The sequence below is a fragment of the Sapajus apella genome, unplaced genomic scaffold (assembly GCF_009761245.1).
Source record: "Sapajus apella isolate SASKATOON/1434 unplaced genomic scaffold, GSC_monkey_1.0 scaffold5, whole genome shotgun sequence".
Classification (NCBI taxonomy): Eukaryota; Metazoa; Chordata; class Mammalia; order Primates; family Cebidae; genus Sapajus; species Sapajus apella.
Window position 1 is genome coordinate 28,233,281 of NW_022436945.1, and position 144,179 is coordinate 28,377,459.

The 144,179-nt window shown below is 41.0% G+C and overlaps 3 protein-coding genes across 9 annotated transcripts in view; 2 read left to right on the forward strand and 1 right to left on the reverse strand.

The window, feature by feature from the left end:
* FAM114A1 (family with sequence similarity 114 member A1) overlaps positions 1-32,171 on the forward strand; it is a 78,930-nt gene extending 46,759 nt beyond the window's left edge. For 2 of the 3 annotated variants that reach the window (XM_032273927.1, XM_032273937.1), the window contains 8 exons: positions 4,619-4,771; positions 12,442-12,565; positions 17,412-17,503; positions 19,885-20,046; positions 21,104-21,243; positions 24,758-24,830; positions 29,490-29,543; positions 31,649-32,171. In XM_032273927.1, coding sequence (XP_032129818.1) covers positions 4,619-4,771; positions 12,442-12,565; positions 17,412-17,503; positions 19,885-20,046; positions 21,104-21,243; positions 24,758-24,830; positions 29,490-29,543; positions 31,649-31,750 — 900 coding nt within the window. In that variant the 3' untranslated portion in view covers positions 31,751-32,171. Of the gene's footprint in view, positions 1-4,618; positions 4,772-12,441; positions 12,566-17,411; positions 17,504-19,884; positions 20,047-21,103; positions 21,244-23,138; positions 23,247-24,757; positions 24,831-29,489; positions 29,544-31,648 lie in introns of those variants that run through there. The other variant, XM_032273930.1, reaches the window with a different exon arrangement.
* Positions 32,172-64,644: 32,473 nt separating this feature from the next.
* On the reverse strand, positions 64,645-115,841 carry TMEM156 (transmembrane protein 156). Of its 4 annotated transcripts, XM_032273948.1 has the most exons (8): positions 115,645-115,782; positions 113,947-114,042; positions 88,968-89,237; positions 86,503-86,763; positions 84,867-84,986; positions 82,037-82,120; positions 68,731-68,836; positions 64,645-65,230 (listed from the first exon to the last, which is right to left on the reverse strand). In XM_032273948.1, exons 2-8 carry the CDS (start codon positions 113,963-113,965, stop codon positions 65,206-65,208), a joined length of 885 nt encoding a protein of 294 aa, XP_032129839.1. In that variant the 5' UTR covers positions 113,966-114,042; positions 115,645-115,782; the 3' UTR covers positions 64,645-65,205. The 4 variants fall into 4 exon arrangements, with proteins under 4 accessions (XP_032129839.1, XP_032129834.1, XP_032129833.1 ...); XM_032273943.1 differs by lacking the exon at positions 113,947-114,042 and having other exon boundaries at positions 68,731-68,833; positions 115,645-115,841; XM_032273942.1 differs by lacking the exon at positions 113,947-114,042 and having other exon boundaries at positions 115,645-115,841.
* Positions 115,842-138,045: 22,204 nt separating this feature from the next.
* Positions 138,046-144,179, forward strand: part of KLHL5 (kelch like family member 5) — an 86,914-nt gene continuing 80,780 nt past the window's right edge. Inside the window, exon 1 of one of the 2 annotated variants that reach the window (XM_032272033.1) lies at positions 138,046-138,346. The gene's annotated coding sequence lies outside the window, so the exon portion shown is untranslated. The remainder of the gene's footprint in view (positions 138,347-144,179) is intronic. The other variant, XM_032272038.1, reaches the window with a different exon arrangement.

A 144,179-nucleotide genomic window follows, 5' to 3' on the forward strand; every position in this document is an offset into this window, starting at 1 on the left:
AGTAGGATAGTCAGGGGCCTTGGGCAGATAATGACATGTGAGCAAATACTTGAAGCTGATGAGAGGGTTGGCCGTGCAGGAATCTGAGTAAAGCTCGTTCCAGGCAGAGGGGGAGCTCATGCAAAGGCCCTGAGGCAGGAGTGTCTGGTATGAACCCAGAACAGCAGGATGCTAGTGATGGGGAGGCGTGAGCTCCGGGTGTGAGTTGTTGAAGAGGACACCAGAGTGGTGATGGGGAGTGGCGATGGCAGATTACGGCGGACATTTGTAAGGACCTCGGGTTTTACTGTTCTTGAAATGCGGAAACCATTGCAGCATTTTGAGAAAAGAAGTGACAGAATCTGCTTTGTGCTTTAACAAGATCGCTCTAGTTCCTGTGTAGAAATCTGACTGGGGGGACCAAGGCAGGGAGACTGGTTAGAATGTGTATCCGTCTAGGGACTCCCAGAAACAGACACCAAGATGGGCTTAAACATGCAAGGATTCCATTAGGAGAAGTGCTTGTGTGAAAGAAAATGGGGAGGGATCCCGGGAAGGCTGAGAGAACCATTAGACCAAGATGCTGGTCCCACCCCAGCAAAGGGAAGAGGGAGAAAAGAATGGGTGGAAGTGTCCTAGAGGAAAGGCTGGGCGAAGCCATGGGAAAGCCCATCAGCCAAACGCTGCTGACAGAGGAGACCTCATCTTTCAGTAAAGGTCTGCCTTAGTGCCCTGCTGCACCTGTGATTGGCAGGGAGGAGCTGTGGGGGCTGAAGGCTGGATTTTGAAGTCCAGCATTTATGCTCTCGAGAGTAGGCGAGGCGGGAGGTATTCGGGCCGCACTCTCACACCCTCCACTGGAGGCAATTGCACTGTCAATTGCTGTTATCTAAACAAGCTACGACGTGGCCCCCGGCACCATGGAGGCCTTGTAGACAGTGAGGAATGGCTGATTCCGGGTATAATTTGAAGATAGTTCCAGATCTCCTGTTGGAGTGAATGTGAGCTACGAGATAAAAGGAGTTGTCAGGGATGGCTCCAAGGTCTTTTGGACAGCTGGAAGGACATAGCTCACAGAGCTGAAACAGGGAAGTCTGTTGTATTTTTCCTTTACATACTAAAGAAATTCAGAACTCTAGAAACCAAGAGTGTGCATGTAGGCACTACCTAAATTACTCACGCGTTTTTATCCCAGTAGCGCAGAGAGAACACTCTTCCTTTATTTTTCTTTTCTTTTTCTTTCTTTCTCTTTTTTTTTTTTTTTTTTTTTTTTGAGGCGGAGTCTCATTCTGTCACCCAGGCTGGAGTGTGGTAGCACAATCTCAGCTCACTGCAACCTCCGCCTCCTGGATTCAAGTGATTCTCCTGCCTCAGCCTCCTGAGTAGCTGGAATTACAGGTGTGCAGCACCATGCCGGGCTAATTTTTGTATTTTTAGTAGAGATGGGGTTTCACCATGTTGGCCAGGCTGGTCCTGAACTCCTGACCTCAGGTGAACTGCCCACCTTGGCCTCCCAAAGTGCTGGGATTGCAGGCGTGAGCCACCACACCCAGCCAAGCAGAGGGATTACTGTTTAAATAACATGGTGACAGGGAGTACCATAGCTTCCCTGAGTCAGGAATTCTTCCTGGCCAGGATCACTCCCTGCTATTGAAACCCACTTCCTTTTCTTTTCCAGAGGGAAAATAGAACCAGCATCCCTTGTCGAGCTGCTTATCCCTTAGGCATCTTTAATTTCACTCTCCAGTTTTGTTGTTTTTGTTTTTGAGACAGAGTCTTGCTCTGTTGCCCAGGCTGAAGTGCAGTGGCATGATCTCTGCTCACTGCAACCTCCACTTCCCAGGTTCAAGCAATTCTCCTGCCTCAGCCTCCTGAGTAGCTGGGATTACGGCCACCTGCCACCATGCCTGGCTAATTTTTTGTATTTTTAGTAGAGACAGGGTTTCACCATATTGGTCAGGCTGGTCTCAAACTCTGCCCACCTTTGCCTCCCAAAGTGCAGGATTACGGGTGTGAGCCACCTCACCTGGCCTACTCCCCAGTTTTGAGTGAATCCGCATCTTTCCAGAGTGACCCTTTCCCTTTCTCTTCAATTTTATCCCTTCTTTCCTCTCTCCCAAAGCCCAGATTCAGAGGTGGAAGCTGGTGTAGAGAAAGGAAGTGATGGCCAGGCACAGTGGCTCACACCTATAATCCCAGCACTTTGGGAGGCTGAGGTGGGTGGATCACTACGTCAAGAGTTCAAGACCAGCCTGGCCAAGATGTTGAAACCCTGTCTCTACTAAAAGAAAAAAAAAAAGAAAGAAATCCTGGTGCAGTGACAGGCACCTGTAATCCCAGCTACTCGGGAGGCTGAGGCAAGAGAATTGCTGGAACCCGGGGGGTGCAGGTTGCAGTGAGCCGCGATGGCACCACTGCACTCCAGCCTGGTGACAGGGGCAGGGTCTCAATCAAAAAAAAAGAAAAGAAAAAGAAAAAGGAAGTTATTTCAGTGTTACTTTGTTATTTTATTTTACCACCACCAAGCCCTGTGATCAGTGGGGGTAGTTAGTTTTTATTGCCAGTGTTAAAATTTTCCAGCGATGGTTTCATTGGGTTGTTTGAAAAACTTTAAAATTCAGAGTCTGTACCAATTTCATCTTAAAGACAGACAGGAGAGAGAATTCTCTCTGCGGCCCAGTGGGTTCTTGGCAGACAGCCTTGAGAACCCAAAAGGAGATGAGACTGATTGTTTTACTGGCACACAATAAAAACCACAATCTTTTCTTCAGGTCTCTTCCCCTGTGACCTTGTGGTGGTGGCCAGTGTCTTTACAGTGCTCTCCACAGAAATTAAAAAACCCCATAAACGTAATGCCTCAGTAAACTTAATGAGGAATCACATAAAAGATGCTTAGAATCAAAGAACGAAAGTGCAGAAAATTGGGAGTAACTGATGGAAGTTGTGTTTATGTGTCGTCATTTTATTTAACCAAAAAAAATAATGGGGAGAGGAAATTTGGTTCACAGTCATATTTCTGGAAACCAGCCTAAGAATCTATAAGCTAATATACTTTTTTGTTTTATTGTTTTGAGATAGAGTCTTGGTCTGTCACCCAGGCTGGAGTGCAGTGGCACCATCTCAGCTCACTGCAACCTCCATCTCCCAGGTTCAAGGGATTCTCCTGCCCCAGCCTCCTAAGTAGCTGAGATTACAGACGTGTACCAACATACCCAACTAATTTTTGTATTTTTAGTAGAGATGAGGTTTCACCATTAGCCAGGCTGGTCTTAAACTCCTGAACTCAAGTGATCTGCCCACCTTGGCCCCCCAAAGTACTGGAATTACAGGTGTGAGCCACCACGCCTAGCCCTAAGCTAATATTCTTAATCACAGTAAGCATCTCATGACAAATACATTATGAGTTTATATTTATTAATTTTTAAATTGAGGAAATATAATCACACACACACAAAATTTTAAAAATATAATAATTTGGCTGGGCACAGTGGCTCATGCCTGTAATCCTAGCACTTTGGGAGGCCAAGGCAGGCAGATCACCTGAGGTCAGGAGTTCCAGACCAGACTGGCCAACATGGTGAAACCTGTCTCTACTAAAAACACAAAAAATTAGCTGGGTGTGGTGGCGGGCACTGTAATCTCAGCTACTTAAGATGCTGAGGCAGAAGAATCACTTGAACCCAGGAGGCAGAGGTTGCGGTGAGCCAAGATCACACCATTAAACTCCAGCCTGGGCAACAAGAGCGAAATCCTGTCTCAAAAAATATTTTTTTGTAAAAAAAATATAATTTTTTAATATAATATATGTTATATACATAATATATATGTTATATATATATAATAACTTAGAGCAAATCAAACCAACTTATTTCTGCTTTGAAGCTGTATAGGTACAGGAGTTAACACTGTCATGAGAGATTCAACTTTCCAAGCATACATAAACTTGCTCATAATAGAAAATTTGGGGACTTTAGAAAATAAGAAAATTGGCCAGGTGCACTGGCTCACACCTGTAATCCTAGCACATTGAGAGGCCGAGGCAGGCAGATCACTTGAGGTCAGGAGTTTAAGACCAGTCAGGCCAACTGGTGAAACCCTGTCTCTACCAAAAAATACAAAAATTCGCTGGGCATAGTGGCAAGGGTCTGTAGTCCCAGCTCCTCGGGAGGCTGAGGCACAAGAATCGCTTGAATCTGGAGGCAGAGGTTGCAGGGAGGCGAGGTCATACCACTGTACTCCAGCCTGAGCAACAGAGCGAGACTCCATCCCAAAAAAATAAAATAAAATAAAATTTAAAAAATAAATAAAATAAAATAAGAAAGTGAATGACACATGTGGGAAACACTTTAGTGGAAGCCACTGTTAAAGCTTTTGATGTGTTCCTTTCCAGTTTATTCCTAGCCGTAGAATTTTTGCTTTGGTTTGCTTTTCACATAATGAACGTGTAAAATGCAAAGTAGGATATGATGTAAAAGTTATCAGTAACATCAATCAAAAATATCATTTTGTAGAAATTCCAAAGTGACCAGAATCTCCCCTTCTCCAATACAGTCAGTCCTCCCCACCTCCCCGATGTCTTACACAGGAAATGGTGCTTTTAAATATATATCCAGAGTACAAACATTGTGTATTTCTGCAGATGTTAAGGGAAGCTAAGGAGAAAGAGAAGCAGAGACTGGCACAGCAGCTCACAGTGGAGAGAACTGCGCACTATGGGATGCTGTTTGATGAATACCAAGGCTTATCACACTTGGAAGCCCTGGAAATTCTGTCCAATGAAAGCGAAAGCAAGGTACCTCTGCACTACTCATTTGAAATAGGATGTTTAGTAGTGTGTTTGCTTAAGCATGAAAGAAACTGGAAAATCATCCATTAAAAGATCTCATTTTGGCCGGGCACAGTGGCTCATGCCTGTAATCCCTGCACTTTGGGAGGCTGAGGCAGGCGGATCACAAGGTCAGGAGTTCAAGACCAGCCTGGCCAATATTGTGAAGTCCCGTCTTTACTAAAACTACAAAAATTAGTCAGGTGTGGTGGCAGGCACCTGTAGTCCCAGCTACTCAGGAGGCTGAAGCAGGAGAATCACTTGAACCTGGGAGGCAAGGGTTGCAGTGAGCCGAGAGTTGCAGTGAGCCAAAATCACGACACTGCATTCCAGCCTGGGCGGCAGAAGGAGGCTCCGTATCAAAAAAGAAAAAAAATATCATTTTTAGAGCCTCATTGTTATGCTAAGGTCACAAATATTGTACAATGTGATGATACTCAAGCTCCATTTAATCTCTTCTCTGTCCTACGCCAAGCTATTACCCCACCCCAGCCCCAAGAGGGCTGGCACAGTAAGAGCCACCACTATCCCCCCACCTCATGATGCAAAAGGCTGCTCAGAAATGTGGCTGTCAGGCTTCTGGCCCTCTGCCTCCCTTTGGTGACAAAGTACCCAGGTCTGAGATGCCCTGCCAGCCCACATCTTCATTCCTACCCAATGAAAACAAAGCACTTGATGTTTCTTTTAGACTGCAGGGTTTTAATATATTTTGTTGTATGGATTATATAGTTATTTATTCAACCATCTTGTTAGGACACCTGGGCCACAAAGGGCAGGCTTATCCTACTGAAGGGTAAGTCCTATTAGAGACCGCTCCCCTACAGACACCTGGGAAACCCAGCCTACCCAATGGCCCTGCACATTCACATTTCCCCACTTGATCTCAGGAAAACAAAAGATGACTAGCAAAAGTCAGCAGGGGCTGGTGATTTTTTTCCCTTAAAGTATCTACAATGGAATGTGTGTGTGTGTGTGTGTGTGTGTGCGCGCGCGCATTTATTTAGTAAGCACTTACATGACACTTATATAGCCACTATTCTAAATACCATAAAACAGTTAACTTATTTAACTATTTATGTAGCTGTTTTTTTTTTTGTGGATGTCAGGCTGACTGTGCTCTGGGGCGGTTTTCTTCTTTTCTTTTTTTGGGATGGAGTCCTGCTCTGTCACCCAGGCTGGAGTGCAGTGGTGCAATCTCTGCAACCTTCGACTCCCGAGTTTAAGCAATTCTCTTGCCTCAGCCTCTGGAGCAGCTGGGATTACAGGCGACCGCCACAATGCCCAGCTAATTTTTTTTTTTTTTTTGTATTTTTAGTAGAGACCGGGTTTCTCCATGTTGGCCAGGCCGGTCTCGAATTCCTGACCTCAGGCGATCCGCCTGCCTTGGCCTCCCAAAGTGCTGGGATTACAGGCGTGAACCACCACAACCAGTGACTCTAGTCTAGTGGTTTTCTAGTGGAGGCCAAGTACCCTCTGGACCTCCAGAGAGGGAGGGGCCATAGTGACATTCGCTGAGGAGGGGCAGATCCCCAGACAGGAAGCTCACTTTGGCAGTGAGCCTTAGAATGGAGAATTAGTTTTTTTACTCTCTCTAGGCCTTATCCTCTTATGTTTAGGCTTGGAGCCATTCTTGATGCCGGTCTAATCAGAAAAAGGCAACATCTGCCACATAACAGGCAACTAAGAACCAAATAGGATGAAGACATTGTCCCCTGCGTCTTGTGGTTAAAACTGTTCAAGAATAATTTTCAAAAAAAAAAGGCAAAATTGGGACTCTCATACAAATCCAAAATGACCCATGTTAAATAATTTATTTCACTCATTAATTAATTCAGGGAACCAGGCAGATATTATAAGTGATTCAAAGGAAAAGCCATAGAAGCACAAATGTGTATGGAGTAAAGGATGTAGAAATATGAATGTGGCTATACACCATAGAATACTATGCAGCCATAAAAAAGAATGAGCTCATTTCCTTTGCAGGGACATGAATGAAGCTGGAAACTATCATTCTCAGCAAAGAAACACAGGAACAGAAAACCAAACACCGCATGTTTACCGCATCTTCACTCATAAGTGAAGTCAAACAATGAGAATATATGGGCACAGGGAGGGAACATCACACTCTGGGCCCTGTCGTTGAGCGGGTAGCTAGGGGACGGATAGCAGGGACAGGGGGATTGGGGAGGGATAGCATTAGGAGAAATACCTAATGTGGATGACAGGTTGCTGGGTGCAGCAAACCACCATGGCACATGTATAACTATGTAACAAACCAGCACGTCCTGCACATGTACCCCAGAACTTAAGTAAAATTAAAAAAAAAAAGAAATATGAATGTGTCAGCAGACACAAACGTGCTTTTCCACATCAGGGAGGTTATCCTCTCATTGCACAGAGTTCATTCACGTGACTATTGACAAGAATGACTTTGCATTGTTACCAGCCCTTTAAAATTTACAGACATAAAATTGCTCCCATAAATTCAGAATCCTATTGTCCAGTAAGATGTGCCCTAAAAAATGCAGTTCTCAGTCGGGCATGGTGGCTCACGCCTTAATCCCAGCACTTAGGGAGGCCGAGGTGGGCAGATTACCAAGGTCAGGAGTTCAAGACCAGCCTGGCCAACGTGATGAAAACCTGACTCTACTAAAAATACAAAAAAAAAAAAAGCTGGGCATGGTGGCAGAAGCCTGTAATCCCAGCTACTAGGGAGGCTGAGGCAGGAGAATCATTTGAACCCAGGAGGCAGAGGTTGCAGTGAGCCAAGGTCATCCCACTGCACTCCAGCCTGGGCAACAGAGAAAAACTCCACCTCAAAAAAAAAATAAGAAAAGAAAAGAAAATGCAGTTCTCCATGAAAGAACACATTTTTCCTTACAAAAGCAAAGTCTGGAGTTAGACATTATTTAATTAAACACCACACAAAAGCTGTATGATTTTGGAGACCTCTTACCTCAATCTCCCTATCTATGAAATGGGAATAATAAAACCTACTTCACAGAATTATTAACAGAATTAAGTGAGATGGTCCACAGAAAGCCAGCAGTAGCAGCATGACTAACACGCAGGTAAGTAAGCACTCGATGGACACATGTTATGACATTTGATTTTTATATGCCTTCTTATGTCATATATATTTGCTGTTATTGTTAAAAATATCACAGGGGAGCATGGCCCTGCTGTAAAAAAAAAAAAAAAAAAGTTACAAGATATCATGGCGGAGAATGATTCCATTGTGGTGGCTTCCATCACAGCTCTCAGCCATGAAACAGCCCCAGGCCCCTGGAAAAGAGCCCCAAAGGACTTAGTTTCTGGGAAGAAGGTTTGGCCCTTGGAGGGCACAGTTTGCCCATTGCCTCCATAAGCTCTGGGTTCTTTCCCTAGCCAGAGGTTTTTGTGATATTCATAGTAAGGAACATAAATATTTGCCTTGACTTAGTGATGATAGTTATGGGGTACTGTAATAAATAGTCCTACAAATGTATGGGTCAAAAACAGTAAGAGTTACTCTTCACTCCTGTAATAGTCCAAGATAGGAGTGCCTGGTCAGCGGGCAGCATTCCTGCAATTAGGGATTCAGGAACCAGGCTGTGTCCATCTTGTGACTCCGCCAGACCCGTTCCAATGTGCACAGGTCTCCAGCAAGAAAACAAATGGAAGCTTAGACTGGGGTTGTCAGATGTAGTGAATAAAAATACAAGATGACTGTTAAATTTTAACTTTAGTTGAACAGTGAATATTTTTTCAGTGTAAATATGTCTCGTGCAATATTTGGGACACACAATTATATGAAGAAAATATTCACTGTTTTTCTGAAATTCAAGCTTAGCTAGGCATCCTGTATTTTATCTGGCAACCCTACACATCCCAAATATTTAAAAGTTAAAGAACTTTTGGGCCAGGCATAGTGGCTTACACCTGTAATCCCAACACTTTGGGAGGCTGAGGTGGGCGGATCACTTGAGACCAGGGGTTCAAGACCAGCCTGATCAACATGGCGAAACCCTGTCTCAACTGACAATATAAAAACTAGCCAGGCATGGTGGTACACGTCTGGGCCTAAGGTAGATACAAAACTGGGTGAGCTGGCTGGGCTCAGTGGCTCACGCCTGTAATCCCAGCACTTTGGGAGGCCAAGGCAGGTGGATCACCTGAGACCAGAAGTTTGAGACCAGCCTGGCCATCATGGCAAAACCCCATCTCTACTGAAAATACAAAAATTAGCCAGGTGTGATGGCACACGCCTGTAATCCCAGCTATTTGGGAGGCTGAGGCACAAGAATCACTTGAACCCGGGAGGCAGAGATTGTAATGAGCTGAGATCGCACCACTGCACTCCAATGGGGGCAACAGAGTGAGACTGTCTCAAAAATAATAAAAATTAAAAAGCTAAAGAACTTTAGAAACAGACCGTTAAAGCAAATGTATTCCGTCTTCTTACGTTGACAAATACACTTGTCTAATGACCTGGAAGGCCAGGTTCCCATTCAAATTCCCAGACTCCTCAAATTTCTACGCTCCCCTTCAGCCTGCCCACCTCCTCTCTACAGCTCTATCTCTGACCTCAGGGAACCTTATGTGCCTGTGGGAGGATGCCTTAGTTCAAGCTCCACCCGCACCCCCTGTAAGCAGTCACCTCTCAGCCATCCATCCCTTGGGCCGAGGGATACACAGCCAATGGCACCATCTCACCTTGAAGGGCACAGCCTAGGGAAGACTTCTTTGCAGGCTGGGAGAGGGAACCTTTGGTGACCTGGAGAGTGTTCTAGAAGGGAGATATGGGCTCTGGTGGGGCCATTTCTTGGGCCTGGGGACTCCCCTGTGTCGAAGCCTAAAGGCAGTGTTGGATTCCCCCATCCTCTGAGGCCCTACTGTCTTCTGAATCGCATCAGCATAAGGAGAGAGAGTGCAGAGAGGGCACTACCATGTTTTAAAAACCTTGGCCCAGAAATGATGCACATCATCTCTGCTGACAGTCCTTGGCTGAAACTCAGACCCCATCATGGAAATATAAGGAATTATTATCATTACTATTTTACTAGATTGACTCTAGGGTGACCACAGGCATGGTGATGTGGTATTTGATAAAGGTTAAAGATAAACTAATCATTTTTGGCCAGGCGCGATGGCTCGCACCTGTATTCCCAACACTTTGGGAGGCCAAGGTGGGCAGATCACTTGAGATCAGGAATTTGAGACCAGCCTGCAACACAGAGAAATCCTGTCTCTATTAAAAAAAAAAATACAAAAATTAGCCGAGTGTGATGGCATGTACCTGTAGTCCCAGCTACTCAGAAGGCTGAGGCAGGAGAATCGCTTGAACCCGGGAGGTGGAGGTTTCAGTAAGCCAAGATTGCATCACTGCACTCCAGCCTGGGGGACAGAGTGAGACCCTGTCTCAAAAAAAACAAAAAAGAAAAGAAAAGAAAAACTAATCATTTTCATTGCCATTATGCTGCATGTTTAGAAATAGTAAACAAAAATCTTTACAATGGCAGCACACACCTCCTTTCAAGGAAAAGATTTATAAGTAGACAGATGTCTACTCTGTGTCCTGGACAACACTTAGCATGGTGCCAAGCATATAGTCAGCATTCCACAAGTATTTATGGAGGAGCTCATGATTATGTCTTATTTATTATTGGATTGAACTAAAGATCCAATGCACATGGCCTTGGCATAATGCAGTGAACTAGGAGAAAGCAGAAGAAATGCTGTAGTACAAAGACGCTGGCAAAAGAGTGCTTTGCTAAAGAGAACCCTTCCCGGGGTGCCCCAAACGGAAAACCCCAGTGCTTTCCCTTCTGGATGATTGCCATCTACCAGAAGACATGGGCAAACCAAGATGTCCCACGGGTCTGCATGCCTCTTCGCTAAGCATGGAATTCAAACACATTTACTCAATAGTGAATGTTAGAAAACTGCTGTTTAGACAATAGATCTGAAACTTAAGAATACACTGATGCACATCTGGGACGCTGACACCCAAACGTGAGTGTGCGAGCTGAAATGAACAGTCTGAGAAGGTCAGAAAGCAGTGGCATGCAGCCATCAGGCTGGGCATGTTGACTTCCACCTGCTGAACTCCACGCTAATGGGTTTTGTGATGTTGACTTCCTGCAGAGCTTCCTCCCAGGGCCTCAGCACTGGCTGCATTAGGCCCTGGCAATGTACTGTAGCAACCTTTAGGAAAACGGCGTCCTGGTATTTCAGATGCCCTCTCTGCCTCCCTCACTTATCCTGATGTGCTCATCTATTACCGTAATGAATATTAAAACTTATTCCAAAGAGGACTGCGGCTCCACTGCTGGCTTTCTCTCCAGAGCAAGAGTTTGACCTGCAGAATGAAAAAATAAAACTTTACTACTTTATACTTATAATTAATATTTTATATGGTGCCTTCCCCATGCTTACCATTTTGGAAGTGCAAATAAATCTTCAGAGAATGAATGGCCATCTGTACAAATGTATGTACATGTTGGAGGCAGGATCTGGCTAAAATGCAGTGGCACAATCATGCACTGAAGCCTCAAACTCCTGGGCTCAAGCAATCCTCTCACCTCAGCCACTTGAACAACTGGGACCACAGGCGTGCACCACCATGCCTGGCTAATTTTCTTAAGATTTTTTATAGAGATGGGGGTCTCACTATGTTGCCTAAGCTGGCCTCAAACTCCTGGGCTCAAGTGATCCTCCAGCCTCAGCCTCCCAAAGTGCTGGGGATTAAAAGGGTGAGCCACCACACCTGGCCTGTTCAAATAATTTTTAACCATGCACAGAGGATAGTTTCAAAAGAGAGGCTCTGAAAACAGTGAACAGGGATGACATCAGTCCCAGCGTCACCTCCTCTGTGAAGTCCTCCCAGTGTGTGCCCTCTCAGTTCCCCAAGGGGGAAGGACAGTGCTCTTCCTCCCTCCACTGCACCCTCCTCTCATGACTGTCAGGGTCGTTCTTGGTTGACACAGCCTCATCCTTTAGACTGCAAGATGGTGGAGAAGAAAAATGTGTCTTATGCATTTTTGTAACCCCAGTATAATAACTGACATCTAGCAACTATACATGTGCATCTATAGAATGCTTATTTGTTTATGTTTACCTGGGTATGCATGTATATTTGTAAGTATTGAGCATCACTATAAGTATTTTAAGTAGATTACTTCATTTCACCCTCGAAACAATCTTGTAAGTTAGATGCAATTAGTTTCTGTTTTACAGATAAGGAAGCTGGCCTTCCATAGCAACTTACATAAGTTACTGAAGGTCATAGTAAGTGAGGAACTGATATTTGACTTCAGGGTTGATGTCGAACTGCATTTTCAACCACTGTGATAGAAGAGCCACCACTACCATTTATGTAGCACCTACTGTGTGCAGTTGCGCAATGTACTTCACATTTTCTATCTCGTTTACTCCACAAAGAATCTCACCTTACACATGAGAAAACTGAGACCCAGAGAGCTTATCTAACGCGCCCCAAGTTGCACAGTTAATATGCATCAAGCCAACATTCAACCCAGCGATGCTTCCTACACCATGAATCACTTCAGTCCTGGGAAAACTGGGGACCACTGAATGTAAACATTATTAATGAGAAGGAAAGATGACAGTTGTGCTGACCTATTTCTTTTTTTCAGATTCAGTCCTTTTTAGCATCACTTGACGGAGAGAAGCTGGAACTCTTAAAAAATGACCTAATTTCCATTAAAGACATCTTTGCAGCCAAAGAATTAGAGAATGAAGAAAATCAAGAAGAACAAGGTAAAGGAAAACAAGTTAAATAGCAAGACAGACTGCTGGCATAATCCTTATGAAACTGCTGTTAATGAACACAGCCCTTTGAGTTACTTAACTCAAGTGCTCCTCCTCCATGCTTCCAAAATACACTGCGCATCTGCTCTTGTTACAGGAGCTGGCCACATTGATTTAGATGACTCTCTGTCACTGGGGGAGGGAACTCTTGTTGTGCCTCTGGTGTTCAGTACAATCCCTGGCACACTACTGGCATACAATAAATGCATATGCATATGGTCAGATGAACAAAGACTGCAACGTGCTAAATGGCCCTGATGACCGGAGTTTATGCTGCTGCTTATCATTTTTATCTGCATGGAAAGTTATTTACTGTGATTAATGTTAATGGTGGGTAAATCTTTCCCTGAATTTTTTTCCCATATTTTTCTTATTCTTTTTAATTTATAGGTGTAAGAGTTAGGGTATATTGGCAAAGGTCCTATGCTTTACCTAAAAAGTTCAGTTCTGACAAAGGCTGTACCATTTTCTGACCGGGCACCAGGGCATGATACATCAGGTTGGCAGTCACACTTCCCAGTAATCTTCCAGCCAGATAACAACTTGACCCAAGGAGACTAGAACTTATTTTATGAGGAGCAAGGCTTCCTTAGGAGGGGAAAACTTATTCTCAAGGTTGGGCATGATTAATGATTCCTTTAGGTTTGTCCATTTGGGAGCAGAAGAGAGTAAAACACTTGCTATGTACATGAAGAGTGATTTCTTATTGATGTCATAACCAACCACCGCCCCACAGCTGTTTCGTGTTAGTTATGCTAAAAGGCCAGACAACCTCAGAGACAGGGCTGGCTTCTCCTAGGACCATTGGAAGGGTCCCATTTGAAACATTTTTACCACTTTCTTGCTATATGGCCTTAAACAAATTATATAACCTTTCTGAAACGCAATGCTGTATCTTCACTTGTAAAATGGAGACAATGATATATGTGTGTGTGTGTGTGTGTGTGTGTGTGTGTGTGTGTGTGTGTGTATTTCCAAGAAATCCCAATATATCCCAAGAAATATATATATATATTTGCTGTTGTAAGGGTCATATTAGGTAACATATGTAAAAACATATATTACAGTGCCTGGCACACAGAACTGCTCAAAAATGTTAGCTGTGCTTATTACTTAAGCTGCTAACACAGTGCCAGGAAAAAGGAAAGGTGCAATAAATTATGGCTTTCATGTGTTATTATGCTTGTTGTTATTACCTGGCATGCAAAGTAATGATAATGTGCATTAATAATCTCTGGCAGTGTTTTGTGCCCAGACATGTTACATTCCTTTAATCAAAGCTCAAACACAAAAGCTCAAATGCTTGAGCCTTGATGTTCAGGGCAAAATTATTCTAAGCATTCAGAAACTATCATTTAGACACCACTTCCCTCTTTAACCCCACACACTGACCTTACATGCCTTCAGCTTAATGAGATTTATGCTCATTGCATGAAAATAAAAGAATCAATTATACTGAAGCATAGAAAGGGGCCAGTATCAGAGACAGTTGGGAATCATGTTTTTGAGCATTAGTGTCTTCCTCCCAGAGTCACAAAGGATGACAGCCTTGTCATTGTCTTTCTAATGAAGAAACTAAAACACTAGCTGTCAAAGGTCATGTGGCTCACCTTGGGGACCCAGGATGAACTAGATGGCTGTTTCCCAGACTAGCAATCACCAAAAAGTATCAAGTTATTTATCTTCAAAAATCATGATGTCTGAGGTAGACGTTGGTTCTATTAAGGGTGTCATTTAGAAAGGGACAAAAAGAGAATCCCACATTTCCCTAACATCAAGGAGATATTCTTGCCAATGCAGTTAAAGAAGTATTACATCCCCAACTGGTGCTATTCCTTGGAGGGGAAACTTAATTCAATACTGTTAAATAGAAAATGTCACTGAAGTGATGTATTCTAGTCTTAATGTAGACCTTCAGTAAATTCAACTTCTTTAAATACCACACATGCACATATACACATGCAAAAACCTGAAGGGCTGAACAGCATGCTTCAGCAATGGTGGGATTGCCTCTCCTTAATTGACAAAATCCTGTTATCTCCCATAATGTATCAATTTTCCCAAGAGGGCATCTCCAGATTGTCAAAACACTATTAATTTTAATTAACTTAATTTAATAAATAAGTGGCATTCAGAAACTTAATGAGAAACTAGGAGAAAAGAATAGAGACGTTGTCATGAAATCAATCCAATTATCAAGTGTCACACCTCCAGAAAGGTTCAGGGATTACGCAAAAGCCATAGAGAGGAATCTTTGCAGTGGGGGTGAGTAGGAAATCCAGGAGCAAAATTCTGGAAGAAAACAGCATTTTCATCCGTTTTTTGTTTTTTGTTTTTTTTTCCTTTATAAGCATTGCATTCCTAAAAGCCTCCTAACTAAATAATGCATTTGGTCCTCTCAGAAAATGTAATAAGCTATCATCTTTTAGATGAATGTAATATTGGTCTCCTCTGCATTTAATAATGTTAGCTAATGATTTGCATGTTTGTTTTTCCAGCAGAGTGTAATTTTATCACACTGCCATAGATCTCTTAATTTGATTTGCCATGGCTGAGAAGATACTTTAAAAGGCCATTTTCTATTTGTATTGCTCCAGTGAAGATCCTCTTGGCCACGTGTACAGACCAAGAGTTGCAGTAATAGGTATTGTTTGTTGTAACATGTATTATCATCTGCTTTTATCAACCTCCATTTTTCTCTATGATTTTTTTTCTAAAATATTTCCCAAAAGTTGTTGGTGTATGTTTTACAGAATTAATACACCTTTAAAAGCTGGAGCTCTACAAAGTGCTTGTATCTTAATTTAGTGTTGATTCCTCCCAAATACTTTACTCTCCCTGTGTTTGTATCAGTGTGACACATAATTTGTTTACGTAAAACTTTTGTGTTGACAAAACACTTTCACGTTTGTTGTAGTATTTGCTCCTTCTAACAACTATAAAGAGGAGATGGGTGGGTTTTATTGTCCTCAATTTTCAGAGGAGACAGTGGAAGCTGAAAAAGTTCTGTGCCTGGCCCCAGGCCACAGAACTACCAGGGGCAGGAGCCGGATAGAACCCATGCCTTCCAATTACCGGCCCAGGACTCTCTCTGCTCTGCAGCACGGCCTCATGCAGAATGAGGAGCAGGCAGTTTGGGAAGGAGGCCTTGTCGATGCTGCCCAGGTGTGCCCAGCCCCTCTCACTTTCCCTCCCTGAGGAAGATTAGACCAAGACCTCTGCCCAGGAGAGAGAATCTCAGCTTCTGATGGAATCAATCTCTCTCTATCTCTGTCTCTCTCTCTCCCTCTTTTTTTTTTTTTTTCAGCCAGTCTCACTCTGTCGCCCAGGCTGGAGTAGAGTGGCACAATCTCAGCTCACTGCAACCTCCGCCTCCCGGGTTCAAGCAATTATCCTGCCCAAGCCTCCTGAGTGGCTGGGATAACAGGCACAGGCCGCCATGCCTGGCTAATTTTTGTTCTTTTATTGAAATGGGTTTTCACCATGTAGGCCAGGCTGGTCTCTATCTCCTGACCTCAAGTGACCCAACCACGTCAGCCTCCCAAAGTGCTGGAATTACAGGTGCGAGCCACAGTGCCCAGCCCTTTCTCTATCTCCATCTCTATTTCTATTTCTATCTCTACCTCTATCTGTCTCTGTCTCTGTCTCTGTCTCTGTCTCCGTCTCCGTCTCCGTCTCCGTCTCCATCTCCATCTCCATCTCCATCTCCATCTCTATCTCTGTCCCTACCTCTGTCTCTCTCTCTATCTCTGAGACTGTCTAGCCCTAATGCATTCTCATTCTTGAAGGCTCTGTTCAGGCATTACCTCCTCCAGGAAGCCTACTTCACACCCCTCTGAGAGCTGGATGCTCAGAGAATGCTTTTATTATTCCCCAAACTGGTAATAAGCCCATGTGGAATCAATTCTTCAGCACCTTCCAGAAATGTTAAAAATGGCATGGCCTTGCAGATACCTTAAAAGAGAAAAATAAGATTGTAAACTTTAACAATCTCTTCATTGCGCACAAGGATCCTAATTTTTTTATTTTATGATATAAATGATATTTTAATATGTAAACTATGTTATATATATTAATATGTCATATTATTATATGTTAGACAATGTATTAATAAATCATGCTGTAAATATTCATGTTAGCACCTATTATATGTGAGGTATTGTGTTAGATATTCTGGATTCAAGAATGAGCAGAATAAATACTGTGTCTGTCCCTCAGTAGCTTCCAGGGTGAAAGGAAGACAGATCATTTAGAAATATTGTATCCTAGGGAACCTTGGGAAATTTCTCCAGAGAGATGGTTGAGACTAATTAGGCTAGTTCAGCACTTTGGCTCTGTGGACATAGGACGGCACCTGGGTATCATTAGGGTTGCAACGCTAAGCATCACAATATCGAAGTCATAAATATGATGTTGTCCCAGGTCTCTTAGGCCTGAGAAAGGTCATACATTTGTTCATCCAGTCCTTGTTTCAGCAAATATCTGCTGACCACCTATAGCTGTGAGTAAGACCTGCGAGTTCCCTCCTTGCCCTCTGTTGCCTTTGGATTGGCCTGGGGGTGTCCCCGCGGAAGCTGCCAGTAACAGGGCTTCAGTGGCCCGCACCCAGATGCATCTGCTGCCTCACTGCCATGCTCATGAATGGAAGACATTCATCTTTGCCCAGCGGCTGGCTGGCAGGCTGCTACAACCTCCGCTTAGTCTACCCCAACTGCAGGCTGGAACGCTGGGGGAGCTGCCACATCCTGAAGGAGGAAAAATAAATCACGCTTCTTCTGTCATGTTCTATTTCTAGGCTTAGAAGAAAAGGGAGAAGAATTTGCTCGCATGCTTACCGAGCTGCTCTTTGAATTACATGTGGCGGCCACGCCTGACAAACTCAATAAGGTCAGCACCTTCCGATTTATAGTTTTTGTTTTAAAAAAAAAAAAAGAGTGCATGGAAGACTTTCTGTTGTAAAGTTCCAGACATGCACCTGAAACAGAAAACCCCCAAATCTTATATGGCCTAGTGCCGGGGGAGAAGTTCGAGGTCAGTAATTAAGATTTGAGGCGGGGGTGGGCAGGGGCTGGGTGTGGTGGCTCACACCTGTAATCCCAGCACTTGAGGAGGCCGAGGTGGGCAGATCACTTGAGGTCAGGAGTTTGAGACCAGCCTGGCCCCGTCTCTACTAAAATACAAAAATTAGCTGGATGTGGTGGCACATGCCTGTAATCCCAGCTACTCGGGGACTGAAGCAGGAGAATTGCTTGAATCCAGGAGGCGGAGGTTTCAGTGAGCTGAGATTGTGCCACAGCACACCAATCTAGGTGACAGAGCGAGACTCCGTCTCAAATTTTAAAAAGGAAAATAAGATTTGAGGAGACAACATAATGGAATGTGATGGTGGAGAACTTGCTAGACTGTGTCATGAAATCTGCATTTTAGCTGTAATTTTACTGGTAATGACCTTGCGACATTGAACGAGTCACTTACCTGTTCGTGGTAAAATAGAATGTCGTGTCAGAGCAGTAGTTATCATCAGGTTAGAGGAGGGAAAAAGGGTGCAGAACCACCAAGAGACTTTTTCAAATTTTATCCCCCAACCCCATTCTAAGGGAACATGCCAGAATTAGGCAGAGAGAAGCATGTCAGCCAGGCACACCCCACCGTCCCTCCTATCTGGAGCACAGGGGCTTCATCATGTCTAAGGCCATTCCAGCTTTAACAGTCTGGGCTCCTCTAGTAATACCACAGTATGTTTTGCAAATTAGTACAAGGTCTTGCTGTGAAGTTTCTTTAGGGGACATGATCACTAATTACTTAAAACCGCGTGTTTTTCCATTCTCTCTCTCTTTCTTTCTTCTTTATAGCAAGCAGTGGTTTACACAGGCACCCCCTCATCCAGGTAGGTGAGGAAAAGGGCAGAACGAGGTAGTGAGATGAGTAATTTCTTTAACTCTGATGGGGTCACTGGTTCTGGCAGGTCGGTGACTTGAACACAGTGGGAAATTGCCTCATTCATCTCCCTGTGGCACCTGCCACTGCTCAAAGCAGGCATGTGGTGGCTCCGAGATTCCACCGGCTTATTTGCATAGGGTTAAATCTTTGTCTCTAAAAAAGGACACACGGAGGACAGTTTTGTTGGGTTTTCTCTCCCCAGATCTTCTTGCTGTTAACTTACCATTCAACACTCGTATTTTTAACTTTGATGTGTACGATTTAAGGTGGGAAGTTTAGCCTATGCCCCAAAACAACTTTTACTTAAGCAAACAGCTTAAATGATCATGACACAATTGGAGTGAGTCTGTCCTTTCTTTCTAAATTCAGGGAATAACAGATAGGGGAGGAGGTTTCTGACTGTTTAACTTAGCCATGATTTTTTAGGGCACAGAGTGCATAAACCGCACTCGTGAAATTAGACACAGAGCAGCACCAGGCCTTTCCCACAGCCCTTCTCTTCTCCCACTTGAGGTTGGCAGACCTGTCATGAATCAAGAAACGCAGAGCCCTTCTTCACCTTCCCAGCACATTAGGTTCACAAAACAGTAAGAGCTTCCTGAGATATGTCAGATGAGGACATTTGCTGTAGCCACGGCCCTGGCTCAATTTCTAACATATATTCTTTGAAGTACTGTTATTCTTTTATAGATGATCATGAAAAGTGAAAAATATACTATAGATTTTTCAATGTGACCATCATTTTTATTCTTATCGGAATATCATTTTTAAATGCTTTTTAAAGAGTCCCCAGGCCTGCAATGTTCTTTCCATACTTTCTATCCTGTCCCTTTTTTCTACTTTGTATTTACCAGAAAGCAACAACAAGGCTATCTTTTTAGGGGATTGAGAAATTGCCCCATCACTCTCTAAACATACAGAGATCCATTTGAGACGGAGTCTCACACTGTCGCCTAGGCTGGAGTGCAGTGGCACAATCTTGGCTCACAGCAGTCTCTGCCTCCTGGGTTCAAGCGATTCTCCTGCCTCAGCCTCCCAAGTAGCTGGGACTACAGGCGTGCACCACCATGCCCAGCTATTTTTTTTTTTTTTTTGTATTTTTAGTACAGACAGGGTTTCACCATGTTGGCCAAGATGGTCTCGATCTCCTGACCTCGTGATCTACCCAGCTCGGCCTCCCAAAGTTCTGGGATTATAGGCATGAGCCAATGCACCAGGCCCGGCCATTCTTGAAGATTTAGAGCCACTTGATTCTAGTCTTGGGGTTGGAATGACTTAGTTTCCATATTTGCAGCATAAAAGAATTGTTTGGTTGGGGACCTTTGCAGGCCATGAGGAAGGCTCATGACTGGGTGGAAGAGGATCAGACCATGGTGTCGGTAGATGTGGCAAAAGGGTCAGAGGAGGAAACAAAGAAGGAAGAAAAGGAAGAGAAACCTCACGACCCTCAAGAAGACAAAAAGGAAGAAAAGAGAACTAAGACCATAGAGGTAAATTTATTCTAGAGTGTCCACCTACAAGGTAATAATAGTACGTTCATTTTATTAGCAACTTAGTTTTAAGTGAGGAGAGGGCATTTCTTTTTCATTTGTTCCATATTATAGAAATATAAGTAGGAATGCAATAAACACTGAAATTTCTGTCTGCCAAGATAATTCATGGTTTAGCACAAATTTTGTCACTTTTCTCCATAGCTTTACAATTATAATTTAAAGGGAAAAAAGATCTTTAGGAACATAGTTGATTTATCTTTAGGGTAGAATTTCATCTTATATGCAAATGTGTTACTATAAAATGTCTTTATGTCCCATAACTAACGAGGTAATTGAAGCCTTTAAAAAAATTCATTGCCACAGCTTTTATTCTGTAATTTAATAAATTTATGTGTGCATAGTTTATATCCTGCCTATGTTCAATAAAGGGGTTTGTAGTAACTTCATCTGAGTTTTAATTTTAAAGAAAGTAACTTTTTGGCCAGGCACAATGACTCACACCTGTAATCCCAGCACTTTAGGAGGCCAAGGCAGGTGGATCACCTGAGCTCAGGAGTTCAAGACCAGCCTGGCCAACATGGTGAAACCCCATGTTAACTAGAAATACAAAAAAAAAAAAAAATTAGCTGGCCATGGTGGCACAAGCCTGTATTCCAAGCTACTTGGGAGGCTGAGGTACAAGAATCGCTTAAATCCGAGAGGCGGAGGTTGCAGTGATTAGATCACTGTAAGGAAAAGTATCCATGGAGCTCTGTGCATTCAGCCGGCCTTCCACACGCCTTCTTTAGTGCCTGTTTTGTGCCCAGCATTGCTGTAAGCACTGGGGATGCAGCTGTGAACAGGCTCTCCACATCCCTCGGTGCCTGACAACACTTCATTTTTCTGGCAGCCTTGCACTTAAAAAAAGTCTTCAATATGTTCGTAATCTTCAGGTTAACTATTTCATGTTATATTTAGTGTATTTTTAAAAGAATTATATCACTTATATTGTCACAGCGTTTTTTAATAAAAGCATCTACTCAATAAATTTCTTCCTCGTATTTATTCATTTCAGGAAGTATACATGTTGTCCATTGAAAGCCTGGCAGAGGTAACAGCACGCTGTATCGAGCAGCTTCATAAAGTAGCAGAATTAATTCTTCATGGACAAGAAGAGGAAAAACCAGCTCTGGACCAAGCAAAAGTTCTAATAAAGTAAGTAAATGTTACTTTAAATTCTTACTTTCCAATTTTATATATAGGTACCATTCAGATACACACATATACACCAATACTCTCAAAGCCACTAAAATATTCAGATTTCTTTTTGTTTGTTTGTTTTAGTTTTTTGGTTTGTTGAAACGGGATCTTGCTCTGTCACCCAGACTGGAGTGCCGTGGCGTGGTCATGACTCACCGCAGCCTCAAACTCCCTCAGGCTCAAGCGACCCTCCCGCCTCAGCCTCCCCAGTAATTGGGACCACAGGTGCACACCACCACATCCGGCTTATTTTTTATTAATTGCAGAGACAAGGCCTGGCTACGTTGCCCAGGCTGGTCTCAAACTCCTGGGCTCAAGCAATCCTCCTGCCTCAGCTTCCTAAAGTACTATGATTACAGGCATGAGCCATCATACCTGGCCAGAGATTCTGATTTCAAGTCAACCAATTCTATTGTTCTATGGTCACCCTAAGAAATAAAGATTTCTCTTTTAGTTTGTTTTTGTTGTTGTTGTTGTTGTTTTTGAGGCAGAGTCTTGCTCTGTACCCAGGCCGGAGTGCAGTGGCACGATCTCGTCTCACTGCAACCTCCATCTCCTGGGTTCAAACGATTCTCCTGCCTTAGCCCCCCAAGTAGCTGGGACTATAGGCCCACACCACCATGCCCAGCTAATTTTTGTATTTTTAGTAGAGATGAGGTTTCACCATGTTGGTCAGGATGGTCTTAATCTCTTGATCTCATGATCTGCCTTCCTTGACCCCCTTAAAAATAAGCCATTAAAGTGCTGGGATTACAGGTGTGAGCTACTGCACCTGGCCAGAAATAAGGATTTCTTTAACAAATGCATTATGTTAGCAAGAAGAAGACGACTTCACTAGCCATTCTAGAAATTATTCATGAAGAGATTTAAGGGAAGACACATTAAATCATCCGGAGGCATGAAAGTGTTTATTTAATAGATCATAGTCTTAGGAGTAAAAACTTTTGAGGGTAATTACATTTTCAACATGCACATGAATAGAGAAAGGACACTTTAATAACTTCTAGCTAGATTCACAAACATAGGCAAATACACTCCACTGTTCCTGGGGACTTATACCAGCTCTGCATATTCTGAACTCTGGTGATGATGGTAGCTGATATTAAACAATTCACCCTGGGTTGTATGTGTGTACATATGTGGTGTCCTATATTATGTTCTTCAATAAATAATTGCTATTATCATTACTTTATTAAGTAAAGTGAAAATATTTATATATGTAACAGGAATATGCAATCTAGTGAATATACATGAAAACAGTTGATATAGAGTGTTCATGAAAATAGTTGGTATGAAGCTGAAAAATAAGCCATTACTGTGATATAGAAAATTAACATAAGCCTAAGTACCTCGTGTTATTATACAAACACAGGGTTCAAAATAGAGCCCCTGAAAATATTCAGGAACGGACACACACAGGTCTCAGCACAGCCGCTTTGCTAGCTAACTAGTCTTTGCTTATTACTGCTTTGGTGTTGTAGGTTGGGGAGTAAGCTTTTAGTGGAAAGATCTTCCAAAAAGTCAGCATTAGTGTCTTTGTACTGGTGGCATTTTTCCTCACTTGTAGAGATCTTTCATCTGGCCTAGATTTCTGTATCTAAGAATGTAAAAATCAAAGTTATTTTGAGAACCACATAATCCCCACCTTAATATTCCTAGAAAGAATACACATTTGCCTCAACATTTAGAAAGAAGAGGAAAGGACAAAGTAAGAGAGGTTGAAAATGCTGAGGGCAATCTGTTGGTACTGGTTTATCTTTGCAGTACTAATTGGAAAGGGGAGGATTAAAGTTCAGAAGCCCTAGGAGTGAATAACAGGACCTTACTCTTTGCTCCTTTCTGATTCCTAGCCCTGCTTGTCCCAGCCTTACTAAGCTGCACTTAGTCCCTGACTTGTTTGTACAATAAGTGCCTCCCCACCCACCTGCCCAAGAACACAGACTAAATGGCTTTGGGATGGCTCCTGGCTTTACTCTTGATGCTTTCTGCAGACAAGTTTTGGATGGATGGATGGGTGGATGGATGGATGGATGGATGGATGGATGGATATGTGGGTGGGTGGGTAGATGGATGGATGGATGGATGTGTGGGTGGGTGAGTGGGTGGATGGATGGATGGATGGATGGATAGATGGATGGATGGATGGATGGGTGGGTGTATGGATGGATGGATGGGTGGATGGATGGGTGGATGGATATAGCTCATAAAACCTAAATATATGTTAGATAAGGCCTCTTTTATCAAAGCAAAACTTACCTCTACTGACTTTACTGGATCTTTTAACATTTAAGATTCTCGACTGGGGGTTATTGTTTTTCCCATAGCATTTCAATCACTATTCATGAGAGCTATTTGATAGAAAAATAGCAGACCATACCTACATTATTAGGTATTTAAATTGTTTTCCGTTTTTGTCATCATCTATACTGTTAGGATAAATGTTACTTTCATTAAATATTTATGTGTATCTTGTGTTATTTTCTTGGAATAAAGTCCCAGAAGTGGAATGCCTAGAATAAACTTGGAATTTTAATATAAGTATTAAAAACATATTATATAGGATCTTTATTTCTGAAGCATATAATAAAAAAAAATCAGAATATCCAGAGACACCCGAATTTGAATCCACCTCTCCTGCATGTTCTAAGCACCTAAACAGTTTACCTAACTTTATTTCTTTCTTTTTTTTTGAGACAGAGTTTTGCTCTTGTCACCCAGGCTGGAGTGCAATGGCTCAGTCTCAGCTCACTGCAACCTCTTCCCCTGGGCTTAAGTGATTCTCCTGCCTCAGCCTCCTGAGAAGCTGAGACTATAGGCACCTGCCACCATACCTGGCTAATTTTTTGTATTTTTAGTAGAGACAGGGTTTCACCATGTGGGTCAGGCTGGTCTTGAACTCCTGACCTCAGGTGATCCACCTGCCTTGGCCTCCCAAAGTGCTGGAATTATAGGCATAAGCCACCATGCTTGGCCACCTAACTTTCTTAAATGTCTGATTTTCCATCGATATAAAATGGAAATAATAATATAACCCATAAGGTTACTCTGAGAATTGTATATGATTAGGCATACGAAAGTGCTTAACAGAGTGCCTCAGTGAATGTTCATAATTATTTTGAAATGACCAAAAAGCTGCAAACCAGCCATGTGGCAAGAGTTTATACCTTGACGCATGTGAAGCTGAAGCCTAGTATTTTACTACACAAGGTTTTGATTTTAAAAGAGATTAAGTGAGTTGGATGATTATTCTTTAAGCATGGAAAGAAAACCAGGATTAGATTAAGCCATGATTGCAAATCATGGAAGATTATTGAGGGAACCATCGGATGGCACATTTCTGTAGAGCATCTTCAAGCGTGTGGGCTATTCTTTTAAATGTCATACTGAATTAGTATCAGAAATTGTCATGACACTTCAATTATTTTACCTTATTGAAAACATCCAAAGCTCTCTTTTTTTCTTATTTCAGATTAACTACTGCAATGTGCAATGAAGTGGCCTCCTTATCAAAGAAGTTTATGAGTTCTTTAACCACTGTTGGGGTAAGATTACAGTCTGGATTTTTTACTCACCTTTTTTAAGGGAAGTAGTTCTGTGAGGGGCTGTGAGGAAATATGGAGATGCAGCACTTTCTTTAATCGCTCCATAAAACTGAAGCTATGCCCTGATGTAAGCTAAAGTCAGGCCAAGAGCAACTTCTCTAAGGACAGGCAGCTTAGGATTCTTCTGACTGGGTTCTAGCCTTGAATCTGCCACCTCAGACATACAAGATGTTGGGTGAGTGAGTTGTCAAACCTCTGCTTTTTTTTTTTTTTTTTTTTAAGTATCAGATGAAGATTCCACTAATTACTTAATATCTGTGATATATGTAATTCAGAATCTCTGTTAAAATGATTAATTTTGAATATTCTCATTGACTGTTGCCCTCAGAGCCTACTTTACAAGCCATGCAAGATAAAGTTTTGTTTTATTGTCACACTTGACTTTAACCAAAAGAAAAGTGTTACTGATTGGCTCAAGTGTTTCTATTCTCAAGGTATCAAGTTTGAAAGGCTCAGCATTCACTTGGAGGTGTGGCCTCTCATTATTTTCTCTGGAAATATGTCATATTATATAGCTTCACCTTAGTGGGCCCACAGAAAATTGGAAAAAACTCCTTTTTCGTGTCGAGCTGGAGTCTCGCCAGGCTGGAATACAGTGGCGCGATTTCGGCTCACTGCAACCTCCGCCTCCCAGGTTCAAGCAATTCTCTGCCTCAGCCTCCAGAGTAGCTGGGATCACAGGTGCCCACCCCCACACCTGACTAATTTTTGTATTTTTAGTAGAGACAGGTTTCACCATCTTGGCCAGGCTGGTCTTGAACTCCTGGAAAATATTCCCTTTAACCTTCCTGTTTTTTCTTTTAAAATCCTGGATGCAAAGTCTGATGATGTTCTCCATGAGAAACAGCAGGTTACTTCCTATTCTAATTAGATCGGTTTGGGGTTTTGAATGCATTAATTTCCTAGGGCTGCTCTAACAAAGTACCATAAACCGGGTTATTTCTCGTGGTTCTGGAGGCTAGACGTCTGAAAACAAGGTGGTATCGGGGCCTTGCTCTCTCCAGCGCCTCTAGGATCCTTCCTTGCTTCTTCCAGCTTCTGGTAGTCCCAGGTATTCCTTGGCTTGTGGCTGCAGGACTCCAGTCTCTTTCTGTGGGTCTTGACATGGCTGCTTTCTCCCTGTGTGTCTTCACATCATCTTCCTTCCATGCATGTCTGTGCCCAGATTTCCCTCCTTATAAGGACAGCAGGCCTGTTGGGTTACAGCATGACCAGTATGACTTCATCCTAACTTATCACACCAGCAACAACCCTATCTCCAAATAAGGTCACAGTCTGAGGTGCTGGAGGTTAGGACTTCAGTATGTCTTTTTGCAGGGGACACAATTCAACCCATACCAGGAAGCAACAGAAACACGTTCGAAAAACATCAGACAAAAAGGAGGATTTACAAGAGGCCCTGGGGGAAGTGAACGGCTGTGGGGATCCAGCACCAGAGCTCATGCACACTCTCTCTCTTTTGTTTTTGAAACTGAGTCTCCCTCTTTTGTCCAGACTGGAGTGCAGTGGTGTGATCTTGGCTCACTGCAGCTTCCGCCTCCTGGGTTCAAGCGATGCTCATGCCTCAACCTCCTGAGTAGCTGGGATTACAGGTGTGGGCCACCACTCCCAGCTAATTTTTGCATTTTTGGTAGAGACAGGATTTCATGATGTTGGTCAGGCTGGTCTCAAACTCCTGACCTCAGGTGATCCAGCTGCCTTGGACTTACAGGCATGAGCCACTGTGCCTGGCCCACATGTACTCGCTCTAAAGTGCTGCTGTTAATGTGACTCAGTGACAGCAGTTCCTAGCCCTGTGTCTTTCCATTCAAATTCCTGGTTCCTGGGTAAGAAGATTTGAATAGCTCATCAGCATGGGTCACATGTCCACCTTGGCTTCACTCAGCAGCAACTGGGGACAGCGTCTCATTGTGCAGACCTACCTGGCTCCTGGGGCACTCCCCCTCCTCCTCCTCAGGCCAAAAGCATTTCTCAAAAGAAGTGAGAAATGACCATAGACCTGGTTGTCACCCAAAAAGATGCCTGTCCCCCACCCTTCTGTAAATGACTCTGAATAACGGGTGAGCTACACACCACCTATTCATTCTGCTGTCAAGAAAGCTGATCTGCTTCTCCTATTTTGTAGAACAGCACCTTTCAGGTTTGTCTAATTTCAGACCCTCAGCAACAGAGCTTCACTGTATACAAGCAGCATGACAAGAGAGGTAGAAGTTCATTGATTAATAGACTGGATAAAATGCATTTGTGCCCTCAGTGTGGTCCAAGTTACCTGATGTCCATGGACTTTGATATAAACACTAGGCTTGCAGAGAGGTGCGAGGTCTTAAGATGGAATAGCCTTGGTGACTCCAGTTCCTAAGGCTCTATTGTACCCTCTTGTCACCCTTCTCACAGTTTACTAGGTGAGGAAACTGAGACCCAGAGGGGTAAATTGATTCCCCCAAGCCTCTTAGTAGAGCTCTTAATTCCCAGTTGGTTATCCACCAGATACATCAGACAGAGACCAATGCTTTGGTTCTCTGTGTTTGTTTAGGCTTGAGAATGTGACTGTGTGCATGTTTGTGTGTATTATATTTTGTATAATATTGTTAAATATTAATGTATCTACATGAGTGGGTAGTATTTATGGTATTGTTTTCCATTCCTTTTTGCATGGTTTATCCCAGCACAGCATCTCAAACCTCGAGGTGCACATGGATCACCTGGCGATGTTGTTAAAATGAAGATCCTTATTCAGTAGGTCTGGGATGAGGCTGAGATTCTGTATTTCTAGTAAGCAGTCAGGTGATGACAGTGGTCTTGATCCATGGTCCATATTTTATGTAGTAAGGCACTAGCAGATGGCCATGTACTTGACCTTATATATATTTATATATACACACACATGTACAAGTGTTTGCAAGAACAGAATTAGGACCACACAGGTTATTTGGGGGAAGAAAAATCTGAATCTAAAATAGAATTTAGAAATGCCGTCTCACCACAACAATACCTCTGCTCTTGTGCTGTGATGAATCATTTACATCAATTCAGTGTTTCTGTTCTCTGAAACAGCCATTATTCATAACTTGAAGTTAATGAGTGTATATTGCTCTCTAGACTCTATTTAAATTGCTTGCATACCTCATTGATTCTGAAAACCAATGTCATCTTATTGCCCTCATTTGATTATATTTTAGAGGTTTATTGATAATCAAATAAACATGAAAGCAAATACCATAATGGGTTTTCTGGTTACTTACTAAAATGACTGGGTTTTTAAAGAGGTTTCTCCCAAGACTCCATTATGGTTTCCCCAGTAAGGCATTACTTCACCCTCAGTAGAGTAACGTCAATGAAAGTGGGATGCTCTGAGAAGATATATTTAATTTATGTATTTTTCTTTACAATGAACTCTTCCAGGTACTGTAAGAGAAGCTAACTTATTAAAATCTCCCTTTTTCTTGCCAATCCTTTTAATGGTTTATGGTCTAAGAGTAGATTGAACTCTTAGACAGAGAAGACTATTGATTGATAGACCGATAGCATAAGCAAAGATAATGACTCCAACTCTGTCTTTCACTTTCTCTTTTTTTTAGACAGAGTCTCACTCTGTCACTCAGGCTGGAGTACAGTGGCGTGATCTTGGCTCACTGCAACTTCTGCCTCCCAGGTTCAAGCAATTCTCCTGCCTCAGCTTCCCAAGTAGCTGTGATTACAGGTGCCCACCACCACACCCAGCTAATTTTTTTTGTATTTTTAGTAGAGACAGGATTTCGCCATGTTGGGCAGGCTGGTCTCAAACTCCTGACCTCAGGTGATCCACCCACTTCGGCCTCTCAAAGTGCTGGGATTGTAGGCTTGAGCCGCTGCACCTGGCCTGCCTTTTACTTTTTGAGTCCCTACTTTATACCAGGCACTGTACTCTATGCTTTACATATATTTGTGTTTTTTAAATATGGACCTGTGGACCTGTGTTCAAGCTTAACTTTGCTGCTCTTCTGGAAGATGCCCTATAACCAAGATCCTATGTTTGCATTTAAAAGAAGAAAGAAAAGAAGACTAGACCAAGGCTTAGACTAGGTTAGGTGAGTGAGGGACTTAACTCACCTGCAAAGTGAAAGGGGCCCAAAAAAGAAGCAGAAAACAACCTCAGGAATCTGGATAGCGATTTTAATGAAACATATTTTAAAATAAAATGCCAAAATATTATGGTCATCAAACTATCAAAACTTTAAGTAAAGACAGCATCCAATCCTCTGCCTACACAACTCAGCCTCCCTCACTTCACTCTTATCCCAGACCTGCTACAAAATTTACATAGTGAAAAAGGTTTCAGTTTAAATTTCTAGCCATGTGGTCTTAAACAAGTTACTCAACCTCTCTGATCCCTGTTTTCTCCTCTTTGAATTGGGGTTATCATGATACCTGCCTGCCTCCTAGGATTTCTGTTGCAATTAAATGAGACTAAAAAGGTGCAGCAGCAGGTCTGAAGCCTGGTCTGTAGGAAGCATTCTGCTTCTCCTCCTCTTCCTCTATAAGAGATCCCTCAACAAATCCAGTGCATTACATTTTACATGGCAAGCCTAAACTGTCAATTTCATACTTCTGATTCCACAGAGCAACAAGAAGGCCGAGGTCCTTAACCCCATGATCAGTAGTGTATTGTTAGAGGTAAGTGGCCTCTGGAGAGAAAGTGCTTCCTAACCAAAGCAAATGTCAGAACTTTTTTTTTTTTGTCCTTCTCCCCCACAGCAAATGTTATTGCAATTCTAAATCTCATCATCAAGTCTTTTTTGAGGATATTTGTGTAACTCAACCAGCTGTAAACCCTCTGATGAAGCAACAATACCTAATTTTCAAGAATTCCTGATTATAAAAAGAAACGCTAAGCTTGCACATTATTTCTGTCGCTGTTTCCTCCAGCAGAAGCAGATTTCTGCTGCCAAATTTGACACTAGATTTAACACTATGATTATTGGCTGCAATGAGGGGTTATTGCTCAACGGTGATTTTCATAAAAATGGGCACTTCCTTGGATTTAGAATAACCTTTTGTTTAACTGTGTCTAAGCTCCAAGCCAGCAACTGTGGCAAGGAGAATCTATGCCCAGTCAACGACAAGGGGCACCATCCTCTGTGACTTCACACTCTGTGGCCTGCCCGCTCACTACGACTTCACAGCATCAGTCGTGTTGCCCCAACCAACATTGCTGTGTCTTTGCAAGTAACAGTAACCTAAGAGAGAAGAAAAGAGGTCCAGGAAGGATTCTCAATTTTGGATCATAGGCACTGCGTTCTACCTGTAGAGGAAAGGTAGAAGATTGGTAGAGGAACAGCTTCTGTTAGTGGATAAACTATAAGTAACAGCCCCAGGGCACCCAGCTGAAGACACAAGATGTTAACAAGCTCAGTCTGAATATGGCAATGCATGTATCATAGGATTTTGCTTTCTGAAGTGGCTGTCCATTGCAAAATTTGGAAATTACAAAAGTTCAGGAGGGCTGCTCTATTAGTCCATTTTCACCGTGCTGATAAAGACCTACCCGAGACTTGGCAATTTACAAAAGAAAGAGGTTTCATGATCTCACAGTTTCACATGACTGGAGATGCCTCACAGTCATGGTGGAAGGTGAAAGGCATGTCTCACATGGCAGCAGACAAGAGAAGAGAGGTCGTGCAGAGAAGCTCACCTTTCTAAAACCATCAGATCTTGTGAGACTTACGAGAATAGCATGGGAAAGACCTGCCCCCTAGATTCAATCACCTCCCACCGGGTTCTCCAACAACATGTGGGAATTGTGGGAGTTACAATTCAAGATGAGATTTGGGTGGTGACACAACCGAACCACGTTAGCCACCTATATATTTATAGCATTGTTTTGGGGATTTGTGCCTTACTGTTAAGGAAAATGACTAAGGTACAGAAATAACAGAGTCATGTCACTGAATATGATTGTTTCAGATGCAGCCCCACAGTGGGATGCCATAAGCCAGAAGGAATGGGAGCTGTAGGGAAAGGTCTTGGAGGGACAGACACAGCTAAGAGGAAACCCTGGCAATCAGAGGCAGAAATCGGTACAAGAAAAATCTCTCCCCTGGCCACCCAGAAGGCAGAAAATTAACTTACCATATCAAGTATGAGCAATATGAGGTCATATGTTTTTTCCATTTCCCCAATAGATGTTTTCCCATGTTTTGGTTACCCTAACCTTTAAATGGCCTCTCCATCCAATACTATGTATTAGTGCATCACAAAATATGAATAATAATGTCAGCTATCTCATCCAAGCAGAAAGTACCATGCAGAGGAGGATAACAGGGTTCAAGTTTGCCTTGAGTGACTCCCCCATAATATCTCCAGTTAACTTTATGCTGACCATTCCTGGTTATCTATCTGTAGGGTAGGACAAAATGACCTCCTTCATACCGTGTTTTTTGTGTTATTTCAGAGCAGTAGGGTTGATCTGGGAAAGGGACAAATAAGATAGGGCATACCGTGGGTCAAGAATGTACACGCACTGATGGATCTTCAAAGTCCACGGAAATGATTTGCCTCATTTTGAATACGTTCTCTCTGTTAATACAGATAATTAAGAGCTGGTCATGCCCCATCCAAAAGCATGTGTTTACACTTGATTTTAAGCACCAGCCTTGCAAGATGAGTATAATCCAGTACTGATGGGGGGGCGTTGAAGACTGGGGACATTAGCCAATAGGAAGAATTGTTAAGCTGAACTATGAAAATAGCCCTTCAACCTCATTCTTCTCCTCTCTCAGGGCTGCAACAGCACGACGTACATACAGGATGCCTTCCAGCTGCTGCTGCCTGTTCTGCAGGCCTCACATATCCAGACCAGTTGTTTGAAAGCACAGCTGTGACCTGGCCAGACTCCATCTAGTTTAAAGAGTCAGCTGGCCACGTTGCCTCAATATGTGCCATTTAAGGGGATATTCTCGGTACATCTGGCCACAGACACCCATTCGAGGACACTACAAGCAATTTTGCACAAACAATATTGAGAATGCAAGTTTAAAGAGAGTTACCATTTCTCTCAATGTGTATGATTGTTTTTATAAACAATTGTGTTTTCTTTATGTTAATTTAAACTTACACAGCTTATGTTGAAAATTTCCTTTTATCTAAAATTTATTTACAAATATTCATGTTCTTTTTTCCGGTTAAGCATGCTATATTTAGAAATTCATGGCAGACCTTAGACTTCTTTTATAATCCTTTAAATTTCAACCTCTAAATGTTCCATTCTTATAGTATTACTTTATATCAATTCTAAAACTGAACTTTGTTTTGTTACATTAATGTCACAGACAAAAATAACACTACTTATAGATTTTACCTATTTTGGTAAAAAAAAAAAAAAAAAAGGGACAATAGGTTTTTATTTATTTTTTTTTTTTTTTTTTCTTTTTGAAACGGAGTCTTGCTCTGTTGCCAGGCTGGAGTGCAGTGGCACAATCTGGACTCATTGCAACCTCCGCCTCCCAGTTCAAGCAATTCTCCTGTCTCAGTCTCCCAAGTAGCTGGGACTGCAGGCACACACAACCATGCCCAGCTATTTGTGTATGTGTGTGTATTTTTAGCAGAGGCAGAGTTTCACCGTATTGGCCAGGATGGTCTTGATCTCCTGACCTCGTGATCTGCCCACCTCAACCTCCCAAAGCGCTGGGATTACAGGCATGAGCCACTGCACCTGGCCGGTCATTCATTCTTGCAACAAGCATTTATTGAGCACCTACTATGTGCTCAAAGTAAAGAAACATGATGTCATCCCAGTACAGGTAGATCTTCTGAAAGAGAGTAATTCTTAAACTGCTTAAAACAGGATCCCCCATCCCCAGGCCACAGACCAGTACCAGTCCATGGCCTGTTAGGAACCAGGCCGCACAGCAGAGGTGAGCAGTGTGGGTGAGCGAGCACAGCTTCATCTGTATTTACAGTCACCCCCATAACTTGCATTACCGCTTGAGCTCCACCTTCTGTCAGGTCAGCAGCAGCCACGTAAGAGTCTCTCATAGGAGTGCAAATCATATTGTGAACTGCACATGCAAGGGATCTAGGTTGTGCACTCCTTGTGAGAATCTAATGCCTGATGATCTGAGATAAAACAGTTTCATCCTGAAGCCATCCCCTACTCTTCATCCCCCTACCCCCAGTCTGTGAAAAAATTGTCTGCCACCAATCTGGTCCCTGGTACCAAAAGGTTGGGGACTACTGGCTTAAAATGCCAGTAAATTTGGCCAGGTGAGGTGGCTCGCACCTGTAATCCCAGCATTTTAGGAACCTGAGGTGGGCGGATCATGAGGTCAGGAGTTTGAGACCAGCCTGACCAACAAGGTGAAACTTTATCTCTACTGAAAATACAAAAAAAAATTAGCCGGGTGTGGTGGCACGCACCCGTAATCCCAGCTACTCAGGAGGCTGAGGCAGGAGAATCAGTTGAAGCTGGGAGGCAGAGGTTGCAGTAAGCTGAGATTGTGCCACCACAATCCAGCCTGGGTGACAAGAGCGTAATTCTGAGACTCCATCTCAAAACAAACAAACAAACAACAACAACAACAGTAAATTTTTAAAGCTTAAAAACTTTGAAGAACAAAGTAAATTGGTGGTTTTTAAAATGTCTTACCCTTTAATCTGTTATATTTTCCTATCCTCCTTATACTGTTTTATATATGAAGTGAAAATATATATGAAAATGGATATTGAAAAGGAGTTTAAAATTAATTTCTTATGATTATGAGTGCATGATGACCTACTTACAAAGCTGGAAGTATTCAAATAGAAAATCAAAGGTGTTTCAGTATAATAGAATCCCAGGACTGCATTTTAAAATCTGCTTCACAGATCACACTGGATGGTGGCAAATACCATCATCGTTGCTAAAGGACAGAAAATACTGATGTGCATTTTAACTAACTAGTATATTGATCTGCGAGAGGCTGCACAGAAGACCCTGCAGCCAGGAGGGGCATTATCAGTGGGCTTCTCCTGAGCTCCACACCTTCATTGCAGGTGCGCGTTCTGTAGAATACTCCTGCTTCACAGCCCCATGGACGTCCCTTCAGGCACTGTCACGAGAAGCCTTGCCTAGTAGCTCTCTCCAGGGCAAATGAAGCTCATTGTTTTGCAAGGTGAAAACCTCTTATTCACATTTGCTTTGATTCCCCCAATGCAGTAGACTGCCTTTGTTCCACACAGGCAAAGTAGGGCTATTTTAATATCTTCCTACTTGGTGTCAGCATTTAATTTGTCTATGTACTATATTTCATTTGTTTGTCTCCTGAAACATCCAAATAGAAAACATTAGACCACTTTATTTACAATCTGGAAAAAAATTATCTGAGAAATCCATTAAAGATTTTTTCCCCCACTTTGATTGCCAGAAATGTTTCTGTTATTAAGTCTAGAGATTGATTAATTGATGAAAATGTTGCATTTACCTATTCATCTAATTTTAGACTTTTTATGTGTAGAGCAGAGGAAATGATTTGGATTTACAATTTCTTCACATCAGTTTTTCTTTCTTATTTTCTTTTTCATCAGATGGGTTTAGACATTAACTGGAAATAAAGAGAAACAAGTGTCAGGGCGCGGTGGCTCATGCCTGTAATCTCAACATTTGGGTGGCTGAGGTGGGTGGATCACCTGAGGTCAGGAGTCAGAGACCAGCCTGGCCAACATGGTGAAACCCCATCTCTACTAAAAATACAAGAAAATTAGCCAGACGTGGTGGTGCGCACCCGCAGTTCCAGCTACCCAAGAGGCTGAGGCACGAGAATTGCTTAAACCCAGCAGCAGAGGTTGCAGTGAGCCAAGATCACACCACTGCACTCCAGCCTGGGAGACAGAGGGAGATTCCGTCTCAATTTAAAAAGAGAGAGAGAGAGAGAGACAGAGAGAGAGAGAGAGAAACAAGTATTTTCCAAGGAGCTAGAATCCCAGACTTAGACTTTAAGCCTAACCGCGCCTGTGTAATGCATGCATAGCAAAAACTTAAATGATAAAATAAAATATAAATGTTTAAAAGAATAAGACATAATTATTCCAAAAGAAGTGGTTGACATCATTGGCATTGCACTTATCTTCTAATGCTGGAATGTCTAAGGTTGCCAGGTGAAGACAGGCTGAGAAATGATTCCCTGGGCCTAGTTCCATAGTCTGCGAATTACATTATTTAAGAGAAAATAATCACTTAAAATAGACCCACCCTCCAGGATTTCTTTCAATATTGTTTTTCACCATCACTTTTAAATAATTGCTTCTTTGCTTTGCTTTAAAACCTGGCAAAGCGCAGGATCCAGATCTGTGCAAATGTCAGTCCGTTACTAAATGAATGATTTAACAGGCTTACCTTGGAAGTTTTTTATTCCTTCAATAATCCTTTACATAAATTGGGTTCATTTCATTCTGTGCAATTACCCTGAACAAGCGTGCCAGTTTTTTCTTAACATCAAGTGCAAAATAAGTTCTAGTCTAAATAATGAATGTAGTCTTGTGCCTGTGACTTATTAAATAAGAAGCATCAAAAGCAGATCTCAAATTCAAAGTAAAATGCGTTCAAGAAAAACTGCTTTCAAGTACTGATACAGACAGATTGGAAGGGCAAAATTGAGTCCCAAATCTTAAAGCGTAGGCCTTAGCTGAAATATTGTACCCTACCGAGAAGAGAAGGCTCTGTTTTCTCTGGGTGTCACCCTGGGGTGCACAACAAGCTCATAGCTAAATGAGCATTGTGATGAGCTGAGGCCCTGGCAGGGGTGAGCGAGAATGTGCTACAGCCTCAGCAACCCCAGCTAAGGAACTTTGGACCTCATCTGAGGGCTCGAATGGGACCAAGGAAGTTCCATCCTTGGGCAGGCTAAAGGACAGTGCTGAATACAAGGTAGGGGCCTGAATACGGAAGTGAGTTTCTTTGTGGTTTGTAGAAATCAGCTTTCCCAAGGTGCTCAGATACCTGGAAAGTCACCTTCCGCACAGGAAGGCCATGCTGTGTTCATGTTAGAAATAAAGGCAGATGGGGAGCATCACACACTGAGGTCTGTGAGGGGGATCTAGGGGAGGGACAGCGAGGGGTGGGGAGTTGGAGAGGGATAACATGGGGAGAAATGCCAGATATAGGTGATGGGGAGGAAGGCAGCAAACCACGTTGCCATGTATGTACCTATGCAACCATCCTGCATATTCTTCGCATGTACCCCAAAACCTAAAACGCAATAAAATACAAAAAAAAGAAAAAAGAGAAAGAAAGGCAGACAGATTCCAATCATAGCCATCCCAGAGGTCTTGGATGTAACATCTCAGGGAAGCAACTTAGCAAAAATTTGACATGAACATTTAATTTCTAGTCTTTCCTAAAAATGCGTGTGTGTGTGTGTGTGTGTGTGTGTGTTGAACAGATGGGATTGATCATAATACATGACTACGTGACTTTAAATGATATTTAATTTTATTTAGGAGCAATGATTTTTCAGGGTCAAGCTAGTTTTTTCCATAATGTAAAAACTGCCCTTTGATATTCCTCCTAAGTAAGTGTGCCCTACATTTTGATATGCAGATCCAGGCTTCAACTTAGTATCTTAAATTACCGTGTTTGTAAAGGCCCATCAGAAGAGATCATACAGAAAATCCATCTTAGAACTTCAATTTCGCTCTGGTTTTGTAGGTGATTAGAATTCATAACACCATAGGAGTGTATTCAGACCAGCCATTCTTCCCATAAAAGAAAAAAATGATATAGTTACCCATGTGTTTTATTTTTCTAGATTATCTCATTACTTATGCAAGTTTGTGTTCATTTTCTGTATGTCCATCCATACTGGATGCTACACTAGAATATCTACTATTAGGCAATTCTAAAGAAAGACAACATTCTATTTATTTATTTATTTATTTATTTTTTGAGACAGAGTGTCACTCTGTCCCCAGGCTGGAGTGCAGTGGTGTGATCTCTGTTCACTGCAACCTCTGTTTCCTGGGTTCTAGGAATTCTCCTGCCTCAGCCTCCCAAGTAGCTGGGATTACAGGTGCACCCCACCACACCTGGCTAATTTTTGTATATTTTTTAGTAGAGATGGGGTTTTGCCATGTTGGCCAGGCTAGTCTCGAACTCTTGACCTCATGTGATCTGCCCGCTTCAGCCTCCCAAAGTGCTGGGATTACAAGCGCGAACCACCGCACCCAGCCTATTTTTTTTCTTCTTAGACCCTGAAAATAATCTGAATTATTCTACCCTTTGAACATTTCACCTTTAGCAATGATTAAATTATTACATTCCAAACAGTAAGAAATGTATTAATGGTGTTTCTGCTATTTCTGGTGCCTAGGGTCATCACAGACTTGGAATAGAAGCTAATTATGGAGGGTCAGAATTTTGTGTTGGGATTTAAACTACATTTACCTTTGGATCAGAGTGAATTTTTCTCCGCCTGAGCTGTCAGCCAAAAAGCAATAGGATTATGTCAGCCTGTGGTCACTGCTGACTCAATTGACAGGCTTGCCTCTTGTATTAGTCTCAAAGGAATTCTATATTGCAAAAGAAGAATATGTATATTTCTTAAATGCCTTCACTGAATGCAGAAGTTTAGAGTGATCCAGAGATGTTCTATCTCCCTGCCCTGGGTTTCACCACCAGGCTTGGAAGCTGCCATTTGGAAGGAAAAGCAAGCATAGAAGCCAAGGCCAGATGGATGAAAGCTTGGCAAAAAACAAGGCTGAGCTTCTGCCTCTGAGTCCCTGCCATCTTTCTCCTTTTTTTCTCTCCAGCGTTTTTCTTTTTTACAGTCACCAAGTACCTGTCTTCCAGGATCAGCTTTAACATCCTGCCCCTCTTTTCCACAACTCTTATTTCCCTTCTCTTCCTCTACATTTTTTTGTCCTCTGTCCTTGTTAACCAGAAAACAATTTGTACAAAAGATTTGGTCATAATCACTAACATGCATTTACTGCACGCCGGGCGCTGTGCTGAGTACTTTATTTGCATTATCCCACTTCATCTCCATAATCACCCTGTTAGGTAGATATTATTGCCATCTCCCTACACAAATGAGAACATTTAGACCCAGAGACATTATCTACCTTGTCCAGAATTACACACTAGCAGAAAAAAAAAAAAAAAAAGGATTCAAACCCAGGTCAGTTCAGCCTGAGACTAGCATTTTTAACTGTTAGACAGAGCCTCCCAACAAAACAGAAATGTGACATGGTTATTTTTAGAGACACCTGAATGCTTAGATTGGCTCTCTTTGAGCTGTGAGGTAGATTTGTAGCTGAAAGAGTTGGTTGTCAGCTTTGGTTGTTTCCATGCGTGTGAGAACAAACTGGGACTAAAGAGACACAGAATGAAGCCACATGAGGTTATTTGGCCTCTGGGTGGTTCTCGCCACAGGCCTCCTCATCATTTCACAGACATTTACATCAAGCAGTTTCCTGGTCATAGTCAACACAGCATCCTGTCTCACAGGCGCCTTTGATATCACAAAAACGTCTCCATTTCCTTCTCCCTTCCCCTTCTCTGGTGCCAAGGAAGCCCACTTGTACATTACCACCTTGTGAAAATCCTTAACCCTCTACTACCTTCCCAAAGAATGAATTGTTTTTTTTTGTTTTTTTTTTTTTAACTTATCTAGACAGGCTTGAAGCTGAAATCTTCAGTACAAAGCTCTGTGAGATACTGATTGATGTTTAAAGAAATACTGAATAGCCGAGTGCAGTGGCTCGCGCCTGTAATCCCAGCACTTTGGGAGGCTGAGGCAGGTGGATCACGAGGTCAGGAGTTCGAGACCAGCCTGGCCAATACGGTGAAACCCCATCTTTACTAAAAAAAAATTTTTTTTTAAAAAAAAAGGAGTATTGAATAATGACTTTCTCCCAGGAGCTTCCCTATTAAGCCCAGGAACTGATGCTCATGGTGGTGGTGATAGTGATGTGATGAAAATGGCATACCTACTGATTGAATATTTGCTATGTTTCAGACACAAAGTACAAGGTCTTTACCTCTACGGTCTCATTGAGTCCTCCATATCGACCTTCGGAGATAGCTACTAGTATTATCATTTCCATTTTGCAGATGGAAAATGAAGCTCAGAGAGATTGAGTGATCTGCCTATAATTATCCGACTACGAATTAAAAGAGCTGGGATTTATATCCAAGCAGTATATAGAATTCTAGACATAGTCATGGAGAAGCAGCTACCTGGTCATAAAGAAGAAAATTTGCTCATTTTTCCTGGGGCTAAGTTCCCCTCTTTCAGCTAATATCTAGGCTCCCCCCTTCTCTCTATCCTGTGGCCTGAAGCAGAGACAAATTGCTTCACAAATCTCTCTGTCAGAGAGCCAATCACGTTTCTCCTGCCAGCACCCCTAATCCCAGAAGGAAATTGTGCACCCTATATGCCCTGGTCTCCCTCATGTTATAAACCTTGTATGTTGAGTGATTCATTTCTCACTGAAAAATATGATTGCCTTTTGACATTTCTGCAGGAAAGTTCTAGTCAACTCTCCTGGGGAAAATAATTCCACTGGTAAGAAGTGATAAAGGACAAGAACCCAAATGATGAACTACAGGACAGAAAGACTCTGGTCCTTTCTCTGTCAGAAAAGAATCATTTGTTCCCAGAGGGTATCTTACTCAGGGAGGCTTTTCCCCCGGACATCTGCACGGCTTCCTCCCTTGCTTCTTAACAGTGTTTATTCAAAAACCACCTTTTGAATAAAGCACTTTTCCCAACTTCATTTTTTCCTCTTTAGGACGTACCACTGCCTAACATCCTTCATATCTTGCTGATTTGTCTATTCTCCGCCTTGCACGAGGATGTAGATTCCAGGAGAGGAAGGATTTCTCTGTGTTTTGTTTGTTACCACATTCCTAGAACTGACAACAGTGCTTGGCACATAGCCGGCGCTCAATAATTATTTGTTGCATTGACAAATAGGTCAAAGTGTTCTGTGTATAATTGTAAATGCTGAATGAGAGAATGGAAACAGCTGTACTGTAGGGTAATTCATGGGAAAATACCTGGTTGAGTTACATTAGGAAATGTTAACTACAAAGTCATTGTGCTCATTTTAGTGGTATTTGGTGGAATAGCATAAGTATGATTGGGGAGCTTAGAAATGTGAAAGCTCTTTCCTGATAAAATTAATAAAATACCCTCTTTTTTACTTTGAAGAGTTCACTGTTTGAGGGGTCTTTCAAGATTCTTCAAGATAAGGTAGGCTGCAATGAAAATTCAGAAGCCCTAAAGAAGTTAACTGTGGTGCACCAATACTCTGGAATATTATGCAATAGTAAATACCAATAAAAAGAATGGAATAGATCCCTGTAGTGACAGCTCCAAGATGTGTAATTGAGTGAAAAAAAGAAGCTGTAATATGATGTCTATCTACAATAACATGTTTGTACATGCACACACAAATACTACACACACACACACACACACACACACACACACACACCTCTAGAAGATCTGGAAGGTTACACATGAAGCTGTTATCATTGCTGCTAACAGTTAATAACCAGAGTGAAAGGGGGTGCCATTGGTGGGGGAAAACATCAGAATTTCACAATCATCAAAAAGGACTGCAATGTTATTTGCAATAACTATGTTCACATAATGAAATGTATTGATGGATGACTTATGTAACTAAATGTATAGAAATCAAAACAGGAAGCAAAAGAAGCTGCTTCTGATCGGGGAGGTAAGAGGATAGGGCCTTGCCAGAGAGGGAAAGTGTAAAAATACACAGATTGTTTTTCACTAGAAGAGCCAGAAGTGTCTGTGAGAGTGTCTAAATGATTTGAATTTGTCATCAATGTGACTGTAAGTTTCTAAGACAAAGTTGATGACTATACAAATCTCTCCTTGCTTTCCTCAGAAAAGCCCAAACCAAGTATTCCAAATGCATAATTTGTAAAGATTGTGATGATGTACACAGAAAAATTTGTCATTTCCATCTCATTGGAAAAGCACTCCAACTTCCTTAGTCAGATAGTCTCTCTAATCCTCAGACTAAACCTGAACAGCTCTGGGATACATAATGACTACAGAAGCAATTTCAGAAACTTCTGGAGGGAAGCATCACACCAGTGATGATTCTGTGGTTCAGAATTATTAGCTTGATGCCCAGATGCATATCATATTTGCAAGAGGCAATTTACAATCTGCTCATCTTGACAAATGCAGCACAAGGGGATTTAAATCCCTGCATTTGCAATTTCTATCTCTCCCTTTCCAAATTTATGGTGAAATTGTAGACACCAGTAATGTGTCAGGGTTGAGTGAACTGAGGCCTCTGCTCTGCTCTCACAGCTCCATTTCACTCAAAGGAGAGTAATAAATGGAAAGCAACAAAAAAGTCTCAGCAGATAATGAATCTGCGTCCTAATGACCTTCCCAAACTACAAATTGGATTTGTAATTTACTTGGCATTTCCCAAACCATTTGATGCCTGTAGTGAGGTGTTAAAGCATTTTGGACAGTTTAGACCACAAATGTGCATTTTAAGCCTTTCCTCAATGATTCAAGAAGACTCAGAACTACCTTTCCCTGTCAAGGTAAAATTTTCCATCAATGACTGTGGAAGACATGTTTCCACCCTTCCCTGTTTACTGCCTTCATAATGATGTGACTGATGACTAAGGAATCTTGTTCTGTTCTGCAGACCCTGGGACTACAGTGTGGCCATTTATATAAGATATGGGTGTTACAAGCCAATGTGTAGTATCACACATCTCTCTTTATTGTAAAACCACTTGGTCTTTGGCAAGGATTGCAGAGTGGAGACTCACATTTATTCAAGGGAAGTCATGTGCAAAATAACATGTTTGCTGAACAGGTCCCAGTCTGTCACTTGCTGGTCATCTCCATCTGGGTTTGCTGCAAAGGAAGTAGTTGATCAGTCACTACAAGGTCATCAATACCAAATAGGAATAATACATATGAAATGGTCTGAAATAGTAGGCTTTAAAGATGAAAGGCAGCTAGGCACAGTGGCTCATGCCTGTAATCCCGACACTGTGGGAGGCTGAGGCGAGAGGATTGCTTGAACCCAGCAGTTCGAGGCTGCAGTAACTATGATTGTGCCACTGAACTCCAGCCAGGGGAACAGAGGGAAACCCTGCTTCTAACATTTTAAAAAAAAAAAGTCTATTGATGTTTAAATATCTCTATGTATTGCATCCAAATGTTGCCTTTTTTATTCATGCCAGAGCTAAAATGGAAATAAATCATGAAACAAAGTAAAAGAGAACATCTATTGATTTTCATGAACTTGTACTCTTTATTTAATCACCTCTCTATCCATATGTTCATCCAGTCAGTCCCCAAACATTTATTGAAACTGTTGTACAATTTCCCGAGTAAAATGTTTCAATTTGAAATTCACTTTGCACTTATTGCATCCAAAATTATATATTAGCTTGAGCAAAGCAATCCACTGGATATATCTGTGGTTTCTGCAACCACTCACTATGTGCTGATGACATTCAAATTTCTACATGGAGCCCAGACATCGCTCCTGAATTCCAGCTTTATCATCAACTTCCTACCAGACCCCTGTACATCAGTATTTAAGTATTTAATTGAATCCATCCTCTTTCCCCCTCCTCTTATTCTCTGTCTGAGCTGAATGTATAGTGTGGCCTCTGCCAGAAGCCCAGCTATGGCCCTAGATTGTCACTTTTCCTCACTCTCGACACACAATCTGTTTCCAAGTGCTATTAATTACTCCTTTGTATGTCTTCCTCCAACCCATTGCCTCGGTTTTGCTTCACTTCCTTCTCATCCTTACTGCAAACTAGTGTGATAGATACCAGCCTGGTCTCAGCACAGGTCTCAGTTCCCTTCTGAACCATCCATGACAGTAGCGTCAGCATAGTCACTCAGAAAGTGCAAAACTGGTTATTTGTCTGTTTAAAACCTTCACTGGCTCACCACAACATTCAGGAAAATGCCCAAACAAGGCCCTTTACAGCCCGGCCCCTGCCTATATTTTCAGGCACCTTCATCAATTTCTCCCACAAGACTCAAGTGGAAAATCCTCAGAAATCCTTATGAGTTATCCCTTGCACTATGAGCCCTCTCACCTCTATACAGTGGCAACTTAACTCATGCAGCTACTACTATGCATTGATTACAGACCACGAGGGACTCATAGGCCTCAAAAGATTCAATAGTATTGACATCATAGAACAATGCATTTCTAAAATCAGCATAGCAGCATTAGCACAAATGAAACTGTGCTTTAATGAAATTTATTTTTGACTGCGTTATTTTTTTAAAATCTGGTTGTGGTATCACCCCAAAAGAGTAAATGCAATTCCACATGTCCTGTGTCTCAGTATTCTTACTGTGGTGATTCAAGAACTGGTTTTTAGGGAAAACTGGAAAGAAAAAACAAAGGATTTTTCTAGAAAATGTGTTTGCTTAACCCTTAATAAACTTGTTTTTCCTTAACCTTCAGGACTTAGTTTGTTATCATGCACTGGATCTCTCCAAGAGGGGGGTTTAAGGTGCAGCTTTTCTCCGGGTTGAACAGGGAAGCCTGGTTCCAGAGCACTGATGAATAGCTACCCATAGTGATTTTCTTTGAATGCGGTCTGCCTTCTCTGTATTCCAGTATAATAAATCATTCTTTCAGCTATGCAGCAACACTTAAGGACTACCTGCTTAATCTTTAATTGGTTAAGCAGTTACAAGCTCAAATTATATAGTATAAAAATATTGCAATAGAACACAGTATTGTCAATTTTCTCCTACAGGACGCTGGCATTCTTAAACGTAACAAAGCCTGCCTCTCTCTCATTAATTACTGGAATGTCCTTGGAATAGAGAATGGCATAGTTATTATTTGCAAGGAAAGAATACTTCTGTCTCCTGAATGTCAGGAGCCCACATCACGTGCACATACATGTGTGTGTGTGCACGCGCTCATGCTTGTGTGTGTATGTGCTCATGTGTGTGTGTGTGTGTGTGTGTGTTGGAGGACATGTAGACCTTGAATTAGAGCTTCATTTTCTGTACATCACTGATGAAGTAGCTTTACATATGTTCCCTTCCGCCCGGCCAACTTATCTTTTAACTAATCCTTTAAGGATCATTTAACTTATCCTTATCAGATGTGTCTTATCCTCCAGGAAGTCTTTCCTCACTTCTAGCTTCTACCTAGATTCAGGTGCCCCTTGTCTGGGCTGCCACAGTGCTCCATTCATTGAGTCAACACTTATTGCGTAATTTTCATGTCAATTACTTGGCTTGGTATTAGTAATTCAGAGACGGATAAAACTAATCCCTCAAGGAATGAAGACCCAGCCTACCCCTGTTCAAACTACATTAGAATTGTTTGGGTTACCTGTCTTGAGTGTACCTGGTATATGCTAGGTGTCATATTACAAATGGGTGAATAAAGACCTTTGCTTCAGCATCATGTTAATATCAAAAGGGAGACCATCCAGGGGTTTTATATGTAATAAATTTCCATTAAATTTCGCTGGAAAAACTGCTAATAAACGAGGTCTGAGTGTTGAGATGATGGAGCAGTCTCCACGCAGCTCAACTATTGTGTTGGGGCTAAACAGGAAAGAAACTGGCTTGTTTGGCATACAGGTGAGCCAACATGGGTCCCCAGGGAAGGGAGGCCTGAATATTCAGGGCTCATACAGCTGGGTCCCAAAAGAAGTCGTATAATCTGCTCTTCTCTTCTTCTCTCACCTCCTGATATGGTTTGGACCTGTGTCTGCACCTAAATCTTATGTTGAATTTTAACCCCAGTGTTGGAGGTGAGGCCTGATGGGAGGTGATTGGATCATGGGGCAGAGTTCTCATGAATGGTTTAGCACCATCCCCTTCATGTTGTTCTCAAGACAGCAAGTGAGTTCTCCCAAGATCTGGTTGTTTAACAGTGTGTGGCACCTCCTGCTCTTTCTTACTCCTGCTTTAGCCATGTAAGACGCCCACTTCCCCTTCACCTTCTGCCGTGATTGTAAGTTTCCTGAGCCTCCCCAGAAGCAGAAGCCACTGTACTTCCCGTACAGTCTGCAGAACCATGAGCTAATTAAACCTCTTTTCTTTATAAATTACACAGTCTGAGATATATTGTTATATACAGTCTGGATATATATATATATATATATATAGTTATATATATATAGTTATATGAGAACGGACTAATACACCTCCTTACTGCTCCTGTACCCATCCATCTCATCCCAACCAGCAGAGAGTCTCTAGAATATACCCCGTGTGATTTCTGCCTGTGATGAAATTGCTGACACTAGAACATGCCATGTAAAGAGGGCTTTTTTGCTTATATTGATCGAATTCTTCTGTAAAGAAGCAACAATTACTAAATCCTGAAGAACTTTTCTTCTAGTATGAGTCTGTTAGAATAAAGTTGATAGAAATAAAGTAAACAATAAAGTTTTGTTTGGTTTTGTTTGGGGTTTTTTGTTTGTCTGTTTTTTGAGATGGGGGTCTCACTCTGTCACCCAGGCTGGAGTGCAGTGGCACAATCTCGGCTCACTGCAACCTCCGCCTCCTGGATTCAAAAAATTCTTCTGTCTCAGCCTCCTGAATAGCTGAGATTACAGGAACCTGCCACTACGCCTGGCTGATTTTTACATTTTTAGTAGAGATAGGGTTTCACCACATTGGCCAGGCTGGTCTCGAACTCCTGACCTCAGGTGATCACCCGCCTCGGCCTCCCAAAGTGCTGGGATTACAGGCATGAGCCACCGCACCTGGCCAACAATTTTTTAAATATCCTTTTTTTTTTCTACAGAATTTTCCACCCTGAATAAAGACTAACAGAAGAAAAATATCTCACTGTGATGTAATCACTAAGCACTGTTGTTTTGTTTGACATAGTGGAACTTTGTAATGCCAAATTGCTTAAAAAGAAACCCTACATTGTTTGCCAAAATAAAAATGGAATAGAGATGATTTCCTGTTTCTCTGTAGACAGGAAATTACAAGTAGAAAATGTGTTTTGAACCCAGTAGGGAGAAAGGGGACTTTTCAGATACTCTGGCCATGACTTTTCCTTATCATTGCTTGGATGTTTCTGTATTGTAATGTTTTGTTTTTTTTTTTACCACAAAAGATCTCTACATGACCTAAAAGAATTTCTCTTAAAAATCAATTAGCACATTGCTTATTGATCCTGTTTTATGAGCATCCAGAACGGAGAGCTTCATTCTGTGCAATTCTTCTCACAATTATTAATTAATTGAGTCCTTTGAGGTACTTCGTTACATGAGCAGAGATGAGAGAATGCTTGTTGTGTCGGGAACTTGTGTTAGACTATGGTTTATAAGTAGACTTTCCAAGAATTGTTGGGATCAAGAGATTCACAAGACAGAACTCCCTACTAGAAATGTTTATGGAAAGGCATTTGTCTGTATTGAACAATCTCTTTTTTCCTAAGCTCATAGCGAGGCATGGCGGCTCACACCTATCATCTCAGCAATTTGAGAGGCTGAGGCAGGAGGATTGCTTGAGGTCAGGAGTCCAACAAAAAGGATTCACTTTTACCTTCATGACTCAGTGATTAAGATGCAACAGAGCAGTGGGTTAAGAGCACAGACTTTAAAACCAGACTGCCTGGGTTCAAATTTCAACCCTGCCACTTAAAATGTGTGTGACCTTGAACAAGTTCCTTAACCTCTCTTTGACTTAATTTCTTCACTTATAAAAAGGGGTAATAATAATAGTACTTACCTCCTAGCCTTGTGAGGAGAATATGAATTCATTAATTAGTACAAGCTAGGTGCTTCATATGGTACCTGGCACATAGTCAATACTGTTCTAAATTCCCTTCCCAATCCCTACCCCAGCCTTGGGCTATTTTTTACTGCAGTCGCATGAGCTATGGCTGCCCTACAGCAACTGAAAAAATAGAGCAGCTATATATCCTTTGGTGTGAGTGAAGGAAGATCTTTTCCCAGTACACACAGCTAGAAGGGACAGACTTAGAAATGGTAAATAATCACTTTCAGAACTCTAGCCCATATGTTTCCCTAGAACAAGCCACTTCCTTTTCAAACATGCATTTTATGTAAGAGAATAAACATTTACAGATAGCTGGAAAGAAGCAAGGCTCCATATAGGGACATAAACTAATGCCTGTCTTTGCCGGATGCCAAATCCCTGAGAGCTCTATCTCTGAAACAAACCTTTAAACTACATGAAGCAAACTGTCAGTTTGGGGGAAAAAATGAGGATTTTAAAGTCACTATCTTACATTAAATATTGCAGATACACAGAGAGAGAGAAGAGAAGAGAGGTTGTGCTTTACACTAAAAAGGGACTTAGGAAAAAAAAGCAGCCTGCATTATGTTGGGGAAAGCAGACCTTGTCTTCTTTCCAAGTTCCATCATTGATGAGCTCTGTAATATGATCTTGGGTGAAACCCTCAACCTCTAGCTTCCTCAGCTGTAAAACGAGGGAGTTAAACTAGATCTATAAGATTTCTTACAGCTCTGACATCCTATGACTTTAGAAAAAAAAAAATAGATGCTAAATATATCCAGCAGGCAACAGAAACTAACTCTGGGAATGTAAGCAGGAAAAGGATCTTTTTGCAAGGATATCACTGGTAGTTCACAGACTCAAAGGGAAGGCTGGAGAGCCAGGTTCAGAACTCATGTGCTTTGACTGTGTCCCCACCTAACTGATCTTGAATTCTAGCTCCGATAATTCCCATGTGTCATGAGAGGGATCCAGTGGGTGGTAAATGAATCATGGGGGTGGGTCATTCCTGTGCTGTTCTTGTGATAGTGAATAAGTCTCATGAACTCTGATGGTTTTATTAAGGGGAATTTCCCTGCACACTTTCTTGTCTGCCACCATGTAAGAAGTGACTTTGCTCCTCCTTCACCTTCCACCATGACTGTGAGGCCTCTCCAGCCATGTGGAACTGTAAGTTCATTAAACCTCTTTCTTTTATAAATTACCCAGTGTCAGGTATGTCTTCATTAGCAGCATGAGAACAGACTAGTACTAGAACCAAGGCAATTTTGGGATTTAGAGGCAGGAGTAACTGATCTATGCTGCCGAAATGAATGAGCTTCATTTTTTCCACCCTTATCTCACTGAATCCAAAATTCAAAGTCCTAAGGCAGAGGATCAAATTAGTCTAGCTCAAGTCACATGCCACTCATTGGCTGGTGGGTGAGCAACCTTGATTAATAGTCCCGACAAGACATTGTTCAATGTGTGAGAGCTAATTCCCTAAGAGGACATTGGGGCATGATTATGAGAAGCGCAATGACTACTGGGCAGCTCTTTACTACGAATGTTGTGTCCGTCTTTGTGATACCACACAAAAATAGAACTTTTCTAAGTCAAAAACAATGGACTATTTTCACAGCCCATCTGAAAATAGATGTAACTTTGGATAGAGATAATGGCCCCATGACAACACTGTATCCCTGCACAGATGTGACCACCCATCACGAAATGTTAGACGGTGACACATGCTTGCAGAACAGCCTTCGCATGCTGCAAGAAATTGTTCTAGGGGGAAAAATACACAAGTCCGTGTTTTGTTTTAATGTTTCTCTCTTTACACCTCTCCTTAGTTATGAGAAGGAACATTCACAGAGGCACCAAAGAGTCATTTTCCTCTTCTTCCATGTTTACAGAGCCCTTGTTTTATTCTGATGGTCAGTTCTCCTCCACAAACTTGAGAATCAAGTTAATCCCGATTGGTTGGAATTAATCATGATGGTTCCATGCCCCTTGCCATTGGGTGGTTTAAGGGAGGCTCTGTGACCTTGTTCTAGATGCTCTGACATGAGAAGAAATCTGCTGGGGGTGAAGGAGAAACCTTCTTGTAAAGGTTTCTTCACTCATACAAAGACTTTGTGGCTAAGTGTGGTGGCTCCTGCCTGTAATCCCAGTTACTCAAGAGGGTGAGGCTGGAGTGTGGTTTGAGTCCAGGAGTTCAAGACCAGCCTAGGCAACTAAAAAAAAAAAATCATAATGTCAAGATGTGATGATTGTTGGTGCTATGGCCCCACCATTTAATATAAACTTTCTTTGAAACCATGAGAGGGGGAGCCTGAACACAAACACCAACAATCTGAAGATGGCAGAGAGGAAAGAGAAGAAAGAAATTTGAGTGCTTGATGATATGAGTCTTGAATTAACCAACCCTGGAAGCACCCTATTTAGAATTTCCTGTTAGAAAACCTAATGAATCTTCTCATCAGTTAAATCACTTTCACTTGGACCGTCTACTGTTTGCAGATAAGTATATATTTTTAGTTGCCATGTAATAAATGCACATATCTGTGGGATATAGAGTAATATTTTGATACATGTGTAATTATCAAATCAGGGTAGGTAGCATGTCCATCACCTCAAGCATTTATCATTTATTTGTGTTGGGAACCCTCAAAATCCTCTTTTCTTTTTTTTTTTTTTTTTTGAGATGGAGTCTCACTCTGTCACCAGGCTGGAGTGCAACGGCACAATCTCAGCTCACTGCAAGCTCCACCTCTCAGGCTCAAGTGATTCTCCTGCCTCAGTCTCCCAAGTTGCTGGGATTACAGGCACATACCACTTCACCCAGTTAATTTTTGTATTTTTAGTAGAGACAGGGTTTCACTATGTTGCCCAGGCTGGTCTTGAACTCTTGACCTTAGATGATCTGCTCGCCTCAGCCTCCCAAAGTGCAGGGCTTACAAGCATGAGCCACTGCACCCTGCCAAAATCCTCTTTTCTACCTATTTTGAAATATACAGCACCATTTTGTTAACCATAGCCATATACAGTGACTATACAGTAACTTCCTATTGTAATTTTTAAAACATTAACAAATCTCTCCCTATTCTTTCCTCCCTCTACCCCTCCCAGACTCTAATAACCACAACTCTACTCTCTACTTCTATGAGCTCAACTATTTTTTAGCTTTTCCATGAGTGAGAACATTTGATATTTATCTTTCCACATCTGGCTCATTTCACTTAACATGATATCCTCCAGGCTCATTCAAGTTGCTGTGAATGACAGAATTTTATTCTTTTTGTGGCTGATTGGCATTCCATTGTGTATATTGATATGGTTTGGCTATATCCCCACCCAAATCTCATCTTGAATTGTAGCTCCCATAATTCCCACATGTTGTCGGAGGGACCCAGTGGAAGATAACTGAATCATGAGGGTGATTTCCTGATACTGTTGTCATGGTAGTGGGTAAGTCTCATGAGATCTGATGGTTTTATAAGGAGAACCCCCTTTCACTTGGCTCTCATTCTCTCTTGCCTGCTACCATATAATACATGTCTTTTGCCTTCTGCATGATTGTGAGGCCTCCCCAGCCACGTGGAACTATGAATCCATTAAACCTCTTTTTCTTTATAAATTACCCAGTCTCGGGTATGTATTTAATAGCAGTGTGAAAACGGACTAATAAATATATGTACACGTTCTCTTTATACACTCCTCCATTGATGGATCTGTAGCTCGATTTCACATTTGGCTACTTTGTGTAGTGCTGTAATAAACACTGGGATACAGATAGTTCTTTGACATATAAATTTCCTTTCCTTTGGATAAATACCCAGTAGTAGTATTGCTGGATCATGTGGTAGTTCTATTTTTTAGTCTTTTAAGAAACCTTCATATTATTTTAAATAATGGCTATACTAATTTACATTCTCACCAACAGTGTACAGGAGCGTCCTCTTCTCTGCATCCTCTCCAGCATTTACGTTATTTTTGTCTTTTTGAGGGTGGCTATTTGACTTAGAGTAAGATGATACCCCAGTATGGTTTTGATTTGTATTTCCCTGATTAGTAATATTGAACTTTTTTTTATACACTTGTCTCTTTTTATGTCTTCTTTTGAAAAAAAATGTCTATTCAGAACCTTGTCAAAGTACATAATTACCAGTTCACAGAGGATGTTTTAGTGTATTTTAGTTTTCATGGCTCTAGGTTGATCTGGTAACACATCTTATTTAAATTTTCAAAATTTAAGAACTCCCTGTCACCCATTATCCTAAGATTGCCATCCATCAGAATAGTACAATGAGTTAGAGATGGTGAAGAAATATGTAGATGGAAAAATAAGTAAAATAGACAAGGAGACAGAGAAGGAAGTAAACAGAGTTAAATTATGAAAATAAACTGTGTCAGAAAATTGAGTCCAAGTCTTTATTCCACAATGTCTGACAGAAAGGGAAAGGAAGATAGTTGGGAGAGAGACAGACAGAAGTTATCTACTGACAGAGGGAGAGGTAAGGATGGATGCAATTCAGTAAAATATTTGTCTATTTTTGAATTTTATTTTATTAAATATTAAGTAGGTACTAAAGCTTATTTTAAAAGCTGTGTAAGCTATATAGAATCATGACCCAGCGAACTCCCATATACATGCCACCAAGTTTATAAAAGAACATTATCATTTTGCTAGAAGGCCCTGATGCATAGGCCTCCAATTCCATTCCTTGAAGATAACCTGAATCTACAGCTAACATCTGGCTAACTCCATTAACCCAGATGAGTATTGCAAGGGAGAAACAGGTTGGAGAGAAGTGAGTACCTATCATCAGAGACTCAGAAGCTGGAGATGATATGGTTCCCACTCAATAGTCTGGCAGGGAAAGAGAAAAGATTACAACTAGCTGTGGTACAAGACAGGATGTGAGGTCTAAATCCTAGAAATACACAGAAAAAATAGACATTATTCCAACTGGGGTGAGCAGGGGATAGTTCATGGACAAGGTGGCCTATCTGACCTTGGTGAAAAGGATTTATAAAGATGAAAGAAAAGGGCTAATGTAATAATCATTAAAAAGACAGGGAAGAGAAGGTGGTCTGACTGACTGTTCCACCCAGGGATGACTAAGTATAGGAGAGGGAAGAGTCCAACTTCAGGCTAGGATGAAACCACAGGGTTTGGTAGAAATCCTCTGGAAAACAAAAATTCTTCTAGAAACTAAAAACTAGCAGCTGTAAGTTTGGACAATATTTATTTCCTGAACACAGGAGCCTGGAAGGTTGTCATGTGTGTCTCTTCTCTGCTCCTTTCTCTGCCCACTCTGACTATCACCCCTACATCGAATCACTTACCAAGCACCACCAATTCTCCATCCATATCCTCTCTTCTATCTCTTCTTCTTTCTGTCACTCTAATTCCACTATGTGCTTAATGACCGAATGACTGCAGCAACCTCCTGCCATGGTGCCATGTTTCCTCTCTCCTCTCTTCAACCTACACCTGAATTCCTTGAATGGAAGGCTAGGGACCTGGCTTCTCTGCAGGATGCAGAGGTCAAGGAGGTGAGGATGGCTCACGGCTGGGGAGGAAAGCCTGCAGTGAGAGCCTCGAACACAGCACTAAGCCATAAGTCATAGGGAGGGGGCATACGGTGGGTCAAGGTCAAGTTTGGAACTAATTGGAAAGCAGAGTACATGAAAAGCTAGGGTTAGTGCTGTCAATTGGAAGCCATCAATCATGCCAGGTACCAAGAACCACAGCTTGGTTTTTGTTGGGGCCAGTTGTATGTGGAGGGGGACAGAACTGCCAGGCAAGGGGAGACACACAGGGCCAGTGACCGCACAGCAACTCCAGTGAGATGTCTTCTTCCAGGGCCCAGTTCACTCAGCCTCCTTGTGCTCCCTGAAGCAATCTTTAACAGTGCTCTCAGCTGCACCCGCTTCTCTCAGGCACCCTCTATCCATTTTGCTCCCTTTGCCCTGTGTCTAACCCACAGGTCAGACTGTAGAAGCTGCACAGGGTTTGCAGCCAGACCAATCTAAGACTAAAGCGTATCAATCAATAGGATTGGTCAACTTCCCTTGGCCTCAGCTTCCTCAGAGAGAATGAGAATATACAGGGCATATGCCAGATGTAGAATGAAGTCTCAATAAATAGGTCTTTTTTATTTTTCAGAGACAGGGTCTCACTCTGTTGCCCAGAATGGAATGCAGTGGTACCGCCATAGCTCACTGCAGCCTCAACCTCCTGGCCTCAAGCAATCCTCCTGCCTTTGCCTCTCAAAGTGCTAGGATTATAGGTGTGAGCCACTTGTGCTGGGCCTAGTTCTTTACCCAACAAATATTTACAAAGAACCTAGTGTGAGCCGAACACCCTACCAGCTGCTGGGGATACTATGGTGAGCAGAACCAGACATGTTCCCTGCCCTCATGCAGCTTCCAGTCTAGAGAGGAAGATTGACATTAATTTGTAACCACTGGAGTAATGGCCAATTAACAGGTACAAAAAGGGCTATGGGGGCTGAGAATGTATATACTTGAGAGATTTGGTGATTCTGAGAAATCAGGAATGCCATCTTCAAAACCCTGCTCAAAAGCCTGACCTAATTCCTCCCAACTGGAAGTGAGCCTATTGGCTTGTAAATTCTCAGCAGGATGCATGCATCCTGCAATTGACACTTAGCTTACCATATTGTGTCTAGTATTTTCACCAGTGGTGTACACATCCTGTCTCCTTTGCCAGATTGTAAACTCTCTGGGATTGCAGATCCAAGATGGCTGACTAGCAGCAGCTCAGGATTGCAGCTCCCAGTGAAGGTGAAGGGAGTGAGTGGATGCCAGACTTTCAGATGAATTTTTGTTGCCTAGGGACCAGTAGATTCCCAGCGAAGGAGCCCCACAGGTCGCCAGTGGGACTCTTTTGGCCAACACGGCTGTTTTGACAGCGTCTTGGCACGGTGGTTCTCAGTGCAGAGTATGCAGGACTGGGTGCCCTTTTAGTTGGCGTTTGGAGCTCTGGGAAGGCAAGGTCACCCATTCAGCTGATTGAAAGGCGGACTGAGGCCAGGAGCCAGACCGGGAGATTCCCGGGCAGAAAAGCACACGAATCTCAGCGCCGCTGTTTCAGCCGGCGCAGTCACCACAGGGGAAACTACATAGATCCAAGAGCCTTTTCGGTGGGCAACTGGGGCACCTGGGAGAGAATCAACCGTTCAATTAGGAAAAGGAAAAAAGGGGGCTCCGAGGCAGGGAGCCAGGTGATCGGGCTCAGCTGGTCCCACCCCCACAAAAAAACAGCAATTGGAAACATCGATGGTTGAGAGTTTCACAGCAAGCACAGCTGAACCCAGGAAGGTCCAGCTCTGTGGGGGAGGGGCGTCCTCCGAAGGAAAACAAAGAAACAAAAATAACATCACGACCAACAAGCTGGACGTCCACTCAGAGACCCAATCTGAAAGTCAGCAATTACAAAGACGACAGGTGGATAAATCCACAAAGACGCCAGAATGCCTCTCCTCCTTCAGGGAATCGCAGCTCCTCATCAGCAAGGGAACAAGGTCTGATGGAGAATGAGTGTGATGAATTGTCAGAATCAGGCTTCAGAAGGTAAATAATAAGAAACTTCTGAGAGCTAAAAGAACATGTTCTAACCCAATGCAAAGAAACTAAGAACCTTGAAAAAAGATTTGATGAAATGCTAATGAGAATAGACAATTTAGAGAGGAATATAATTGAATTAATGGAGCTGAAAAACACAATATAAGAACTTCGTGAAGTTTGCACAAGTTTTAGCAGTCAAATTGATCAAGCAGAAGAAAGGATGTCAGAGGTCGAAGACCAACTCAATGAAATAAAACGAGAAGAAAAGATTAGAGAAAAAAGGATAAAAAGGAATGAGCAAAGTCTCCAAGAAATATGGGACTATGTGAAAAGACCTAATCTACGTTTGATAGGTGTACCTGAATGTGACGAAGAGAATCAATCCAAGCTGGAAAATGTTCTTCAGGATATTATTCAGGAAAACTTTCCCAACCTGGCAAGGCAGGACAATATTCAACTCCAGGTAATACAGAGAACACCACAAAGGTATTCCTCAAGAAGAGCAACCCCAAGGCACATAATTGTCAGATTCACCAGGGTTGAAATGAAGGAGAAAATGCTAAAGGCAGCCAGAGAGAAAGGTCAGGTTACCCACAAAGGGAAGCCTATCAGACTCACAGCAGATATCTCAGCAAAAACCCTACAAGATAGAAGAGAGTGGAGGCCAATATTCAACATCCTTAAAGAAAAGAACTTTCAACCCAGAATTTCATATACAGCCAAACAAAGCTTCAGAAGTAAAGGAAAAATAAAATCTTTTGTGAACAAGCAAGTACTCAGAGATTTCATCACCACCAGGCCTGCTTTACAAGAGCTTCTAAAAGAAGAACTACACATAGAAAGGAACAACCAGGGGACGATCCAAGATGGCCGTTTAGGAACAGCTCAGGATTGCAGCTCCCAGTGAAAGCACAGAGGGTGAGTGGATGCCGCGTTTTTATTGCCCACAGACTAGGAAATTCCCAGGCGGAGGTGCTCCACGGTCGCCAGCGCGGCTGTTTCGGCCAGCGCGGCTGTGCCAGCCAGCGCCGCTGCTTTGCCCTGCGCGGCTGCTTTGTCGGCGCCCCAGAGCCGCGGTTCTCCGTACAAAATACACTGGTCCGGGGGCCCTTTTGGCTGGCGATTGGAGCCACGGGAAGTCGCCCATACGCCGGTTCAAAAAGGAGACTAAGCAGAGAACCAGGACAGTAGATTCCAGGGCAAAAAAAAAAAAAAAGCGCCACAAACCTCAGTGCCGCTGTTTAAGCCTGCGCAGTGAGTGGCCGCAGGGGAAAACAAACAGACCCCAGCGCCTCTTCAACAGGCGACTGGAACACCAACTTAAAAAAGGCTCTGAGGCAGGGAGCCAGGCGATCAGGCTCAGCTGGTCTCACCCCCACAAAAGAACAGCAATCAGAAACTCAGGATTGAGAGTTTCACAGCAAGCGCAGCTGAACCCAGGACGGTCCAGCTCTGTGGGGGAGGGGCGTCCGCCATTACCGAGGCAGCCCGCCATTGCCAAGGCAACCCGCCATTGCTGAGGCAGCCCGCCGTTGCCAAGGTAACCCGCCACAGCAGAGACGTCGCCCCAACAGAGGCGGGACACCATCACCAAAGCAGTTCTAACTACACCCATATAAACAGGACCGCAGGGAAGTTCACTCGGCAGCGGGGCGGAGCCCACAGCAGCTCAGCAAAGCTGCTATAGGCCAACAGTGACTAGGCTGCCTCCTTGCTGGGCTGGGCAGGTCTGAAGGAAAAAAAAAAAAAAGAAGGCGGCAGGATAACGGAAACTCATAAATAAAGCCCTAAATCCCTGGGACAGAGCACCTGGGAACAAAAAGCAGTTTATGAGTTCTGCTGCAGCAGACCTAAAAGTACCTGCCCAGCAGCTCTGAATGAACAACAACAGAGCTCGCAGATCACCATTTGAGCTCCTATAAAGAAGAGACCGTCTCCTCAAGCAGCTCCCTGACCCCTATATATCCAAAAAGACACCTCATAAAAGAGAGATCAGATTGACACTAGGCGGGTATCCTTCTGGGACAAAGATAGCAGAAGAAGAAAACTGGTAACAACCCTTGCTGTTCAGCAGCTGCTGCAGGTGAACCCCAGGCAAGCAGGGCCTGGAGTGAACCTCAGCAGACCTACAGCAGAGGGGCCAGACTGTCAGAAGGAAAACGAAGAAACAGAAATAACCCCATCATCAACAAACAGAACGTCAATCTGAAAGATTTGAGACCCAGTCTGAAAGCCCGCAACTACAAAGTCGACAGGTGGATAAATCCTTAAAGATGGGAAGAAACCAGCGCAAAAAGGATGAAAACACCCAAAACCAGAACACCTCTCCTCCTAAAAGGGATCACAACTCCTCACCAGCAAGGGAACAAGGTTGGATGGAGAACGAGTGTGATGAAATGACAGAATCAGACTTCAGAAGGTGGGTAGTAAGAAACTTCTGTGAACTTAAAGAACATGTTCTAACCAAATGCAAAGAAACTAAGAACCTTGAAAAAAGATTGGACGAAATGCTAACAAGAATGGACAAAATAGAAAGGAATATAAGTGAATTGATGGAGCTGAAAAACGCAACACGAGAACTTCGTGAAGCATGCACAAGTATCAACAGCCGAATGGACCAAGCAGAAGAAAGGATATCAGAGGTCAAAGATCAACTCAATGAAATAAAACGGGAAGGCAAGACTGAAGAAAAAAGGGTAAAAAGGAATGAACAAAGTCTCCAAGAAATGTGGGACTATGTGAAAAGACCTAATCTACGTTCGATAGGCGTACCCGAATGCGACGAAGAGAATGAATCCAAGCTGGAAAATACTCTTCAGGATATTATCCAGGAAAACTTCCCCAACCTAGCAAGGCAGGCAAACATTCAAGTCCAGGAAATACAGAGAACACCACAAAGATATTCGTCAAGAAAAGCAACCCCAAGGCACATAATCGTCAGATTCACCAGGGTCGAAATGAAGGAGAAAATACTAAGGGCAGCCAGAGAGAAAGGTCGGGTTACCCTTAAAGGGAAGCCCATCAGACTCACAGCAGATCTCTCAGCAGAAACCCTACAAGGCAGAGGAGAATGGGGGCCAATATTCAACATCCTTAAAGAAAAGAATTTTCAACCCAGAATCTCCTATCCAGCCAAACTGAGCTTCATAAGTGAAGGAAAAATAAAATCCTTTGGGAACATGCAAGTACTCAGAGATTTCGTCACCACCAGGCCAGCTCTACAAGAGCTCCTGAAAGAGGCTCTACACATACAAAGGAACAACAAGTACCAGCTCAACTAAAGGGCAAAACAGCCAGCTAGCACCAAAATGGCAGTATCAAATTCACACATAACAATATTAACCCTAAATGTAAATGGACTAAATGCCCCAATCAAAAGACACAGACTGGCAAATTGGATAAAAAGACAAAACCCATCAATGTGCTGTATCCAGGAAACCCATCTCACGTGCAAGGATACACAAAGGCTCAAAATAAAGGGATGGAGGAAGATTTACCAAGCAAATGGAGAGCAAAAAAAAGCAGGAGTTGCAATTCTCATCTCCGATAAATTAGACTTTAAAGCAACAAAGATAATAAGAGACAAAGAGGGACATTACATAATGGTAAAAGGATCAATGCAACAAGAAGAGCTAGCGATCCTAAATATATACGCACCCAATACAGGAGCACCCAGATACATAAGGCAAGTTCTTAATGACTTACAAAGAGACTTAGACTCCCACACAATAATAGTGGGAGACTTTAACACCCCATTGTCAACATTAGACAGTTCAACCAGACAGAAAATTAACAAGGATATCCAGGACTTGAACTCAGACCTGGACCAAGCAAACCTAATAGACATTTACAGAACTCTCCACCCCAAAGCCACAGAATATACATTCTTCTCAGCACCACATCACACCTACTCCAAAATTGACCACATAATTGGGAGTAAATCACTCCTCAGCAAATGCACAAGAACGGAAACCGTAACAAACAGTCTCTCAGACCACAGTGCAATCAAGTTAGAACTCAGAATTCAAAAACTAACTCAGAACTGCACAGCTTCATGGAAACTGAACAACTTGCTCCTGAATGTTGACTGGATAAACAATGAAATGAAGGCAGAAATAAAGATGTTCTTCGAAACCAACGAGAATGAAGACACAACATACCAGAATCTCTGGGACACATTTAAAGCAGTCTCTAGAGGAAAATATATAGTAATAAGTGCCCACATGAGAAGCAAGGAGAGATCAAAAATTGACACCCTATCGTCAAAACTGAAAGAGCTAGAGGAGCAAGATCAAAAAAACTCAAAGTCTAGCAGAAGACAAGAAATAGCTAAGATCAGAGCAGAACTGAAGGACATAGAGACACAAAACACCCTTCAAAAAATCAATAAATCCAGGAGCTGGTTTTTTGAAAAGATCAACAAAATAGACAGACCACTAGCCAGATTAATAAAAAAGAAAAGAGAGAATAACCAAATTGATGCAATAAAAAACAATAAAGGGGAAATCACCACAGATGCCACAGAAATTCAAACCATCATCAGAGATTATTACAAACAACTCTATGCACACAAACTAATAAACCTGGAAGAAATGGATAAATTCCTGGACACTTGCCTCCTGCCAAGCCTAAACCAGGAAGAAGCCGAAACCCTGAACAGACCCATAACAAGGTCTGAAATTGAGGCAGCAATTAAGAGCTTACCACCTAAAAAAAGCCCAGGTCCAGATGGGTTCACAGCTGAATTCTACCAGACATACAAAGAGGAGCTGGTACCATTTCTTCTGAAACTATTCCAAACAATACAAAAAGAGGGAATTCTTCCCAAATCATTTTACGACACCAACATCATACTGATTCCAAAACCCGGCAGAGACTCAACAAGAAAAGAAAACTTCAGGCCAATATCCATGATGAACATAGATGCAAAAATCTTCAATAAAATACTGACAAGCCGATTGCAACAGCACATCAAAAAGCTTATCCACCATGATCAAGTAGGCTTCATCCCTGGGATGCAAGGCTGGTTCAACATACGCAAGTCTATAAACGTAATTCACCACATAAACAGAACCAAAGACAAAAACCACATGATTATCTCAATTGATGCAGAGAAGGCCTTTGACAAAATTCAGCAGCCCTTTATGCTAAAAACACTCAATAAGCTAGGTATCGATGGAACGTATCTCAAAATAATAAAAGCTATTTATGACAAACCAACAGCCAATATCATACTGAATGGGCAAAAACTGGAAGCATTCCCCTTGAAATGTGGCACCAGACAAGGATGCCCGCTCTCACCACTGCTATTCAATATAGTATTAGAAGTTCTAGGCAGAGCAATCAGGCAAGGAAAAGAAATAAAGGGCATTCAAATAGGAAAGGAGGAAGTCGAATTGTCTCTATTTGCAGACGACATGATTGTATATCTAGAAGACCCCATCATCTCAGCCCCAAATCTCCTGAAACTGATAAGCAACTTCAGCAAAGTCTCAGGATACAAAATCAATGTGCAAAAATCACATGCATTCCTATACAGCAATAACAGACTTAAAGAGAGCCAAATCAAGAACAAACTTCCATTCACAATTGCCACAAAGAGAATAAAATACCTAGGAATACAACTAACAAGGAATGTAAAGGACCTCTTCAAGGAGAACTACAAGCCACTGCTCAATGAAATAAGAGAGGACACAAACAGATGGAGAAACATTCCATGTTCATGGTTAGGAAGAATCAATATCGTGAAAATGGCCATACTGCCCAAAGTAATTTACAGATTCAGTGCTATCCCCATCAAGCTACCAATGACCTTCTTCGCAGAACTGGAAAAAACCACCTTAAACTTCATATGGAACCAAAAGAGAGCCCGCATAGCCAAGTCAATTCTAAGCAAAAAGAACAAAGCGGGGGGCAGCACACTACCAGACTTCAAACTATACTACAAAGCTACAGTAATCAAAACAGCATGGTACTGGTACCAAAACAGAGATATAGTCCAATGGAACAGAACAGAGGTCTCGGAGGCAACACAACATATCTACAACCATCTGATCTTTGACAAACCAGACAAAAACAAGCAATGGGGAAAGGATTCCCTGTTCAATAAATGGTGTTGGGAAAGCTAGCTAGCCATGTGCAGAAAGCAGAAACTGGACCCCTTCCTGACACTTTACACTAAAATTAACTCCAGATGGATTAAAGACTTAAACATAAGACCTAACACCATAAAAACCCTAGAAGAAAATCTAGGCAAAACCATTCAGGACGTAGGTGTAGGCAAGGACTTCATGACCAAAACACCAAAAGCATTGACAACAAAAGCCAAAATAGACAAATGGGACCTAATCAAACTCCACAGCTTCTGCACAGCAAAAGAAACAATCATTAGAGTGAATCGGCAACCAACAGATTGGGAAAAAATTTTTGCAGTTTACCCATCTGACAAAGGGCTGATATCCAGAATTTACAAAGAACTAAAACAGATTTACAAGAAAAAAACTAACAAGCCCATTCAAAAGTGGGCAAAGGATATGAACAGACACTTTACAAAAGAAGACATACGTGAGGCCAACAAACATATGAAAAAATGCTCATCATCACTGGTCATCAGAGAAATACAAATCAAAACTACATTGAGATACCATCTCACGCCAGTTAGAATGGCGATCATTAAAAAATCTGGAGACAACAGATGCTGGAGAGGATGTGGAGAAATAGGAACACTTTTACACTGTTGGTGGGAGTGTAAATTAGTTCAACCATTGTGGAAGACAGTGTGGCGATTCCTCAAGGACCTAGAAATAGAAATTCCATTTGACCCAGCAATCCCATTACTGGGTATATATCCAAAGGATTACAAATCGTTCTACTATAAGGACACGTGCACACGAATGTTCATTGCAGCACTGTTTACAATAACAAAGACCTGGAACCAACCCAAATGCCCATCGATGATAGACTGGATAGGGAAAATGTGGCACATATACACCATGGAATATTATGCAGCCATCAAAAACGATGAGTTTGGGTCCTTTGTAGGGACATGGATGAACCTGGAAACCATCATTCTCAGCAAACTGACAGAAGAGCAGAAGATCAAACACCGCATGTTCTCACTCATAGGCGGGTGTTGAATATTGAGAACACATGGACACAGGGAGGGGAGCACTACACACTGGGGTCAGTTGGGGGGAAATAGGGAAGGGACGGTGGGGGGTGGGAAGCTGGGGAGAGATAGCAAGGGGAGAAATGCCAGATGTAGGTGATGGGGAGGAAGGCAGCAAATCACACTGCCACGTGTGTTCCTATGCAACAATTTTGCATGTTCTTCACATGTACCCCAAAACCTAAAATGCAATAAAATAAATAAATGGGAAAAAAAAAAAAAGAAAGGAACAACCAGTATCAGCCATTCCAAAAATATACCAAAAGGTAAAGAGTATCAGTATAATGAAGAATCTACATCAACTAATGGGCAAAACAGCCAGCTAGCATCAAATGGCAGTATTAAACTCACATATATTATTACTAATCCTAAATTTAAATCAACTAAATGCCCCAATCAAAAGACATAGACCGACAAATTGGATAAAAGGCCAAAACCCATTGGTATGCTGCGTCCACACCCATCTCACATGCAAGGATACACAAAGACTCAAAACAAAGGGACAGAGGAAGATTTACTAACCAAACAGAGAGCAAAAAAAATAAATAAAATAAAAAGCAGGAATTGTAATTCTTGCCTCTGATAAAATAGATTTTAAAGCAACAAAGATCTAAAGAGGCAAAGAAGGACATTACATAACGGTAAAAGGATCAATGCAACAAGAAGAGCTAACGATCCTAAATATATACACACCCAATACAGGAGCACCCAGATACATAAGGCAAGTTCTTAATGACTTATAAAGAGACTTAGATTCCCACACAATAATAGTCGAAGACTTTAACATCACATTGTCAATATTAGACAGATCAACAAGGCAGAAAATTAACAAGGATATCCAGGACTTGAACTCAGACCCGGAACAAGTAAACTTAATAAACATTTATAGAACTCTCTACCCCAAATCCACAAAACATATATTCTTATCAGTACCGCATTACACCTACTTTAAAAGTGACTACATAATTGGAAGTAAATCACTCCTCAGTAATCGCATAGCATTTCACAGGTTTAAATGAAATATTGGTTGGCTGCTTGTTTGTTATTTTCCTCCTTGATTCCTTCCTGTCTCCATTGTTAAGCACAACTATTGGCATAAAAGAGGTTTTCAATACCCATTTTTAGACTGCATGCTAGCCAGGGCAATAAAGCAAGACTCCTGTTTTCTCTCCCTCTTTCTCTTCCTCTTTCTTTCTTTCTTTCATTCTTTGTTTCCTTTCTCTCTTTCTTTCTTTTTTTCTCTTTCTTTTTGTCTCTCTTTAAAAAAAAAAAAAAAGAAAGAAAAGAAATCTCTGCTGAGCAATAACAGCAACCAGAAAGGAGAAGAAGAGGACAAGATGCTAAAAATAAAAACAGATACATCAGGAAAAACAGTCAATTAAGAAATTTTTAAACACTAGAAATGTCAAAGGGTATTTAATAATCTGTATTAAAGATTTGCAAATCACTAAATAGTGTACAGTTATTAGTACTACAGTTATAGTAGCTACAAATCTTCAAGTTATAATTAAATGGAACGAAAAAACAGTTCTCTGTAGGCAGAGTAGGCCATCTACATCTTTGGGTGCTTCACAGTATCTGTTAAAAGTCGATTATTTTAATGAATGGGTGAAATTAGCTTCCTGAAAGCTGCCACAATTTAACAGGACTCGAAGCTTAATTTATGCTTTTTGCAAGCCAAGTTCTCATTGATTTCCAAGTCATTTGTCAGAACATAAGAGGTGGTATGTAGGGAAACAATAATTTGGCTCCTGAGAAATTGTATAATACCCATACCTCATAGGGTATAATGCCCCTCCACTCCTGCTGAAAAATGCCAGACCTGAGTTTGACCCACCTATTATTTAGGGATACACAGACAAGAAAAAATGAGACTAGTAGAATTCTGTCTGCCAAATCTTCAATCTCTAAATTTTACAATTAGAATCTCAATTTGTGATCTAGAGAAAAAAATAATCCAGTACCAGAAAAAAAAAAAAAACCTCTGTGTGCTGGAATATTCATGCCTCTTAGGCTGCTGATGTAGGAAGGGAAAAATATCTTTTCCTTTAACCATTTGAAATTCAGAGCTGAAGCCTCTATAAAAAAAGATTAACCAGAGAAAAACATACTGATTTATTTAAATAAGTTCTACGTCACACAAGGGCCATCATTAGGAAGCGAAGATCAGAAGAAACAGTTAAACTTGAGTGTTTTTAGTAGTAGATTTGAGGAAGAATGGAGAGAGACTTGGAGAAATATGATCAGGCAAAAAGAGTGTTAGATCTTGTTGAAAAATATGCGCTTTGAACAAAGAGACCTTTTAAACAGGCTTTGTGTGAGCAACGTGGCTGTTTATTCACCTGGGTGCAGGTGGGCTAAGGCCGAAAAGGGCATTAGCAAAGGGCAGTGGGATAGGAGTTGGTTTTATAGGTTTGCGTAGTTTTTTTGCGGGGCGGGGGTGTTGCTGAGTAAATTCAGTTATAGTGGTTGGGGGTTAGGGGCAAGGAATATACATGACCACAAGTTCAGTTACAGTGGCAGGGTTGGGTGAGAGGTATTTACATTGTCATAAGAACAGTTAAAATGGCAGGGTTGGGTGAGGGGCTTGTCAGGGAAGCTCTGTTGGGCGAATGCAGGCAGGGATAGGAGACATTAGACTTTAGACTAAGGCAAGCAGGACTTTAGACTTTCAGGCTCCAGGCTTGCATATGGAGACCTGACAGATCTAAGAGGAATAAACCGAGGAAAACTTAGCAAGGCCCATTTGTTCAGATTCTCCTCTGCGTCCCTGTGTCTTGGGAGACAGGGAGCCGCCTTTCCTCTGTGGATATAGGAAGAGCACCTCTCACATGAAGGTCCTATGATGTGTTTTAGAGGAAGGTAAGCAAAGATTTTATTACCTGCTTCTGGGGAGAGAGGAGGCAGAGGAAGGTCAGAGTAATCTTTCCACTTAAAATTTGCCATTTTCTCAAATTCCTTCAGCTTAAAAAATTCTGTTTGGCAAGATGCCATATTTTGGGGTAGCAGGTCCTGAACCCCATCACTGATTATCAAATCTGACCCTGCAGTTAACCCTGTAAATCAACTCAGATAAGCAATTTCAACCATAGAAAATTGACCAGGAGAGTAAGCTCCACTTTAACTCTGGGAAAGCATTTTTATATTTTAATGTTAAAAGCTGCCCTCTTGTCTATATGTGCTTTTAATTGGCATTAATAACTATAATTATTGTTGACATTAATAATGGCTATAACAAATATAAAAGCCAAAAGAAGCAAAGGAAGTGTTTTGCTATTAAAGTACTTAAGTATTTTATTTAAATTCATTTTATTTTGGTATCTTTGAATTTTTTAAAAACATCCTGGTGCCAAAAGGTGGCAAGATTCATAAATGCAAACAAACGTATAAACAAACAACTCAGGCACTCTTAAATAATCTGTAAAATAGAAATAATCCACCTGTATAGGAAAAAATTATCAAATCAGCATTTACAATGTGGGCCAATAAAAGAAAGGGTTTTCATACTTGATCCTGTTTTTGGTTCCTCAAAATTAAAATGTTGGCTCCGTTCTGTGCTGTATAATGACAGATTTTTTAAAAACAGAGAGAGTAGGAATTCTCTTGCTGTTTCCATGTGTTTCATCAGCTTGTTTTCCATGACTCATAATGGCTTCTTGCAAAAACTCTTGTTCCCTTGATCTCATGGGTCAAATGAATGCTCTTGAGCTAGTTTTCACCAACCAGTCAGCATTCCTCCTCCTTTCCAACTGCGCATCCTCAGCTGGACCCAAACATTTTCCAGTCTACTTATTCACAGAATAAAATTATGAGTATTCTTCCAAAGGGCTCAGTCCAAATTGCCCAGGGATATTCTAAAGATTTAATAAAAACAAGAAAATATTATTCACACAAAAATTTTGTTAAGTGTTACTCGAATTAGAATTGGTAGAAAACAGTTTGAAAACCATTTATTAAAACTATGCCTCATAAGACAACCAACAAACATCCTCAAGTCTCTGAGTCAGGGTTCTTTCTGATTCTGTGTTATGCCATGGCGCCCCCCGTTACATCCCTAAGAAAACAATGTGCTCAGTGATAAACTTCTCAGCCCAGGACCAAGAAAACCTAGGGTCTCCTCTAACCTCTGCTGCTACAGTATGTTTGGTGTATTTTCTATATCTATCAAATGAAAGTGTAAGTGTTCATGCAAGTTTCTTTCATTTATAACATTCCATGATTCTAGCACAGAGACATAGAAATTGGGATTTATTCATTCACTCAACAAACCCTGACTGAACATCTAAATGCTAGGCATCCTGTCCTCTGGAGGTGGAGTGTCTCTATTGTGCTCCCCTAGTCCTTCCCATGTGAATTCCTCTATCATGTTACTTGACAGTCTTTACTGAAATGAGGGACTCTCTAATTTGATTCCTCCACTGACTACATTGTTGTTTTTGCCAATGAGTAGAATTCTCGACATACAGTAGGTGCTCAAAAATCATCTGGTGAATGAACAAAGAGGAACTCTTCAGATGCAAAGATAAGCATCCCAGAATGAAGGACCAGAATGAGAGGTCTCACGTATAATAACATTCAGTAGTATTTCTCAAGTATAGTAATGTTCAGTAATATTTCACTGGCACAATCATATGACTACACTATTTGCTACATAGGAATTTCTGAGCCACAGCAGACCCCGGTTGCACTAAGACCCAAGCACCAAGACGTGCCTGTCTTTAGTCCTGAACACATACAGATCCGTGGCACTTCGTTTCAGTTTGGCATATTGAGCCATCTACCCTGGGTTCCTTTGGGTCCCTCTCCCAATCTGCCCTCCACTTGTTTCCACCCTGCTTGGTGCTGTGGAAAACCAACTTACATAACTGCCTCCACTGGGCTCCAGTGCCCCCTGGCTCTGGTTGGGTTTGGTCAATGGAGATTACTAATGGACTCTCTAGCACATTAGAGGAAGGGAGAAGAGCAAACTTGGGGCTTGTCTGCATAAATGTATGGTATACCTGGGAAATTTTGTTGCATATATATAATGCATAGTGATCAGTGATCCAGGCAGGATATTTAGGGTCTCTGTCACCCAAGCACAATATCCAAGTACAAAAAATGTGAAGATACCAAAATAAAATGAATTATAATAAAGTGAATTACAGTCACCCTACTCTCCTTGCAGACATTTCATTTATTCCTTCTACCTAACTGTACGTTTGTAGCCTTTAATCCATTTCCCTTCATCCTCTCCTCACAACTTACCTTTCCCAGCCTCTGTTCTCTACCTTTCCATTCTACCTCCCTGTGATCATTTGTTTTAGCTCTCACCTACAAGTGGAGAATATGTGATATTTGTCTTTTTGTCCATGGCTTACTTCACCTGAAATAATGGCCTCCAGTCCCAATCATGTTGCTGCATACGGCATGATTTCATTTTTTACAGCAAATATTTCATTGTGTATATGTACCATGTTGTTCATCCATTCACCTGTTGATGGGCACTTAGGTCGATTCTGTATCTTTGCTATTGTGAATAGTGCTACAATAAACATGTGAGTAGAGGCATCGCTTTGCTATATTGATTCATTTTCTTTTTCTTTTCTTTTTTAAGACAGGGTCTCACTTTGCCTCCCAAGCTACTGTGAAGTGACATGAATACAGCTCACTGCAGCCTCAACTTCCCAGGCTCAAGCAATCCTCCTGCCTCAGCCTCTTGAGTAGCTGGGATTTCAGGCACCTGTCACCACTCCTGGCTAATTTTTGTATTTTTTGTAGAGACAGGGCTTCACTATGTTGCCCAGGCTGGTCTTGAACCCCTCAGCTCAAGCAATCTGCCTGCCTCAGCCTCCCAAAGTGCTGGGATTACAGTTGTGAGCCCCCGCACCCAGCCGTAGTTTCTTTTCCTATGGGTAGATACCCAGTAGTGGGATTGCTAAATGGAACAGTAGTTCTATTTTTCGTTTTTTGAGAAATCTCCAGACTGTTTTCTGCAGTGGGTATGCTAGTTTACATTCCTACCAACACTGTATGAGTTCCCAAAGTTGGGATCGTTACTTTCTCTTTTCAGGGTGACCCCAGGCTATAGTGTCCCTTGACCAAATATCGCAGCTCCTATCAGACAGCCCTCCTCACACATTGCGTGTGTGTGTGTGTGTGTGTGTGCGTGTGTGTGTCTGTGTGTGTGTCTGTGTGCAGGCAAACATCTGTGCATGTCTGCCTCTCTCTCTGTTTTTGTCTCTCTGGGTTTCTTTCTCCTTTAGTCTTAAAGACAGTAACAGGGCCCCCCCATCCCTAGTCTCGGGGTTCTGCATTCTTTCTTTTTGATTTTCCCACACCCTGACTTAATATGCCTTTCATGGCTGGGCACGGTGGCTCACACCTGTAATCCCAGTACTTTGGGAGGCCGAGGCAGGCGGATCACCTGAGGTCAGGAGTTGAAGACCAGCCTGACCAGTATGGAAAAACCCCATCTCTACTAAAAATATAAAAATTAGCCAGGCATGGTGGCACATGCCTGCAATCTCAGCTGCTCGGGAGGCTGAGGCAGGAGAATCATTTGAACCCAGGAGGTGGAGGTTGCAGTGGGCCAAGATCGTGCCACCGCACTCCAGCCTGGACAAGAGTGAAACTCCATCTCAAAACAAAATTTTGAAAAATGCCCTTCATTAAACTCTTCTCAAATTATTCAATTTGAGTACAATATCAATTTCCTGATAGGACCTTGACTGATAACCACCCATGTATTCTGAAGAGTAAATGATATGACCAATTATCACAAAGCACAACAAGGGGGGTGCTAGTTTCCCTCCCCTTCCCTGTTATAATTTTTACACCCCCTACAATGGCTATTCCTAGTGCCTTTAACATCATTGCTACTTAAAAAAAGATTTGATGAATGAATTAAAAACATTTCAACACTTTTGACCATGCTTTTAGACTTAAATACATCGAAATCAATGTACCTTAATTTAGATTATCAGATGTTACATTTAGAGAAGTTTTTATTTCAATAATTGGGGAGCAGGTAGTTTGCTTTACACATCTCATTCTCTATTTTCTCATAGTCTGACTAAATTATGACTCAACTCCAGGAAAAACAGGGCCAAGGGATAAGCTAACATCTCAGGAGCAGTTTAAAAGACTAAGAGATTAGTTTAACAGACTAAGACATCCATCTACTGATCCTTCCTAGATGCTGGAGAAAATAGTGATTTTATTTCATGTCATCTAATTCATATGAACTGACTTTGCAAATTTATCACTTTCTACCTCCTGCCAGAGAGAAATGGAGTTGGGGATAGATTGTGCCTCCTTGAATCTATCTGTTTTTATAATGAATAAAGTTGAACAAAGCCAAATCATCACTCACCGTGTATATTGATCTTTGTGATGCACTGTGAAAGTAACTTCTAGTTCTGGTATTGGGGGAAGCACTTCCTGGATCTGATTCAAGGGTAGCCTCTGCATGGTCTCTGCTATTTAGGAAGGAGAACTGTTTTAGTCTATATTTAGTAAATAGCAAAAAGAGACAAGCTTCTTCAAATGCAGTAAATGTGGTAAGAGAACCAGGCTCTACATCTAGAAGGGATTTTGGCACTTTCCATGCTCATTAAATTTCCTGCCTACCTCTCTAACGCCTTCACCCATTTCTCTCAACTTCTCACCCCATGTCCTAGGCACAAAGACCTGAAGCATACTTAAGGAAGACAATGCAGAGACCAAATTTAAAGTCCAGTGTCTCATAATCATCTTCTTTGAGAAAAAACAAAGAAAAAAAAGTCCTGTGTCAAGTGGCAAGCAAAGAATCTTCGTTTGGAAACTGACTGCAAACATTTTATTCTATCACATTTTGTTGAAATATGTCCCTAAGGAGAATATTAATGATGTCTTTGATCTCAGGGACGATTTTACCAAGAAGCAAAGTTACAAATTAGATGAATTCTAATCTGTCTTCCTGCTCATGACTGTGTGACTTTATAAAATTCTTCTAATATCCTCAGCTGACTTCAAGGTGGAAGATGAAACTTTATTTCCTACATCGTGGCATCTCTTTCATTCTCCTGAGATCCATGGTCTTGTTTTTCTAGCTTTTATATTGAGAATTAAATTTTTGTTTCATAGACATCTCTACTTTTGATATGAAGCCCTGAACGCAGGTGACAATGAGGTGTCCTACAATTGAAAGAGAAGTTTGGATGGTTGCTTCTTAAGAAGAGAAACCAGAAAGGGGGATTTAGGTGTATTTGAGAAAATGATGCTTCTTATCCATGAAGATGATCAAACACTGGTACAGAAATACTGTAGAACCTTCTCTGGGAATTTATTTATTTATTTATGTTTTAAGACAGAGTCTCGCTCTGTCGCCCAGGTTGGAGTATAATGGCACAATCTTGGCTCACTACAATCTCCGCCTCCGGGGTTTAAGTGGTTCTCCTGCCTCAGCCTCCTGAGTAGCTGGGACTACAGGCAATGCGCCACTGCGCTCAGCTAATTTTTTTTGTATTTTTAGTAGAGACGGGTTTTACCATGTTGGCCAGGCTGGTCTCAAACTCCTGACCTCAAACTCCTGATCCGCCTGCCTTGGCCTCCCAAAGTGTTGGATTTACAGGCATGAGCCACTGTGTCTGGCCATGAAGGACATATTAAGCAGAAAAGCACAGCAGAAAAGAAATAAGACACATCACACCCAAGTCAAGAAAGCACCATCAACGTCAGAATCATAAGCCATTGCTCCAGGATCAAGCCCTACCAAATTAAAGCTAAGAAAATTCAGTCTATCTACCTTTTCTTTTTCTTTTCTTCCCCTAACTACTTCCCATCTTATTATTAATGTAATTAGACCTAACTCACCTCAGGTTACTACTTTTGATGCCTGTTTAGTTATGCCTTGTAGAGATTTACATAACCAAAGACAGCTTACTACTTCAGAAAAATATCTCTGTCCCTCTTAGACTTCCTCAGACTAAGAAGACATATTAAGTTCCTATAAAGATACTAGTAATACAAAGAATAGTAGCTGTATTAATTAATAAGAATCAGACTCTTGTCCCTCTAAAACAGTATCTCTGTGTTCTGCTTAGTCTAATGTCCTATAGAACACTAAAAGTTTAAGATAGACTGCTTCCAAGAGTCTTTGTCAGTCTTTATAACCATATACCCATTTCACCAAAAGAATTACTCCTTCTAGCTGTCAATATAATATAATCCTATATAGCTTACTATTGTTATTGCAACATCTAAAAACTCTTCCCCTTCATTAAGTTGTATTTACCTAAGGCAAACCATAGCAATTAAGACAAAGTATCAAGACGTAAATGCATGACTAGAATAAATATTCCATCCGCACTGTAAATAAAAGCGATTGTTATACTTGTGCACACAGTAAGCCAGAAACCCAAATTGTCCCCTTTCCACTCAGATATTCCTCTAATCAACAAAACAAAGACTGCATAGTAGCTCTTTTCAAAATCCTACAGCCTAAGATAATCAACTGTGCCAAACTCTCTCTCTACTATATGCTGTAAGTCAACCCCTGAAGCCCATTCAGCCTCCATCTTCTAAGACCAATTTTACCTCATGTCTCCAAAAACAAGAAGAAAATTTAGCGTTCCTTAAAGACTTAACAAGATGCAGTGAAGTCAAGCACTTCCAAGAGCTGACCCAACAGTCCACCCTTATTCATCCACAAGCAGATGTACAGTAGTATTGTAGAGAACCTTTACTAGACACTCTGCCAAATAATCAGAGCAGTACTTGTGCTCTAGTTCAATTAGCTATCCTTTTTAGCCTAGCATTTCACCAACTAGAAAAAAAAAAAAAACAACAGCTGTTACTAAAGCCTCCCTTAACTTTCCTCCACCTTATCCAGAGAAACTTTTTCTTTTCTTTTCTTTTCTTTTGAGAGGGAGTCTCGCTCTGTCACCCAGGCTAGAGTGCAGTGGCGCGATCTCAGCTTACTGCAACCTCCACCTCCCAGGTTCAAGCAGTTCTCTACCTCAGCCTCCCCAGTAGCTGGGATTACAAGTGCCTGCCACCATGCCCGGCTGATTTTTGTATTTTTAGTAGAGATGGGGTTTCACCATCTTGGCCAGACTGGTCTTGAACTCCTGACCTCATGATCCACCCACCTCAGCCTTCCAAAGTACTGGGATTACAGGTGGGAGCCACTGCACCCGGCCCAGAGAAGCTTTTTCTTTTAAAGATTCAGGCAGAACAACTGAGCCAAGATATGTTTTAAAAGTTTGAAGAAGAAAACTATGAAGTCAAAGAGGAAATTGTAGAAAGTAAAAAGTTGCTCTTCAAAGTTTCCCTTCCTGTTAAAGAATAATAATAAATGTTAGAAACAATGGTATCTCTTAAAGGCTTTCTTCAAGCTTTCTTGCCTTTGCTAGTAACTCTTTGTTAAGCCCTATCCTATGTAACTGCTAGAAATAAAAGAATAAGTGCATTCTATGTCCTTGTACTTTAATCAAGATATTTGTGCTAGCTGTGCTCACAGGTACGTAGTACATTCTATGTCCTTGTACATTAACCAAAATATTTATGTTATTATTTTTCTAAGTCCTTTCACAGGCAACTTCCTTCCCCTTCCTTACATAGACTTCCTCTTTTCCTTTTACTCTCCATTGCCTTTACCTATTCAGAAAAGTTTTAAGTTGTTAGCTAGTCAAGTTTAGTTAGATTGTAAAGTCCAGCTCTCACCAATGGAGATCAGACACAGCAGTAAAGACCCAACACATTAATAATAAATATGCCTGCGTTTCCTTTGTTCATTGTACTCTTGTAGCAAATGGCTGACAAGCAGTACCCTTTCTGCAGCAAGTAAAATTGCCTTGCAAGAAACCTTTTTGTCTGAATGCTAATTTTTCCTTGCAGTACCTACGAACAAGCATTCTGTCTCTAATAGTGATTGACAGACCCTTGGCCTGAAAATCAACAGAGGTAGTTATTTAAAATGCATGTTGCAGATCTATTGGATTAAGAATCTCTCTTCATAGAGGCCTAGAAGCCTGAATTTTTATAGACATCCAAGTTGATTCCAATGCACATTAAAACTTCAGAATGAACTTACCATGCAAATAATTGCTCAGACAATCTTAGATAAAGCATCTTATAATCCACAGTTTGAGATTTGAAATTGTTCTTTTGTCATTGTTGTTTGCTTTGTTTTGTTTTTGAGACAGAGTCTCGCTGTGTTGCCCAGGCTGGAGTGCAGTGGCACCATCTCAGCTCACTACAGCCTCCACCTCCCAGGTTCAAGCAATTCTCCCACCTCAGCCTCCTGAGCAGCTGGAACAACAGGCGTGCACTACCACACCCGGCTAATTTTTGTATTTTTAGTAGAGACGGGGTTTCACCATGTTGGCCAGACTGGTCTCAAACTCCTGGCCTCAAGTGATCTGCCCACCTCAGCCTCCCAAAATGCTAGGATTACAGACTTGGGGGACTGCACCCAGCTGAGATCATTCTTTATAAAGGTTAAGATATTGCTCACACCTGTAATCCCAGCACTTTGGGAGGCCAAGATGGGTGGATCATCTGAGGTCAGGTGTTCAAGACCAATCTGGCCAACATGGTGAAACCCCGTCTCTACTAAAAATACAAAAATTAGGTGTGATGGTGGGCACCTGTAATCTCAGCTATTTGGAGGCTGAGGCAGGAGAACTGCCCGAACCAGGAGGCACAGCCTGGGCAGTAACAGTGAGACTCCGTCTCCAAAAAAAAAAAAAAAAATACATACACATATATATATCATAAGAGCCTATTCATGAAACTTAATAATTATCCAAGAAAATTAACACAGTTCTTTTGGTTGAAAAGCCAAACTACTGATCATTTGCTTATTCATTTGGTTTGCTGATGTTTATAGCACAAAATATAACCGTAATTTACAACAGAATGAGATTGCCTGTCAAAATGATGGCTAGTCTAAAGTAATTCTCTAGTGGGGCATTATTTTCAGTTTCTTTCAGTATCCAAAGTCACATAACTTATATGGCAATAGCAAAACTTTTAAAAATTGATTAAAAGGCAAAAAGATAGGATGTGTGTCATTTTAATGACTTCTTCAGAATAGCTAAAACGGGTGGAAATTTTTTCTAGTTCTACATAGGAAATACAATTTCTTTCAAATATTATTAATTCACCAACACAAGTTAAGGCAGTAGGAATAGTCAGAAATATTTTAGAGCTTCACAGCAGTCTTTTCATGAAATTTGTCAAATCTCTGAAACAAACATTTCTATGACTTCTTTTCAGAAACTTCAAAGAGCCTTTAAAAAATTTTTTTTTAAATCCCACTCTGAATTTTGACCTGGCTGACTCTAGTGAACAAAATGGATTTTCAGCAGTAGAAACTTTGATTAAAAATAAAACTCCATGCCTTATGCTCTCGAATAAAGCCCCAGTCACACTATCCATGACCATGCCCAGGCGGCCCTTGGATGCTTCTTCTTTTCCTTCTTTTAAAAAAACATTTCTATTGCTTTTCAAAGGTGCTTTATAACCATGATGTCTGGTATCTAACCTCAGCTCATCTTTCCCAAGTAGCTTTTGATTCCCACTGAGTAACAGAAACTTGCAAGGTGTTTTTCTTACTCCGGTCCTGAATGATTTTCATGTCATAGACAAGGTCCATCTCCCACCATGAAGGCACATCTAAAACTTCCTCATTCTAGCCAGCCTCTCTTGGCTGCTGAGGGAATTTGCCCCATCAATTTTTTATACTCTTATCTCCAAAACTACTTGCTCAGCTACATTTTACATGGTTATTAAATTGGAAAGTAAAAAGTAACTTTTAAAAAATACCAAGAAGGAGTAAATAGGGTTAGGGGGTGACACAGTATATGTCCCTCTGTGCCCTCCGCTTCCCAAATAGAGAACTTAACCAGCTCTGTTGTAATTACTCATTTGTCTCCCTCCTTGAGCACAAAGATTGTATTTTGAGCACTGATTTATTCCCCAGGACCTACTTTAGAGAATGACACATAATGGGTCCTCAACAAATATGTGCTGAATGATCAAAAGAATATCATTTAACACCTCTTGCCTCATTGTTCTAAGTAACAGGGCATGGGCTCAGTCAGCTCAAGGAGCAATTCTAGAGGGCCACCAAGGAATTTGCGGGTAAGAAAAATAAAATGGTCCTCTGATTTTAATCTATAAAATCAGCACACGATCAGCACACAAACACACAAATTCATCTTCAAAAAATTATTCCCAATCCAAAGCTTGTTAAATGTAAAAACCATTATGTAAAATGAGCTTGTCAGGCTACCCCTAAAATGGGAAGAAAGGTCTCAAGCTATCTGCCAAAGGAATGCATTTTAAGACCTAACCAACAACTCTTTCCTGTGATTTGACTTCCCACATGGATCTGCCTTGGAAGAGAAAATGCATGTTTGCTGTCAGAAGCGTTTGGTCTGTATTCCTCTCAATTGTATCATTGTTTGTAGGTTAATGCACTGGCCGTGAGGTTTTATAAACATGTTGGTGTGAACTGCATTATACAATGGATCCTTCTTGGTGTGCTGCCATTGCAGGAGGCTAAGTCCCCAGGCCTAAAGGGAAGCACTGGACCAGAGAGATTCACTGACATGAGGCACTTGTGCAGCCTTGTGGGCAGCAGCGGCCAAGCAGCTGATCCTGCCAGGGCCCTGGCCTTGCCTCACACATTCCATTCAAAGTTTTGGCAGTAGGGACTGACACCTGCACAACCAAGATCACTTCCCTGTGGTTTTGACAAAGCTAGTGTGGCTGCCTTGTGGCTAAAAAAGGAGGAAAAAAAGGTAGGGATAAAATGAGATGAGAACGGTGAGTTTTGATAGTACTACCAAACACAAAAAATATTTTCACCAGCATCTTTTTTAAGTCCTCCCAGGGGGCATGGACAGAATTTAGTAGGAGCCATATATATATGTTCAGCAGGGGAGGCCTATGGGTCGCTGACCTTGGAAATGATGCCCCTAGCTCCTTTTCTCCGTCACACTTTGAGAGATGCATCCATCGTGACTCTTCATGGAAACTATGGCAATAAACGTCTAAACTGTTATCCACGAAGTACTTGGGTTTCCTCACAAGAGCTTCTCCAAAAATGAAGGAATTCAGGTTAATCTTCATAGATTACTTAGATCAAGACAGCTGTGAAATTTTTCTGATGGTTTAGTGATTCTTATTCAGTTCTGTGATCTGGCTTCAAAAAACCCTACAGTCTTAATTATGTCTCCTTATTACCATAGAAATGCAGAACTTCAATATTGCTATACATCATTCCGACCTTCTCATCACATAAAAACATTGGCAGTTTTCTGTAAGCCCAAGATAGCTAGTAGCCTTTTAGGGCTAACAGAACCAATTATGGCCGCTTAAAATAGATTTCCATTATTCAAGGCGCCAACTTCCTCCCATGTTCAAAGCTCCATCTGTTATTAACAATGATCCTAAAACTAGTCATCTGCTCCAAGTCTAGTCAATGTGAAAATCAAATGAAGATGGAAAATAAATGACTGCAAAATTTTCCAGAATTAACTAAAAAGAAAAAAAAAAAATCTTGAACTGACAGCTGCCAGTATTCTGAGCCACTGATTCAGTTTCTGGTTAATTCACCCTGCAGATATCTTTAATACTCCAAAAGATAAAACTGATGAAGCGTTTAACCATTTTCTTTTTATTATTTTGGATAGGCATACAAAAGTTATAAGTTAAGAGGGGAAAGTATTTGAAAGGCTTTTGTAAGACAGCAGCAGCCATTCTTTCAACACAGTCAATGTAGAGTTGTATTTATTTGGCAAATATTTACTGGGTACCTTCCTACGATGTGCCCATATATATGTATCGTGTTATGAGCTGGGGATGCAGTGATGCGTACCATCAGATAGTGTCCTTGACCTCAAGGAGCCAACTGGCTCGTGGGAGAAACACTTATCAAATAATAGCGCAAAACACAATAGCACTAAAATGTAAAATAGCAACAGTGATTGTTGCTGCAAAGAAAGATGTATGCTGTTCTGAGGGTGCGTAATAAGCAGAATCGACCTAGTCTAAGAGGTCTGAAACAACTTTGTTAGTAAGCCAAGATCAGAAGGGAAGGATTGGAGCAAACAAGACAATGCAGGGTGGGAGGGAAGGAGGTTTGTAGCATGTGGCAGGAGAGGCGGATGGTTCAGGCAGGGACAATCTATATGAAGATGGAGGAGATGTTTATGTGCACATGTTTTACCATCAATTCTTTCAGACCTGACATAAATGGCTGTCACATAAAGGCATTCAATGAATGACTAGAATAAATCATCCTACTCTGCCTATAGGTTCTTCACATTTGTCACATTTGTGAATTTCTTCCTGCAAAGAGAATCATCCTCTTCACTTGGATTCATTCTGTAACCAGGCAGATGGCTGTAACCTTTCCTGTTTTATGAACCCAAATCTGTATTTTAAGAGTCATAAACAACACAGTTAAGCAAGTAAAAATTAAATTTTCATGTTATCTTGCTTGGCTGCAGGACATCTGGCACCAGTAATTTATCTTCTCATCTGCAGGAAGTTGAAACCTACTTAGTCTTTATTATACTGGCCATAAACATGTTGCAAATTATAATTTTACACTGCCATTAGTTTTATTTTGCTGTAATATAAATTACTGGGTCATCCACTTCTTTTTCACATTTAGCAATTCTCTTTCACAGTAAAACTCCATTTTCTTGTGCTTCATGTTCCCTTAGAACACACCCACACTAATTGCAAGAAAATTTCAGCCAATGCTGCGATGAGGATGACTCACATTGTCATACACAAGCTTTTACGACCTTATACAGAGAAAATGTTTCATCTCGATTTCCAGTGTTAAATGTAAAAGAGCAGGAAGACTTTTGACCTGTGGCTTGAACCCCAAGTCCCCCAGTTCACTATTGTGGAGTTCTTTTGAAATCAAATGAAATGATGTGCATGAAAGTACAGAACATATGGAAGGTGCTTAATAAGAAATTAGTTTCCATTCTCTTATGTCAACCACAGGTAGAATCTCCTTAACTATGTTGGAAGCTCTATAAAGGCATGGACTATGCCTATGGTATGTGCCATTATATCAGCAATGCTTAGTATAATGGCTGGCCCATAGTTAGTGTTCAATAAATATTGGTTGAATACTTAATGCTTATAATGGTTAATATTGAGTGTCAACTTGATGGGATTGAACGATGCAAAGTATTGTTCCTGGGTGTGTCTGTGAAGATGTAGCCGAAGGAGATTAACATTTGAGTCAGTGGATTGGGAAAGACAGACTCACCCTCAATCTGGGTGGGCACAATCTAATCAGCTGCCAATAAGGCCAGAAGAAAAGTGGCAGAAGAACGTGGAAAGACTAGACTGGCTAAGTCTTCTGGCCTCCATCTTTTTCTGTGTTGGATGCTTCCTGCCCTTGAATGTCGGACTCCAACATTCTTCAGCTTTGGGACTCAGACTGGCTCTGATCCTAGAAGCCTGACGTGTTGATATTTATTTGACAGTCCAGCATGTGGACATGTCAGGGGTGATGGCTGAGTATGCAGAAAGCCAGAAGGGCAGATATCCCCTCTCCCTGCTTCCTGGCATCCAGAGTACCGCCGTACGGCCTCCCCTCCTACTCCTCCTTGGAGCTTGCAATCCTCAGGAGAAATGCAAAGCAGCAAGGTAGCCATGGGGTAGCCCCAGCAGTTCAGAGGGTGGTGACACCAGTGGGGTCATTCTCACCAGACCATTCCTGACATGGAACTTGTGCTGTATTTTTGGTTTCCTGCCCACCCCTGGCTCCCTTAATCCTGTTTATTTTCCAAGCTCAGATTCCTGAGCTTGCCTGTTGTTTCTATGGGACACCTACTGGTTTTCCAATAAATGTCCTCTCTGCCGTCAGTCAAGTGGACTTCTAACATTTGCAACCAACGATTCAGATTCGAGTCCACTTCGCCTACACCTGGCTTTGGTTTCCCAGCACAGTAAACTCATTAAGCACTGTTTCTAGGGGTACATTTTAAAGTTACTTTTTGATTTTTTTTGGAGACAGGGTCTTGCTCTGTTACCCAGTCTAGAGTGCAGTGGAGCGACCTCAGTTCACTGCAGCCTCAACTTCCCAAGCCATCCTCCCACCTCAACCTCCTGAATAGCAGGGACTATAAGCACATGCCACCATGCTTTGCTAATTTTGTTTATTTTTTGTAGAGATGGAGTTAATATGTTTCCTAGGCTAGTCTTGAACTCCTGGACTCAAGTGATCCTCCTGCCTTGGCCTCCTAAAGTGCTGGGATTACAGGTGTGGGCCACCACACTCAGCCTAGAGTTACTTTTGCATAGTTTTCAAAATCTCTTCTTCAAGACAGTCAATGCTTTTTTTTGTTTTTTTGTTTTTTTGTTTTTTTTTTGAGACAGAGTCTTCACTCTGTCACCCAGGCTGGAGTACAGTGGCAGGATCTTGGCTCACTGACTACAACCTCCATCTCCCAGGTTCAAGCAATTCTCTCCTGCCTCAGCCTCCCAAGTAGCTGGGATTACAGGTGCCCACTGCCACGCCCAGCTATTCTTTGTATTTTTTAGTAGAGATGGGGTTTTACCACTTTGGCCATGCTGGTCTCAAACTCCTGACCTCATGATCTGCCTGCCTCGGCCTCCCAAAGTGCTGGGATTACAGGCATGAGCCACCACACCCAGCCAACAGTCAATGTTTTTTATGACTCTTTGATATCCTTAGCGCTTCTACAAAGTGTGCTATGCCTTCCTTAATAAAGTGATTTTTTTTTTTTTTGAGACAGAGTTTCACCTTTGTCCCCCAGACTGGAATGCAGTGGCGTGATCTTGGCTCACTGCAACCTCCGCCTCCCGGGTTCAAGTGATTCTCCTGTCTCAGCCTCCCAAGCAGCTGGGATTATAGGCGCAGGCCGCCACAGCCGGCTAATTTTTTATATTGTTAGTAGAGACGGGCTTTCACCATGTTGGTCAGGCTGGTCTCAAACTCCTGACCTCAGGTGATCTGCCCACCTCAGCCTCCCAAAGTGCTGAGATTACAGGCGTGAGCCACCAGGTCCAGCCAGTAAAGTGGAATTCTATGCCCTCCAGTTACTCTGTCACTTTATTTGTTGTCATATTTCTTAATCCCTAAGATTCATTTCTTGCTCATCTGCTCTTTTTACTCTATACTCATTTCCCTTTAGGGTTTGTGAGACTTAATAAGCTTTTATATTGCCAGATACTATGCTAGCAACAACCATCCACAGATAAATAAGACAGAGATCATCGGCGTGAAGATAAGAGTTAAATGAATAAGATGGAAAGTAGATTAATGCCCAGCCAGGAAACATAAGCTCTCACACTTCTCAAAGCAAGGAGGAAAACATTACAGACATATAAAAGATGGGGATTTGATTCGGTATGACATCTCCTTCTACAGCAGCAGGATGCATTTATTCCATCAGTGTTCACTGTGCCCTAGAATGTGCCAGACACACGTGGCGCCTGCGTCCTGGTAATCTCTCCTTATTTCTCTCTTGTAGAATGAATAAACTTCTTTTGGAGGTACGAGTCCTTCTGTCTCTGTGCGTGTGTATAACAATAACTCACTTTTTAATGCATGAACAAGTGGAGAGACATCCTGGAATGTGTGGCTAGAGTCAACAACAAGCTGCCTCTTCTGAAGGTGACACAGTCAACGCTGCTTTGAACCACGTTTTCTTTTTCTACCCGTGTGACTGCATCTCCGGAGAACCATGCTGACACATTTCTGCCGTACATTCTCACTGCTGCCTATAATCCATCACTACAAAGAGAGGCCTTAAAAACGGCACTCAAGGGAGACATGATTTCCTTTCCATTTCCCTCTCAGAAAAGCAGCTTATAATAGGGAAGGAAAAGGTTGCATTTAGGTTAAAGGAATATAAATAAGAAAGACTCTGCCTCTTTCCTTCTTCAAGATGCTAAGCCTCAAAAGGGTTCTTGGTTTTAAAAATGGCCATCACCCCTTGGCCTGCACTAAACATTAATATTATATTCCTGGTCATAAAGCCAGAGGATTTTTAGTGGGAGCTATTAAGGGAAAGGTTGGCTAAGTCAGATTTCTTTGGTCACAGGCTCATAAATACAACTTTGTGAGGTTAGTCTTGTGGTTAGCTAGTACTTAAAATTTGTGATTCCCTCGAACATACAGCTTCACAGGGGAACTATGGACTTTTTCTCAGACAAGAATGCAGTGCTGTAAATTACGACTTGAAAACAGAAACGACCAGAATTCCTAAGGTGACCAAAAGCCCCACAGAACTGTGTTAAAACATTCCTCATCGTTGGGCACATGTACTAAGGGGAGAAAGCAGGGAAAAGCGCCATTTTCTTCTTTTAAAAATTAATTTTGCCATTGAAAACAACACTGTGGCTTTTAACTTATTAATAAAACAAAACTTTCATTCACTAGACAAAATTTTCATCAACTTACCCCACATTTAACTGGGGTCAAATGATTATTTCGCTAATGCTTATTATCAGTCATAGCTTAATAATGTTACTGCTATTGCTGGGTAGAAAGTTTAAATTTTTTAAATATTTAAGCTCCTTAGGTGCACTCAAGCTAGGGTTCTGCTTATCTGCTCATTTAAATAGCTAACAAAAGCTCCCAGTGAACACAGGGTTGCAAGGTCCCCAATGAAATGCAGTGTGAATCTCTATGCAGCTGTAGCCTGGGGGACTGAAGGTTTGGCCAGTGTCCTCCCACTTTTTTTTTAGGTTTCTCTCTTTTATTTTAATTTTACTTTAGGTTCTCGGGTACACGTGCAGGTCATGCAGAGTTGTTGCATAGGTGCATACATAACCAGGTGGTTTGCTGCCTCTATTCCCCCTTTGACTATATCCGGCATTTCTCCCCATGTTATCCCTCCCCGCCCCCCACTGTCCCTCTCCTAGCCCCCCCACCAACTGCGCTTTCTTTTTTTTCTAACTTCTCACAACGTACCAAGGCGCCTGCTCGCTGGCAGTGTACAAGGAGCTTTGGTAACAGCAGTCATAATTCTGTGGTTTTCATGTTCAAGGATATTATTTCTCTCTGCTGAAGAGGAGGTCTTTGTCCATGTCACATTCTCCCTCTTTCTCTTTCTAACGTGATTTGACAGCTTGAATCCAAAAGGAGGCTTCACAATTAGAAGAAAAAGACTGAACCACAACATCTGTGCTAACAGCCCCCTTCACTGCTCTAATCAGAATTCCCTTATTCCATTTCTGTTTCTCAGGAGAGGGCAGGGGGCTTTTTAATTGAGGCTATTAGAAGTTCTCTTTACACAACAACACCCTGTGCTAACTGAAGGCTCCAGTGAAAGCCATGCCCATTCTGCAATTACTTCTTGCAATTCTGGGGAATAATGATGTCTTGTCTCATTTAAAAATAAATCTAAGGCTTATCCCTATGGCTTTCTCTCCTCTGCCTACTCACATGAATTTCTTCTTGCCAATTACGCAAACTTTCCATTATTTAAGGAGGTAGTTTAGATTGCTACTGTTCCCTGATAAGGAGACATATTAAACTGGATTTCATTTGCCCACAGCTCCGTTATTGCAGATACAAGGCTGATTTACATAAGCTCAGGTCTCAGATTTTGAGTTTATTCTGTAGTGAAACCATGCAGCTTTGGAATTTCCTGAGTGCTGTTCTGTTTACAGGCCACAAAACTTACCTGAAATGACCTGCACATTCAATGCTCTCAGTTTCTCAGAATCACTTCCTCTTAAGAGAACAGATGTAGGTTTGTCTTGATGACCTATTTCCAGAAAAGATATTAAGTATTTAGTAATAAGCAAGCACACTGTTAACATATATTCCCCATGTTGGCTCAAAGGATTACCAAAAAGAATGGAGCCATTCACAACAGGGCCTAGAATAATGAAACTGACCTAACAGTCCCATAAAGAGTTTTTTGGATAAACATAGAAATTGACCCTTCTGGTCTTAAAGCTTGAACCTTACATTTGTTTTATCCGAGTTCCTCTCAAAAAACAGTATCAAAGAATTGAAACTGTCCAGATCTCCATATCCAGACAAAGAGATGCCAGACCCTTCATTCTCCATGACTGTTTTCTTACCCCTCCCTAGTTCCTGTTTTCTTACACATTGTTACACTTCTTCTCTGCTATTATATAAACCCCTAGTTTTAGTTGGTCAGGGAGATGGATATGAGACTGAGCTCCCAGCTCCTCACCTGTAGCACCCAATTAAAGCCTTCTTCCTTGGCAACAGTGATCCTTTCAGTGATTGGCTTTCTGTGCAGTGAGCATCAGGACCTAGACCAAACCCCTGGTGTTACATCTAGTATTGTGGTGCTTGTATTATTTGCCAAGGTTCTCACCTTCTCTACCAGGCAAGGCTGTGCTAGCCATTTCAGTAGGCAGAACAAGTGTCTGCCTCTAGGTTTCAGTAAAGTTGCAATTAATTCTTTTGACTATTTGTTGCAGATATTTTTGCAACAGGATTCTGGGAGTTTTCCTTATAAAGTTATTTTCAATTAACAAATACAGGTTCTTCCCAAAATCAGTGGCTTCTCTACTACCATAAATGCCATTATGCCATTTCTTCTCATGAAAAGCGCCAGCTCTTATACACAGAAAAGTATATTATTTATCTTATTATATACATAGACATGATGTGAAGAACATTTAATGTATATTTAATATTCAAAAACATTTAATGTCCTAAGTGGTGTGATATTTTTTATTACTTTGTATGCTTGGATTTGCAAGCCTTTCAAAATTACTAAGTCTGTCATTTGGGCAGATATTTATAAGAATTTAATTTGACTCCCCACTACTGGTCCCCGTCTAGACATTTTTCCTAGCTCACTTCTGTCTCTCTTTGCTCATAGCTTTTCATAATGAAAAATGGGTCAAGAGACTCAGAACTATGCACTATTTATAAATAACACACATTTACTTTAAATAATAGAATTTTCAGCACTAAATACCCCTATATCTTAGTTCTGACATTTTGCTAGTTATGCAGCTTTGGATAAAACACTTAACCTCTCTGAGTCTCAGGGTTTTTTAATCTATAAAATAAAAATAGCATATATTCTGTTTACATACTTTAAGAATCTAGTGAAAATGCTCTGAAAATGGGTATTCTACAAATAAACAGTATTGACTATGTTATTAACCGCTGCACAATGAAACTGCTCTCAAAAGCATCTGCAACAAATGCTTAGTCAAAGGAATTAATTGCAACTTTACTGAAACCTAGAGGCAACCACCTGTTCTGCCTACTGAAATGGCTAACACTGCCTTGCCTGGTAAAAAAGGCGAGAGCCTTGGGAAATGATTCAACCTCGCAATACTACTGTCCTTTAATGAAAACTATGCACTAGACACTGTAGTCAACTCTGTGAGTAATCTCTTTGTTTCCTTACCTCAACCCTGTGTGGTAGTGGTGATTATCCTTGTTTTACAGAGGAGGTAAGGATATACATAATTTAAATAACTTGCTTAATGTCACATCACTAGTAAGTTGTAGTACTAGGACTCTAACATAAATCCATTTGTTTTCAGTGCCTATTCTAATAGTGATACATTTTGCACTGTCTTTAAAAGACTAGTTACTCATACTGGGAACTGTCCATTGAGCCTGATAGTCATACATTTTATGCATGGGTACATGCCAGTAGAACCAGCATTTGCCTGAATACACACCAGTAGCACCATATCAGTAATTTATAATCAATGTCCACCCTGATAGGTGAGTGCCTAGGTCATATGAGTTATTAAATATTTTTAACATCATTCCTACTGTCCTGATTCCTAATTTCTAATTTCTTTTAGCTCTGCCCTACCAACAATCTGATAACCACCATGCTTATTAAAGATTGACTCTGCCTCACACTCGTCACCTAAAGCCACTCTGCTCAAGATCTCCAACTCTGAAATTCTTGTTTTTGAGATGGAGTCTCACTCTTTTGCCTAGGCTGGAGTGCAGTGCCACAATCTTGGCTCACTGCAACCTCCACCTCCCAGGTTCAAGTGATTCTCATGCCTCCTAAGTAGCTGAGAGTATAGGTACACACCACCACACCCCACTAATTTTGTACTTTTAGTAGAGACAGGGTTTCACCATGTTAGCCAGGCAGGTCTCAAACTCCTGACCTCAGGTGATCTGCCTGCGTTGGCCTCCCAAAGTGCTGGGATTATAGGCATAAGCCACCCCACCTGGCCTAAAATTCTTTATCCTCAGTTCCTGTTCTCTCTCTCCTTCTGCCCTCACTTCCACTAAGCCCTGCTCAACGTCCAGCCCATCAGCTTCTTCCTATTCACCCAGCCTTTCTTCCTCTCCTACTCACTTGTCCGAGTAGAAGAAAGATGAATGAAGCTCCTTGCATTGCTGGAACTGTGTCTTATCTATGCTTCTATTCCTTGGATTGCCTAGAATTGCCACTTATACACAGTAGGTGCACAATAAATGCTACATTGAACTAAAAATAGAAGAGATTCGGAGTTCCTTGGCACTACGTGGATTATACTCACTCTGCCACTTCTGCACTCTTCTGTGGCCTTCAAGTGTTTTGCAGATAATGAGGACAATCAAAAATATAAAAACTAATAGAACTAAAACATACCAAGTGATCTTTATAGAACAAGTGATACCTGCAAAGAAAACAAATACTGTAAAAACCCAATAAAATTATTCAACAGGTAAAAGGCAATGTGGCAGCTTAGCTGAGTTCTACAACATACTCTGCCCTGAACTGAAAAGCTGAAATTATGACCATCACTGTTACAGGGTCACTAGCTCTCCGGAATTCTTTCTTGATATGTTAAATCAAGGTATTAAATGGGAAAACTTGAGCAGGTAGCTTCCAGGTATCCATTTAGTTCCAAAATTCTAGGATTCATTTCCCTTACAGGTTATGCCGATATGAGTTTCACTATCATCGCTGTAACTAGGATAAGACCGCAACATGGCGGTCCCAGCATCAGAGCCATTTAGAATTCATAACTTTGAATTCTTTGTTGAAAGATGCAGGGAGTACAAGGATGATGGGGAAGAAAGAGAATGGCAGGCAAAGTCAAAGGACTAGTCTGAGGCATATAAGTGGCCAGGACGATGAATAATCAGATCCTCTTTCCACGGGGTAATAGGCAGTAAGTACAGTGGTTTACAGGCCAATGGTCAGATCAAATGCGTGTGTTGATTAAACATAGCTGCCCTGGCCTAAATTTAATAAGGATACAGGTATAAACTCATTCATTCAGATGACAATGAGGCAACATGGTAAGGGTGGTCACCATGCAGCAATAGCTTAGCATGGTCTCCTGCGGTCTCATAAAGACACACTGGCCAGCAGAACCAGGAATCAGTGACTTACACAAGGGTGGTCTCATCATAGCCAACATACAACTATCTACTGACTTTCTAAGCCACCCTGTGTATACTCTTCTTTGTATACAAAACACACCTAGTACTTATTCACCTTAACAGAATGTATACCATATTTATACTCTTGGATGACTGCCTTTGTGGGGTTCATAAACCTAGGTGTCCCCTTCACAGGAACCCAGTTGTACACTAAATAGGCATTCAACATTCATTTAGAGAGGCAGCTAAGTAGAGAAAGGGCAGAGGTGGATTGGGATGGCAGCACTCAGCCTCCCCAAGATTATTCCATGCTATTCAGCTGCCAGGCTTGCATTCCTCATGCAGCAAAATAAAAATACAAAAAATTAACTGGGTGTGGAGGTACACACCTGTAGTCCCCGCTACTCAGGAGGCTGAGGTGGGAGGATCACCCAAACCTGGGAAGTCAAGGCTGCAGTGAGCTGTGATCGTGCCACCGCACTCCAGCCTGGACAACAGACCCTGTCTCAAACGACCAACACCACCGCCACCACCACAACAAAAAATGTATTCTGGGGCAGAAGGTCCTTCCAGATCGTGACCCATAAATGCTTCCCCTTTCTCGAATTACAGGTAGGCCCCATAAAAAGCATATTTTGAGGGAAAAATAAATGGATAAATAGACTAACGTTCTTACAGGCTATATGTTTTCATCAGTAAAACTCTTCAGCTCTTCGGCTTCTAGTTAATGCGATAGCCTTTTCTTAATTTTATGTATCTATATCTGATAACTTCTTTTCCCTCTAGTTTCCTTAAAAACTTAACTTTTTATATCCATCTCTAGGTGCAAAGAAATGTGTATACACTCATTCGGGTATTCCATGATTCTACAAGGATGGGTTATAGAGTTCTCCTTGCTGGGCTCTTCCTCCATGATTGTTGATCTTGTAGTGTGGTTTTTCAGATGACAAGTAGTGTTATATTCCTCCAAGTGATCAACTAGAGGAGCTACAGTGAAGTTAAAATGCTGACAAGGTGAACGAAAATCATTTGCTTTCACTTCCATTGATCCTCTCCTGATAAGAACTAGAAAGTAAAAAAATGTTATTTGCAAAATATTAACACACAGCAAGAAAACACATACAATTCAAAACTAAATCTCTTCCTTTCTGTACAGGAAAGTAGAAACAAGAAGTTACTTACACTAAAAATATATACATATTTTTGAGACAGGATCTCACTCCGTTGCCCAGGCTGGAGTGCAGTGGTGTAATCATGGCTCACTGCAGCCTCACTCTCCCATGCTCCAGCAATCCTCCCACCTTAGCCTCCTGAGTAGCTGGGACTGCAGCTGTGTGCCACTATGCTCAGCTAATTTTTTAAAATTTTTTATAGAGATTGGGTCTTGCTATGTTGTCCAGGCTGGTCTCCAACTTTTGGACTTAAGGGATCCTCTCTCCTCAGCCTCCCAAAGTGCTAGGATTACAGGCATGAGCCACTGAGGCCAACCTAAAAATAATTATGAAAGTGATTATATTTTTTAAGATCATGAAAACCAGGTAGTGGTAGTGTTGGAATAGGATTGGAGCATCTCAAAGGAAGCACACACACTTCCCCAGTGACTTGTGGGACAGAATGTATTGTGTGACCAATGTGGTCACAACATTTCCCATCCCACAGTGTACTAGTTTTCTAGGGCTACTGTAACAAAGTACCATAAACTGGGGGCCTTAAAGAACAGAAGAGGCTTTCTCATGTGGTGGTTCATGCCTACAATCCCAGTACGTTGGGAGGCCAAGGCGGGTGGAGCACCTGAGGTCAGTTTGAGACCAGCTTGGCCAACATGGTGAAATCCCGTCTTTAAAATACGAAAATTAGCTGGGCATAGTGGCATATGCCTATAGGTCCCAGCTACTTGGGAGGCTGAGGCAGGAGAATTGCTTGAACCTGGGAGGGAGAGCCAAGATCACACCACTGCACTCCAGCCTGGGCAGCAGAGTGAGACTCTGTCTCAAAAAAAATTGACTCTCAGCTCTAGGCTCCAAACAATACTGGAGGCTTGAACCACGATACTTAAGTCCAACACCTTAAGGCCACTATGATGTGAAGACACCCAAATTAGCCCAAGTAGAAAGACAACATGCGCTGGGCACAGCGGCTTATGCCTGTAATCTTTCGGGTTTTTTGAGACGGAATCTCGCTCTGTTGCCAAGCTGGAGTACAGTGGCACGATCTCGGCTCTCTGCAATCTCCACTTCCCGGATTCGAGCGATTCTCCTGTCTCAGCCTCCTGAGTAGATGGCACTACAGGCACGCACCACCACGCCTGGCTAATTTTTTGTCTTTTGGTAGAGACGGGGTTTCACCATGTTGGCCAAGATGGTTGTGGTCTCCTGACCTCGTGATCTGCCCACCTCGGCCTCCCAAAGTGCTGGGATTACAGGTGTGAGCCACCGCACCAGGCCTGTCTTCACCTTTCAAGGATGCAGAGAAGGAAGATCTGTGAGCTATTAACCCTTAAAACACTTCCTAGTTTCTGTCATCACAGAGGCATTTTCACAATTTGCCTTCTGTTGAATTCAGCCCAGAACTTGGAAGAGTTACGGCACTACTTGAGCAAGAACTTCATCCAAAGTCAGTGCGGAGGGGCAGAGGGATGAGGGTTGAAACATTACCTATTGGATACAACGTTCACTATTTGGGGTGATGGGGGCACTGGAAGCTCAAGCCTCACAATTACACAACATATCCATGTAACAAACTTGCACATGTACCCCTTGAATCTACAATGATAAAATATTTTTTAAAAGAGGAGCTACAGGAATGCCTAATATGTACTTGAAAACAACAACAGAAAAATAAGGTAAATGCCAAGAAATTGTGTTTCCCATTCTCAAAGAATGCCAGAAAAGGACTGGGTTCGGTGGCTTACGCCTGTAATCCCAGCATTTTGGAGGCTGAGGCGGGCAGATCACAAGGTGAGGAGATTGAGACAATCCTGGCCAACATGATGAAACCTAGTCTCTACTAAAAATACAAAAATTAGCTGAGCGTGGTGGCACGCCTGTAGTCCCAGCTACTTGGGAGGCTGAGGCAGGAGAATCTCTTGAACCTGGGAGGTGGAGGTTGCAGTGAGCCGAGATCGCGCCACTGCACTACAGCCTGGGTGACAGTGAGAGACTCCGTCTCAAAAAATAAGTAAATAAAAAGAATATATCATTAATGTTTTTAACAGAATAAATTAACTTATACTTGATACCATTTTATTCTCACCTTCACTTTGTGTTTACCTTTTGATGTTTGTTCCTGAGAAATAAAATCCATGTTTCCTTTAGACTCACAAATGAAACACAAGGAGCACATTTTAAATTCACCTGTGATATCTTGGCAAGTTCTGGTGAAGTTATGAAAATTGGAAGGATTTAGAAAGATTCTCATGATAATCCGAGTTTCCCTCACTGGTTGCAGAAAAGTCGCAAAGGAAAAATTTAAGGAGGAGAGTGAATAGGTGAAATTAGATTGTGAACACACTTCCAGACATGATAGTTCCAACGTTCTTTCTGTAAAGAAAAAAGAAAAACACTTTCTTTACTATAAGGTTTTGAGTTTTAGGCGTCGAAATAAATACACAGTATGCTCCCAGTTTTTCTTAGGTAGATTTAGTACATTTTAGCTTATTAGAGACAATAATTTTCTTTTTTTTTGAGACGGAGTTTCGCTCGTTGCTCAGGCTGGAGTGCAATAGCACAATCTTGGCTCACCACAACCTCTGCCTCACTGGTTCAAGCGATTCTCCTGCCTCGGCCTCCCGAGTCGCTGGGATTACAGGCATGTACCACCCTGCCCAGCTAATTTTGTATTTTTCGTAGAGACAGTGTTTCTCCATGTTGGTCAGGCTGGTCTTGGACTTCCAACCTCAGCTGATCCGCCCACCTCAGCCTCCCAAAGTGCTGGGATTACAGGCGTGAGCCATCACGCCCAGCTAAGACTTTTTTTTTTTTTTTTTTAACATGAATTAGCAATATCTATTCCATTTAAATATTTCTATTTTATTATTATTATTATTTTGAGACAGGATCTTGCTCTGTCACCTAGTCTAGAGTGCAGTGGTGTAATCATAGCTCACTTTACCTCCCAGGCTCAAGCAATTCTCCCATCTCAGTCTCCAGAGCAGCTGTGACAGCAGGGTCATGCCACCATGCTCAGCTAATTTTTTAGAAAGTATTTGTAGAGACAGGGAGCCACCGTGCCCAGCAACATTTCTCTTTTAAACTTGTGAACATTCCCTATTAATTTTCAGAGAACAGATGTCTTCATAAAGAAGTGCTTGGATGACAGGGTGTTGAATGCAGCAAACCACCATGGCACGTGTATACCTATGTAACAAACCTGCATGTTCTGCACATGTACCCCAGAACTTGAAGTAAAGAAGAAGAAGGAGGAGGAGGAGGAGGAAGAAGAAGAAAAAGAAGAAGAAAGGGAAGTAGTCTTGCTTGGAATCTCAGCATTTTAACCATTCTCCATTCTGCAGAATTTTTTATGGATAAACCTTAGGTTCTTCTGAATCTATCTGGTCAATTGCTCGGAGTCGAATAGGGTATGAAAACTTTGAACAGTATCTTTGTATCAGTTTCCTAGGGCTGCTGCAACAAATTGCCACATCTTGGTAATTTAAGACAAGAGAAATTCATTTTCTCCAGTTCTGGAGGCCACAGGTCCACCATCAGTTTCAACAGTCAGGAATGGAGAGGTCTACATGATTGTACTACCGCTGGAGGCTCTACGGAAGAATCTGTTTCTTGCCCCTCTGGTGGCTGCTGGCATTCCTTGGCTTGTGTCCACATCACTCTAATCTCTGTCTCCATAGTCACATTGCTTTCTCCTCTGTGTCTCTGTTTTCTACAAAACTCTGTGTGGAATCGCCCTCTGCCTCTCTTATATAAAGATATTTGTGATTGGATTTAGGCCCCACAAGGTTAATCCAAGATAATCTTCACATCTCAAGATCTTTAACTAAATCACACCTATAAAGACCCTTTTTCCTTATAAAGTAACATTTACAGGTTTTCAGAATTAGAACCTGATATCTTTGGATGGCCATTATACAGCCTATCACAACACCCAAAGATGAAATTTAACAAGGTGACACCATAATTTTTACTTTTGTCTGAAGACAAACATCAGATATGGAAATGATAGTATAATAGAAATAATACTAAGTTCAGAAGCAAAAGACAAACACTCTAGGCTGGGTGCAGTGGCTCACACCTGTAATCCCAGTCCTTTTGCGGGAGGAGGTGCTCAAATTGCTTGAGCTCAGGAGTTTGAGACCAGCCTGGGCACATGGCGACTCCATTTCTACAAAAAAATACAAAAATTAGCCAGGCGTGGTGGCACACTCCTATAGTCCTCACTACTCAGGAGGCTGAGGTAGAAGGATCACTTGAGCCTGGAAGGTTGAAGCTGCAGTGAGCCATGATCACACGCTGCACTTTAGCTTGGGCAAAAAAAGGAGATCCTGTCTCAAAAGGAGAAAAAATATTCCAGTGCTATATCTGTCGTTAGTCAAGATACTTAGACAATTTACTTAATCTCCATGAGTCTAGTTTTCTTAACTAGCAAAATAGAGATAACCCTGTTAATCTCATGGAGTTATAGTAACATCAAATTATATAGTACATATGGAAACAGTTTTGAAATTTGTACAAATATATGTCATTTAAAATGCAAACCCAGGCCGGGCGTGGTGGCCCATGTCTGTAATCCCAGCACTTTGGGAGGCCGAGGTGGGTGGATCACTTGAGGACGGGAGTTTGAGACCAGCCTGGCCAACATGATGAAACCCCATCTCTACTCAAAATACAAAACTTAGCTGGGTATGGTGGTGGGCGCCCATAGTCCCAGCTACTCGGGAGGCCAAGGCAGGAGAATTGCTTGAACCTGAGAGGTGGAGGTTGCAGTGAGCCAAGATCATGCCACTGCACTCCAGCCTGAGCAACGGAGTGAGACTCTATCTCAAATAAATAAATAAATACAGTAAAATGCAAACCCATATTTCAAAGTAAAAATTTTAAATTCATCTTTAGGACAGAATTATTTATGATTTTATTCATCAAAATAATCAAAGCTTACTGTGTAAAGATTGGGGACTCCTATTTATTAGCTACGATCAACTAAGGAATAGGCAACCTATCTTTCAGAAATTCCCAGTCCGATAGTTCTTTGTTAGCATAAGAAAACAACTGACATGGTTAATTTCGCCTTTATGTAGCATCTTCATCATTTCTCATATAATCCTATGGGGCAAAATATATTTTGAAGATTTCTAAATCATATGAAGCACAATGGAAGAATTATTTCTTTTTTTGAATGATTACTCCTACTCATATATCTTGATTCAAACTTGAAAAAAAAAATCAAGCTCATGGTTTATATTAAAGCATTTTTAAAATTGGTTTAATTTGTATTTTTATAGTAATTCTGTAAGTATTTATTGGTGATTTTTTTTATTATTTAATACATTAAGTGCTCATTTACTAACCTTCTATATTTGAAATTGCTTCTGTAATAACTCACATTTAATTTCCAGCTATAAAAAATTTATTCAAATATACAATTTGATTATGTCTTAATATATTTATAATCAAAGTTGTAATCAGATTGTAACTATAATAAAAAAATATTGCCTTCAGTAATAATGCCAAGGAAGGATATGGAAATGCACCACCTGATGGAACTCCATAATCTATACCTTTTTTAATATCACTAAAATCATTAAAAACTGATTTCTTGCCATCTTTCCATTTTCCTCACTGACACTTTTCATTTTATGAAACCTTCAACTTCTTCAATTTATATTGCTATGATATGACTTAGAAGAGAGATAGATAAATTTTTACTGTCAATATTGCAATATTCTTATTTAATAAGTGACCAACTGAGCTTTCTAGAATTCATGACAGATCCTTTATAATCAGCTATGGGGTAATTTCATGATGATTTTTAAACCTCAGCTTTAAATAATTCAATTGCAAAAGAAATAAATAGAAGACACACCCTTCCCCAGTATAATTTTAAGAAATAAATTCTACTCAATCATTTTTGCTATCAGGTGGACTATATTCTCATCTCCATAAACAAGGATTTATGCATTTAACTGCTGCCATTAATACTGCTGAGAGTTGATACCTAAATACTCACTCTCAGAGATGGAAATGCATTCCAGAATTACTCCAGTACTAAGACTGCAACCTCTCAGAAGAAGTACATAGAATACTAAACAGAATTGGGAAAATACATGGCGCTATAGGACAAATACTCAAGTCAATTATTTCCTCTTTTTAGAGAAAAGCCACAGCAAGATTAAAGAAACATCAACTATCTTTCTTTTTAAACTTCTATTATAAAAATATATTATGCACACATATGAATAAAATGTATCATGGCAGTTAAATAATAATAACTAATACCCACGTACCTATCACCCAGATTAAGAGACAGAATATTACCAATATATCTGAAGCACCCCTATGTCTTCTCACCCCTACACTATAGCATAGTTTAGAAATATGTACATATATATGGAATATACCATATGTATTCTGTGATTTGCTTTTACTTTGCTTAATGTGTTTTAGTCATGTTGGTGCACAGAGCTGTAGTTAATTATATATGGTATTCTTATGAATGAATATACTATAATTTATTTATTCATTCTTCTGACAGAGAACATTTGTGTTGTTCCATTTTTGCTGTTATGAATAATGTTGCTGTGAACTGAAACTCTCATACTTTGCTAGTGGGAATATAAAATAGTATAATCACTCTGGAAAACAGATTTTCTTATGAGTTAAACATATACTTACCATATGACCCAAAAATTCCACTCCTAGAAATTTACACAAGAGAAATAAAAACATATGTCCACGCAAAGACCTGTACGTGAATTTTTATGGCAGCTTTTTTACTTATAATAGCCAAGAACTGGAAACAACTTAAATGTCTAAAATCTAGTGAATATATAAATAACTCTTGCTGTATGCATGTAATGGGATACCACTCAGCAACAAAAAGGAAAAAACTACAAGCAACAACACGGATGAATCTCAGAGGCATTATAAAGAAGCCAGACTCAAGTGGCTATATATTGTATAATTCCACTTATATTAAATTCAAGAACGTGGAAAACTGCGTTGGCAGCAGGAGAGGGGCACTTCTGTAATGGAGCTTTGTAATGTATGATTTGGCTTTGTGTCCCCACTTAAATCTCATCTTGAATTGTAATCCCCAGGTGTTGAGGGAGGGACCTGGTGGGAGATGACTGGAACATGAGGTAGTTTCCCTCAGGCTATTCTTGTGATAGTGAGTGAGTTCTCACAAGATCTGATGGTTTTATAAGAGTCTCTTCCCCCTTTGCTCTCCCTTCTGTCTCCTGCTGCCTTGTGACGAAGTGCCTTCTTCCCCTCTGCCTTTCGCTATGATTGTAAGTTTCCTTAGGCCTCCCAGCCATGCAGAACTGGGAGTCAATTAAACCTCTTTCCTTTATAAATTTCCCAGCCTTGGATGGTATCTTTATAGCAGTGTGAAAACTGACCAATACAAGCAAGAAGAAACTTTTAGAGGTGATAGAAAGTTTTATATCTTAATTGTGGCAGTAGGTACACTGGTGAGTACATTTGTCAAACCTCATCAAAGTATGCACTTAAAATGGGAGCATTTTACTATATGTAATTTATATGTCAATGAAGTTGATATTAAAATAATGATACTATGAATATTCATGAACATCTCTTCAGTGTACACTAGCGGTTCAATTACTGGGTGTTTGGTGTTTCTTCAGTTTTACTAGAAAATGCCATATCATTATACAAAAATGGTTTGTATCAATTTATATTCCCACCTGCAGTGCATAAAAATTCTTTTTTTTTTTAATCAGTCTCACTCTGTTGCCTAGTCTGGAGTGCAGTGGCATGGCCTCAGCTCGCTGCAACTTCTGCCTCCTGGGTTCAAGTGATTCTCCTGCCTCAGCCTCCCAAGTAGCTGGAATTACAGGCATGCACCACCACACCTGGCTAATTCTTGTATTTTTAGTAGAGACATGGTTTCATGAAATTGGCCAGGCTGGTCAAACTCCAGACCCCAAGTGATCCCCTACCTTGGCCTCCCAAAGTGCTGAGATTACAGGCATGAGCCACCACCTGGCGGTTCTTTCTTTTTGACACATATTCTGACCAGTGCTTTTCAGGTTTGCCAATTTGATGAATGTCAAATAGAATATCTTCATGGTTTTGGTGTATATTTTCCTAATTTTCTCTATTTTTTTCTAATTTTTGATTTTTTGCTAGGTTGTCTTTTTATCTAATTAATGTTTAGAAGTTCTTTAAGTTTTCTGCTTAAAATTTCAATAAATTCTCTAAATTTTTTATCAATATATCTTCTCACAGTTTGTGCCTTATCTGTTTATTTTCTTTAGGATCTTTCAATTAAAGGGAACTCTTAATGTAGTAAATTTATCAACTACTTCCTTTAAAATTTGAGCTTGGTGTCTGAAGTTCTTCTTCCTTAAAAGATCTTTACTTATATTTTCTTCTAAAAGTTGTTTATAAAGTTTTGCCTTTCACATTTCATTTCTTAATAAATGGAATGGCTGGGCACAGTGGCTTATGCCGGTAATCCCAGCCCTTTGGGAGGCCAAGGTGGGTGGATTGCTTGAGTCCAGGAGCATGAAAACAGCCTGGCCAACATGGCAAAACCTCATTTCTACAAAAAACACACACACAAAAATAGCTGGGCGTGGTGGTGCATGCCTGTAGTCCCAGCTACTACAGAGGCTGAGGTAGGAGGATTGCTTGAGCCCAAGAGGTTGAGGCTGCAGTGAGCCATGATCATACCACTGCCCTCCAGACTAGGTGACAGATACGGAATTGTATACAGTATGATGCATGGAACCAAATTTGTTTTTTTTTTTTTTTTATGTATAACCAATTACACTAGCATTTATTGAGTAGTCTACCTTTTCTTATCTGTAATGACATCTCTGTCATATGAAGTTTCCATGTACATATAAGCATGTTTCTGGGCTCTCAATTTTGTTCCATTAGTGGATTTTTTCATCTTTGCAAAGATATCATGCTGACAAACTACTTTGCCTTATAAAAGATCTTATATCTGAGAGGAAAAAGTCCCCTTGCCTTGTTTTTTTTTTTTTTTTTTTTTTTTTTTGAGGAGTCTCACCCTGTCACCCAGGCTGGAGTGCAACGGTGCAATCTGGGTTCAGGCAATTCTCCTGCCTCACCCTCCTGAGTAGCTGGGATTACAGGTGCGTGCCACCATACCTGGTTAATTATTTGTATCTTTAGTAGACATGGGGTTTCAGCATGTTGGCAAGGCTAGTCTTGAACTCCTGACCTTGTGATTCACCCCTCTCGGCCTCCCAAAGTGGTGGGATTACAGGTATGAGCCACCACACTTGGCCACCTTGTTATTTTTCTTCAGAATTATCTTAGCAATTCTTGGCCCTTTGCGCATTCCAACAAATTTTAAAATCAGCTTGTTAAGTTCAGTGAAGAACCCAGCTGTTTGTATACGGAAATACAATTGACTTTTAAATATCAATATTCTTTTTTGTCATTTTGTTAAGCTTCTTTATTAACTTTAATTTTTTATAGCTTTTGGGCTTTCTATGCAAATATGCATATTGACTGAAATAATAATAATTTTCTTCCTTTTTTTTTTTGAGACAGAGTCTCACACTGTTGCCGGGGCTGGAGTGCAGTGGTACAATCTCGGCTCGCTGCAACCTCTGCATCCCAGGTTTAAGTGATTCTCCTGCCTCAGCCTCCCAAGTAGCTTGGATAACAGGCACCTTCCACCATGCCTAATTTTTTGTATTTTTAGTACAGATGGGGTTTCACCATGTTGACCAGGCCAGTCTTGAACTCCTGACCTCGTGATCCACCCGCCTAGGCCTCCTGAAGTGCTGGGATTACAGGTGTGAGGCACCACTCCCAGCCAATAACTTTATTTCTTACTTTCCAGACTTCATACTTTTTATTTCTTATACTTGTCTTACTGCAATATCAATAATGTCCAGTACCAGGTCGAATAGAAATTATGAGAGTGGGCATCCTTGTTTGCTCCTGATTTTAAGAATACTTACCATGTGTCATCATTGAGAATATTTCTTGCAATCATTTTGGATGCCCTTTATCAATTTATGCAAATTCTCCTTTAGTCCTAGTTTGCTAAGAATTTTTATAAGGGACTATTAAATATAATTGAATGCACTTTTAACAATTATTAAGATGATTATATAGTATTTCTTCCTTGATCTGTTAATGTAGTGAATTACATTATTAGATTTTTTAATGCTAACTTAATCTTGCACTCCAGTAATAAACCTAATTTGATTATTTTTCTATATCGTGCTTGTGTATTCTTTTTTTTTTTTTTTTTTTTTTTGGAGACAGAGTCTTGCTCTGTTGCCAGGTGCTAGGCTGGAGTGCAGTTGTGCGAGCTCAACTCACTGCAACATCCACCTTCCGGGTCCAAGCAATGCTCCTGCCTCAGGTGTGTGTCATCACACCCAGCTCATTTTTTTTTTTTTTTTTTAGTAGAGGCGGGGTTTCACCATGTTGGTCAGGATGGTCTCGATCTCTTGACCTTGTGATCCGCTCGCCTCACCCTCCCAAAGTGCTGGGATTACAGTCGTGAGCCACCGCGCCCGGCTACTTGTGTATTCTCAGTGTTTTATTTCAAAGTTCTATATCTATATTTACAAGTGAGATTGTCTTGTAAATTTTTGTTTTTGTCCCATTTTTGTTGAGTTTGAGTAACGAGGTATACTAGCCTTAAAAAACAAGTTGGATACTAAGAGGCACTCTCAAAACCACACAAATACATGGAAACTCAACAACTTACTCCTGAATGAAATAAAAAAATTCTTTGAAACAAATGAAAGTAGAGAAACAATCTAAAACCTCTAGGTTACAACAAAAGCAGTGTTAAGAGAAAAGTCTATAGTGCTAATTCCTACATTGAGAAGACATCTTAAATGAACAACCTAACCATACACCTAAAGGGGCTAAAACATAAGAACAAACTAGACCCAAAGCTATCAGAAATGAAGAAATATCTAAAATCAGTGCAGAGTAAATGAAATTTAGACCCCAAAAAACTATAAAGAGGTTCAATGAAACAAAAGTTGGTTTTTGAAGGGGCAAATAAGATTGATAGACTGATAGCTAGATTAACAGAGAAAAGGAGAAGATCAAAACAAGCACGATCAGAAATGACAAAGGTAACATTACAACTGATCCCACAGAAATGCAAAAGACCCTTAGAGACTACAATATCTATGCACGCAAACCAGAAAATCTGGAGGAAATGAATAAATTCCTGAAAACACACAACCTCCCAAGATTGAACTAGGAAGGAACAGAAATTCCAAACAGACCGATAATGAATACGAAAGTTGAGTCAGTAATAAATAAACCTACCAGCCCAAAATAGCCCTGGACCAGATGAATTCACAGCCAATTTCTACCAGACACACAAGAAAGAGCTGCTACCAATCCTACTGAAATTATTCCAAAAAATGGAGGAGAAAAGGTTCTTCCCTAATTTACTCTATGAAACCAGTATCATCCTGATTCCAAAATCTAACAAACAAAAAGACAACAAAAAAAGAAAACTATAGGCCAATATTTTTGATGAATATAGATGCAAAAATCTTCAACAAACTATTAGCAAACAAGATCCAACAGCACATCAAAAAATTAATTCACCACAATCAAGTGGGCTTTATTCCTAAGATGCAAGGGTATTTCAACATATGCAAATCCATAATTGTGATTCACCACATAAACAGAAATAAAAACAAAAACCATATGATCATCTCAATAGATACAGAAAACTATTCAATGAAATCCAACATTTTTTTCATGATAAAAACCCCCAACAAACTAGACATTGAAGGAACACAACTCAAAATAATAAGAGCCATCTACAACAAACCCACAGCCAACATTGTATTGACTGGGCAAAAGTTGGAAGCGTTCCCCCTAAGAACTGGAACAATACAAAGATGTCAACTCTCACCACTCCTATTCAACATAGCTGTGGAAGTCTTAGCCAGAGCAATCCAGCATGAGAAAAATAAAAGGAATCCAAATAGGAAGAGAGGAAGTCAAGTTATCTCTCTTCATTGATGATATGATTATATACCTAGAAAACCCTAAAATTATGTGAAAAGACTCCTAGACCTAATAAATGACTTAAGCAAAGTCTCAGGATACAAAATCAACATACAAAAATCAGTAGCATTTATATACACCAGTAACATTCAAGCCGAGAATCAAATAAAGAATGCAATCCCATTTAAAGTAACCACAAAAAAACATGAAATAAAACACCTAGGAATATCTAAACAAGGAGATGAAAGATCTCTACAAGGAGAATTACAAAACACTGCTGAAATAAATCATGGATAACACAAACAAATATAAAAGCATTTCATGCTCATGGATTGGAATAATCAATATCATCAAAACGTCCATACTGCCCAAAGCAATCTACAGACTCAATACTATTCTTATCATATTACCAGTGTTATTTTTCAGAAGAGAAAACTATTCTAAAATTCACATTAATTCCTCCCCCAAAATATCCCAAATAGCCAAAGCAAGCCTAAGCTAAGAGAACAAAGCTAGAGGCATCACATCTTCCACCTTCAAGCTATACTACAAGGCTAGAGTAACAAAAACGTCATGGTATTGGTACAAAAATATTAATAGACACATGGACCAATGGAACAGAATGGAGACACCTGAAATAAAGCTACACACCTAAAACTAACTGATCTTTAATGAATCTGACAGAAGTAAACACTGGGGAAAGGATACTCTATTCCATGAACAGTGCCGAGAAAACTGGCTAACCATATGAAAGAATGAAACTGGATCCCCTTCACCATATACAAGAATTAACTAAAGATAGATCAAAGACCTAAATGTAAGACCTCAAACTATAAAAATCCTAAAAGAAAACCTAGGAAATTCTCTTCTAGAGATGAGCTTAGGCAAAGAAATTATGACTAAGTCTTCAAAACCAAATGCAACAAAAACAAAAATGGACAATTGGAACATTATTAAACTAAAAGGTTTCTTCACTGCAAAATAAACTATCAGCAGGGTAAACAAACAACCTACTATTCAGCCATAAAAAAGATTGACATCATGTCCTCTGCAGCAGCATGGTTGCAGCTGAAGGCCATTATCCTAAGCAAATTAACGCAGAAACAGAAAAACAAATACCACATGTTCTCACTTATAAGTGGGAGCTAAAACTGAGTACACACAGACACAAAGACGGGAGGCAAGGGCTTAAAAACCACCTATTGGGAAATACGTTCACCATTTGGGCAATGGGATCACTGAAGCCCAAACCTCAGCATCACACAATATAGCCATGTAACAAACCTGCACGTGTACCCTCTGAATCAAAAATTTAAAAATGATATAATACTTAACAATAAATTAATGAAATACATTACATCAATGAGTCTAAAAGAATATGAACTACATCTAGATGCTTAAAAGCATTTTAAAAATATCACATTTATTTGTTATGTCTGTACTTATATTTTTTTCATTTCTAACACTAGTTACTTGTACCTTCTCTCATTTTTTTTTTATTCAGTTTTGGCAGACAGAATAATGGCTCCCAAAGATGTCCCTATCTTAATTCCTGGAACCTGTCAATATGTTCCAGAACATGGCAAAGGGGAATTAAGGTTGTTAATAAGCTGATCTTAAAATAAGGAAATTATCCCAGATTATCTGGGTGGGCCCAATGTAATCATGAATGTGAAATTGAGTAGCAGAAGACTCAATGTCAGAGTGATACAATATGAGAAAGACTCAACAGGCCACTGCTGGCTTTGAAGATGGAAGGCGGCCAAGGAATTCAGACAGCTTCCAGAAGCTAGAAATAGCCAGAAAATGGATTCTCTTCTAGAGCCTCCAAAAGGAACACAATCTTACTGATACCTTGATTTTACTCCAAAGAGACTTCTGCTTAACTTCTAACCTACACTGTGAGACAATAAATTTGTGTTGTTTTAAGCCACTAAGTTTATGATCATTTGTTATAGCAGCCCTAACTGATATGGTTTGGCTATGCCCTACTCAAATCTCATCCTGAATTGTACCTCCCATAATTCCCTCATGTTGTGGGAGGGACCCAGATAATTGAATCATGGGGGCAGTTTCTCCCATGCTATTCTCATGGTAGTGAATAAGTACAGCTTAAAATCTCCCACTAAATAATGGATTTATAATTGTCTTTTTAAAGCTGTCTTGTTTGGGGCATACAAATTTAGAATTGATGCATATTCTTGTGACTTGAAACTTTTATCCAAGTATCCTGACCTTCTTTATTGCTAGTAACGATGTTAATTTTAAAATCTTAAATTAACACAATGACACGTGCTTTCTTCAGTTACTCTTTGTTCTACATATTTTTCTCATCTTTTCACTTTTATCTTAATGCTTTAGATAGGTCTCAAATGGCGTATTTCCGGAAATTGCTTTTTTAATCTAGTCTGATAATTTTTTGTCTTTTTACTTCAATAGATTTGCCCACTTACATTACTGGGATCAAATTATACCCTATTGTTAATGCTTTCTATTTGTTCCACACTTCCTACTGTTTCTTGCCTTTCCAGCTATTAAATTGATTAAGTGAATTTTTTTCTCATTCTCTTGTTTTTCCTTTAGTTATCTGAGGTTAGATACTATATTTCTACTATTTTTGTATTTACCATAGTAATTTTTAACGTGCATCTTTAACGCCAAAGTCAATCAACAGTTACCCTCTCTGAAACAATACAAGGATCTTAGAATACTTTAACTCAGATCATCTCCTTCCTGACTTACATGCTACTTTTATACAGCATTTTCATTCTATCTTGTTTTTTTCATTGACATACAAATTAGTTGAGTTTTTAAATTTTATGCAACTAATATTTTCAGGATTTGTTTGTATTTACTCACACATTTATAATTGTTATTGAGGGTTTTTTCCCCTGCCATTTCTTCTTATATCTCTGCCCTTCCTTCTGCGATTGCATTCCATCTCCTAAAGATAATTCTTTAGAAGTTCTTTCACTGAGGGTCCAATGATTGTAAACTCTCTGTGTTGTTTATCTGAAAATATACATCCCAGCAGTTCTAGGTCAACAACAATGTTGCCTGAGCACTTTGCAGGCATTTTTCACTGCCTTCTGATTTTCACGGTTGTTTTCAAGAGAAAACTGAGCTGTCACACTATTGTCCTTTAAACTTTTTAAAAACAATCTGCATTTATCCCTGGTTATTTTAAGATCTGTTGGTCAGGCACAGTGGCTCATCCTGTAATCCCAGCACTTTGGGAGGCTGAGGCGGGCGGATCACCTGATGTCAGGACTTCAAGATCAGACTGGCCAACATGGTAAAAGCCCGTCTCCACTAAAAATACAAAAATTAGCCAGTGTGGTGGCAGGTGCTTGTAATCCCAGCTACTTGGGAGGCTGAGGCACGAGAATTGCTCGAATCCGGGAAGCAAAGTGTGCAGTAAGCTGAGATCGTGCCACTGCACTCCAGCCTGGGTGACAGTGCGAGACTCCATCTCGAAAAAAAATATATATCTTTAGATTTCATGTTTTGCAGAATTTCTCATCACTTATTTTGCTTGGGATTTGTTAGGTTTCCTGAATTTGAGGTTTTATATCTTTCAATAATTCTGTAAAGCTCTTAGCCATTGTCTCTTCAAATATTGCCTTTACCCTATTCTATTTCTTCTCTCCTTTGCAACTTTGATTAGAAATAGCTCCATTTGCTTTCCATGTCTCTTAACCTCTGTGCTGTGTTCTAGGTAATTTCTTCAGATCTCTACTCCAGTTTACTAATTCATTATTTAGTTGCATCTAATCTGTTCATTTCATTCCTTGCATTTCTAATTTATTGTATGTTCACAATTAGAACCACTAGTTAGTTCTTTTTCAAATTTGCCTGGTAATTTTGAATAGTCTTTGTTTCTTGCTCATACTGTTTTTTAGAATTAAAAAATGTGGCAGAGTATTGGACCTCCCCCCAAATTTGTTTCATATTATTTTTAGGCTGGGAGAATAAATGACTCTGTTTGTTCTCTCTATTAACTTTGTGTGTAAAAATTGTTGCTATTTTCCCAATCATAGTACCTTACATTTTATTTTAAACTTTATACATTTTCAGATAATTTTCTCCAAGTTTTATTAAGGTATAATTAACTAATAAAAATTATACATATACTTATGGTATATAATGTGATGTTTTGTGTGTGTGTGTGTGTGTGTGTGTATACATATATATGTGTGTGTGTATATATACACACACACAAACACACACACATTGTTAAGTGATTAAATCAAACCTAAGAACATATCCATCACTCACATACCATTTGTGTGTGTGTGTGGTGAGAACATTTACTCTCTTAGCAATTTTCAAGTATATAATCCATTATTATTGGCTGTAGTCAGTATGCCATAGAATAGATCTTCAGAACTTATTTATCTGTCTAAATGAAATTTTGTACCCTTTGACCAACATCTCTCCATTCCCCTCACCCCACCCTGTCATCCATGGTAACCATCATTGTACTCTATTCTCTGCCACTATGAGTTCAACTTTTTGCAATTCTGTATATAAGTGAGTCCATCTGGCATTTTTCTTTCTGTGCCTGGTTTACTTCACTTAGCATAGTATCTCCCAGATTCATTCATATTGTTGCAAATGACAGAATTTTCTCCTTTTTTAAGGTGGAATAGTATTACCTTGTGTATATGTGCCACATTTTCTTTACCGATTGATGGACACTTAGGTTGATTCCATATCTGGACTATTGTGAAGAATGCTGCAATGGATACGGGAGTTCAGAGATCTCTTTGACACACTGATTTCATTTCCTTCAAATATATACCCAGAAGTGGGATTGCTGGGTCATATGGTAGTTCTACTTTTTTTTTTTTAAAGAGACAGGGTCTTACTAAGTTGCCCAGGCTGCTCTCAAACTCCTGACTTCCAGTGATCCTCCCATCTCAGCCTCCCAAGTAGCTGGGACTACAGGTGGATGTCAGTGCACCTGGTTAGTAGTTCTAATTTTGAATTTTTTGAGAAAACTTTATGCTGTGTGTCATAATGGCTGTAGTAATTTACATTCCCACAACAGTGTACAAGGGTTCCCTTTTCTCCACATTCTCACCAACACTTGTTATCTTTTGTCTTTTTGATAATGGCCATCTTACGTGTGAGATAATATTTCACTGTGATTTCAATTTGTATTCCCTGATGATTAGTGATGTTGAGAATTTTTTCATATACCTATTGGCCATTTGTATGTCTTCTTTCAAGAAATGTCAGCCTGATGCAGTGGTTGATGCCTATAATGCCAGCACTTTGAGAAGCCAAGACAGGAGGATCATTTCAGCCCTGGAGTTCGGGACAAGCCTGGGTAACATAGTGAGACCCCATCTCTATGAAAAAATTTAAAAATTAGCCAGTGTGGTGACCCACACTTGTAGTCTTAGCTACTCAGGGGGCTGAGGTGGGAAGATCACTTGAGCTCTGAAGGTCAATTATTCAGTGAGCCATACTGCACTCCAGCCTGGGCAACATAGTGAGATCATGTCTCAGAAAAAAAGAAGAAGAAGAAGAAAAAGAAAGCAAAAAGAAAAAAAAGGAAATGTCTCTTCAGTGTCCTTTGCCCATTTTTTAATCAGGGTATTTTCTTGCTGTTGAGTTGTCTGAGTTTCTTATATATTTTGGATATTAAACCTTTATCATATATATGGTTTGTAAACATTTTCTGTCATTCCATAAGCTTCTTTTCACTCAGTTATTTCCTTTGCTATGCAGATTTTTAGTTTGATACAATCTTATTTGTATATTTCTGCTTTTGTTGCCTGTTTTATGGGTCACAACCAAAATAATAATTGCCCAGACCAATGTCATAGATATTTTTTCCTTATATTTCCTTCTAGTAGTTTTACAGTTTAGATCTTCAAGTTAATCCATTTTGAGTTGGTTTTTGTGTATGGTGTGAAATAAGTCTGATTACATTCTTCTGTACTTACTCATACTTTTTGATGCAATATTTTACGTATTGAAACAAACTATTTATTTTCTATTTCATATCTCATAATTCCAATATCTGAATTCTTTGAAAATCTGATTCTACTGTTTGTTGTTTCTGTTGATTTTTGTCCATTGAGTCTTCATGTGTTTTATGATTTTTATAATAGCTAGTGTTCCTTGGAATTTTACTTTGCGAAATTATTTGAAGAATGGTGTAAAGATGTTTTCCTCCAGAGAGGACTGGTGTTTTCCTCTGATGGGTATCTAATGGCACCATTAACCTAAAGTGACTTTAACTACAGTCCTGGATTGGAATTTTCACACCTCACAGGTAATGATCCTCGACATCTAAGTAACGGCCAGCTGTGTTTACGAACTCTCAAAGGACTCTTTTTCCTTTCTCCACCCATAGCCAAAGTGAAGACAGACAAATTTCCTCACACCCAGACAGAATTTGTCCTAGGTTGCTGTTTTATGGAGCATAACACTTTTTAGTATCTCAGTAATGTCTCAGTCTTAGACTTTGCCTTCTGTCTCCCGAAATATGACCCAGTGAAACTGAAATTTCAGGCCACCAGAGATTTGTAGTTGCTCCTGAGGCACTAATTTGTTCACTCTTATTTGTATTTATAATTCCTACTCATTTTCTGCCTCCAAGGAGGAGTCTTATTATCTTTTTTTTTTTTTTTTTTTTTTTTTTTAATTTTTTTGGCTGAGTTGTGTTGCCCAGGCTGGAGTGCAACAGCATGATGTTGGCTCACTGCAACCTCTGCCTCCCATGTTCAAGCAATTCTCCTGCCTCAGCCTCCCAAGTAGCTGGGATTACAGGCATACACCACCACACCCAGCTAATTTTGTATTTTTAGTAGAGATGGGGTTTCTCCCTATTGGTCAAACTGGTCTCGAACTCCCGACCTCTAGTGATCCGCCCACCTTGGCCTCCCAAGGTGCTGAGATTATAGGCATGAGCCACTGCACCTGGTCAGGAGTCTTATTTTCTTATCAGTTCAACTCTACATTTCTAAAGTTTTAAATACATTTTATTTCACATTTCTAGATATTTTGTGCCAGGAGTATTTTTCAGGGTATGACTGCAAGAAAAGAAATCTCAATTATCTGTTGACCTCTACAAATACGTGAAAACTTATAATAGAGTCTTCATTAGTTGACAGATAATAGGCGTACCAGGGGCTGCTCTAGTTCAACTCACATTTTCCCAAGACCTCATTAACTAGTTGTCAGGGAACTCTGGGTAGATTATTTCTTTGACTATACATATTCTAAGTGTTATTGCTTTAGCATATTAAATATAAACTAGAGAAAATGAGAATTTTCTGCTACTAGGAATATTGCTAGTAAGACCACTTTCGAGAAACATTTGGCCGCTTCTTGTAAAATTAAAGATACCCAGTGAAATGGACTGAACATTTGCTTCCCCCTAAAATCCCAATATGATGGTATTTGAAGGTGGAGTCTGTGGGAAGTAATTAGGTCATGAGAGTGAAGAGCTAATGGATGGGACTAATGCCCTTACAAGAAGAGGCCAGAGAGGTAACTAGTTCTATTTCCATCCCATAAGAATACAAGGAAAAGTCAGCATTCTGCAACCCAGAAGAGGACCCTCATCGGAATCAACCGTGCTGGCACACTGATCTTGGACTTCCAACCTCCAGAGCTGTGAAGGCTCTTGTTTACAAGCCACTTAGTCTACAGCACTTTGTTATAGCAGCCCAAACTGAATAAGACACCCAGGTATTCCACGACTAGAGTGTTACTGGATAGAAACGAAAACACATACTGACACAAACATTTGTACAATTATGTTCATAGCAGCATATTTATAATAGCCCAAACTGGAAATAATCCAATGGATAAAGGGACAAATATTGTGTATTGATATCATGGAGTACTTTGCAACCAAAAGATAGGAGCTACTGAATCACTCAATATCGTAAATGAATCTCAAAAACATGCTAAGTAAAGAAGCCAGACCAGGGCGGGCATGGTGGCTCTCTCCTGTAATCCCAGCACTGTCGGAGGCCAAGTCCAGCGAATCACTTGAGGTCAGGAGTTCAAGGCTAGCCTGGCCAACTTGGTGAAACCTCATCTCTACTAAAAATACAAAAAAAAAAAAAAAAAAAAAAGAAAGAAAGAAAATCCAGGCATGGTGGCAGGCACCTGTAGTCCCAGCTACTCTAGAGGCTGAGGCAGAAGAATCACTTGAACCCGGGAGGCAGAGGTTCCAGTGTGCCGAGATCACCCCATTGCACTCCAGCCTGGGTGAGAGAGCAAGACTCATCTCAAACAAAAAAAAAGCCAGACCATGGGCCGGGCGCGGTGGCTCAAGCCTGTAATCCCAGCACGTTGGGAGGCCGAGGCGGGTGGATCACGAGGTCAAGAAAACGAGACCATCCTGGTCAACATGGTGAAACCCCGTCTCTACTAAAAAAAAAAAAATACGAAAAATTAGCTGGGCATGGTGGCACGTGCCTGTAGTCCCAGCTACTCAGGAGGCTGAGGCAGGAGAATTGCCTGAACCCGGAAGGCGGAGGTTGCGGTGAGCCGAGATGGCGCCATTGCACTCCAGCCTGGGTAACAAGAGCGAGACTCCGTCTCAAAAAAAAAAAAAGCCAGACCAAAAATATTTACTGTATGATGAGTCCATTTACATGAAATAGAAGACACAAAAGTAATTTATGGTAACACAGGTCAGATGTTGCCTTGGGGATGTGGAAGGAGATTTGAAAGGAAAGAGCCAGAGGAATCTTTTTGTTGTTGTTTGTTTGTTTGTTTGTTTGTTTTTGAGATGGAGTCTCGCTCTCTCACCCAGGCTGGAGTGAAGTAGGGCCATCTCAGCTCACTGCAACCTCTGCCCCCCGGGTTAAAGTGATTCTCCTGCCTAAGCCTCCAGAGTAGCTGGGATTACAGGTGAGCGCCACCACGCCCAACTAATTTATTTTATTTTATTATTATTATTTTTTGAGACGGAGTCTCACTCTGTCACCAGGCTGAAGTGCAGTGATGCAATGTCCGCTCACTGCATGCAACCTCCGCCTCCCGGATTCAAGTGATTCTCCTTCCTCAGCCTCCCGAGTAGCTGGGATTACAGGCATGCACCACCACGCCTGGCTAATTTTTGTATTTTTAGTAGAGACAGGGTTTCACCGTGTTAGTCAGGCTGGTCTGCATCTCCTGACCTCGTGATCCGCCTACCTCGGCCTCCCAAAGCGCTGGGATTACGGATATGTGCCACCGCGGCCAGCCTAATTTTTGTATTTTTAGTAGAGATTGGGTTTTGCCATGTTGCCACGCTGGTTTCTAACTCCTGACCTCAGGTGATTTGCCCACCTCAGCCTCCCAAAGTGCTAGTATTACAGGCTGAGCCACCACCACTGCCCGAGCCAGAGGCATCTTTATTGGGGTGATGTAAATCTGTATCTGGTATGTGATAGTAGTTACACAGGTGCGCACAAATGTCAAAATTCATGAAACTGAACACTTAAGATCTTTCCATAAAGATGTGGTATATATATACTATGGAATACTATGCAGCCATAAAAAAGAAAAATCAAGTCCTTTGCAGAAACATGGATGGAGCTGGAGTCCATTATCCTTAGCAAACTAACACGGGAACAGGAAACCAAGTATAACATGGTCTCACTTATAAGTGGGAGCTAAATGATGAGAACACATGTACACATAGAGGGGAACTACAGACACTGGGGCCTACTGGAAGGTGGAGGGTGGGAGGAGAGAGAAGATCAGGAAAAATAACGAATGGGTACTAGGCTCCATACCTAGATGATGAAAAATAATCTTTATAGCCCCTGTGACATGCATTTACCTGTATAATAAACCTTCACATGTAGCCCTGAGCTTAAAACGAAAGTTTTTTAAAAAGATCTTTCCATTTTATTGTATGTAAATTATGCCTGTTAAAAAAAATAGATTGTTTCAAAGAGTCCTTCACATTATTGGTTATTCTATAGCATAATTCAGCAATTTAAAAATATTAGCTGCCAGGATAGGACTTTATGGTTTAGCTGCCTCATTTACAAAGACATTCATTAACATATGATGTTTTTCTTTGGTCACAGGTCTGCCTCTTTAACAATTAGAATAAACTCTAAAAGAGTATCCACTTCAATAGCAAAATCTCTATTATTTTTCAATTTTGGGGCCATCGTTGAAGCCTGTCTGGTAATACTAAGCAGGAAAGGGGGAAAAAAAAATCACATTGTATTTGGGTGATATATCTGTAGTGTTAACCAGATCAGGAGCAAAGGACTATGAATTTATTCATAGGATATTTGGGAAAGACCATTGAAAAAGTTTGCTGGAGGCAGGGGGCAAAGTTTGGGATAACTTTTAACATACCATAGCAAGATTTGAAAGGCAGGCTTGAGACATAAGAGACTGCTCATTTATTTTCTTGTCAAAATAAGAGAAGTAAATGAATATTATGAAATTCCCTGTAGATAAAGAAAACGGCAGGAAAATGACTCAGGGTAAAAAGACACATCTCTTTCAAGTAAAATATTCTGCAAAATAAATTTCACAGGCTGCACAACCTAAAATTTCTAGATTTGTGATGAAATCTAATCTTTTTAAAATATGAGGATAGCACTTGGCCTGCCTAAAACACAAGGTGTTTGTGAACATCAGATCAGAAATGCTTCCTTCAAGATTTTCTTATTTCCTTAACAGTATGATTCAGCAAGTTTGCTCCCTCAACAGATACTGAGTGCCCCTAATATGACAGACACTCTTAACTGCTTGAAACACATCAGTGAACAAAGCAGACAAAAACCTCAGTTTCATGGAGCTTATATTCTATTTGGAGAAACCAGATGATTTTTAAAAATGCATAATAAATAAGTAAATTAGATTGGTGATAAAATATACATGATAAGAGAAAAGAAACAGAACAGTGCAAGGGAAAGATGTATCACCCTATGAATGTCTTAGGGAAAGACATTTTTTAAAAATTAAAGCAAAAAGATATGCTACTCAGGAGGCTGAAGTGGGAGGATCTCTTGAACCCAGGAATTAGAGTCCAGCCTGGGCCATAAAGCAAGATTCTGTCTGTCTTAAAAAATTTTTGTAAAAACTAAAAATCAAAAGAGATATATTAAGAGAACATTTTTAAAAATTTATTTATCATACTTTAAGTTCTGGGGTATGTGTGCAGAACATGCAGGTTTGTTACATAGGTATACACATGCCATGGTGGTTTGCTGCATCCATCACCCCGTCATCTACATTAGGTATTTCTCCTAATGCTATCCCTCCCCAATCCCCCCACCCCCTGCTATACCTCCCCTAGCCCCGTAACCCTGACAGGTCCCAGTGTGTGATGTTCCCTTCCCTGTGTCCATGTATTTAACAGAACATTTATCCACCAAAACAATGAGACAAGCAGTTAGAAAGCACCCTAAGCAAGAGTTGTTGGTATTGCAACTTAACAGATTAGGGAAGAAAGCCAGTTCTGTCAAAGTGATGAAAGGCGTTATATTCAACACATTTTTTTGTCAACACATAGTGTCTAAAATGTATACATAAAAATACCGTGTCCATTAGTGGCCATTTTAAAACTGTAATGACTCAGAAAATTCAAAAAGAACAAAATCTGGCTGGGCGCAGTGGCTCACACATGGAATCCCAACACTCTGGGAGGCTGAGGCAGGCGGATCACTTGAGGTCAGGCGTTCCAGACCAGCCTGGTCAACATGGTGAAGCACCATCTCTACTAAAAATACAAAAATTAGCTGGGCATGGTGCGTGCCTATAGTCCTAGCTGCTTGGGAGGCTGAGGCAGGAAAATGGCTTGAACTTGGGGGTTGGAGGTTGCAGTGAGCCAAGATCATGCCACTGCACTCCAGCCTGGGTGACAAAGTGAGATGTCTCAAAAATAAACAAATAAATATGTGTTTTAAAAAAGAAGCAAAATCTTACCATGAAGTAAATTTATCCATCTAGTTTATTACTTCTTTCTGAAGATTTTCAGAACATTCTCTCTTGAGAATGATGCTGCACCAAGAGTAGAGATATTTAATACGTTATAATGAGTTATTGTGTAAAATATTATTTTGTAAAATATATGTAAAAGTACTTGGCATAGTACTGGCATATGTAAATGTATTTGTTAAAATGTTTTAAAAATTGTTTAAATGGTCTTAAGGCTATATTTTAAATCTTGTTGGGGATTACTGATTAAATACTTATGAATAAGGAAAAAAGCATTCATTTTTGAGAACTAGATTAGCACTTTGAGGAAATTAATTGCAATTACCCTTGGTGTGCTGGTCTTTATAATATAGACTTAAATCTGTGAACATATGCTCATATTATGTCAGCTTATCCCATGGTTCTTTATCCTTTGCTTTCTTCAATTTCATTCTTCATTATACCACCATTTCCACCAAAAAGTGTGAAATCAAAGGGGAAATGAAAGCTGATAAACAGAGTTTATGTCAGTTCGGCTCTTAAAGTGAGGAAGTCAAACAGCTAGATAAAATTAGGTTTGAGGTGTTTTCATCTGTGGTTTTCCTTTTTTTTTTTTTGAGACGGAGTTTTGCTCTGTTGCCCAGGCTGGAGTGCAGTGGGGCAATCTCAGCTCACTGCACCTTCCATCTCCTGGGCTCAAGCAGTTCTCCTGCTTCAGCCTCCAGAGTAGCTGGGATTACAGGCGCATGCCACCACCATGCCTGCCTTTTTTTTTTTTTTCTTTTGTTTTGAGAAGGAGTCTCCCTCTGTCCCCCAGGCTGGAGTGTAGTGGCATAATCTTGGCTCACTGCAACCTTCACCTCCAGGGTTCAGGTGATTCTCCTGTCTCAGCCTCCACAGTAGCTGGGATGACAGGTGCGTGCTGCCATGCCTGACTAATTTTTGCTAATTTTTGTTTTTTCAGTAGAGACAGGGTTTCACAATTTTGGCTAGGCTGGTCTTGAACTCTCAACCTCAAGTGATCCACCCACCTCCACCTCCCAAAGTACTGGGATTACACCATGCCCAGCCCCAGCTAAATTTTTTGTATTTTTAGTAGAGATGGGGTTTCACCATATTGGCCAGGGTGGTCTCGGACTCCTGGCCTCAAGTGATCTGCCTGTCTCATCCTCTCAAAGTGCTGGGATTACAGGCATGAGCCATTGCACCCAGGCTCATCTGTGCTAATTCTATCCTATATAGCCACAAATCATTGGGATTACACTTGTGTGACTCACTGCAATTTCTAGTTTCAGGAACTATTGATATACTGATATGAGAATATTTTATTTAAAAATCAATAGTTATCATCACCATTTCTTCTCTTGAAAAGTGCTTTTGCAAGCAGATAAGAAGGAATACTAGGTGATCATTCAAACCTTGACAATTATTTCTCTTTACAAATGGAAATACAAGGAATGTCCTCCCAAAGATAGACTTGGAATCAATGTTTATGTTCCCATTGCATCTTGTTTACCTCCCTATTTTAGTTAATTCCTGTATTTTATTTAGTTGTTTGCCAGTGACTCGTCCCCCCAACTGGAAACTCATTGAAGAAAGAGTTGTCTTTCATTTTTGTAGCCCCAGCTTCATAGCACAGGTGAAAGAATAAATAAAGAAATAAAAGATCACTGGGATTTACATGAGGGTTAGCCAAGTCTCTCTCTTAAACACTTTAAGTTCAACAAAAGCAGGTTCAAAAGTCTCTTATTTGGGAGTAAGCTAGCTCCCTTAATTGCAAGAAGCTCTGAATCAAAATATATCCACTACTCCATTTTGTGTCTCCATCATCTACATGTAATATAAGTGCATCAAACCATTATATTAACTACTATATCCTATCTGCCTTTTAAATAAATGGAAAAGTTAAAAAACGCTGCTATAAAATAGGTTATCTTGCTAGTAGTACATACCCAATGCAAACTCATTAAAACTCTCAAACAGTGTAAAGTAGCTCCCCTTTTTTGGTAAAGTTAGATTAAATCGCTTACACTGTGTAATTGTGATCATTGAATATTCCTACTAATGATTATTCAGAGACTCAGATACATTCTTGATGAAAAATGATCAAACAAGGTGCTTTATTTTTAACTTAGGACTTCAAAGGGTTTATTATTTTGAAATCAAATCTATTAAACCTCATGAGTATATTATTCCTCATTAAGATTCCTTTTGAATTCATTTGACATGTTAAAGACAGGGTATTAGTAAATAATTTATAAGTAAAAATTATTTATAATATTAGCTTAGAAATTAAAGTGAATAGAGCATAAGAAAAATGAAAAAAAAAGACAAGTAACTAATAAGGTAAAACTAGACAGGAATTTCACAAGGTTAATTGTAGTACTTCTAGAACATTCTTAGCTTATCATAAATAATTTTACTAGCTATTTTATTTCGTATTAGTTGTCAATTTAACTCACTTCGTAGGCCAACTAGTATTGTGATTAAGAACTTTTTAAAAAGCAAGACAATTATGTTCAAGTTTCCTTCATTTAATCAATATGGGACTATAGTAAATGAGGCTGTAAAAAGATGTTCCTGGTGATCCATAAACCATTATAAAAATATAAAGCATTATTATTACACAACTGTATGTGTATAATTTTGCCTAGTAATCAGCTTTTTGTTTATGACAGCTCTGTGCAAAATTCCTTCTGCTGCTAAATAACGTAAAAGAAGACAGTGGTTTTTTAACATTTTTGTTTGTTGGCCCCAAGTAGCGTTCCTTTGAAACAAAATCCCCCAATAAATCCATCTGAGTGTGGTGGTATATGTCTGTAGTCCCAGCTACTTGGGGACTGAGGCAGGAGGATTGCTTGAGCCCAGAAGTTTGAGGTCAGCCTGGGCAACACAGTGACACCCTGTATCTTAAAAAAATCCATCAACCCAGAAAGAGTTTGGAGTAATATCTATGCTGTTATTGGACCAGGAGAACAGAAACAGCTATTTTAAGTTCAGGAAGGCAGTAAAGGTAGTATTGGGGGCTGATGTAACCAGTTTTGAAAGCAAGAGAACAAACATTATTATAAATGATGGTTGATAATTGACAAGATGAAGAACTGACACATTACTATTAAGCCAAGGAAGTTTGGCTAAGATGGATTTTATAAGAGCTCTTTCTTCTACCCACCAATAGAAGGGGCTCCCATCTGTCCTCCACTAAGAATTTATCTGTGCTTCAGCTGGGCGTGGTGGCTCACACCTGTAATTCCAGCACTTTCAGAGGCTGAGGTGGGCAGATAACAAGGTCAGGAGTTTGAGACCAGCCTCGCCAACATGGTGAAACCCCATCTCTACTAAAAAAAAAATACAAAAAAAAAGTGGGGCTGGGCAGGATGGTATGCGTCTGCAATCCCAGCTACTTGGGAGAATTGCTTGAACCAGGGAGGCAGAGGTTGCAGTGAGCCAGAATTGTGCTACTGCACTCCTCCCTGGGCGACAGAGCAAGACTCTGTCTCAAACAAACAAAAATGTCTCTGTACTTCATCTATCTTCTTTCTGCTCCCTAAAGAACTATGTGTCTGCCCCAAAATAGAAACCTTTAACATGTTCCTGTAGTAACCAGTTCTCATAAAATACTAACCAATAGTTAATTAAGTCATTTTGGGGATGATTACCTGGCTTTCATTAGATCCAATCTTATTGTTTAGAGGTACTATGTACAGACAGATAGATAGAGGACAGAGAGAGACAGACAGATAGAACCTACCCTGGATAACTATTGCATGAGCTTACTCTCAGCTCACAGTATCTTAAAAATAGGTTATCTTTATTCTAACTATTCTCTTTATAACACATTTTTCACCCAGTGAAATCAGCATTAACAATATGTGCTATGATTGCTTCATCTAAGTAACATAATGCCAGAAAGCCAACTTGTAGTCATAGTGTTTATTTAGCAAAAATATTTTTAACTGGCTACTTGGCATCGTGTATATGCAATATCAAATAATCACTGAAATGTCATCAAATATAATTAGCAAAAATATTTTTATCTGGCGATTTAGCATTACATACATACAACAATAAATATTCATTGCAGCAAGTCATCAAATATGAGTTTTTATCTTATTTTAATCAAATTCATATAAAGACTAGTTAATGATAGAATACAGCCTTTTCAGCTTTTCTTCTTATTAAATGTTAGGGAGCACAATTACCATCCGAACAATCATATTAATAAATTTTCAAATATTTTGCTAACACGTAAAAATAGTTTAAATTTATACCTATTTATTTTCCTAATCTAAGTTTTAGCAGTTATTCACAAAGTTAATTTTGTTCCATTTTTCTCCAGTTTCAAATACATACACACAAATCTGTTTAAATTTCACTTTTTCACTCACCTTATTTTAATGGCATTTTCAAAATGTATAAATGCTTTTTCTTGTCAAAAGATGACAGTAAGTTATTTGCGTGAAATAGTTGTAGTAGAGGGAATTCTAGCATTTTAAACACAATAAATATCACTTTCTTTATTAAAGAATTCCAGAATGTAAAAGCATACTTAAAGTTGTTTTGAAGAAACTATTTCAAAGAGCAGTCATGTGATGAGATTATTGTAATCTCAATGTCTGAAATCTAGACTACAGATTTTAAATATTTTCATTTTTAGGTATGCTACTATAATTACGTACTATGAATTAGGTTGCTGTCCTATATAACAGCCAACTAAAATTGCAATCTTGTTTTATTTTATTAGTTTTTCAGATCTAGAACTTCAGCCAATGCAGCATGTATCCAAAAAGAAGATCTTTTCCGTATCCACGAGCTGACACTAACTTTTTTAAATTAAGAAAGGAAAGCTAGATTACAATTACATACTCACCTTTCAGTGTCTTGAAATATTCCGGCAAAATTAAAATGAATGTGATCACTACTGCCACAAATAATTTAAGGAGAGCTGTTTTTGTCATGTTTCTTCACATGACACAAATGTGTTCCCTTCCAGTACATTCATGGTATGTTGCTTCCTGCTTTAAGTTTCATCTCGACAGTACTTTAGGTTAATGCAATTCACCTCATACTCACTTCCTTTTGAGTAAGACTCAAAAAAAAAAAAAAAAGAGGTCTTAAACTGAGAGACTTCACTTTTGAGTCACTTTACATTAAAAAAAAAAAACCCTCCAATAAATACTTTCAAACCATTTACTTATCTTTCTAAGCAAGAAAGGTAAATAAATGATCTCAAGAAGCAAAGGGATCTTCCCCCCAGAGAAACTGAAGCTATTTTCCCTTGTTTACCAATTTATGAATATAAACCCACAATATACTCCCAAAAATAAAATGGTGGGCTGAGCGAAGTGGCACACACCTATAATCCCAGCACTTTTGGAGGCCAAGGTGGAAGGATCATTTGAGGCCCGAGTTTGAGTCCAGATTGGTCAACAGAGCAAGATCTCCTCTTTATTATAATTTAAATATAGCTAGGTGTGTTGGTGCACCTCTGTAGTCCCAACTACACAGGAAGCTGAGGATCACTTGAACCCAGGAATTTGAGACTGCAATGAGCCATGACAGGCCACTGCACTCTAGCCTTGGTGACAGAGTGAGACCCCTCCTCAATAAAGAAAGAAATAAAAGGGTGAATGTCAGTGATGTCTAGGTTGTATGGACATCACTCATTCATTTACTTTTTTTTTTTGAGACGGAGTCTGGCTGGCTCTGTTCCCCAGGCTGGAGTGCAGTGGCATGATCTCGGCTCACTGCAATCTCTACCTCTCGGGTTCAACCAATTCTCCATCCTCAGCCTCCTGAGTAGCTGGGATTACAGACATGTGCCATCATCCCCAGGTAATTTTTGTATTTTTAGTAGAGACAGATTTTCACCATGTTGGCCAGGCTGGTCATTTACTTAATAAATGACTATTGATCCCTGTTTAGTGCCAGGTGCTGTGCTGAATTCTGGTGTTCAGTATATCTAGAAGATAATACAGTACAAAAAGGATAAACTGGGGACACATGTAAAATTTTGATTCTACTTTACTGTATTCTAGCAGTCTAATGGAACTCATTAACATTATGACTATAAATACAGTAATTATTGTTACAGAATCCACATTCCCAGTTCCCATGTCAAAAAGAAAGATATCTTCATTATAATAATCCCAGTGAAATAAAATACTTTGTCTTAGAATATAAATGAATGGTAAGGAGAATTTATGGTGTATAAAGCATACATGCAAACAAATATTATTGTTTAGAAAATCCAGATATCCACTGCTCCCATTGTTGTTGTTTTTTGGTTTAAAAAAAAATCAAAACTACATTGAGATACCATCTCACACCAGTTAGAATGGCGATTATTAAAAAATCTGGAGACAACAGATGCTGGAGAGGATGTGGAGAAATAGGAACACTTTTACACTGTTGGTGGGAGTGTAAATTCGTTCAACCATTGTAGAAGACAGTGTGGTGATTCCTCAAGGACCTACAAATAGAAATTCCATTTGACCCAGCAATCCCATTACTGGGTATATATCCAAAGGATAATAAATCATTCTACTATAAGGACACATGCACATGAATGTTCATTGAAGCACAGTTTACAATAGCAAAGACCTGGAACCAACCCAAATGCCCATCGATGATAGACCAGACAGAGAAAATGTGGCACCTATACACCATGGAATATTATGCAGCCATCAAAAACAATGAGTTTGTGTCCTTTGTAGGGACATAGATGAACCTGGAAACCATCATTCTTAGCAAACTGACACAAGAACAGAAAATCAAACACCACATGTTCTCACTCATAGGCGGGTGTTGAACAATGAGAACACATGGATACAGGGAGGGGAGCATCACACACTGGGGTCTGTTGGGGGAAATAGGGGAGGGACAGTGGGAGGTGGGGAGTTGGGGAAAGATAGCCTGGGGAGAAATGCCAGATATAGGTGAAGGGGAGGAAGGCAGCAAATCACACTGCCATGTGTGTACCTATGCAACAATCTTGCATGTTCTTCACATGTACCCTAAAACCTAAAATGCAATTTAAAAAAAATGGTACCACATATATCCAGTCCTTTTCTTTCTGCTCACTCCCTCCTATACCCCTACCACCTACCCATTTACATTTACAGTATCCGATTTCTTGTTATCACTCACCCAAACCTGAGCTCTATGGAACAATGGGTGGGTAGGGAGTAAGAAGTAGGAGGTAAAGGCTGTGCTGTGAATACACTGTGAGCATGAATTAACTCTTTTCTTCTGATTGGACAATTTGATGAACAGATGGGAATCATGGGTTGAGACACATTGGGACCTGAGTCTAAGAACAGTCAAGGCCAGATGCATTGGCTCACACCAGTAATCCCAGCATATTGGGAAGGGAAGGCAGGTGGATCACAAGGTCAGGAGTTCAAAACCAGCCTGGCCAAGATGGTGCAACGCTGACTCTACTAAAAATACAAAAATTAGCTGGGCATGGTGGCATGCACCTGTAATCCCAGCTACTCGGGGGGGTGAGGCAGGAGAATTGCCTGAACCCAGAAGGCGGAGGCTGCAGTCAGCCGAGATCGCACCACTGAACTCCAGCTTGACACCTGGTAACAAATCAAGACTCTATCTCAAAAAAAAAAAAAGAGAGAGAAAAGAGGCCCTCTTCCTTAATTCTTTAATTCTTCTCCATCTTACAGGTTTGAAGAAGTAGTCAGTGAATAATCCACTTCCTTTTTTTTTTTTTTTTTGAGACAGTCTCACTCTGTCACCCAGGTTGGAGTGGTGCCATCTCAGCTCACTGCAACCTCTGCCTCCTGGGTTCAAGCAATTCTCCTGCCTCAGCCTCCAGAGTAGCTGGAATTACATGCTCCTGCCACCATGCCTGGCTAATGTTTGTATTTTTAGTAGAGAGGGGGTTTCACCAGGTTGCCCAGGCTGGTCTCAAACTCCTGAGCTCAGGTGATCCGCCCACCTCGGCCTCCCACAGTGCTGGGACTACAGGTGTGACACTTCCCATTTTGACCCTGTTATGATTCCCCAGATGTTCTGACTCTTATTTTTGAATACAAGCATTCTAGCCATAATTTTAACCAATGGAAATGAAATTTATCATGGAAGTACTGACTTGCTATGACACTGCTAACTCACTTTTATTCTTGATAAATTTTCTAAAAAGGGTAGTTAAGCCACTCCAATTTTTTGCACCTTAATTTTGGTTAATTAGGTTTTAGTTTTTAACTAATTTTCATTAACTATTAATTAATTTTTATTAATTTTGGGGAAATTAATAAATTAGTATGTATTCTTTTCTATGTAAAGTTTGTTAGTATGTATTCTTTTCTATGTAAAGTTTCCAACAACAGTTTGGTTCATTTATTGATTATTTTGTCTATTTCAAAGTTAACTGATTTGGGAGGGGTTTTTTGGTGGTACTATTGTTAGTGGTGGCAGAGATCGGAATCGGAGTTACCCCGAGTTACCAGCAATGAAACCATACATGTCTGCAACAATCTCAATTCTTACCTCCTCAGAAGAAAGAATTCGACTGAGGGGCATGAAGCAGAGGAGAGACAGAGGTAAGTTTCATAGCAGGAGTGAAAGTTTATTAAAAAGATTTACGACAATAAGGAAAGAAAGGAAAAGAAGGAAAGTACAACTTGGAAGAGGGCCAAGTGGGCGATTTGAGAAACCAAGTGCCCAGCTTGACCTCTTCACTTGGAATTTTATATGTTGGCATACTTCTGGGATCTTGTGTTACATCTCCCCACTCCTGAGATCTTATCGGGAAGCTGCTGATCACTTTCAGGTGTTTTCTATCTGTTAGGAGACTGCCTTTCCCTTGTACCAGCTGTGACCAGTTATTACTTCAGAGAAACAACCGCATGACCATCATCTGATGGTCGCCCAACACTCCTGGACTGTGTTGGAGAGGAGCCTTCTATTGCTCTGCACATACCTGACTAGCTACATACTGTAACACTATTTCTTCTAGACCTGCACTGCCCACACACAGCCCCCACCAGTCTGACCTCAGACTCGTTATCCTATTCTTGGACACCTGAAAAGCAAAATTATCCAGCAGTACCATGGGTCCTTTGTTTTCAAAGGGCTGGCTCCTGCTCTGCAACTGGTTTTTCTGGAGATGTTCAGATGCTGAGTGTTGGGAGAGCAGGCCAGGGGCCCAAAGGCCCAGACCATAGCCTGGCTGCTCTGAGGATATAAGAATCAGTGTCTCAAAGTCAGTCTGTAGTTCACTTGCTGCACATCAGTGTTTCATCTCTGACTTAGCAAATAATGAGAAAATTAAGATATGCACCCAGATATTTCAGGAATCTCTATTGTCCATTTTTCTGCATATCAATAACCCAATTTTATGAAAAGTTTTTGTCATTCTACCAACAGTTACTAACTGCTTAAATTGATAGCAGAGCAATAGCCAATGACAAGTTCCAAATATCTTATGGGCCAAATCTTCCAAGATTCAATAGCATAGGTTCAAATTGAAGGTTTGAAATATTTTGCTTTTTTTCCACTGTCGTAATTCACCCACTAAAAATGTTTTATAACTGAAATTGCCAAATATATCAAATACATCATTAAATCTTTGCTTTTTTTTTTTTTTTTTTTTTTTTTTTTTTTGAAGCATACTCTTGCTCTGTCACTCAGACTGGAATGTAGTGGTGTGATCTCGGCTCACTGCAGCCTCAGCCTCTCGAGTTTAAGCGATTCTCCTACCTCAGCCTCCCAAGGAGCTGGGACTACAGGCGCATATGCCTGGCTAATTTTTTGAATTTTTAGTAGAGACGGGTTTTGCACCGTGTTAGCCAGGATGGTCTCCATCTCCTGACCTCGTGATCCGCCCCCCTCTGCCTCCCAAAGTGCTGGGATTATAGGCGTGAGCCACTGTGCCCAGCCAAGTCTTTACATTTTAAACACCAGCAATCAGTAAAATTTAAGAATTAAGCTGCAGTCTTTCATAGGTAATCTAACTTAAAATGATAGTGCCTCAGAAATAAATAAACCAGGATTGTGCTTTCCCTTCATTTCATTTAACTTTTTATTTGATTTTGAAGATAGAATTGCAGCAACAGAAAAGTCAGAAATAAAAAGGAAGTCGACAAGCATTGGGTGCTGTGTAAGAAACTTTTTTTAACAATGTTATGTGTGGCTTTGATTTATATACCACAGAGTTGTAGCAAATACTAAACCTTTAAGTGTATGACTCTGAGATATTAGAATTTAATGTACGTATTTACCTTGAAGAGTTGTGAGAAGCCAGGGGGTTCCCAGAATTTGAGGTAAATAAGCGTTCTCCTTTCTGTCCGGCACTCCTCTTTTAATGTAACCATTGTGTCTGTGCTGTCTTCTCCTATAACCTCTGCTCCCATCATCCAAACTTAAAAATGCTGCAGAAGTTATTTTTAAAGGCTGCATTCAATTTTTAATGGTCCACAGATAGTTCATAATTCCATATTCTAATTATGTCATTTAAAAAATGTTTAATATAACACTACAATGTGAACATTCACATATATAAATTTCTGTGGGAGGCTGATTACAAAGTAGAATTACTGAGGCAAAGAATATAGAGATTTTTGAAGCTCTTAATTCGTATAGCCAACTGTCTTCCATGCAAGTTGTATCTACATACATTCTGTCAACTAGGTATGGGAGTGCCCATCCCATATATCACAAAACTTCAACACAAGCCATTATAGTCTTCTAACCATTGCCAATGTAAAAAAAGATATATATATATATATATATATATAGTTTAATTTGCATTTCTTTGATATTAATTCTGAACATTTTTAGCATTTGCTGGCAATTTGAATTTCTCTTGTTAATTGCATGTTCATGTCTTTTATTGAAGCATTTATATCCTTCCTGTTGATCTATAGGATTTCTTTCTCCATTGGGAATGTGGAATCTTTGCATATGTTTTGCAGACATTTTTCCCAGGTTGTCATTTGCCTTTTCATTTTGTGGTGGGAGTTTTTCCACCCAACTATTTTGTAACATTATAAAATAGAAACCTCAGCTGGGCGTGGTGGCTCATGCCTATAATCCCAGCACTTTGGGAGGCTGAGGCAGGCAGATCACAAGGTCAAGAGAGATGGAGACCATCCTGGCCAACATGGTGAAACCCCATCTCTACTAAAAATACAAAAATTAGCTGGATGTGGTGGCACACACCTGTAGTCCCAGCTACTCAGGAGGCTGAGGCAGAAAAATCACTTGAACCCAGGAGGCAGAGGGTGCAGTAAGCCAAGATCGCACCACTGCACTTCGGCCTGGGGACAGAGCAAGACTCCGTCTCAAAAAAAAAAAAAAAAAGTACCTAAAGGTTTTATGCTGAGAAACACAGTTCCTCATTGTATTTATATTACATGAAATAATGGATAGTTTATCAATTAATCATTTATTCTTAAATACAAGCTTTATTTGCAGGCTGATTTTGGCTTCCTGGGATGCTTCAAAACTTGGTCCTCTCCCTTGAAGTAGCAATATCTGACCCTCTAACACCTTGTTAGGGCTGACGATAATGCTAATGGCCCACATTTCCGTAGTTTTGTTTTACAATTTCCAAAGCACTTTCACAAATATTAGATTATTTTTTAAAAACCACAAATATTAGATTATAGAGGGTAATCTAGGAACTGCTACAAATGGCTACAAATCTGCAATTATTTACCCACTTCGAGCTTCTTTCTATTTCAATGAAGGAAGAAGAGATTAACAAATCTAAAACACAAAAAGTTGTTGCTACAGCACTAGTGTTTAACTTTCCTAAGTCTTATATTTCATATCTGATTTTCAGGTTCACAAATATACTTTAATGTGTTTATATTTCTAATCAAGACTGAACATCTTAATTAAGTAATTATGCATTGTGTGCTAGATATAAATGTTTAAAATTGAGAGGATTTTTATATCAAGGAGGTGCTCTACCCTAGGAAAGCAAAAACAGCATACTTTTTAGAAAATTATAAATAGCAGCCTTAAAAAGGATAGTTTAACTTCTACAAAGTTATTTATTAATATATGAAACATACACTTGTATATACTTTATATGAGTAATTTTTTTTTCTAGTTGAAACTGTCCTCTATATCTTCACTATTTTCTTTATAGAATGGAAAGGTCTTTATTGGATCAAGAACAGCAGCAACAATCAATGGCAATTATTGAACATTTACTATGTGCTGCTGCACAGTGTTGAACGTTTTGTATGAATTATTTTATCCAGTTGTATAGACAAAGAATATGGAGTATAGGGAAGTCAAGTAAGGGCTCAACAATCACATAGTTAATAAAAGGTAAAGCTAGATGTCAAACCCAGAGGGTCTGATTGCAGACGTAATACTCTCAACTCAACGTTGTATTATACCTACACTATCAAGCTGTGTGAGAACATCTGTCAAGAAGGGTCACTTATAAAATAATAATCATAGCAAACACCAATATAGTTTTTACTATGTGTCTGATGCTGCACCAACCCAGGGTCTCTCACTGGTGGCACTATTGATATTTTGGGGCAGGCCATTCTGTATTGTGGGGGCTATCCTGTACATCGTAGGATGTTCAACAGCAGGGGCCAGTGGAAGCTGTCTCCATCCCAGTTTTTTTTAATAAAAAAAATTTAAGAGACAGGGTCTCTATCACTCATGCTGGAGTGCACTGGCATGATCATGGCTCACTGTAGCTTTGAATTTCCGGGCCCAAGCGATCCTCCCACCTCAGCCTCCTGAGTAGCTGGGACTACAAGCATGTGCCACCAAGCTCAGCTAATTTTAAATATTTTTGTAGGGATGGGGCCTCACTATGTTACCAAGGCTGGTCTCAAACCCCTGGCCTCAAAGAATCTTCCCACCTCAGCCTCCCAAAGCGCTGGGATTACAGGCATGACCACCACACCTGGCCTCCTCACCCCAGTTTTGAAAACCAAAAAGAGAAAAAAATGTTTCTAGATATTGCCATATGTCCCTGGGGGAATGAAATAGCTCCCAGCTGAGAACCACAGCATGAAACACTTCACTTATATATGGGTTATTTTTTAAAATGTTTTTATTTCTATAGATTTTTGGGGAACAGGTTATATGAGTAAGTTCTTTAGTGGTGATTTGTGAAATTTGGGTGCACCCATCACCTGAGCAGTATACACTGAACCCAATTTGTACCATTAAATTTTTGTAACTACCTTATAAAAATAGTTACTATCCTTTCCATTTTAGTGACTTCAGGCCCGATCTATTCTAGGTAATCTAATCAGCCCGAAAGTAAATTTAAAAGACAATCCATAATTTGGATTAGCCTAATTACTTCTGTTTCTTTTCTTTTCTTTTCCTTTCCTTTCTTTTCTTTTCTTTTATCTTTTCTTTGCTTTTTGAGACAGGGTCTTGCTCTTTTGCCCAGGCTGGAGTGCAGGGGCACAGTCAAGGTTCACTGCAGCCTCAACCTCCTGGGCTCAAGCAATCCTCCCAACTCAGGTTCCTGAGCAGCTGAGACTACAGGCACACACCACCAGGCCCAGCTAATTTCTGTATTTTCTGTAGAGATGGGGTTTTGCTGTGTTGGCCAGGCTGGTCTCAAACTCCTAGGCTCCAGCAATCTACTCACCTCAGCCTCCCAAAGTGCTGGGATTACAGGCATGAGCCACCGCACCAGGCCCCTGATTACTCTTAATTGTGTTACTAGCAGATAATCATCTACTTTGGCAACACAGCAATTCTTAGATTAACACATTTTTGTGGGGAAAAATAATCTCTTTTTAACAAGGTCTGCCTGAGTATGGAGAGGGTCCCCAGAAGTTCCAGTCTTCTCATTCATTTTGTGGTTCATTCAACAAATATTTACCAAACACTTACAAGACATCACGCAGTGTCCTGAACCCTGAAGATGTAGCAGCAAGCAGGCAAGGTTCTCATGCCCACAGTCTAGTGAGAGTGTACATTCCAATGAGAGAGAATAATTAAGTAAATAATAATTTATTTTCAGTTAATGTGAGTGTTTTGGAAAAAAAATCAGGCAAAGTATGAGGGTGAGATGTGCCAGCAGGAAGTTGGGTAGGGCATATGTTGGGTTAAATAAGGATGTTAATGAAGGCCTTGTCATTAATACAACCCTTGGGAAAAGGCAAAACCACAGAGACAAAAAATAGATCAGTGGTTGCCAGAGGCTGAGACAGAGGGAGGGGTTAAGGACAAAGGGACACAAGGAAATTTTTAGGATGTTGGAAATGTTCTACATCTTGATTATGGTGGTGATTATATAACTGTGTGTTAGTCAAAATTCTAGAACTGTACTCTAAGAAAGGGTGTGTATCATTTACTGTATACAAATTATAACTTTTTTTTTTTTTTTTTTTTTAAAGTGGGGTTTTACTTTTGTTACCCAGGCTGGAGTGCAATGGCGTGATCTCGGCTGACCGCAACCTCCGCCTCCTGGGTTCAGGCAATTCTCCTGCCTCAACCTCCTGAGTAGCTGGGATTACAGGCACGCACCACCATGCCCAGCTAATGTTTTGTATTTTTAGTAGAGACGGGGTTTCACCATGTTGACTATGATGGTCTCGATCTCTTGACCTCGTGATCCACCCGCCTCGGCCTCCCAAAGTGCTGGGATTACAGGCTTGAGCCACCGCGCCCGGCCAAATTATAACTTAATAAACATAATTCTGTGTCTCTCCACTCACATACCCTCTTTGCTATTTTAGAAACAGATGATTAAGAAAGGGGCTGTGGTGTCTCTGAGGCTGGCAGCTATCCGCTGGGCTGGAGCTTGAACTTAATAGAGCAGAAATCAAGAGAGAACCTCTGAGCAGGCAAACAGGAGATAGCAGTGGTACCTTCCGTGGCTGTAATGAGATTGCTGCAAAGAACTCCACGACATGAATGCACACAGGAAGTCACAGCCAGGTTGAGTCAGCCAGGCCAACCCGGAAATATAGTCAGCCCCTCTGAGAACGACAAAGGGTGCTGAGCTGCCTTCTCTTTGTTCACTCAGTGCATTTCTTTTTCGTTTTCTTTTCTTTTTTTTTTTTTTTTGAGACAGAATTTAGCTCTTATTGCCCAGACGGAAGTGCAATGGCGAGATCTCAGCTCACTGCAACCCCTGCCTCCTGGGTTCAAGGGAATCTCCTGCCTCAGCCTTCGAAGTAGCTGGGATTACAGGAACGTGCCACCACCTGGCTAATTTTTGCATTTTTAGTAGAGAAAGCGTTTCACCATGTTGGCTAGTCTAGTCTCGAACTCCTGACCTTGTAAGCTGCCCGCCTTGGCCTCCCAAAGTGCTGGGATTACAGGCAGAAGCCACTGTGCCTGGCCCACTCAGTGAATTTCTTCTTTAGGTGGGAAAGTCTGGTTTGACCAGCCACCACGGGGTTTAGAATCATCAATTATAAACACAGTTTGCCCCAGGCCCTCACACTCAGGACATGGCTGGCCTTCTCATGCCCAGTCCACACAGGGCTGCTTGGCCCATAGTGTCCTGACCCCAATCACCTGTAGCTGGAAAGGCAGTTTGTTTTCACTAACAAAACCCCCTGCACTGAGATTGCAGCCTAGACAGGAAAAAACCTGTTGGAGCCTCTTTCCTCAAAAGGACTATGAGTCAGGCTTGTCTGCCCAGCTATACTCACAGAGTTGGGGGAAAGGAGGGAAAAACCACCCTGAAATGGATTCTGGAACCACTGTGGTATATTTCAGCCTCTGGGAACAAAGTTTCTGGCAACTGAGCAACAGAATTCATTATCTTGTTAATTACATGCATAAAGAGACAGAAAAGCATAACCAAAACATTCTTCATGATGGTAAATATAACAACTATTGAATATTTAGGAGATAAAGTAAAATAAATTGCTCAGAGTCCAAAAGTATCAGGCATAATAGATCCAGTCTCAGATAAAAATAACTGGCTGTTTCCATCCCTGGTGCACGGAACTGCTAACCAGGACTGTGCTCTCCAACTACCTCAGGGAGGATTCTCTTTTGGGAAAAGTGTTGCTCCATTTCTAACTGATCTTTGTTTCTTCATAATGGAGTACTGTGCCAGTCACATATTTGTAAAGATCCATTTAAGATGACTTTTCACCACTATTGTGCCATATTGTTTTAAGACTTTTTTGTTAAAAACTAAAACTCAAGGGGGCAGATCCAAGATGGCCGAATAGGAGTGGCTCTGGAGTGTAGTTCCCAGTGAGAACAATGCAGAGGGTGAGTGATCACTGCATTTTCAAACCAGTTATTACTGCCCACGGACCAGGCGATTGCCAGACTGGCAGGTGCCATGACTGTCCAGCATGACTGTTTCAGCCAGTGCAGTGGGTCTGTGCATAAAAACTCACAAAAATATGGGCAGCCGTATCAACTGGCGCCTGGAATGCCTGGGAGACAGAGCCACCCATTCAAGTGAAAAAAAAGGGGGCTGAAACAGGGAGCCAGGTGATCTGGCTCAGTGGGTCCCAACCCCACAAAGACCAGCAATCTGAAATGCTCTAGATTGAGAGTTTCACAGCAAGTGCAGGTGGACCTGGGATGGTCCAGCTCTGTCGGGGGAAGGGTGTCCACCATTACCAAGGTAATCCACCATTACTGAGGCAGTCTGCCATTACAGAGGCAGCTGCCATTACTGAGGCAGACCGCCATTACCAAGGAAGTTCTAACTATACCTCTATAAACAAAACCTCAAGGAAGTCCACACAGCAACTGGGCAGAGCCTATGGCAGCTCAGCAACACCTCTGCTGGCAGACTGTGACTAGGCTACCTCCTTGCTGGGCAGGGCATCTCTGAAAAAAGGCAGCAGCATGTCAGGAACTTATAAATAAAGCCCCACCTTCCCAGGACAGAACATCTGGGAAAAAAGGCAGTTATAAGTTCCACTGCAGGAGACATAAACATACCTGCCCAGCAGCTCTGAACGGAACAACAGAGCTCACAGTTCAGCACTTGAGCTCCTATAAGAGACACCTTATAAAGGAGAGCTCAGGCTGACATCTGGCGGGTATCCTTCTGGGACAAAGATAACAGAAGAAACAGGCAGCAGCCTTACTGTTCTGCAGCTGCCGTAGGTGATCCCCAGGCAAGCAGGGTCTGGAGTGGACCTCCAGCAGTCCTACAGCAGAGGGGCCTGATGGTTAGAAGGAAAACTAAAAAACAGAAATGAATAACTTCATCATCAACAAAAGGACGTGCACTCGAAGACCCCATCAGAAAGTCACCAACTACAAAGGCCACAGGTAGATAAATCCACAAAGACGGGAAGAAACCAGTGCAAAAAGGATGAAAACACCAAAAACCAGAGCACCTCTCCTCCTCCAAGGGATTGCAACTCCTCACCAGCAAGGGAACAAAGCTGGATGGAGAATGAATCTGATGAATTGACAGAAGCAGGTTTCAGAAGGTGGGTAATAACAAAATTCTCTGAGCTAAAAGAACATTTTCTAACCCAATGCAAAGAAACGAAGAACCTTGAAAAAAGTTTTGACAAAATGCTAATGAGAATAAACAGCTTAGAGAAGAATATAAATGACTTGACGGAACTGAAAAACACAAGAACTTCGTGAAGCATACACAAGTTTCAATAGCCAAATCAACCAAGCAGAAGAAAGGACATCAGAGATTGAAGACCAACTCAATGAAATACAACAAGAAGGCAAGATTAGAGAGAAAAAGAGTGAAAAGAAATGAACAAAGCCTCCAAGAAATATGGGATTATGTGAAAAGGCCTAACCTAAGTTTGATAGGTTTACCTGAATGTGACGGAGAAAATGAATCCAAGCTGGAAAATGCTCTTCAGGATACTATACAGGAGAACTTCCCCAACCTGGCAAGGCAGGCCAATATTTATGTCCAGGAAATACAGAGAACACCACAAAGATATTCCTCAAGAAGAGCAACCCCAAGGCACAAAATTGTCAGATTCACCAGTGCTGAAATGAAGGGAAAAATGCTAAGGGCAGCCAGAGAGAAAGGTTGGGTTACCCACAAAGGGAAGCCCATCAGACTCACAGCAGATCTCTTGGCAGAACCCTACAAGCCAGAGGAGAGCGGGGGCCAATATTAAACATTCTTAAAGAAAAGAACTTTCAACCTAGAATTTCATATCCAGCCAAACTAAATTTCATAAACAAAGGGGAAATAAAATCTTTTACAAACAAGCAGTTGCTGAGAGATTTCGTCACCACCAGGTCTGCCTTACAAGAGCTCCTGAAAGAAGCACTAAACAAGGAAAGGAACAATCAGTATCAGACACTCCAAAAATGTACCAAATGGTAAAGAGCATTGACACAATGAAGAAAGTGCATCAATAATGGGCGAAACAACCAGCTAGCATCAAAATGGCAGGATTAAATTCACACATAACAATATTAACCTTAAATCTAAATGGGCTAAATACTCCAATCAAAAATCACAGACTGGATTGGATAGAAAGTCAAAACCTATCAGTGTGCTGTATCCAGGAAACCCATCTCACATGCAAGGACACACATAGGCTCAAAATAAAAGGATTGAGAAGATTTACCAAGCAAATGGAGAGCAAAAAAATGGAGAAGTTACAATCCTAGTCTCTGATAAAATAGACTTTAAACCAACAAAGATCAAAAGAGACAAAGAAGGGCATTACATAATGGTGAAAGAATCAATGCAACAAGAAGAGCTAAGGATCCTAAATATATACACACACAATACAGGAGCACCCAGATACATAAAGCAAGTTCTTAATGACCTACAAAGAGACCTGGACTCCCACACAATAATAGTGGGAGACTTTAACACTCCATTGTCAATATTAGACAGATCAATGAGACAGAAAATTAACAAGGATATCCAGGACTTGAACTCAGATCTGGGCCAAGCAAACTTAATAGACATTTACAGAACCCTCCACCCCAAATCTACAGAATATACATTCTTCTCAGTAACACATTACACCTACTCTAATATTGACCAATAACAGAAAAACAGAGAGCCAAATCATGAGCAAACTCCCATTTACAATTGCTACAAAGAGAATAAAATACCTAGGAATACAACTAACAAAGGATGTAAAAGATCTCTTCAAGAAGAACTACAAACCACTCATCAAGGAAATAAGAGAGGACACAAACAGATGGAAAAACATTCCATGCTCATGGTTAGGAAGAATCAATATTGTGAAAATGGCCATACTGCCCAAAGTAATGTATAGATTCAATACTATCCCCATCAAGCTACCAATGACCCTCTTCACAGAACTGGAAAAACCCACCTTAAACTTCATATGGAACCAAAAGAGAGCTTGCATAGCCAAGACAATCCTAAGCAAAAAGAACAAAGCTGGAGGCATCACACTACCTGACTTCAAACTATACTACAAAGCTACAGTAATCAAAACAGCATGGTAGTGGTACCAAAACAGAGATATAGACCAATGGAACAGAACAGAGGCCTCAGAGGCAATGCCACACATCTGCAACCATCTGATCTTTTACAAACCTTACAAAAACAAGCAATGGGGAAAGGATTCCTTGTTTAATAAATGGTGTTGGGGAAACTGGCTAGCCATGTGCAGAAAGCAGAAACTGGACCCTTTCCTGACACCTTACACTAAAATTGACTCCAGATGGATTAAAGACTTAAACATAAGACCTAACACCATAAAAACCCTAGAAGAAAACCTAGGCAAAACCATTCAGGACATAGGCATAGGCAAGGACTTCATGACTAAAACATAAAAACCATTGGCAACAAAAGCCAAAATAGACAAATAGGATCTAATTAAACTCCAGAGCTTCTATACAGCAAAAGATACAATCATTGGTGTGAACTGGCAACCAACAGAATGAGAAAAAATTTTTGCAATCTACCCATCTGACAAAGGGCTAATATCCAGAATCTGCAAAGAACTAAAACAGATTTACAAGAAAAAAAAAAAAACCCATTCAAAAGTGGGCAAAGGACATGACCAGAGACTTTTCAAAAGAAGACATATATGAGGTCAAGAAACATATGAAAAAATGCTCATCATCACTGTTCATTAGAGAAATGCAAATCAAAGCCACATTGAGATACCATCTCATGCCAGTTATAATGGCAATCATTAAAAAAATCTGGAGACAGATGCTGGAGAGGATGTGGAGAAACAGGAGTGATTTTACACTGTTGGTGGGAGTGTAAATTAGTTCAACCATTGTCTTCCACAATGGTTGAACTAATTTACACTCCCACCAACAGTGTAAAATCCTCAAGGACCTAGAAATAGAAATCCTCAAGGCAATTCCTCAAGGACCTAGAAATAGAAATTCCATTTGACCCAGCAATCCCATTACTGGGTATACATATCCAAAGGATTATAAATCGTTCTATTATAAAGACACATGCACACGTATGTTCATTGTGGCACTGTTTACAATAGCAAAGACCTGAAACCAACCCAAATGCCCATCCATGATAGACTGGACAGGGAAAATGTGGCACATATACACCATGGAATACTATGCAGCCATAAAAAACAATGAGTTCATGTCCTTTGTAGGAACATGGATGAATCTGGAAACCATCATTCTCAGCAAACTGACACAAGAACAGAAAATCAAACACTGCATGTTCCCACTCATAGGTGGGTGTTGAACAATAAGAACATATGGACACAGGGAGGGGAGCATCACACACTGGGGTCTGTTGGGGGGGATTAGGGAAGGGACAGCAGTGGGTAGGGAGGTTGGGGAGGGATAACATGGGGAGAAATGCCAGATATAGGTGACAGGGGAATGGAGGCAGCAAACCACATTGCCATGTATGTACCTATGCAAGAAACCTGCATGATCTGCACATGTACCCCAGAACCTAAAGTACAATTGAACTGGCTGCAACAAGGGAGCCCATCTGATTCAAAGTAGTACCATTTCTTGATATTCTTGGGGATAGAGCAGAGGAGAATGAGATGCTTGATTTTGTTTTTTTTTTTTTTTTTTCCTTCTTTTTCTTGCTTAGCCCATTGACTCTGAATGTCTTCTGTGTACAGAGCATGCCACCATCTATTCACTCACTGTTTTTGTATTTCAGGTCAGCTGCTTGTTACTTAGCCAGAATCTTTCCCCAAGAATTCTGTGCTAAGTATAGTCACTGAATATAGAATGCAAGTGTGAATACAGAGGATATGTGCTTTTACAAAGATGAACAAAATGGAGGTAGAAGAAGCAGCTTAATAATAATTGATAAGAACTTTTCAGTTTCTATATCTGTCTGATTCATCTTTATTCATTCTCTCATTACAAGTAGCAGTGTTTTCTATGCTATAGCCTTCTTCATAATATTTTATGTATTCTATACACAAACTGTCAGCACAGTAACAAACCTAAATGCTTAAACTTGTATAGTGGTTATGAACTTGTTCTCTCAGAACATGAAAATAGAAGTCAGATTAAGTAGTTCCGGTCTGTTAGGGAATCAGGGAGTAATATATCAAACACGAAGATACATCCTGGAACATTTTTAACTCAGGAGACATCAACATCAATTACTAGTCTTGCAACTGTTATTTTCAAAATGTAAAAAAAAAAAATACAGACATGCTGAAATAATTTTTTTAATACATGGAAGTATGGAATAATTTTTTTTAATGCACGGAAATAACCACAAGTACTTTGTGTTCATAGCTTGTCCTTGTGAGTTTCTGAAATCCTAAGTTAATGACCTTCTAAAGTTTCATGAAACTTGTAATAAAACATTATAAATTAGAGGAAAGGTCCATCCTGTCTGTATATGTTATAACACTCGGGGGAAAACGGCCATACCCAAATAAGTTGTTGTTTGTAAAGGCTCCACAGGCAGCAGGGAGGGTGGATCTCATTCATTCATTCATTCATTCATTCAGAATATATTTCTGAGTGCCTGCCCTCAAAGACCTCTCAGCTAATCAAGGAGACAGATAAGTAAGCCAATGTTCACAGCCCATTGAGTAACCACTACAATTGAAGGCGCATCCAGGGTACTGTGGTGGCGCAAAGAAGGAACTCACTCAGCTGGGAAACTTCAGGATAAAGATCGCCAGAGGAGGTAACCCTGGATCTGAGTGTTGAGGGATAGCAGATATTGGAAAGAAGGGTGTTTTGGATGGAGGAAACTTATTTAAAAGCACAGGTGTGGGAGAAATGATACGTTCTGGATGCTGAATAGGCACAGGGGTGCAGAGGAAAACAGGGGTTAGATTACAAAGGACTTTACAACAATGCTAAGGTTTTTGAACTTTACACCTTGAAAGCAATAGAATCACTAAAGCTTGTTAAGCACGGTCCTGGGGTAGGAACAGATTTAAGTTTGTATTTTAGAAAGGTTAAGGAGACTGGCAGGAAATATGGAAAGTCCTTTTGCAAAGACCTTTTTATTCAGTCAGTAACCATGGCCTGGTTAGAGGAGACCTACTTATGAATGGGTGAATGGAAATACGTGCATGAGAGAATGCACATTCCTTCCCCATGTCCCCTATGTCGTGTAGGGCAGTTCTTTCGGGAATGCTGTGGGGACCACAAGGAGAGGCCTGACAGTGAGTTGGTAATGACCTTCCCAACAGGTGTAAAGAGTGAGTCTCACCCAAAGAAGTAGCTTACATATTAGGACAGTCACCATAGTCCCGCAGTTTAACTCAGACTATGCCACATCCCTCTAATCAAAAAAGTGGTGAGGGAGAACAAGTGGGGCTTTTAGCCTTGGCTGTGATTGGGACAGGCTTGCGGTGCCCATGTGAAAGACAGAAAAGAGGGCCAGGTGTGATGGCCCACGCCTGTAATCGCAACACTTTGGGAGGCAGAGGAGTAGGATCACTTGAGCCTGGGAGTTTGCAACCAGCCTAGGCAACACAGTAAGACTCCGTCTCTACAAAATAAAGTTAGCTGGCATGGAGACATGTAGTCCCAGCTACTCGGGAGGCTGAGGTGGGAGGATCATGCCACCGCACTCCCGCCTGGGTGACACAGCAAGACCCTAAAAAGAAAAAAAAAAAAAAATAAGACAGAAAAGTGACCTTACTGTGCAGAGAAAAAGAACCTAGAGAGAAGAAAACCAGGCACGTTGCCTGCAAATTTATATCTCCCCTCGGGGATGGAAATTTGTTCCTAAAAGAATGGAAACTGTAGAAGAGAAGCTGAACAAATGAATAAAGGTACTGGTGTTGCTTACATTTTTCATAATAGTAATAATTTCCATTTTTATTCTCCTTTAGATTTTAGCAAAGTTCAGTTAGAAAATTCTAGATTGGTTTAGCTGTGGTTAAGAGAGCTAAGAAAATTCTCTTTCTTGTCTTTTCTTTTTTTGTATTTGGGCCAAATTTCCAGGTGAACCAAGAGAAACCGTAGGGAGACTATGAGGTAAACTTCAAGGGGACACACTTTTAATTGGGTTTACTTGGCAACCTGTCTCTCCTGATTTGGATATTTGCCTTCCAGGGGTATGACCTGGTCATTTTTATATAGCTCTCTATTTTAATGAGACTGTTTCCACAGGAGGCTGTTCATGTCAAAATCTGGAGAGCAGAAATACTGCTAAAAGAAATCCTAAGTCCTCTAAAAGAGATCACATTCCTGGGATCCAGATTTTGAACATATATAATGTATATAATCATAGTTTAATCTTTTAATCTGCCCCACCCACACATCCAGGAGGCAGAGCAGAAAATGAAAAATCAGACCATTTCTTTATTAAGGGTATTTACATACTAGGGTTACGTTCTCTTCACTATCTATTGGAAATACACTTTAACCAGACTAAAACATTGTTAACCTCATCATCATAATTATCAATTAAAATAATTTAAGCTTTTACAAAAGACATCCTACTGACATCATGTATCAAATTATCAGTAGAGTTGTCAAATTTTCTGATTATGGCTGTGTTTCCTCTCATGGAAAATATTAAGACTTTCACAGCATGTATTGATCCATCGTTCCCTCTGATTCTGTGGCTCTATTTATGGGCGAAGTTCTAAGATCTCAGCATAAATTCTTACCTGTGAATTCTTCTTCAAATCCTGTTCCTTAGCATTGCCAGAATGAAAGATTAAAATCCTTTTCAAATTCTACATTTTTTTTTCTTTTGAGATGGAGTCTTGCTCTGTGGCCCAGGCTGGAGTGCAGTGGCTCCATCTCGATTCACTGCAACCTCCACCTCCTGGGTTCAAGCAATCCTCCTGCCTCAGTTTTCCAAGTAGCTGAGATTACAGCGCCCATCACCATGCCCAGCTAATTTTTGTATTTTTAGTAGAGGTGGGGTTTCACTGTGTTACCTAGGCTGGTCTCAAGCTCCTGACCTCAAGTGACCTGCCTGCCTCATCCTCCCAAAGTGTTGGGATTACAGGTGTGAGCCACCATGCCCAGCCAAAGTCTACTTTTAAATAAGGTAAATGTGGGCTGTGTTTTAGACCTTAGTAATATATCTGAGTCACATGGCTCAGTTATGAGATAAGTTACATGAAAGCCATTTGGCCATTACAAAAGGAACACAAGCTATTTCTTCTATTTGGATTCATTCATTCATTCAAAAATATTTGTTAAGTATCTACTATGTGACAGACATGGTAAATAATAAGCACTGGAGTTTTAAAAGTGAACAAAACAAAGTTCTGCCCTCATGACGCTTACATTCCAGTGGGATTAGAGAGACAGACAGGTGTATATGTCAGGTAGTGCTCAGTGCTGAAGTGGGGAGTTTGGGGGTGGGTTACAGGAAAAGGGACATGATGGAGGAGGGAGTTAGTTGTGAGAAGAGCTGAGAGCGTGCTAGACAGAGGAACATGTGAAGGCTGCATGGGCAAGGAAGCACTTGGCCTGCCAGCAGAAGAGGAAGGAGTCCAGTGTTGTCCACCAGCGTGAGAGCTGGTGGAGGGAGCCGGATGACAAGGGACTTTCTATTTAATCCTTTTGACTGGGCTGATGGAGCACATGAGCTGAAAATACAAACCAGTAAATAAAATAGGTTTCAGGATAGAACAAACAATATATTTCACCTGGAAAAAAAAATCGTGTATGGGAATGCCTATTTCATTGTCTTTTTCTCTTTTTAAGACGGAATCTTGCTCTGTCGCCAGGCTGGAGTGCAGTGGTGCGATCTCAGCTCACCGCAATCTCTACCTCCCGGATTTAAATGATTCTCCTTCCTCAGCCTGCCTAGTAGCTGGGACTGCAGGCGCGCGCTACCACACTAGACTAATTTTTAGTAAAGACAGGGTTTCACCGTGTTGGCCAGGATGATCTTGATCTCCTCCTGACCTCTTGATCTGCCTGTCTTGGCCTCCCAAAGCGCTGGGATTACAGGCGTGAGCCACTGCGCCCTGCCGGGAATGCCTATTACTTAAAGATTTTTTTTTTCCCCCGAGACGGAGTGTTGCCCTGCCGCCCAGGCTGGAGTGCAATCTCAGCTCACTGCAACCTCTGCCTCCCGGATTCGAGCAATTCTCCCGCTTCAGTGTCCTGAGTAGCTGGGATTACAGGCGCGCACCACCAAACCCAGCTAATTTTTGTATTTGTAGTAGAGAGGGGGTTTCACTAAATTGGTCAGACTGATCTCAAACTCCTGACCTCGTGATCCGCCTCCCAAAGTGCTGGGATTACAGGCATGAGCCACCACCAGCCAAATTAGGAATTACCGCAATCGTAATCTGATTGAATTACAATGTTTTTCTAGTCTTTCTCATTATAAACCTGAAAGAAAAATACTGAACTAAAAATCCAAAACTGAACAAGTAACTATGAGCAGGGAGGGGGAAAAAAACTATGAGAAGAATGTCATTTGCTGTTAATGTACACAGAGGTTAACACTGAAAAATCCAATAGGGGCTGAAACATAGTACCAAATTCCAAAAATTCAAGCAGTGGGTTTGTTTACATAACTGTCTTTTATACTTAAAGACAAAGTTACTGAGGTAATTTTTATCAACGGGTGTAGGTGTCCATTGCATAGGAGGTGGAGGATGTCTCCTCCACATAGCTCGGATAAAAAAAATGTATCCTGTACTTTGCGGTTGGAGCCCTCCTTGGGAGAGTTTGTGATGTATCTTCTTCCCGACTGTACCAATCTTAAATCGTCCCATCCGCTTCCCTTTGAACTAGCAGTCCACGTCAAAGCTTCATTCTTTTACATTGTTGTTTTTTTCCTAACCACTTCCCCAAGTGGAAGTGCACAAAACATCCCTAAATAGATCTCCCAGCCACCCCAGGCTACTACCGCAGTTTGGTTATGTTATTTGATTATCAGTCTTCTGGACCACTTGCTTTGCTTGCATTGAGCTTTTATTATGGAGACATACTGAAGATCTCCTGAACAAATGTTATTTGGGGGAAAATGACCATATTCAACCATCACGGACGGACACCATACAGCTAGCTTAGAGTGCAAACACTCAATCTACGAATAATAAACCTACGCATTACTTTAAGAACCAAAAGCTGATGGGCACTTGGTTTACACATCACTCTGAGACAAAGTACGGAAATCCCTCCCTTCCTAATGCATCACGAGCTACTGTGGGCAGGCATCATAGTTGTTTTGCTCAAACCTGATGGTGAATTAACATGTAAAGTACTTTAGTGTTTTCGTAAGGCGCTAAGTAAATTAGTTGTTATTCTCACAACCTAGCATATAGGAAGAGTTCAATGTTGGGTAGAGGAATGAATAAAGAACCTACTTTTTCAGATTCTTATTATCCCAACACTGGAAAACAATGATTATGGTCACAGTGCTGAGGATCATAATTGCGATGGCACATACCCACCACCTAAAGCACAATAATTATCAGATTATTGCAGGGGGAATGGTTACTTAGTCTGGAGAAGAGAGGCGAGTCTGGGTGAGTTCCGTCTAAGCTCTGAGACAATAGAGGCCGCCTCTCTCTCAGCCTTCCAGCCCTGCAAAGGGACCTCTTCCTAACTTCCACCCCCAGGAATTCCCCTAACCCCAGTTTCAAGGGGCGGGGAACAACCAGAATCTTTGTCAGGTCCGCTACGCCACGCCCCCTCCTCTCCAGAGCCCCGCCCAGGCTGACGTCCCGTTCCCCCACTAACTCCCCTCGCCACAGCCGCTCCCTTTCCCCTATTCCCCCGCCCTGCGGCTCGGCCGTCCCAACGCCGCGCAGGGGAGCAAAGAAACCGCTGGCGGAGCAGTGGCGGCCGCAGTCTCCCGGGAAGCGCGGCCCGCCGAGGGGGCGGGGCGGGGCGGGGCCTGGCGGGAGGGGGCGGGGCGGGGCCTGGCGGGAGGGGGCGGGGCGGGGCCTGGCGGGAGGGGGCGGGGCGGGGCCTGGCGGGAGGGGGCGGGGCGGGCAGCCTCTCGCGCCGCGCCGGGACTGACGGGCGAGCTAGTCCCCGACCCCCACATACTCGCCCGCCCCCTCCGGGGCCGTCCGGGAACCCTGACCCCTACAGCCTGGCGCCGCCTGACGGAGCGGGAGTGTCTCGCTCCGGGCCGGCCGGCGCCGGGGGTGAGGCAGCCGGGACGGGGCTGGGGGCGCGCGAGGGGCCGAGCATCCTTCTCCTCAGCTCGCCGGCCCCGGCCCCCGCCTCCCCCGCTCCTCCTGCCTGGCCGCCCCGCCCGCCTTGACCCCCGGCCGCCTCCAGAGCGCGACGCGGTAAGTGCGACTTCCCCCTCGGTGTCGGGGAGGGGGTCGCCTCGGGCTGGCCCGCGCGGCAGGGCCCGCTCCCCGCCCCCACGCGACTCTCGCGCCCCGCCGCGGCCGCCCCGAACGCGCCGGCTGGGAGGACGCGGCCCCTCATGGAGGCGACTGCGAGGCCCCCCAGTCCGGAGGGGCTGGGCCGAGCGAGCGCCTCCCCATACCGCGCCCGGGACTCGAACCCCGGCCCTGCCTCCTTACTGCGCAGCCCCGAGCGCTGGAGCAGCGGCCCGGGGCGTCCTCGAGTTGTGGAAAGTTGTGGACGCGGCGCTGGTGGCCGGCGGTGAGGAGCGGACTGCGGTGCACAAGTTGCTGCTTTCATGGACTGTCCCTGCCAGTAAAACAAACGGGAAACCATTTGAGAGGTTTACCCTCTCCTTATTACTTGCAGGCAATTGTGACCTAAGTTTTTAAGTTTTTCTTTTAAATAATAGCCTCGCCCCCGGAGTGGTGGAAAATAAGACCGGGACTTCATTTTGCCGAGACCCGGCGTGCCTGGTGAAACTTTTGCGTTTAGGCATTTATTTCAGTGCATGCTCTGGGATCAGAAGCTGGGGAGAAAGTTTTCTGGGTCAAAGAGTAAAGCGTTACTGTCGTTATTTATCACTTCATTTCATTTTTTAAAATATTCTTTAATAGTCGACAAGTTCATAGAATTCAAAAGGTACAAAAGGGATAAACAGGCTCTCCCCACTCACCCCTGCACCTTCCCAATATTGTTTCTGGTGCCTTCTTCCAGAAAGATGTGCAATAGATGTGCAAATGCCCCTTCTGCTTGCTTTGAAAAATGGAGCTGCTGTTAAGTGCCTGGCAGCTGCTGGTTCTAAATAAATTTTGATTCTCCTTCCTGTTAGGAAACAGTTTAATAACTCTTTTTGGTTATTAGACCTCTGGCGGCAAAAAAACCCATTCATGACCCCCCCCACTCGTTTTCAGCATTTACAGATTTGACTGCATTGTGAATGTGTGTGTCCTATTGTCTCGTTATGACTTAAGGGAATACTTTTACACAAAGATGAATACGCTGACATTGTTGGGTCATGGGGCAGGAAGGGCGGAATCAACATGAAATTGCAAGAAGATGCAATATATACAATATATAGTTCCAGAAACGATATATTTGAAGCACATTAGTGACCATGTAGTACCATAGGTTAAAACAAACTCGGAAAATTGAAGTAGAGCAGAAAGAGAATACAATGTCAAGAAAAAATAATATCAAGTTCCTTTTTATAAGATCCTGTACTAGAGATGAGTCACAGTTTGGGCTTTGGGCTTCCTGGGAACTAGGAAAAAAAAGAGAAAAAGGAACAACATAAGTTTCAGCCTGTTTTGGCCGGGCGTGGTGACTCACGCCTGTAATCCCAGCAGTTTGGGAGGCCATGGTGGGCGGATCACTTGAGCTCAGGAGTTCAAGACCAGCCTGGCGAACATGGCGAGACCCCTGTTTCAAAAAAATCAATAAAATAAAACAAAGTTTCATTGTGTTTCTAATTCCAATATTAAAAACAAAACAAAACAAAAAAAAGTTCTGCCCTAAGCAAGTTTTCCAGTAATGAGTCCTAAGAGGCAGATTTCCTCACGTGCCCTAATAAAAAGGAGATACGGGATGCAATAGACAATATCTTTAAAACACCCCTACCAAAGATAGTGAATTTTGCACAACAGTGTTTTTCAATACAGGAGAGTAATAAAACTGTAACAAATTCTCTAAAGGAGTCACTTGTTTAGAATGATTTAGAACAGTATTTCCCAAACTGTGTTCTAAGGAATGAGAAAATATTTCCTTGCTTGCAATAAGATTCTGAGCTCAAGTAAGTTTGAGATAACTAGGTTAGAAAATTTAACTAGTTTTACTACGAAATATCTTGAAGGTTTACTATGCAAATGTTCAAGTTGCTGTTTTAAAGAGGGATATAGTGTGTGATCTTTTCCAAATTTGACTATGTAACACAAATTGAGGACCACAGAACCTATAAAAATGTATGAATTAGCTGGGTGTGGTGGCTCACACCTGTAATCCCAGCGCTTTGGGAGGCCAAGGCGGGTGGATCACTTGAGGTCAGGAGTTCAAGACCAGCCTGAACAACACGATTAAACCCCGTCTCTACTAAAAATACCAATAGTAGCCGGAGGTGGTGGCACCTACCTGTAGTCCCAGCTTGGGAGGCTGAAGGAGGAGAATCCCTTGATCCTGAGAGACGGAGGTTGCAGTGAGCCTAGATGGTACCACTGCACTCCAGCCTGGGTGACAGAGTGAGACTCCACCTCAAAAAATAAAAATAGATGAATTGTCTATTCTTCGGGCAGTTCTTTATTAGTCTTTCATACAACTGAAGTTTGATGAGAATTGGGAAGGAAAGAGTTGAGGTTAGCCAATTTGGTAAGGACCAAAGTGAAGATAATCTAAAAGTCAGGATTTTAACATACTGTGTAGCAAAGGAGAACACTACTTTCCCCCAATTCTTTCACATTTCTTCATTGTTCTGCAAGTTGCCTATTGAAGGACCTCTAGGGCACCTCCTTGTTCTGTGCTTCAGGGTACTTAGTGTCTATGAAGTAGACTAGGTGTAGCCAATTAGAAGTTTTTGAGGAATGACTTTAATTATTCTTGGATGTAAATATGTGGTTGACATTTTTTTTACCACAAATACTATTTGTACTGTTAATTTACTATCATAAGCATTCCATAACTATAAGAGACCTAAGAAAGCACAGTACAGAGTGGAAAGAGTGAAGATTTGAAGCCAGAAAATCTGGGATTTTGCCATTAATGTGTGTGTAGGGTTGTTTCCAGCAAGTTGATGAACCTCTCCATTTCCTTATTTGTAAAATTAGAATGATGACAGCACTTGAATTCATTTATAGAATAAATGTTGAGAATCTACTGGGTACTGGGTAGTAGAAAAACAGCTTTAAGAGTGCAAATGAAATAATATATCAAGAATCTTCAATGTCTAAATTTATTTCATTCCTGAGTGCAGATGGCAAGAGTTTGGAAGGCAAGGAATTGCACCTATCCAAATGTATTTGGTTCCAGAATTCAAGATGGCAAGTACGGAGAGTTGAGAGAATGAGGTATTGATCTAAAAATTTATCAGAATCCATTCAGTTCCTGTGTTTGCATGATGAGAGTTTGAATAATGAGGGACACTTCCATTCAAAAGTATTCTCTAAATGATAGTGCTGTACAAAATGATACCATTCTGAAAATAGAGGGCCAGAGCTATTCATTGTCTCACTCCATTTATGAGAAAGGGGTTTACTCAGTATACCAGGCAGGATAGATTATGCTGGGGTAACAAAAGAACTCTCACATCCTATTGATTTTAAACAGCAAAGAATTTTTTTCCATCATTCTACATGCCCAAGCAGGTCAGCAACTCCATTACAAATGGTTGATCTCAGTCTGTCGGAGGCTGTATCTCAACATGTGCTTCCACAGTTGTTGGGACAGGGAAAAGGGTGTGGTGATTGTACCTTGGCTTTTTTTTTTTGAGATTGAGTTTTGCTGTTGCTGCCCAGGCTGGAGTGCGACGGTGTGATCTTGGCTTACTGCAACCTCTGCCTTCCGGTTTCAAGGGATTCTCCTGCCTCAACCTCCCAAGTAGATGGAATTACAGGTGCCCACCATCACACCCAGCTAATTTTTGTATTTTTAGTAGGGACAGAGTTTCACCATGTTGGCCAGGCTGGTCTCGAATTCTGACCTTGTGATCCACCTGCCTCAGCTTTCCAAAGTGCTGGGATTACAGGCGTGAGCTATCGCACCTGGCATACATTGGCTCTTAAGGGCCTCTGTCTGGAAGTGACACATGTAACTTCCACTGCTATTTCATTGGCCAAAAGTCACTTAACTACACCCAAATTCAAGGAGATGGGAAAATGCATTTCTACCATGTGCCCAGAAAGAGGAGAACTGAAATAGTCTGGGAACAGTCTGAATGACTACTAAAGAGGCTTCATAGTCCCATGAGGTAACACAAAATCTTAATAAGTCAAAACTCAAATTATGTCAGTACAGTATTCTATTTAGAAAATAGAAAACAGCATTTCTTTGTGTATGTGACTGTGTTTAAACAGAATTATGCTGATGAGAAATATAAAGAACATCTTTTATTAGTTTGAAATGAAATACTTTTGAAAACTCCACAATTAGGTTTGTTATTTTGACCAAATGAATTTCATTCTTTTTAAATTGCATGTCCATTCAATAAACATTTGTAAAATGTGTATAAGGGGCCAGGCGTAGTGGCTCAAGACCATGCAATCCCAGTACTTTGGGAGGCCAAGGCGGAAGGATTTTTCAGACCAGGGGTTTTGAGACCAGTCTGGACAACATAGTGAGACCCTGTGTCTACAAAAAAATAAATAAAATTATCTGGGCGTAGTGGCATGTGCCTCCAGTCCCAGCTTCCATGGGGGCGGGGGTAGGGAGGTAGGCTGAGGTGGGATGATTGATCGTTTGAGCCTGGGAGGTCGAGGCTGCAGTGAGCCATGGTCAGGCCACTGCACTCTAGCCTATAGGAGAGCAAGAACTTGTCTTAAATAAATAATAAAGCGTATAAGGCACTGTGTTAGGGCTGTGAAGATAAAAAGATAAATGAGGATCGGGTGTGGTAACTCACGCTTGTAATCCCAGCACTTTGATAGGCTGAGGTGAGTGGATCACCGGAGGTCAGGAGTTCCAAGACCAGCCTGGCCAACATGGTGAAACCAAAACCATGTCTCTAATTAAAATACAAAAAAAAAAAAAATTAACTAGGTGTGATGCACACCTATAATCCCAGCTACTCGGCAGCTGAGGCAGGAGAATTGCGTGAATCCAGGAAGCAGAGGTTTTGGTAAGCTGAGATCACGCCGCTGCACTCCAGCCTGGGCGACAGAGTGAGACTCTATCTCAAAAAAAAAAAAAAAAAAAAGGGAGTTTACAATCACATTGGAAAATAGCTATACTTGAGTTCTCTCTCCCTTCCTCTTTAAGGCATCATTTACAGCATGTAAATGATTTGTATACACACATATAGTGAAAAATACTAAATGTATAAAAATTGTTACACTTTTTGGACTTAAGGAGTATTTTATGATAAATTAAAGGATATGGCCAGGTGCTGTGGCTCATGCCTGTAATCCCAACACTTTGGGAGGCCGAGGTGGGCGGATCACCAGGTCAAGAGATCGAGACCATCCTGACCAACATGGTGAAACCTCATCTCTACTAAAAATACAAAAATTAGCCGGGCATGGTACAGGTGCCTGTAGTCCCAGCTACTTGGGAGGCTGAGGCAGGAGAATCACTTGTACCTGGGAGGCAGAGGTTGCAGTGAGCCAAGATTGGGCGATTGTACTCCAGCCTGGCAACAGAGTGAGAGTCTTTCTCAAAAATAAAAATTCAAAAAATCAAATTAAACAATATTACTTAAATTAGCATAAACAAAAGGAATGTTATGTTAGTAAAGGAATATAGTTTATATCAGAGTCCAAGGGCAAGAAGTACAGCTGGGCCTCAAAAGCAACTGGCACCAATAAAGAAAGCTGGGAGCTAGGGTTACTTTCTCTCTCACCAGGTCTACATGATTTTTTACTAGTGTCTCTCTCTGCACATGTATTTCTTTCTTCTTTTTCTCTGTTGACTAATTTTTCTCTGATTTGCTGTTACATGGGTGTTTTAAGAGTTTACAAACTTGAAACTAACTGGAGGATTTAACAATTTCAGAAGATCTAAAAATTGTTAAGTGCATTGTCTTTGTAAGCTCTTCACTACCAGACTTAGGAAATAATGCAGTTGACG

Coding starts and splice junctions, on each gene's coding strand:
- TMEM156 (XM_032273942.1), bottom strand. CDS start 115,732: ATGACAAAAACAGCTCTCCTTAAATTATTTGTGGCAGTAGTGATCACA. Junction 89,238..115,644: donor ATATTTCAAGACACTGAAAG/GTGAGTATGTAA, acceptor TTTTCTTTACAG/AAAGAACGTTGGAACTATCA. Junction 82,121..84,866: donor AAGAGTGCAGAAGTGGCAGA/GTGAGTATAATC, acceptor TTCTGGAAATAG/GTCATCAAGACAAACCTACA.